The following is a 144,179-nucleotide window of genomic DNA, read 5'->3' as shown; positions in this document are numbered from 1 at the left end:
CATCAGTTATTATTATTATACAACTAGGAATAATATGTTCATTATAACTATTTAGGTATTATAATTTTTTGTAAATTTGAAAAATGCATAAAATAATTTTGTGAAAGTAAAGAGTGCGTAAGTTTAATTACAATAGATGCTTATAACTGGAAAAAAATATTATCTAAACAAATATAACAAGTAATTGAGTAACATTTATCTGAGTACACATAAAAGATAGATACAACATAAATTAATGATGTCGGCATGATTCACTATTCAATTTTAACTTTGATATTTATCAATTCACCTGTAAGAACTGTACACCTATAAAATAGTAAGATAAAATAATAATATAATATATTATATGATGTGACTTAATAAATATAACTTAACTTTGTATTTAATAACTACACAATTATTCAATAATAATGATTATTTAAAATTATATTTATTTTTATAATACTACATTATTAAAATTTTAAAATATATTACATATAAGAAATTGACGTAATTGCTATTAGGTACTTGAAATACTGCATAATATGTAACGTTTTTTCTGTTGTATAGATGTTTTATTTGTAGATGGGCTTACAAAGTTTAGTTTTTAATGAATATTATAAAGTAGTTTGTAAACACTTTATTAAGAACTTATTTAAGCGATATATTATGAAGGAGAAACCAAAGTTGTATTGTGGGTGTGATAAAATTTGGAATTTTTAAATCTAGTCAGAAATATTAAAAGAAAACTAAAAAAAATAATTCGTATCAAAAAAACTGCGCCATAAGAAAGACAAAAAAAATCTATTGAAAAGATTTTTACGTCTTTGTACTACGACCTCCAAAACTTAAAATATGAATATTATAAGCAATTAAAAAGTATTAATATTTTGAAATAATTGTTTGTTATGTAACAATATAACACATTAAAACATTTGATGGTATTGTAAAATAAAAAACAAATCGTTTCGACAGAGATATTGAAAATGTTCAACTATAATGTACCTATACATACTATATAATTATGCAGGCTATCGAATTGTAAATTCCAAGCAAAATCTAAGGATCGATGAATAATGCCGCGAGTATAATAAATGAGGTGGGCTCAACGCCTACGTCGCCCGTTAAGACGAACAAACTAAAAAAATATGATGACATATGGTAATCATAATAAGTTGGCAGCACAACCATACGGTTTTTTTTGCAGTCGGATAATATATAATATTATATTGCACACGTCTGTTACGTGTATGCCAATTTTATGACGATTATACGATCGACGGTAAACGAAAATAAAACGGAATCGTTGGGTGTAAAATCTAGAGAAACCACAGCCCGAGCGAACGGGCACGGATAAGTCCATCCGTTCACCTCGTCCACTGCGGTTTCGTAGCCGGAGGCGTTCGGAATAGATTGCGTCAGAGGGTTGCGGACACGTCCTGCGCGCAGGGTAGTCGCGAATAATGAATAAGCGACCGCAGACAGCCACGTAAAATTAACTCCGGGTCCGATGACTGAAGGTCCTGCGTTCAGGAGCGGTCGGCGTTCGTAACACCGATTGCGAGCGTTGATGGAGTCGATGTCCGCCGCGGTGCCTCTTCTCGCCGTTCCGTTGGAATACGCGGAAGGTGTTGAGAGATAAATTCGGATAGCTATAACACTTTACCGCGTCTATGGTCGGTCAGGCCCACGGGGCAGAATTTAATAGACATTGGCGGCTACTTGTGACAAATTATGTCAAACATTAGACAGTGCGGATCGATGCGGTGCTATATTTGCGACACCATCAGGAAGTCTACGACAACGCTACCCTCCCAAAATCGATTTTAATATTATTTTTATACATATAGCGCAATAAATAAATAACTATCGAGTGTGGTGGTAACAATACATTATAATACTTAACTTCAACGTGCATTTTATAGCGTTTGATATGAATTATGTTGAATTGATCGTAGCTCAGAGTTACCGCAGTCTTTCTACGAAAACCCGACTTTATTCGGACGCTGAATTGATATATAGGACCTTAGCTATCGAACATAGTACACTAATTATTAACAATGTTGTAACTATCTATGTTAACATCATTCACTTGCATAGCTATTCCAGTGTCATTTTTTTGAATTTCGTTTAACGAATTATTTTGAGCATTGATGATATGAAACGTATTTCTGTGTTTATTTTAGTTCCGTTTCAAGCGACATCGCCAGTTCTTAAGGTATTATCAGCCTGAAATAAGGCCTTTATGTTATGTTTTCCGGACGGTTGCAGATATTTTTAATAATTAAGTTAATTTCTATATAATGTTTGGACACGATTTTTATAAATTCATACCATGTAATTTATTTATCTTTAAACTATAACACAGCAATATTAATATTCTATTATCCAATCCCTCTTGTACTCAGGTGCACGCGGTAACACACATTTATGAGATTGGTGGACACGAAAATCAAACCTTTTCTAGGTTTGGTGTAAATGATACCAGGTGGAATCAAATACAATTTTTTTTATAGAAACGATGCATGCTCTGCTTTTTTGTATTGATTTTCATTAAACATTAATTCGACACATTGCAGTTGAAACCCTGATTGAAAATTCTATGACCATTGTTGTAAATAATATCTACAACTCCGATTCGAAGAAATTAGTGTAATGATTTTTAGTTACAGTGCAAATAACCAATATTATAGTATCAATTGTACCAATCTAATTTTCCCAGTACCATTTTAAAATGTAAACTCTGTCGAGAGAATTTAAATCCCACTCTAGTTACACACAATATGAACCTAACTTAGTACAATTTAGTATGCAATTTTATGTTACTTACGAATTTTATGTTGACTCATTGAATGTAGTTAATGCTTGTTGCCATTAAAAATAAAAAAAATAAATAAATACAGATTTTGTTTAAAGAATGATTTAATTCTTGTTGTTATAAATTATAATTGTAACTATTTTATTACATCAACATTTGAAAAATTATTACGGCGTCCAATACAACATAGTATAGAATTAAAAAAAAAAACTTAATACTGTATAGTATTGATCAGTGGCTACCAGTATAGTATGTACTATCTATGTAGTTTATTATATTAATAATGTACTTAATGAATTAGTGTTTTTTATTTCATTATACTGATTATAATAATATTTTCTATATTATTACATTTTATTGAAGTAAAAATGTTTTAATTTTAAGGAAGATTATTTTAACTATAAAACATTATTGTTTCATATTATTTTTTGCTATTTATCAATATTTTTTTCGATAAAATGTTATTGATTTTGTATTTCGTTATTTTATTATTAAGTAAATTTTGTTCTCAATATATGTTATTATTTTGCCTTTAGTTATGTTATATTTAATACTTTTTAAGAACTCGAGGTATTATACTTTACTATATAGTACAGCATAATAGAATTTAATATACATTACTAGTTAGACTGACTTACTTTGTTCAGCGATAAATGTGTATGATAAAATTTGGTTTACCTCAGTTCATTGGTTAGTCTATGTAAATCTCACTTTATGGACATACGAGTTAAGACAATTTGGTTTTTATTAATGTCCATTGTTCATATATGAGTTTATACAAAAATAATGCTATTTGTTTTACTGACAAAATGACATTTTAACTAGATTATAATAGCTAATATAATATTTTTGACAAGCATATGTTATTATTTATTAATATTATTTTATTACAATTAATAATAATATAATAATTTTAATAGTTCTAAATAATTTGCAAGGCAGTACAAAAACATTAAATTTGACGGAATTTGTAATGACCAAAACAAAAGATCTTAAAAACAAAAAGTTTAAATTTAAGTTTCAAAAAACTTCTGTTGGTATTATAGTTACGGATTACAAATAGACCTAAGTTTCTGTGTTTCTAGTGTTCCTACATGGTTTAAGAAAATTAATTTCAAATAATAACTTATAGAACTGTTGACGAGGTTGTTCAAAATATCGTAAAATAACATAGTATTCCTAATTTACATCTTGTACTAGGTGAGTTTAAGCTCAAAAAGTTTTAAACAACAAAACCGGTATCTCTAGAGATATTTATATATTAAATACATAAAGAATTTTTTTCAAAAACTTGTATTGAACATTATCGAGATAATTTATATATTTTGAGTAATTATCATGTCAAATGAGTGAATCGATTCTAAGGTCAGATCTTACTAATGGCATACAATAGTGTTTATTTAAATAAATAGAATAGTTATATTTCTGTTTTTCACTCATTCTAAAATCAATTTTTTTTTCTAGTTCTACATAGTTAAGACAATAATTGTTATTAAAATAACAATATAAATATAATTGTAGGCATAACATTTTGAAGTTGAAGCATATTTTATGTTTGGTAAAAAAAAGTTTTATCTTTTCATACATAGTTTTTTATACACATACAATTAAATTATTAAATTATATCAGATAGAAAGTATTACAATCTTAAATAAAAGGCTAATCTGTTGTTAATTATTGACAAATATATTTTACTAAAATAGTATTTTACTATTTTTACTGTACATTCTTGTTACAGATATTTTTTCATTCTAAGAATTTAGAAACATAAAGGTCCAATGGTCATTAGTAGCTCTACTATCAATGTAGGTATTCAATTATTACATTTGAGTTATCTGCACAATCCTTGTGCCGATCACATAAAAAAAACCCTATTATATATATTTCAAATTGCTACTAATAAATATATTTTTTGTTTCTATTAATCTTTAATAATATTATACTCTTATTTTCTTACTCAATTTTTCAAATCTGAAGTTCCATAACTGTTTCTGATAGCGTTTGGTCTGGTAATTCACGATTCATCGGAATTCGTCGTTCTCTTTTCTCCTCGGTTTTGTGTAACAGTTGTAGCTACCTTATTGTGGATTTTGATTGTAATCGACTTTTAGACTTATGTACTTTTTTGATGAAACCACAATATAATAATTTCAGAAATAAATAAAAGCTTGTTACACATAATATATTTTAATTGGGTAGAATTTAATATATTAAATCAATAAATGTTGCCTTTGAAAACACCCTTGTTGATATATTATGGTAATCCATTATGAACAGTTATCAGTACCTAGAATTGCTAAACAGTTTCATAAAGAACAGCACGGTATAACTCCCCTATCGGTTACTAGTTTTATTTGATATAATACGTAAAACGTATCAATACGACCATCTATCTTCATCTCATTTGGATAACAACTTTTCTGACCGTTTCATAGAAGGGAGTTTCTGCACTTTTACATTCCATGCGTAACGGGATTCCCACATTACTGCCCTTTTATCGCAAAAAAAAACATTTACTGTCCGCTGCAAGACGGAAATGATCATTTTCCAATGTTTCAACTACCATTGAAAATTAAACTTACCTACGGTGAAAGTTTGAAAAAAAATGAAGTATTTCTTATTTTATTTTGTAACTCAATGGATAATATAATACTATTGCAGGTTTTCAATATTAAAATTCTAGTTTTTTGTTAAAGAAATCATGCTTTAAGTTTATTTATCTTAATAGATTAGTTAAGTCGACGTAATTATTTGTCTTAAGATAATAATAATTTTTTTAGGTATACGGTTTATACGATAAAATATTGAAAAGTATAATATTAATACGGTTTTAATATCATATCTTATATTATTAGACTGTTAACCACAGTAAATTAAGAATTATTTTTAATTTAGAAGTGGTTTTAAACGTTTTTCGCCCACACAAAAATGTTAATTATTTTAATTAATGTTTTACAATATGTTTAACACAACACACTAACGTAGTTATATGTTAATAGCACTAACATTAATATAACAAAAACTCTTTTTAAGAGAAAAAAGATAACAAGAATCAACGGATTACTCCATTACGGATATCATAAGTGTATTGTGATGCGTAACTTAATAGTAATACTTGATAGTAGATACTCTGATTATAGTTCAATGTTAATAGTTTTATTATTTGTATTAAAATTACGTGTTATTAAATGGAATTATAATTTATTTATAAAAAATTGAAGTATGACAGAACTCAATATTTAATATTATTGCCAATTAAAATAGTTCATTTCAAAGTTTCAAAATACAATAAAAAATTTTAGATTCTAAGCGGAGTGATGAATGTAGTGGTTCTATAACAATGTCTATTTTATACCACTTTTTTCATTCTTTTGTTGCATATGTCATAGGCAAAATTCTTTAATCTTTTAAATTTCTATAATGCGAGGCTAAAAGTTCAAGTTCTCCTTACTATTTTTGGTAAAAGGATAAAACAAATAAAAAATTATTAATGAAAGATGGGAATTTTTACATAGAACCAGTTATTAACTATATATAAATATATATTTAAAAAGACTTGGATTTTTATTAAATATTTTTATCAGGTTTTTTCAGACATAATATAGTTTTTAAACTATATATTCTGTGCTATTTATACACATTTGAAATTTCTTATTTTTTTTTTGTGTATGTTAACATTTTTTTTCTGATTAAAATATGATAAACATTTAATATAAAGTTTCTCATAAATTTTTCTTCGTATAATTTAAATATATTAAAGATGAATACACACAATAATTTTAAGCTTTTAAGTTCAAATCTATATGAAATTCACTAAAATTACGATAATACGTAAATTAAATTGTACTGTTGAAAATTCATAAAACTTTAATGACTAAAGTTTGATCAGTTTGTTTTAAAATTTTGTATTTCTTAAAAATCACTTTATCTTATATAAAGCTTCATCAAATTAAGTTTATGTAATAATGATGATGCTTAGTAAATTGTACCATAAAATTTCCAAAACAAATAATTATTAATCAATGAAAATCAAATAAAATTATTTCAAAAAGAAAAAACCATAGAGAATGAGGTCCTATTGAGGGTAGTCAGCCCCATTTAGTTGAGAAGGATAGTCGTTAAAACAGAAGTTAGGAGTTACAAATGTTTACCTACTTATGGATCGTTATAAGCGTTATTGATATTTAATTTAGAGTTTAAGTAAAATATATTTCTCTTTTGATGATGAACTCAATTGTCACTCGCTAGTCGCTAGTGAGTACAAATCAATTATTTGCTTATGAAATGTTTATCAATATTATATATTTATAGGTATAGTTTTCTAGGTAATATAGCTTTTATATTAATATTAAATAATTTAAACAAACTTTCAATAATTCATTACAAAATAGCATGTTTTAAACTTGACATGTATTATACATAATTATATTAGTTATTTTATGTAAACATTAAACACTATTGAAAATAAATTAATAATATTATCGATCATAACCTTGAAAATCTATAATAGTAAAAAAAAAAAAAAACAGCATATAATAATGTATTTAAAATAATTTAATAATTTACTTTATATACTTGATGTAGTACATCTTATTTTTGATATTTATACATAATAAATTAATAAGTTATACTTATTTACAGAAACTAAACTTCAAACATTTAACATATTTACCTGTAATGTTTTGTAAAAATAGAACACTTAATATATTCATATATCACTCTCTCATACATAAATATTATACATTCATTTTGAATATCTATTACAATAACTATGTGTTTTTTTTTAATATTTAATTCGATTTTACCGTTTTCGGGCTTTTGGTGTACGTTTTTTTGTAGAACAACGAGAATAAGTATAGGAAAAGAGTTACATTCGCAAACATGTAATAAATGTAAATTTTCGGATAATCACAGTTAAAACAGACTAGTCCAATATACCAGAGTAAAACAATTACAAATTGAATCTGAAAATACGATAAAAAATGTAATTAATAACTGTAATGATATAATTTTAAGTATACTTTTGTGGTGTATCAGTTTATCAAATACTTACAATTTGCATTCTAGTCAAATATCTCTTCCACCATAAATAAGGTTGCATTTGTGGGCCTAAGGCCGCTAGGAAGTAATAGAAGTACATGACAGTATGGATAAATGAATTGATTCCTCCGGGTAATGTTGCTTGTTCGCCTGAAATTAATAATAATTGTTAGATACCTAATAAAACAAAGAATGTTTATTATTTGAGATTGGTTTTGAAACGCGTAGATTTAAACGTAACATATTCAAGTACGCGTTTAGTTCCATTTCCTCATAATTTTAGTAAATAATACTATATGTACCTAGTTGATTTATTGCTATTTTAATTCATTGTTAATTATTTATTTATTTTTAAAGTGTATTTAACTTGATACAATTCTGTTAGTTTTTACATTTTATATCAGTTGGCGGATACCTTAAATAAAAATTATTAATTAACTATTTATTGTTTATGTTTATTAAGTATTATCAAAATGTTTAATAAGAATATAAATTAACAAAATTATAGTTAATTATTATTTGGTAGATATTATATATATATTTTTTTTTTGTATTAAAATGATGTATTTTGATGGTTTATTGTTTTATGATCTCTGAAGATGTATTGATAAAAAAGTTATCACATTTTAAAAGTAGGTATAGTAAAAATAAACATAACCAATATTCAACAATTCTTTTTTTTTTTAAATTTTTAGAATACACCACTTTTTTTTAAATATAGTGATTGATTCGGTGAATTTTGTCTCAAGAAACCAAGCGATAAAATACATCCGTGGCGCTATCTGTTCGTTTTTGACCATAACACATTAAAATAATATTTTTCATTAACATAAATTCACCACTCGAGCGGTGTCTGGTTATACAGCCAATGTACATACTTATAAATTATAATTAAACAATAGAAAATAACTAATTTTATATGAATTTAAAAAGAAACTCTAAAAATTTAACTTAACAGTAATGCAATAATTATTATAAGTACTTCTTATTTGAAGTATAAATTGCAAGTTTTTTTTAAAAAACCACGAACGGTTAACGTTTTCATAGATGATCGTATTTTTTCATACGAAATATGATATGTATATTTTTTTGTTGGTTAAATTGGTTAATGATAAAAAAGTGTCAATTAATTATTCTTTTATTACCTACCACTCTTGAAAGAATGCCTTAAATCTAAAAAGCTTAGTCATTGTTATATTTCAGATATATGGATTTTTTTTTTTTATTCTAGTTGGAAGTTATCATAAGGGATAGCCACGAGTATTGAGTTAATGATAATAAGTTTTGTAGAATACTGTGAAGTTTTACCTTTGATAAACCTTAAATATGCCCAACACGTAATGACCATGTTTGAATGATGGTATACATGTAAAAATGTAACTTGGGACTGTTTTTTTCTTAAAACGAAAAATATCTGTAAAGCAAATAAACATTTCAAATATTAAAAATCGATTTAGATGTATCTAAGTTGTAAATATCGTTTTTGTTCTATTATTTTTAGATTGTATTTTTTAGTAGAATTCTGATATTATCAATTTAAGAGTTGATAATTTGAAATCAATCCTTAAATAATAAAAAAATACACCATATTATACATATGATAATATGTTTAGTGTAGTATATACATAATCAGTATAATATATTAATATGTCATATTATTATGTTTAATGTGTATATTACATTATTAAAATGAAAATAATAATTGTGATAAAATAATCATATCCTCACCGTATCCAACAAATCAATGACTTTGGAGATGAAAAAGTACCACGAACCTTTATTCAACTGAAAAATAAAAATATAACATTAACACATAATTCGCTATATTACATATTTATATTATTCATTAAGTACCTAATCGACCAATGCAACCTACCATTTATACCATTTATAATATAAAGTTTCACATTGTGTATTCTAATTTTGTTTTTCATAAATCGTACAACAAAATAAACATAATATCAAAATTATAGAGGCCTATAGGAAACTATTAACTTGTGAAAAATTAAATTCTCATTAATTAATCCTTATTAATTGAATATTTAAGGTTTACACATATTTGTAAAAATATATTAGTCAATTATTCACCTACGACATAATTATTATAGTTGATACAAATTTTCATGGATTTTTTAAATGATATATTTTAAATTTTGGTAGTGTCGAAACGTTTTGTTTTAACGTTAATAATAATTTATTAATTATGATTGAATGTGTTATATGAAAATATTCGTATTTTATTTATCGTTTAGTGTTAAAAATGTATTTAGTTTAAAATGAACACAGAGTATATATACAGCAGATATTTTACAATAATTATTTTTACCTCTTGTAATAAGAATGTATTTTTACTTCTTTCAATTGGATGACACGAATGATTCCACAAGCTAGACAATCCTCCGGGTGTAAAAAATAACTAAAAACAAAACACAAAATATAATACTTTATTTAATTCATTTCTAAGTAGAGGAGTTTAATAGTAATTTTGGTATTCTTTATACAAACTGAACAAATTATTTAAGAGTCTATAAATATAAAATATAATATCATATCTATTTCAATACTATAACATAACTATGACTAATTATTCTATGTAATTTGTTTGAGTTTAAGGTTTGCAATAATATAAATATGGATGTCTTTTGATGAATAATGAGATATAATTATAGTAGAATATCATATTGTTCTAAATAGTGTTTTTATTTCTAATCACTTTAGATGGTTTAATATTATAAATTAATTACAAAATGTAGTGACTATTTTCAAAAAAAAATTGTTTTATTATTCATAGGAAAATTTTAAAAATTATATTTTAATCTAAATTGATTTTTCTATGTGATTTCTAAATTTCATCAGTAAATAGAACATTTTTTATATTCTGACATAACATTTTTATGATTTAAGTACCATATTTCTGAATTGTGCTTATTATCAGTTCATAGTTTTATAAAAATGTTTTCTTTTTTCTTTTTGAAGTTAATGTAATATAGTAAAGCCAAAGTTCAACTATTTTAAAATTGTTATTAGTAATTAGTTATAATAACAAAGTACAAAAAAAAAAACATTAGCTAGAAAATTATTGAACTGTTTAAAACTTTATTTTGTATTATAAATCAATTTTATAGTTAATATTGGGTATTAACTTAAAATTATATATAAAAAATGTCACAGAATATTTAAAATGAATCTGAATTAAGGAAGTTCAATTAGCTGTTAAATTTAGAAACACAGGACAATTTCCATACAATTATTTATAGATATACAGATGAGATGTGATTGCTACTGGCAACTTTTTTTAATTTTATATTATTATAAATAAAATTTTTATCATATTTAACTTACCCAATACAGTATAAATGCATTATAAGTTGTTTGAAAAAGATTGTAAACTAACATTATGTGTTTGAGTCGGAATGGTTCGCGGTTCTTCATCATATCTGGACCGATTTTTAAGATGAACAATAAATAAACGGCTACAATTGAAAACACCGGCACCGGCGATTTCATTAAAAACCATGAATCGACTTCGTCATCTATAAAGTATAATTGTTAATGTATTTGAGCAAACAATTTATATAAAATAAAAATATTTATGGTGTCATTTGAATACGTAAAAGAGGATTGGCTTGTATTAAAATAAAAATTAAATGATTGTATGAAAATATTAATATACCTAGGTACAAAGCTATAAAAATAGTTTTGGATCAGTTTCATTTTCACAATTTTTTAAGTTATTTTTTTTTTTTGATTGACAATATTCATTTTGAATTTATCAAGTTAGAAGTTGAATATTTTTCAAAATACTTCGTTACATAAAAATTAAATTTTGAATGAGTAATAATTTAGTATTATAAGTATTTTAGATATTAATGAGTGGATTAAAGTGTTGCGGGTCATCCATGTTCAATTTTACTCCGTTCATAGATATTTAAGTTCTTATAATATATAAATTACTCATTAAAAATTAAATTTTTTGGTTTAAAAAATCTTCAAAATCTATTCTTTTGATTAATATGAAATTAAAAATAGTATAACTGTAAAATTGATAAAATGTTTTTAAAAAATAAAACTTTTTACAACAATGAATCTAAGTTTTACATTGCCTAGATCATCTAGTATATCTTATTTATTTATAATTTAACGTAGTCTGTTTTAGAATAAAGATAAGCTTAGACCAATCCTATGTATACACCATATTATTAAATATATGTTACTCATTGTTAGACAATTTCAAATCAAAACAACAAATACAATATATAACGCAATAAAAATATCTGTCTGTATACTAACCGAATACTAATTCTTTTTCCAATAAGTTGAAAAACTGATTTTTGGCTTCCACAATGAAGTGGCTGTCAGTCGTGTTCGCCATGATCGTTTATTGCTAGAACAATAAAATTGAGAAAATAAACTTTGAATGAATTTTATCTAGACTTTTAGCTATGTTTACACAATGCTTTTGGAATGGTGATTTCTTATTGAAATATATTTATATTAACAATATTAATTTTTTGATTATTATATTAGTTTTATACTATTATTATCCTTGAATATACTTGTCATACACGTTCAATGCCACACGATGTATAATATCTAAGTACTGCCGTCAAAAACTGGTTGCTGCCAAAAGCCTGTCAATGGTAAGAACTACCCGTTCCAGGAACCGGTCATTAAGGTCGATCAACGAACGCCCTTGTTTTTTTATTTTATACAAACACACCGCACTTTTAGTCAAAAGTATTTATACTTAACTATATTACTTAACATTAATGCAATTGAACGATTTTACAGCTAACACTATATTAAAAGGTACACAACTAATAAATAAAATGTATAACAACTCAATGTTTGTTATAAGGACCAGATTAAATGCATATTTATATTCTTCTACAACTCGCCTAGAATAATTTTAATTATAAATGTCGACGTTTTATATTGTGTAGACCATAGATGCCACGGTATGGTTAAATTATTTTTTTTTTGCATATTTTTACATACCTACAACAGAAATATTGCATATATTCTACAAATACTTATTGTTAATCGAAATAACCCATTATAATGTACATCGATGAATTATCAATAAATTACGAATAGGATCTTATAATTTATAATACTTAATTCTAAATATTTAACTACTTTAAGTCATTAGATTTACAATTCTATTGTATCGAATTGTTATAATTATTTTCTAAATTTATTTTTTCATAATAATTACAATAATAATAATAACAATGTTTTATTTATTGAATGTAATATTGTAATATACAATTTATATCTATAATACAATAAGAACATTTGATATGAGTAAAGATGACATAAGAAAAAAATCAAGTTGAAGAATTTTAAAAGTATTAATTTTTTTCAAGACTTATTTTGATTATAATGGTTATTAAATGTTATATTATAAAAATTAAAAAAAGACAATTGATAAAGTGTCTATATGTTTTATAGTTGGTGTCAAATGTACGTAAGTACCCAATCTACATTTTTATTAAATACTGAACTCTGATAGATATTTAAATTTGAATTCACTGATAAAAAATTGAAAAACAGTTTTGAATGAAGCCGGTCAGATAGCATATATTTCTAAGGATATTTTGGTGTATAGTACGTTTATAAATATTAGTAATACGATAGGTTGAACTATTTTCTGTTACAAATCAGTCGCGTATTATATTATATAATAATCACTATCGTAATATTATTATTTCGCACCTATAATAATATTTCATTTTATTAATTTATAAGTTAATGGTAAAGAACATCGATAATTATTATGAAAATCGTAAGTTAGTGCATAATAGTATAAGTAATGACGAAAAACAAGTACTACCGAATAATGTTTTTTTTTTGAATCACGATAAAATTGATGTATCCAACTTTGTTGACATTTAAATTTAATATACATATAAAAAACAATCGTACATAATATTATATAACTCGAAGATTTTTAGGCTACAGTATCTAAGATCATTTTATGAGAAATTTTATATTAAATTTTCGAGTCTCATTTATTAATATTGAACATAGTATTACATTTTATACATTTCAATAAGTATTAATTATGAGGACACCGAAAAAATTACAACTATGAATTATAATACTGTATGTATTATTGTATATATTTATTTATTTATGAATTTATGATTATTATAATATTATTGTGGTTATTAATTTTATATACATAACCAATATTTTATTATGTACTCTGATTTAAAATCATAAACTAATAACCTTTGTTGTTGATGGTTTTTTATTGAAATAAAAAAAAAAAAAAGTCATAAGAAACACACATATTCAAATGATTATAAAATCTGTTGTTCTCTCAGAATTAGAAAACTAATTTTACATATAAAGTTATAATAGATAAATAACTTTTAAAAACAATCTATTACGAATTTGGATTTACATATAATTATAAATATTTATAAAGTTAAATTAATGAAATTTTATTGTAATTAGTTTATGTACAAAATAATAATTATTAATCAATTATAATAACAAAATAAAAATGATTATAATAATAATAATAATAAATATGGAGCTTTGTTAAAAAAAAAAGTTGTATGAATATATAAATGAATTTCAATTATTGTTCACTCACTTTGGTTTGATTTTACGTTGATTTCAATAGATAGATGTGAATCCGTTTACCATCCGTCAATGGATGGGTGTTTAAAAGTAATATTAGATTATAAAATTAACAAATTGTTTAGTTCAAATGGATCACTACCTAATGATAAGAACGGTTAACGATGTACTGAATATAAATATTTGATTCTAAGACATGATCACATTCATTTGGATTCACTAGTTTCATTTCAGATACCTTGTGGCTGTAAACCAGGTTTGGGGATTCGAGGTAAACAGCACCGCAAAGGTGGGTTTTATTTGCCAGTAGGAATAGTAAACCGGAAAACATAAACATTCATGTGTAAACAAACAACGCACGCGAATCCTTGATAAAAAGTTGAACTAACTAAAACTGTATACTATACTATATTATAGTGTATAGAGTGTTAAATGAGGAACATCCAAAATATTTCCGGTAAATTGATTAAAAATCTGGTAGCTAAGCATTAATGTATTCTAGTTAATGTCAACATTTTTAAAAAGAACATTGTGGTCATTTTAAATATTATTTGAAAATGAAAAAAAGAAATTAAGTGGTTTTACTATAAATTCTTTTCGATTATAGTCGCCATTTAGTAAATTACTATAATGGATGTGTTAAATTTGAATTCAATGATACAAGATTGCATACGAAAAACAGTTTTTTAACTTATATTTCTAACAATAAACCTATTATATATGTAAATAACTATAGGTTATTAATAATTATTTTTTGTCTTTTTTAATTTCAAAATTTTAATATCAAATGAAATTTTCAATAGGTTTACCATACATTTCCTAAAATATCATAGTATTTTTACGATTAGTGCAATGATTGAAAAAAAAAAAATGAAAAATAATTAAAACTATTTAAGTATTATTAATGAAGTGCCACATAAAACTAACTTAAAATTATTCTAACATGGAACTTATGAATACTATACCACATAACAGTCAATATACTTATAGTTAGTTTGCTTCAGTGGTCGACTTACAATACAAAATTACGTGTATTTAGTAGATCATTAGCTTATTTATTATATTGCAACTCATTACTGTTAATTATTATTATTATTTTTTTATCATATTATCCTATTTCAATAGATTGTTTTAAAAACAACTATAAAATACTTAGTAGATATATTTAAATACAGATTTTATATAAAAAATCATTTTAGTAGAAATGGTTATAGATATATTAACTATTATGAGCAATAAGCTTGAATAGTTAATATTATTATTAATATGATTAGTTTATGTTAGTTTAATATTATTCATAACATATTCAATGTTTTCAAAAGCTTCAAAATTAATTTTGAATGCTACTGAAGTTTTCAACAAGTATTGGTTGGTAACGATATCGTAGTAAAATAAATTAACCCAAGATAAAATATATACATTTTCAAAGTTACACAATATTTATGTAGAAGATAATGAGATTAAAGCGACATTAGTATTATAACAGTATAAACTTTTTGAGATTGACAAAATTGTCAAGTAAACTGAAATTCAAGATAAGAGAAAAATTGTTTCATTTGACTTAAATTTGAATCGATATTTTAGAAGTTAAAGCTTTTGAAATTATTTCCTGGTAGTTTAATACGTAAAAATAACTCTTGGCTTTGTATTTTGATACAGTTAGAAAATCACTAAATCAGTTTCCTTTTACTTCTTGATTGTTAATTGATAAAAATATCGGATATAATAATTTTTAAGGTATTATAATATTATATAATAATTTTTTAAAATTGTTAGAATTATTTCACTATTCAATGTTCATCCAAAATGTTTTGTTCGTACGGTTAGAAGTTATATGAATTATATATTATCGTGAAGGATAACCACCCATATGTTGGTATGAAACTGCTACAACATAAGTTCACCTCTGAAATTTAGAAATACGCACTTGAAGAAAATCGTCTGAAATAAACACCGTATGCATAGTACATAATATTCCGATTTATGTTGTCTATACACACCACAGAGACGAGTCGACGTTTTCGTAAAAGCTATCAGCGCTTGCTAAGTGCAAACTTAAACAATGTACATTGAAACACACAGTACAGATAGGTACACTGAATATATAAGAAGTAAAACGGTATATATTTGTATGTAAATATACAAAACATCTATGGTATATATATATAATATATATATAAATATAAAATATGTGTGTACATATATAATATATATAATATATATTATATATAGGTGTGTTGTTGTCACTTATCATTTTATTTTTAAACTGGAATAATAAATATTAAAATTTATTTACTATTTTTGGTTCATCGTTTACTTTAGTCTATTGAATTTAAAGTGATCGTCTAATTAAATTTTGTAGCTTTCAGTTTTTCACGTTAAACCAAAAAAAAAAAAAAAAATGGGCACTGACAGGCATGTGAGTGGTTGTGTTTCTAATTGAGTATTTTATAGCTATTGAAAAAAAATAAAATAGCACTCCCTTTATTATGAGGAAAAAAATGGTAACGACACTGTTGAAATTCAAGACAGTATAATTTTGAAATGAGTTACTATAAAATTAAATAAAATAGATATTCAATCTTTTTTTGAAAAATTACGCCTACAATTATATTTTTAATGTTATAAAATAGTACCAACTATTTAATCGTAATATAATTTTGTTATTTAACAAAAAATCCTTAACAATTTAGTCGTTTTCTACAAAAATAATAATCACATTTAATAAACTCCAACTTTACATTTGTGTTTATTTTCTCGTTATCTCGAGTTTTTTTTTTTTTTGAAGAAGAAGAAGAAGAAAGCTGTTTAAAGAATAAAAATTATTTGAAATTTACAAGGTTTCTTGATACCATTTGCATCATTTCATAAGACTCATATCACATAATAATATATTATCATCATTATTATTTAACACATTGACAAATCAACTCTATAATGTTATTACATTTGCATTTATTTATTTATTTTTGTTTTTTAATTTAAGCAATATTATTGTTTTCAATGTTTCAAAAATATTTTGTGTGTATACATAAATATATTTTAATAATTATTAATAATTATACTAAGTACCTACCAAAATAATATCATTTAATAGATAATGTATAATATTTCTATATAAATACAAATCAGTTTAAATTGTTTAAATACATAATATTATTTTCTTGAAAATGTATAGATATCTTTTTATAGACATTTTTATGCCTATGACTTATAAAAATAAAGGTACTACACGTTTTAATGATAATTATTAGTATACTATAACTGATGATTTAAAATAAAAGCACAATAAAAATGTTCTTACAACTGATAAACTATCTTGTAAAATGAGAATAGAGTGATTTATCAAAACCATATTTTGAATTGTTTTTGAGTTTTTCTAAAAAAATGATGAAGATTTGGCAGGTAACATAAATAAAATTAATATTGAAATTTTAAATATACGAATCACCCTATTATGTTATATACTTATATGCATAATATGTATGTCGTAGGTCATTTGGAAAATGAGTTTTTTTTGCAAAAAGACTAGGCTCTTTGCAATGGGGTAGCCCGTTTGCGAATTACTTATTATTTTTCCAAACAGCCTACTGTTTTTCAGGCTTATTGCATACAGACTAACAGCAGTTAGGCCTTTTAAGAACTACAATCATAATAACCATTTAAATTATATTATTTTAAGGGTTATTGATAATAATACAGTACATTTTATGTAACATGTAAACTAAATAATTATATACGGTAATTTATTACTAATTATAGTATTATACTTATTACTTGTAGTTATTGATTATTAAATTATTAGTTGTATTATATTATTATATTACTAACAAATAAAAAAATATGTAATATATTAAATTAAATTAAATTAAATTGCAATATTACAAAAAATATTACATTACAATATTAAATATTATATAAAGTATTTACTTATTGTTACATGTAGTTTTTTCGTGACATCTTGAGCTATACAGTACGTCATTGTTTTTGCGACAAGCGCATCTATTTGTTTTGCACGATGTTTTACAAAAACATTTTTGATAACCCTGTCTTCCAAATTGAGAATGTCTGTTCACTATTTCTCTTAATGTTAACATTGTATCTGGTACTTAATCAAGAAATTCTGCATCGGATGTCTGTAGAACATTTCTGCTTAACCATGTATTTATAATTCCAAATCTTGTACCAATTTGGTAAACGTTATTTTTTTTGTCGATAACTTTACCAATTATATTTTGTGTGTGTCTAATGGTCCTAATGGTCCATGGTCTACCTTTGGAATATTGACTAAAACATAATTTCCAACTTCAATTATAACTAATTTCTGATCACTAGCTTGTATCATTTTTTCTGCAGCTTTTTTTCGTCCTTCAAAAGCTTCTACTTTTTTTTTAAAAGCCATTTAAAACTACCACTTGGTGTCGATTGAAAATCAATCAAATCAACTTGCCCACGAACATTAAAATCTTTTTATAATATAGGTTATACAACAATGTTTTTGTGCTGCTGGGATTTCTTTAAATTACAAACATTGCACAATTTATAAAATATCAGAACAATAGGTTTTGGAATGTAATATTTATCTTTTAGAGCATACATCATTTTATCACGACCTTCGTGTACAATATTTTTGCGAATCATATTTAAAATTTCAAAAAAATTTTATTTTTTTAAATTTGGTAAATTTTTTTACCAAATATTTTGAATCACCCACTTCCATAATATCATATTTTTAAATCAATCTATATTACTTACTATTTTTTTTTTTTTGATTTCTGGTATTTTAGAAGCTGCTATTTCAGAAACAGCATAGGATATTGTAGCTATTGTCCATGGTTGTTTAACTGCATTCGTTTTATTTTTATAATAATTAGTAACTTCATTGTTGAATTTGTTCACTACTGTTACATTTTCCATATTATGCACTCGTGAATATTAACGCACTCGACGAAATAAACTCGGTTTACTAACGTATAGCACTGTAGTATGTCCCAGTATGTTACTTACTGTAGTAGGTAGGTACCTACAGTATGTTGACAAAAATAGGCACAGTGAAAAATTATAATCTAATCTACTAATTAGTCATTATTTTGTAGATTCCATCAATTATTAAGTATACGTCGTCAATCCGTATCTAAAGCCTTAAAATAGCCGGTTGTAATGTACCTACTAATGTAGGTAAAATCAAAAATTTTAAATGTCTACGATTGATATGATTAAATTAATAAAAAATAATTAAATAATTAATTATAAATACGCTATTGATACTGTTTATTAGTAGGAACTAGGAAGTTATGTTTCAGTCAGTATTAAAAAAGTAGATCATGGACCAATAAATGAATATTCAAAATATAATATTGGTAAAGTTATTTATTTTATTTTTTTTTGTTTTTAATATAATAATATAATATAATACAACTAGTAATTTATTCTATAGTCAACAACTGTACAAGTAATAAATTAATAAGTAATAAGTATAATAAGTAATAAACTACCGTATATAATTATTGAATTTACATGTTATTTATAATGTACTGTGTTATTATCAATACCCTTAAAATAATATAATTTAAATTGTTATTATATGATTGTAGATTTTCAAAGGTCTAACTGCTGTTACTCTGTAATGCAATGAGCTTTAAAAACAGCAGGCTGTTTGGAAAAATAATAAGTAATTCGCAAACGGACTACCCCATTGCAAAGAGCCTAGTCTTTTTGCAAAAAAACTTATTTCCCATACGGTCTACAACATATATATATATATTTATTTATGTTTATTTGAATATACGCTGTTTATTTTTATGTCGAATAATGTTAATTAATTTATAATGTTTGTGTTAGAGAGAAACTTATTTAGACTTGTTGTGGTTCTTAATATTTTTTTCGCATTCAGAGTTTTAAATTAAATCATACATTTTTAGGCTTTGTGAGGAATTTTAATATTATATTAATGTTATTCTCATGTTGTGGACCGGCAAGCAGTTTAATAATACTGAAGGTACACAGGCGAACATTCCTTACTGTTGTCTTATACTTCGTGCATTCTGTTTAGATATGTTTATAATAATTATTGTGAGTCAAAATATCTCTTTCATACAAAGGAATTAGTTTTTTAAAAATGTTTAACCTGTAAACCTTTAGCCCCCCCTTCGGCCGTTTTTTAAGTTATATAAAATGAAATTACTATAAAAATATTATGATTGTTTGTAAATTACAATACGTAGCTCCCCCCCTATTTGTGATTTCTAGATCCACGCCTGATTATTCGTGTAAAATTACTGCAACATAACGTTCATATTTAGTTAAAATGTATAGTTTAAATAGACGATACTGTACTGTCTGTACCAATCAGGTGCCCAAATATCATAGTATTATTTCGATTGCTGTTTTTCTGTTTATTTTTTAATCCTATCATTTTTTTTTTTTTTTTTAATTTATTGTATTCTTAATATCACCAAGTTAAGTGTATGTATTCTTCAGTGATTTTTTTCATTTTACTTTAGGCGATTTAATCGAAATCGTTGTGTCTAAAAACATTTTTATGTTTATCTTTTTTTTTACTTGAGCGATTTATAGTTTTGTGTACAGTATATTCAAGAGGTAGGATTTTTTTTTTTTAATGTGAATCAAGCCGTATTAATGTTTTATGAGATATTCTCCATATTTTTTTTATTTTTCATTTTGATTATATCCAATTTAGTATTCTATATTGTTTCATTATATTTTAATATAAAATCGTATTTCACTTCCGTCGTTATTAAAATAGTATCAACTTTTGAACCTATAGTGGCCTAAAATTTAAATTTTAAATTTTTGGAGAGATAATATTTCTGAAAATGTTGATATAAATAAATCTAATACCGGGCTAACGGCTTATTAATATTATAATAATTTAAAGTGTAGACTACAGGAGTGGAGAGAAATATATATATTTAATATACATTTTTAAGTAAAACTTTTCGACTCATATAATCTAAATTTAAATGATTTTAGTGTATAGATTATTAGTGCGATATTAGATTAATGAAAAAATCTAAATTAAAAAAAAAAAAAATCTTATTTAAAATTAAAATCAATATAATTTATTAAAATTAATTAAATATATGCTTACATAATTATTTTATTTCAAAAGTTCTAGGTATTGTATTTTTGTGACTTTTTTTTTCTACTGGATGTATTAGAGTCGTTTCTGGTCATTATACTAAAATATTTTAAACGAATTTATAAAATGTTATAATATTATGATAAAAAGTTAGTCCCAATAAATTAGCCAAGTTGCGAATGTAACATAACATGTACACCGCTATTTCAAAAAATATAATGATGTGAATGAGAAATAAGTTAATATACTATTATCAAATTTTACTGGTTCATATTATATAATTAAACTATTAGTATCAATTGATATTGTGGTTATTAGCAAATATAAAATGAATGATTACATATTTATTATCAATAAAAACAATGAAAACATATGTAAGTATACGCTATTATATTAAAGCAAACCAATATTTATTTGATTAGAATTAGATCAATGTAAAATGGATTATTATTTGAAAAATTACTTAGTATATGCGAAGAATGAAAATATCTGCTAAATCCAATCTCAAAGATTGTATTTGTATATTTCTAAACTAAATAGGTAACTAGTAAGTTATTTAATTTTGTTATATCTTTTAGTATACCTTATATTTGAATTAAGAATTGTCTAAGAACTAAAGCATGGTTATGATAATTAATGATGTAGAAACCATAATATTAGGGATTTATACGAAGCTTCATAAATGTTAATGTTTTTTTCTAATAACCAGAATAAATTATTTTAGTCACATTTTACAATCCATGAGTATATGGTTTATATACATACACATAAATTGAATAATCAACTCGCTAAATAAAAAAAATGCAATGATATGAGTATAATGTATGATGCCAACAAGTATAAAAATAATAAATGTTATTTATTATATTTATTTTTATACTTTTAAGTAAATAATTTTACATTGCATACATCAAGAGAAAAAAGTTCTTAGAACTACACTAAAATTCTAAGTTTATTCTTTTAAATTTTTAGATTCAGAGCTGCAAAGCGATGAATGTATTTTACAGTTGATTTTTATATCGATAAATTGATTAAAATCATTTTATGTTAAAAAAAATATAATAAGTTATTATATATTTATTTTTCTAAAAAGTTGTAAAAATATGACAATGAATACAATTGAATAATTTAAAGTTTAAGTAATAAAGAGTTTTTGTTACAAAGGAAAATGTACGGACAGGATACAGGGGCTGGATGTAGTACAATTGTTTCGCTTCGCTCACTTTGGTAAAAGCCTGCAGTGTCGTATTATAATTTTAAATATGAATGAAATGATAAATCATTGCTTTCAAAAAATGATTATGAGCCAACCTTTATTTACTTTCGTATTTAAACATTTTAAGTGGACGTAAATAAATTATGTAAAAAAAAATTGATTAAAATATATAATTAGTATTAAAATATATTATATAAGTATTTAAACAAAAAATGATAGGTACATCGAATGTACTTATGAGTGAAATGTAATAAATAATAATATTAGTGTTCTTCATTAAATTAATACATTTAATAATAATTTAAGTTTCTTAAAATGCACTTTATTAGGTACATTGCTTAAATAGTAAATACATAATATTATTATTCTTTTAGATAAAAAATTTAATTTAGTTGCAAAATTTTTCGGCCAATTATTACAAATAATCCTCCCTCTGAAAACTGTTTCCCTAGCTGTAATCTAATAAGCAATATCTAATTTATAAAATAATCTCTGAGTTTCTACTTAATATATGCAAAATACTTAACTAACTTTCAAAAAAAGTAATCATACTTTCAACACACATAATTCATTTAACTTAGTGTTAGAGCTCCTGGCTTCTTAGTTTCATATACTATATCTACTACCACACTCATAATTAAAAAAAAGGCATCTTACTGTCCATAATTCTATATATATTATTTATTACCTAGTTTACTCAAAATATAGTCAAAAATCTTTGAAAAAATCTTATTACAAATGATATAAAATATTATTGAATCAAAAAAATTATATTATTATGATTTAAAATTTGAGTTTAGAATTAATCATTCTACAATATACCAATTTAATTCTATGAAAGACAAAATTTACTATTAAAATATAATATAGAATAAACAATATTGCTCTAGTCACTAGTTTTTTAGAAATTTTAAAGCATTTAACCATGTTTGGAGTCCATACGTCCTGTTTAGACTAAAACTAAATTCACTGTATAAACATTTCCTTATTCTTATTTTCAAATCTGATAAACCCACTGTGTCTATATCTAGTAATTATTAAAAAGAGTAACGTTGTTGTCCTAACATAGCTGCTAACTTACTAATATTCATAGTAAATATTAAATTATTTGTATATATATTGCTAGCTATTCTAATAGTTATTAATAAATACTATTAATTACTTTTATTGAAAAATTGATAGCATTTTTATAATAATATTTATTAAATCATAATCACTTAATGTTTGTGATATATTATATAATCAATTTGAGATATTAAAATTCATATTCAATAAAAAAATAGGTTCCGCTTGTAGCAAAAATATTAATGGTTTTATAGTGACTTATAATTGTTTTTTTCCATCATCCCGGTTTTAGTTTAAAAATGTGCTCTGAAACCATACCTGTCGATTCAAATTAGTTGATGATGGAGCATTAGACTGATTTATTATAGATTTAATTTTTTTGAGTTTTTAAGAAAATTGCAAATATTTAAAAATATAGCGATAGTACACTGTAACATTTTAGTTTGAGAATATTTTGAAGGTATACAAGTACTTCCATTACGACATTATTTGTAATTTTATTGAAATTTGCAATAAAAATGATAATATTTTTAAATAATGGTTACAATATTATATTAATTTAATATTTTATTTTGAGATTATTTTTTATTTTTATTTTCAACTTAACAACTATGAATAATTGGACTTATATTTTTTGTTTGAGTTATAAATGCCCAATCAATCGTTACTTAAAATTATAGTTAAAAAAAAAAAAATATTATAAATTATTATCTGTATACTTATTACTTGAGTTAGTGTTAATTTTCTATGTAAAATAATATATGTATACGTAAATAATTTAATAGTTATGTTTCGGGTTTGATTACTGAAGGAAAACTAGATATCGTAATGTAGTATCATATTTTGTTGTAAAAGTAGGTTCGAATAGACTATACTCTACCAGTGTTTTAATACCCGGTTTTAGTTACCTAGACAACTATACATATATACATTTTTTTTTAAATGTAATGTCTGGTCATCAAGGTCAGTGAATTTTTATTAAAATAATTCAGTTATGTTAAGTCCACCAAATTCTTTATATTTTATTAATTTTTTTTGATTAATTTAAGCAATAATTTAAATTAATTACTTATAAAAATGAACAATTATTTTGTATATAATTTAATACAGGACTTTCCCTAAATTTAAATTTTATCTTAAAAGTATATTATCTATATTTTTGAGTAATATTATGATTAGAAAATTTTTTTTTTTTGAAAATTAATCTAATAGTTCATATTTTCATAAATGTTTTGAGAAAAATTTAATAATTTTTTCAGGCTGTAATATTATTTTTTATAAAACTAAAAAAAGTTTGGTTAAAAGAGATACTATTCTTTTGTTAATCACAATCAAGTTTTTGTTATTTATTAGAGTGAATTCCTTTTGTGTTAATGGTTTATATTTTATTTGGAAGTTTTTAGATTTTTATTTTGTCGTTTTAGGTTTGTTTGATAAAATTCTACTTTTCTGTCAACGAAAGCAGACTTTTCGTTTTGAGATACTTAATAAATTATATTATATTATGTGACCATGTAGTTTTATTATTTACGTTACGTTTGTAAGTTTTTGAATGTGAAACTATAAAAATGAAAATAATACGTTATAAAATACAATAGTTACTTTTATTTCACTATTATACTGTAGGTATATGCAATGTACTATGTAAACTCTTTAGATATTATTTCAAATTAAAATAAAATTTTAAAACTTCGGAAACTGGGTCTATATATTTTTCATGCTGATTAATTGTATTCAACGAATTCATTAAATATATATAACGTGTTAAGGTATGTTACAAGTGTAACTGTCAATGGTCACCGTGTTCTATACATGTGAATGTAATGTTCACTGGTCTAAATAAACTTTGACAGTACCTATAAAAACATGACCATTTATTTAAATTTATATAGTCATTACTTTTTACAGACAATTAATTACTATATTAATAGTATAGGATTATAAAAGTATAGTTAGAGAATAACTATTTTCTATACTGATTAACATGAATATCAACACGTTTAGAAAATAATTTTGCTTTTGATTATGAAGATTAAAATATAATTTTTAATTGAAAACATTACAGACTTAAAATATGTATAGTTTTTATACTTTAATACCGAAACTTATTATGTAACTAAATCGAAGGCCTTTTTAAATATAAATCAATGTTTAAAATTATATATATTTTTAACATACAATAAAAAAACATATCAAAAGTTGTTAGTCAACATCTATTGTTTCCACAATCGAACAAAATTTAAATTTTGACAAAATAAATTTTATTGATAACAACAATTTTACCTTTTATCTTAAATCCTTCATAGTTCATATTATTATATTTTTATTTTGTAGAAAGATACTTGGAAATTTAAATCTGTTTTTTGGTCAATAATATAACACAATTTAAGATAAATACATATCTTAAAATGTATGTACATTAGTTGGTACACCTATTCTAAGTACGAATATTAGGGTATACAAACCTGTATCAAATAAAAATTGATATTTGCAATTTAAATAGTTGTTTTTTTAAAAATACATGTAAATGTTTGTTTTAATGTTGTATTTTTTTATTTAGTAATGTATGCCATTGATATTAATATTTATAAATATTTTGTTTTCACGCGGAAAAGAAATTATTGATAAAAATATAATTTTTTAAAGTTACGATTCAGTGGATACAAGTTCATTGTTAATTAATTTTACTTCTCTGAAGTTTATCTCCGTTTCTCTTTCTCGTAATATTGAAACGGTTAATATTAAGTTAGTATTACAGAGAATAATAATATAATATTATGGTACATTGACCTATTTATGTTACCTATTTAAAATAGAAAACACAATTTCATAATGATAAAAGTTGCTCTCTTTATATTTCATAACAAGTATTAATACCTACCTATTTATTTAGTCTTTGATACATGAATCGAAACTTTGGCATTTCTGTTTTACGAAGCGTTTTTGTGTTGTATTACGTGTTCAGGATACGAATATAGTAAAAGCTGGTGTACTGTTCTATAAAGCAAATTTTATATTTTCTAAAGCTTAAGACTGCATTTGAGTACCAACCTGTTTATAATATTCATTAAATCGACATACATAGTACATGGCTTAAATATTATTTCAGGTATAGGTAAATTGTTATAAATACAACCACGGTTTATTCAGTATAACGCGCAGTGGCGTAATTTCATCATATATTTTGTCGAAAGCGAAGTATACAGCCGGCCTCCCGCACAAATTCGTTTACGCTAAATGGGATTATTTTATTTCTTGAAGACATATGACTTATAACGCCTAGGCAGTTATATATATATAATATATATACATCAAAAATATAAAATAATATTTTTAATTCTCTTAGTGTGAAAACGAAAATTTAATATTTTTTCTGTTTTTAACTTATATATATTCTTAATTTAACGATAAGAAGATTAAGTAAAAACAGATCACAAAAATATAATGTTTAAATTAAATTAAAAATTAGAATTATATTTTATCAAAATATAAAATTAACTTAAAAACTTGGATTGGTCCTTTTAGTACCCATAGTGTTTAAACCTGCGTATAACCACACCTTCCAATCCCCCGTAGTTATTCACAGATGAAATATACAAGCCGCACAAAACAATTATTTTAGTATGGGTAATTATTTCAACTTTTGGCACGGAATATGACATAAACCATAAATTAGTACGTAGAGTTTTTGGAGAAATAAATGACATTTGAACTGTTCTGGAAACGTAAATAAATTTAAGTTTATTAAATAATAAAATATTATATCATATTATTATATTAAATGCTGTTATAAAAAAAAAAAATATATATATATAATAATAATAATAACTTTTTTTCGTCTTAGTACCTTTGTTTTCTACCATTTTTTTAAACATTTTTTATAGTTTTTATAAAATAAATAATGTAACAAAATAATATTTTTCTTGTAATACAAATTATTTTACACCTAAGTCATAAATTAAAATGTGATTTTATCACAAATAACTGAAAACAAATAAGCTGTATCTACCTGTATTATAAATGTTTGATTTTGAATTGTTTAATAATAATTAGGTATAACGTAAAAATGTAATTGTTGCTTACGGAAATCTTAGTTGCATTAAGATTGTTTCAAATATTGAATTAAAAAAAAAAGATTATATTTTAAGTAAAATTCTTAAAAAAATTTTTTTTAAATACTATGTAATTTAAATTGACTTATAAGTCGTATACTTAAAAATATAAAATAATTTTTAATGAAGTATTAAAACTAAAAACTAAATTGTTTTAATTTATTTTTTTTATTAAATATACATTTTCGTCAGAAATGGCTAATTAAGACTATAGAAAACGTTTAGATAGGCTTAAAATAAAACCTTACTATTTTAAGTATTTAAATTATTATTCTATATTTCTCATTAGTAGATATATATAGTACATATCATATAAAAAAATTCGTTATAGAAAATTTGAGAAACATACTTAGGTACTTAAATAATAATAATCCATATATTTTATAGAATTAAAATTAATTTGATTATACTTTATAGATCTTAAAGTAATATTTACTATAGTTGGATTGAGATCTATCAATAAGTCATAAGGTTATTTTATACTAACACAAAATTAAATTTTTATCATAGTTATGTATTCATAGTATAACTACTTAAGTTTTTATAGTTATTTTTACTTTTTCTAGATAGTGCATTGACTTATAAATTATAATTTTTTTTCTATAATTTAATACATCTTTAAGTATAGACACATTCCCAAGTAGACAATTTCAAATATTTAGCCAGTATTATAACTGACGATAGGAAATTAACAAAAGAAATCAGTGAGCAAAATAGGCCAAGCAAAAAACATTTTCCTCAAAAAATGGGAAATTACTTACATAAAAAATATGTGAATACAAGTAAATGCTCATTAAAACGTACGTTTGGGGTGTGGTATTATATAGACGTGAAACATGGATGATAAATAAAACAAATAAAACAGAAAAGGAAATGCTAAAAGCTCTCAAAATGTGGCATTGAAGAAAAATGCAGAGAATAAGTTTGACTGAAAGAAAAACAAACGAAGATGTCTTCAAGACAATAGATGACCATTTATAAAATATACTCTAAGGAAAATGAGATGACAGTTGATGGAAACACGTTGAGGCATGGCAATGAACTACTCAAATTTATTACTGAAAAAATTATAGAGGAAACATGATCTAGAACAAAAAATATCAATCAAATAATGAAGGTGCGAAAACTCAAGGATCTGGCAAACAATGGAGAAATATGGAGATATTGGAGAAGCATTTGTTGTGAATTGATTTGTTAATAACCAATTTCTGGTTTGAAAAAAATAAGTATAGTCATTTTATTCAAGTATTTTATGATTTTCTTGAAAAATAATATACATTTTTCAATATTGACAATCATGTAATAATAATTTATTCTCATTTTTCAATCTATTACACATGCTACACAAAACATTTGGACATTTACACTATGTTTACTATTCTAAAATATGTTCATAGGAAAAAATACACATCGTTGTAAAGCCAATATCATTCTAGCTTCGTTTGGAATTTGAAATATTTTTGTTTTTTTTTTTTACAGAACGCGATCAATGAACTTGGCAGCTGGTTTTCTTATTTGAAAGTTTTGATGATAGCAAATCTACTCGTATGTTAGCTTAACAGTAGAAACAATTTTTTACTAAGCATTTGATTATTCACAATAGGTTCGTACATATTTCAAGTATTTGATAAAATATTTAAACCAGTGTTTTTTTTTGTTAAAAAAAAAAAAATTATAAATTACTTACTTCTAGAGCAAGGGATGTTTTTAAAAATAATTTATTTTCGTTAGTTTTTTATTATAACAAAAAATATAGTACATATAGAGTTATTGTTTTAAAATATTTGAGAGTCAGTGATGCTAAAACAAAGTTAATGAGCAACAGAAAAGTGTTTAAACGGGTGTAAAAAGTTAATAGTATTATAAATTTATAACTTTTAGATCATACATTTATACTTATATCACACATTAAAATTATAATTAAATTAAATTTGTAAATAGGTATATACTTTAATGATACCTGGTTTCTGTCTAATAAGTGCTAAACTGCATAATTTATTATACTTATACTTTTATTAGTTAAATAAGTATCGGTATTCAATATTTCAATGTCGAATAAAACATATTTTAGTAGAAATATTATTTTATATTCAACACAATATTTCAGATAAAACTATTGAGGAAAAAAACAATATACTACACTAAAATTAGATAGAAATTTGAATTTTATCATTTTTAAACTTTGAATGTTAACAAAAAAAGTCAATGGAATGAATAAATTTAATAATACCGTAATTAAATTTCAAACATTTATAATAAGTATAATTCTTTTTTATGTCAATTGTAAGTTATAGATTTAGCGTTTATAAAATAGTACATTTTACCATTTGTCAGTACTTACCAGTTATTCATATCCAAAGCTGATCCACTCTTATGGATTAGACCTTTTTATCTGTGGTAGAGCTATCGTAAATAATTTTTTACTCAGTTTTTAGACCTTAGGAGGAAGAGAAAGGGTTTAATAATTTGTTAATTCATCAAAAATGTCTACTGCCACAAAAATAAAAGGATTAATTAATCAAATATAATATTTTGTTTTTATAATTGATGACTTATAAATAAAACAAAATTAATTTTGAGTTAATAAAATCTTGATGAAGACATAACATTTTTTTTTACTGTTTATTTTGCGTTTATTTAGATATTAGGATTTAGTCTAAATATTACATTTTTAAATAAGTGGGGTGTTTAAGTTTTTTTTTTCACATGTTGTATAATATTATATATGTACATCAATATATATTGGATAATGTGACATAGTTTAAGAGCTCATAAAAAATAGAAATGAAAATTCACTAAGCACCAAAATTATAAATAAGCATAAGGAAAAAACATATTATGAAGTATTTGTAACTCAATAAATAAATTAAAACACAATAGAAATTATTAAATGATTAATCGTATTAACTGAGTTTAAAAACTGTTATTTATATCGAGTATAAGATTGAATATATTTTAACAAATGATAAACACACCAATATCACAATATCAATTAAACGTATATTAACATCAAAAAGTGGCTATACTTTAAAATATCATTTTTTAACAAATACATTCGATAATATTTATGAATAATAACAATGTCATACATATTTTCATAGATTTAAATTAAGTATAGTTATTAAAATTATTTCTTTAAATAACTAAAAAATGTGTAACCCACAGTATTATAAATAGTTTTTGATACGTTGAAGAAATTTTAGTGTTATAGCTTTGTTTCCTTTTTTAAATCAAATTTCAAAATTAAAACAGTGCAAACAAGCGACAAAGCAAAATTAGACGCTAATGGATTATTAAATATTAAATATCTTTTCAAAGTTCAACGTGAAGTTTTAAACTTTTTTAAAATTTTTCCTTAGTTCCAAACTGATTTTAATAGCAAAATGTAATATTACTATTAAAATAGTTTCATAATCTATGAAATATATTTATATTTAATGTATATTAATCATGTATTAAAATCATAAGTATGTACAAAAACTTTTTTTAAATTATATATTTCATATGTATCTACAAAATTCGTTTAATAATATGCATCGCTTTGTTGTATTTTTAAATAATCATTTTACTTGTTAACACTTAATCTAATCTAAAAATTTTAAAAGATAAAAAAAAATAATCATATTAATAATAATAATTAACACACAATCGAATTTATTTTATTTTTGAAAAAATATATATCACGCCAGTCGTACCATAACCTTTTGTCGTGCAGTAATGTATTGTTACCACTTCCATACTACTCAATGTGTAAATTTTTATTTTATTTTTTACAATTTAAATTTTTATTTACATGTAAAAGTGAGTGTGAATTACAAGATTCTTAAAATATTTATATATATATATATATAAATATATATATCTCCACATTTCGACTATCTGAACACGTTCCATAATAAGATTGAAGCAGCGATCATCGTTGAACAGTTGATAGAAGACGTAATTTGACATCCAAAACTCGGGGATGTAACTGAAATGAAAAAAAAAAACAATAAAACAATCAATAACAAATGATAATAATCATTTTACATCTAAAATTAACCCATAAAAAGTTGTATACGTTGTATAATAAATTGTCCTAAAAGACTAAAAGATAAATTATTAGTTTTATTTTTTTTTCAACAAAAGTAGTGTATCTTTATATTTTAATAATTTAAAATGTTTCGTTGTCTTTTAAAATAAAAATTTTGTGACAGCCTAAATTTTTTTCTTATTTAAAAATTAAAAGGACATACATTCGATGTATAAAGTATTTTATATTATTCTATAATGAACAGACAGTATCTTTAAAAGGACCATTTAGTATTTAATTGAGCAAAATAAAGTGGTAAAATATTTTTTTAGCGTCTATCAAATCTTATTGAGAACTTAACATGCAAATATACAATTATTATATATAGCAAAATACAGATAAATAAATAAATAATAAATGGGGAAAATATAACCTCTTTGCTGTACAGTAAGTGTGGAGAATACCTTGTCAATAATGTGATATTACTTAACCTATCTATTTATTTAAAATTACTGTAAGAAATTAATTATTTAGCTTTTTAATATTTATAATTTGTTTGAAATACAGTTTTAGGTCTGCTTTGTTATTTGGAATACAAATGTTATGTTACCATTAAAAAAAGATAAAAAATACTTACATAAACATAAAAATAAATAAATAAAGACAAAAGTAATTTTAAAATCTACCATTCTTTTTAGATAATTATTATATTATGTATTACAGTTTATGAAATCACTAAGTTTAAACTCTAATATAGTACCTATTTCTTAAGGTTTTTAGATTAAAAATTATAAATCAAAATAATTTTACATCTCTTACAACCTTTACCTTTACACACAGGGTGTTGGTGTATTATTATTAGAAGTGTGGAAACAAATATAAATCACTGGTCTTGACATTAAAAAAAAAAAAAAAAAAAAACGATTCTGAACAATAAGCTAAGATAAAATCACGCTAGGAAGCTTTTTAATATTTTTTGTAGATTATTTGTTGGTACGTACATTTTCCTTACCTAGTTTTATCTCTTACATAAAAAAAAAAAAAAAAACTACAACGGATATAAATTAAATTACTTTTTAAAGTACAAACTAGATTCGATTTCAAATTGATATATATTAAATACTATATTAAACTCTATGTGAAGCTTTTCCGTCGCCTGAAAATCCACAAAGAAACAAAAATTAAATAAAAAACGTATTAAAACCAACACCGAAACAAGCATTTCAAGTTGCATTTAAAACAAATAACCATAAACTGCAAATGTTGTTTATTTTCTATTGCAATAATACTATAATGCATTTTAATTTGTTTTAAGTTGAATACAAATCATCATGTAAACAAACATAATACATTAAATATAACTACTGTAACAACAATAATTTGGAAATAAAAACATTTGAGTTCAACTTTATTTGTTTTTTGAATGTTCACTTATCATTGATATTAAAATTTCTAATTATTATTCACCAATATATTTTGCACCGATATGCTCGAAGATAATTGAGTGATTAATTTTTTATTTTTAAAACTGTTTCTTTATTTTTTAATTAGTTTATGCTATAAAAACGTATATGTTTTATTGTTTTGAAGTTAAACTATAACATTTAAACATTACCTAAATTGCAACTTTTATTTTTTATACAATGACTTGCATATGTAATATATAAGGTGGACACTGGACAGTGGACATAATACAACATTATCATTAATGAGTATTTATGATATAATAATATGTTTATATGTTTAGATAAAATAAAAATAATAGATGATAATTTTTTTTTTTTTTTGATTTTATTTAACTATCTTCAATTAATGCAAATTGTACAATAATATTGTAGACGAAATTGCTATTTTACACAATAATTTTAAATCTATCATTAATTCTATGACATTTGAGGTCATACCATTGATTATAAATACTATAGTATACATAACTATGTCTCAGACATCAAATAAATATGATGTATTATATGGTTTGACCTTGTATACTATACAATGACAATAGCCGGATGAACATACTCAAAATTAGGAGTTCATTGTTTGATAGGTACTATGAATAGTCTTTTTTAATTATTCAAATCATTTAATCTCGTTATTATATTATATCATAATTAGGAATTTTAATTTGGATTAGTTCAAAAACACTAAATAACATATATATTTACTATTTTGATTTAAATTTTATTTTTTTAAATTAATAAATAACATTTTATAGATTTTTTATGAATTAAGAATAATTTTAATTATTAGTTCTATGTTTTTAAGCTAATATGTATAATACATTTTAGTGAATATATTAAAATTGATTTCAATATTTAGATGGATTAATTGTTTGTATAATTTGTTGTATTATATTATTAGCAGGAAATGCATATTATGTGCATAAACTTTTAAGTGAAATTCATTTACAATAATAAATCACAATCATATTTTGCATTAAAAAGTTTTTAAGTTTTTCAAAAAAATGTCTACTTGCGATTTTTTTTTAATATGATTAGAATATAAATCAAATTATGATGCCCAACAAACATGAACAATTTTAATTCTAAAAATTGTTTAATTTATAGCATATACATTTTATAAATTATAGTTCTTTACTGAGAGCTTATAAATGAATACTTTTTTAAAGATATTTTATGCCACAAAAGTTATAAGATTAAGATATAAATCTTAAAACTGAGTTTCAAGCATGTATTTTTTTTATTGTTTTTGTAATTAAGGTGACATTTAAAAAAATAATTTTTATGCCTATATTTTATATTTAGTATTATGTATTAATTTTTTTAAATACATTAAAATAACCATTTTAAAATAGTAAAATATATGTAATATGTATACCTATATAATTTATCAAAAAATAAAATATAATAAATAGGTATATTGTGATTATAAATATAAAAACGAAATATATTATTCAAGATCGACATAAATAATAAAATAAATTACTCTTGGGTGGTCTTCTAATAATATAATGAATTTAAGGAATAATCTACAAAGAATAATGAAAAAAAAAATATAGGTATCTACTAAACTCAATTTCAAGTTGGTAGATAAATATATTGAATACTAGCTGTCACCCGAGTGCTCGGCCTCCGCGGATAGTTGTTTGCAAATTGTGGGGCTGTTTCTATGACTTATAGTTATTTTGATCATAAAATGCTATAAAGTGTACATACCTTATACCTACTTAAAATAATAATAATTTAAGGTGTTTATAAATTATTATAACTATACTTTTAGAGAATAAAAACATATTTTTCTCACATAATATCATTATTCTTAAACCCGAGAAGTGTATTATATAATAATATTATAACGTCCTTAAATGAATAACAATAATAATGATTATTATGCAACAAAATTGGGCATGACATTCTGTGGGTTCTCACATCATACAGCCAATTAACGCGATACTGAAAAACTATACTACTTTTCTATTGGTTATATTATTATTGGATGCGTTTTAACCTATCTTAACTACTCGAGTCTCAAAATTAAGTACGCTAGTCGTAGTTAGAACGCAGTGATCTACACTTCAAACCCCGCAGAATCATTCAAAGCACCGAGCCATCTTCACATCTCATAAATACGTCGACTATAATAATTGGTTCATCGTCGAATCGATGTACACATTCTAAGGTAAGCCGTGTACGATTACTTAACTATACGCTTAAAACAATTATTTTAATATCTATACTATAAAAGCAAGTCCCAATTTTCGAATATTTTCAGATTTTTACAAAAATATGTTAATTGCTAAACACATTGTTTGGTGTGAAAACGAAACATATCTTCGTGTTTTTATTGTAACAGTATGTGTCTCTTTATTTTATTTATAATAAGTTACACAAAATAAGTTTTGTGTCTCTCTTGTAAAATTCAAATTTCGACGATTATATGTATTATTTATTATAATATATTACTGTTACTACTTTCTATATAGGAACACGTAGATATGTTTCATTTTTACATTAAATAGTATGTTTACATACAAATAACATATTTCTTTAAAAATTTAAAAATGACTATATATTTTATTATAGGTTATAAATGGGATGAACAATGATATATTATATAAGAGAGTATTGAGGTAGAAGATGTTAGGTTTTACAACTGTTTTATTTTTATTTCATTTTTCACTACACATTTTAAATGAGTGAAAGTTTAAATGTTTTGTTTATAATGATTTTTAATTCTGTTACATTTATTATTTCGAGAAACAATGTTATAACACATTCATTGCTGGGATCTTATCAATAATAGAATACAATTGGAACTATTGAACAGCAGATAAACTTTTTTTTATTAGACTTTTTTTTTTTTTTTTAATAATATATCACTAAAAGAATAATATTTTGACCATTACAAGATTTTAAAAATACGCTTATCTCAGTGTACTATATTTTGAAAATTATTAAATATATTGTTAACAATAACTTTAAGCACTCAAAAAATAACAAAAAGTACAGTAACGGTATAGAAGAATCAAAAATAAATAAACCATGGAAAATAATACCATAATATTATCTTCAAAATAAAAAACATCTGTTATAACTCAAAATAGAAATGAAAAACAAAATTATAGGAATAATTTATTCAGTTATTGTCTTGATATTGTGCTATGCCCAACATTATAATGCACCTTTGTATGTAATATGTATATAAAGTACTCAGCTCGCTAATGCACAACTTTTAGCAGAACAATATTTATTGTTTCGTTGTATTAACATCTGTTACTCGTTCTCATTCAATAAAATTTGTTTACATTCACTTTTTCAGAACATTACTGGACAACCATTGATTTATTAACAACTATTGTTTTTTCCAAATCTTTGTATACATTTTAGAAATTTGGTTTGTTAATACCAAAACGCTAAGAATCAATGTAGAGTTTTATGATTAATCAATAAACTTGTTCGATGAAAGTAAATATATAATATAAATTAATTTAAATCTAAATTATTCGAATTTTAAAAATTCTTAAAATTTAATACATTTATCTATTATTAGAGTAAACTTAAATTTGATATCTTATCTTTTAAATTTACCATAATTCGTGACTCATTCACAGTATCTAGTTTACTATCTTTACTAACTTTTGTAGAATTATCTATTAAAATATTGAACAAAGTTTTATAAATACTACTTTAAAATTAATATAAAATATAAAGCATTATGCCAGTGTAGGAATTTAATAAATATAATTTTATGGAATGAATTAGTATTCAATAAATAATATTAATATTTAATAATATTATGTACACAAAGACAATAGAAATAATTAAATAAGTTACTAAGGTGTATTTATAAAAAAATAAAAAATACTTCAATTAGTTAAAATATTTTAAAAATATGTGTGTCACAACTGACATTGAATTATTTTGAAAATTAATAATTATGTTTAAGCTCCAAAAGTGCAGAAATATAGCTTTAGCTTTTATTTTTAGTAAGAATTTATAATGTTATTTTTATTCATGATAAGATCGATAATCATACCTATATCCATATAATTTCCCCTAAAATATAATATTTGAGTACCCATTTCATTAGATATAATGATGGTCTATAAATTTGATGTAATGAAGACTTCTCACTCAGGAAATCAGTTTGATACCTGAGAATATGGTCTAATTAAGAAGTGGTGTATTGTGAGTGTCCATTGACAACACCTAGTATACGTTTTGAAATATTGAACTAAAACAAACTTAATTTAAGTTAATTACTGTAAGATTTAAAAACAAATATTTGAGTAAATTAGCTATTATAATAAGTATTTTTCAAATGTAATTGTTGAAGAAAACTTAAGAATAAAATAATCAAATCTTCTATTGTTACAGAAAATATAAGATTTTCAATTTTTATCTGATGAACTTCATGTAACAGACTTACAGTAAATATCTAGATTGCCTTTTATTTAATCGAAATTGTTTAATTATATAAGAATATTTATTATAAAAGTGAACCATAAATATTTACCTACTATCATTGCTCACAAAAACATATCTATCATTTATTATTTTTCGTGTAGGGGAGAATATTTCTAATTATCCATCACATATAAATATATATAATATATATATTTTTAAGTTAATTGAAGAGTTCAATAAATTAAGAACAGATATGAAACGGAAAATTATAGGCGTATCCGGTGTGGGAAATACCAAGAAAGTCAATTTTAAAACTACAAATACTACCTCTAAAGATTCGTATCACAATGAAATATAGGACATGTAAATAAGGTAGAGGAAATTTATATACTCACAATTGCACCATTTTACTCTCGCTCTACAACAATAAGACGATTGATTTCTACTGATAGTTACGGAAGTATAGAAACGAATAATAGTTGTGATAATATTATGATACAATTAGTGTACAAGAAGTTTCCACATTTCGATTAAAATTCGAGCGGAAAATCTTTTGAATGTTTCTTAGATATCGTTGGAATACACCAAGTGTAGTACAATAACTGCGTCAAAATAAGGTACGGTGGACTCAAGAGAATGGATAGAATCTGCAGAAATGTTATGTATCTCAGACATGATTTGAACGTGAGAACGTAAAATATACTAAATATAGTGCAAGTGGAAGGGAGTAGTTGAAAAACAATTCCTTAAATGGGATTAACTCAACGGAATAAGCACCTCTTGGCTCTTGTGGATGTAGTCTAGAACAACCGCAATGACACGCATAATGACCTGGCGTTGTTGTACACAGAAGTGAAGTGAAGAATGCAGAAGTATGATATTTTTGATGATAGGCAACATAAAATACACACCTATGTAAATTTGTCCAAAAAACCTTAAGTTTCCTTTTCCTTAATTTTATATTGTTTCGTTATGAGTCATGACCGTTAACGATAATCTGTTTTGAGAAGAAACTTATAGCAACATAACATATTTTAATATACAATTATCTAATTAAACAGCCAAAGTGTAGTCGTTATATTATGTCAAATTAAATTTTAATTTATTTTACAATTTTATATAAAAAAAAAACGTTTTCTCTATCATTATAATGCACATTGACTTACGAAAACACTTCAATATCATTTAAGGTTTCCTCGAAAATGGTATTTCCAAATTTTACGATATAGAAGTAATATATATATAAATGTAATATATAATATATATGCAACGTGGTAGAATTGTATAACCAATTGGTTATAGTAGAATAACCGAACGTACGTGAAGATACTATAATATAGAGTATAGACTGTTCAAAAATTTCACATAATGTAAAAGTTTAATGTTGAAAAGATAAAATAAAAAAAATAAAAAACACAAAACAGTTTGCTATGCAGTGTATTAGATGGATCTAGTATACATTTTAAATACATTTAAATTCAGTTTAATTTAATATATTAAGACTATAGCAGAACATTTTATTTTTATTATTATTTAAATTTTTACAGTGAGATTTTATATTTATGTTTTTTTTTCAAGTAGTATGTGTTAATAGATATTAATAATAAATAATTCTTTTTAACATAAATGAAAATAGTCATTTCAAATACCACATTTTGTTGTAATACTCGTAATCCTACTTATTGATAGTAAAATATTTAATATACCTGATATAATGTTTCAAATCGCTTTTATACATTTTAAATTATTATATTTATAATCTAGCGAAGTGTTCACATCATAACTCAGTTAAATATTACTATTTTCTTTTACATCACTTTATATTTTTATTCGTTTTTTTTTCTGAAGTTTGTATAAAAATATGAAGTAAGATTTTTTCTTACCATTCGTGAATGTGTGTTCATTTGAATTAACTTATTGAAATTATAATATAATATTTAAAAATATGTCATGACCTAGGCTGTAAATTAAATACACTTAACAAAAGTGGAATATGTACTAACAAGTGTAAAATACGTAAAATCAAACGAATATTCTTAATAAAGTTGTTTTCTGTATGTATTGTTCAAAAAGTAATAATTAGTATGCATACATGTATAAATATAATATTATTTGTATTGATATGAAAAAAAAAATGAAAGCTTAAAAAAACTTTAATTTATATTGAAATCAGAGTCAAATTCGTCGATATCCAGAATTTTTAATGCGTAAGTCACGGAGTATTTTTTATTACGTGAGTGAATAGATTAGTGCCACTAATTAAAAAAAAAAAAAAAATTATAACTTATTATTTATTTATTTAATTTTAAATATTTTTTATTGTTTGATATGTTTAAATAAGTAGAACAAATAATTGCATTTGATGAGAGCGAGATAAAAAAAGACATGTTTCATAGAATGAAGTTGCTTCCCAGTGGAAGAAATCCAAACTTATTATTTATCATCCATACTAAACAACTATTTGACAACATTACTTTTATATATACAGTATATAGACAAAATTGGATTTTGCACGAATGTCCCAAACGTATGAAAATCATATATGTTTCGTCATATTTGTTTTTAATTTCATACTTAGCCAATTTTTTTTTTTTTTTTTTTAATCAAATAGTCATCAAAACTATAATATATTTATAATAATTTAATTAATTGGATGCAGAATCACACTTATAATGTATTAAATATAATGCAATTTTTAATTGGATTTCAGGTATATTCTCAGGAGAGGATTATATTATTATTAATTAAATAAAGCATATTTTAATCAATTCAATTTGCAAGATCAATTATAAGTAATTCATTAATTTTTAACCTTATTTTTTAAACCAATTGTTGAATACAATATAATTATAATGTTGTAAGGAATAAAATTGCAAGTTAACATTCAATTTGTTTGGAAATTAAATTTGAAATAATTATCTTAACGCCATTAATTATAAACAAATATTATATTATGTATGTATGTAGTATTTATATAATATATATATATATATATTTTCACTTATGTATATTCATTATACATAGTATGTATATTATAATTAATTATATATGTAATATAAAATATTCGTCGAAATCGTTCTACTTTATACCATTATAGGCACGAATGTACCTTGTCATTGAATGGGTTACTGTAATAAATGTGTTCAATTTGTTCTTTGATAAATCATTTGATTTGTAAAACGATTCTGAGCCATCGGCCAGACTAAATTTATGAGGAAATTTTATTATATATTTATATTGATATGATTAATTGAATTATTCTATTAGTAATAGGGTAGGTTGAAATAATTTATATATTATAATTTAATGATTGAAGTTGTACTTAATATTATATTATTACTACCGGTTTTTAATTTATAAGTCAATATAATCATACTTCGAGTTTACTGGTATGAATAAGTTAGTGTTATAAATAGCTTAAAGTTAATCTAAACATTCAAAAATAACACGATTGTGTAAAGTAAATAATAATATACGTAGTGGCAAAAAGTTTCAAGTTTTAACAAATAATAATTTTTAAATTACAACTAAACAACTACACCGAGTATTTTTCATTTATAATATAATTTATTGAAATTTTAAATTGAAATGCTAATAAAAATAAATTATTTAGATTTTTAAACTTTTGTAAGACAATTTAACGAGAAACCTTGCATTACATTTTCAAGCTTCAGCTATAACGAAATAATATGATATTAGTACTTTTAACAAATTTCGTCATTTTGAATGTTTAATGCACTTAAACAAAAGTAGATTATTGTCTGCTGTATAGTAGATGTAAGTGTACCTTAGTATTAACTTAGTGTTTGCAATTTACGTGTTAGATTTAAATTAAATAATAGGTATATATTATTGTATACAAATTCTGAGCCAGCTTTATTACAAATATTTATGATGTATATTTTTTTATACTTTGAATATTATATATAATATTCAAAATATGTATTTATTAAGTATTAATGCAATTTATCATACCAAGAATGATTCGGTGGTAAGTTGAATTAATTTTTGGCAAAAATATTTTATTTGACAATGTCATTATGTGTATACAACTATAAAATATAATAATATATTAGGATATGTTACAAGTTACAAAATATTCTTGGTTTAAATACCTATCTATTTTTGACAAAATTTTAACTTCAAATATTGAATAAATATTGATATATTTTTTGTATATTTTTAATTACAGCATAAAGTAATTGAGAGATATATTGTATTAAATTAAAAATCCTTAGCTATAAAACATTTATTGTATATTGTTAACTAAAAATAAATAGTTTTGTAATTTTGGCGAATTGTATTATTTTTAAATCTTAAGTTTAAATATTCAACATTTTATAAATTTTCAAATAAAAATAATTTACAAATTTTTGACGATGTTTATCAACAATAGATTTTTAAAAGCTTATAAAAAAATATTGTAACATCTAATTTTATGTATTTCAAATGTTTGTTAACCTATAAATGAAAAACTCATTAAGAACTTTAAATTATATTTTAAATAGTTTGACTTTTCAAAAATTGTGTTACCTTTTGGTATTTATAGAAAAGCTGATTATCTATATAAAGATAAAAAAAATATATTTTGAATATTAGTGAAAATTATTTGATCTCCAAAATGTAAAAAGTACCATTACTAATCACTTTAGTACTAAACTAAATTCATTTTTTTAAAATCGATGCATTTTTTCTTTTTTATAAAATGTACAAAGACAAAAAATACTATATATTAAAATCAATACATTCGTCGTTTGGTCAGGATTTAAAAACTAGCATTTTATATTATATTTTCTAAGTTTTTAATAAGTAATATAACAACACCACTTAATATACTACTTAAAATAACATACTGACCTTTTTCAGGCACTGGCTCTGTTGATTTTATCGGTAACCTAAGTTCCGAAGTTTGCTTGTACAATGTATTTATTAGAGCAGTGCACTGTAGTAAAAGCTTACGCCCGTCTTTGAAATGGCTCTGATCTAATTTGAGAGTTACCGTTAACCTGCTCAATTGCAACGAATTTGAAGTCGTGTACTTCATAGTTTCTGGATTACCAATCTGAAATCATTTAAAATTGATTTGTTTGTAACAATAGTCAATAATATGGTTATAAGTTTATAATCTTAATAAATGGTATGTATTTTAATGACAAAACAATTTGCAATGTTCTTTACTTTTACGATTTTTATCAACCTTTGTAATCCAAGTATATTTATACATTATATATTTTCAACTATTGCTATTTGAACAAATTTTTGAGGAAATAGTTATAAGTTAATATATTAAATAAAATATGTGGTTTTAGGTGCTTGTATGATTAAAATCAATTATAATAATAATAAGTAATATTACATATACTATTTACATTTTTAAGGGTGAATATAAGTGCATATAATATTAATTTTGTTCGATACATGATTATTGGTGTCTTTTAAAAAAATTTTTAATTTTTCCCGATTATGGACTTAATTGGTATATATTTCTTTTATATTATGAATCGATAGTTAATATATAACTAGTAGTTTTTTCTTAGTCCAGATATTATTATATTGATTATATAATATGTATGTTGTATATTATTATACTTAGGTACTCATATATCTAAATCTAATACACTTATATTGACTACATTGGTTAAAACGTTAACAGTACGACTACTCGTCGTGAACGGTTTGTCCTTATAAAATCCATTTTTGTTTCTCAATAAGTCTTCGTATAAAACAATAGACGAGAATAATGCAATTAAATGGACTATTTAAAAATTGCTATCAAACAAAAACATTTTTTTATCGTTATAACACTTTCTATTTTGTTTAATAATGTGTAAAATATGTTTATAAGTTTATTTTTAATTAATTATTCTATAATATATTTTATTTTTATTTTTATGAATTATACTTTAAGTTACAAATTCAATTGTATTGTATAGGTACTATAATATATGCACATTTGGTATATAATATATCTAGCTGTTATTGTAACTCGCTAAAATTTTCTGTTTGAAATGCAGAACATGTAATATGTTATACAACATTTAAGGTACCAAACGAGAAAATTTAATAATGACATACTGAATATCTAAATGCAATACTCTTATTTAAATTAACTCTATGACAATTTAACCACTCAAGAAGTTAAACAGAACCGAATTTTTTTTTGTAGGTGAGTAATTACTTAATTTATGCTTTTAATAAAAACGTTTTCTAATAAGATAAGTATAATAATATTACATAATAACTGTATCACCCGGAAAAAAAATAATAAATTGTATAAAATATGGAACTATACATTGTACCTACGTATTTCAGTTGTAGTGTATCTTAGTTTACGGTCAAATTGGACTCAGATGCTTTATGAACTAATTCAACTAAGGTGGAAAATCTATTCGTCTAAAATTTTTATATACCTATCACATGATATTTAACGTTGTTCATTACTATTTTCTAAAGTTTTCCGATATCTGTAAAAACAATTTCTGTAATTTTTGTTAAAATCGATTGAGTAGTTTTCAAGTATATAAGCTACAAAAATACGGACAGTAACCAATGGCAACTCTATATTATATAAACAAAGAAATATTAGATTTTCGTTAACAAAAACGAAATTCACGCGTGAGCTACCTTATAGAAATCCATAGGGGTTGAAGTTATAAATACTATCTGAGTCTCAAGGAATATGTATACGAAATGTTATGTCAATTGGATCAGTTATTTTTAAGTTTAAAGGTATCATGCAAACGTGTACATTCATGTATGTGTATTTGTATGTAACATAAAAAACAAATATTTTAAAAGTATTTATTTTTAAATTAAAAAAAATAGAAGCAACAATATCAAATCTATGCTTGAAGATATGAAAGTAGTTAATATATAATGTATATTTGTGTCCCAAAGGATTATTATTTGAAAAATAAACTATCTTATATTATAAAGTTAAATTTGTTTCCAGTTCTAAATATTTTATGAAAAAAATATCATTTTAAAGTACTCTAAATCTAGCGGGTAAATAAATGCAAAACACTATGTACATAAAAGTTTATAGTAATGTTTGTAGAAAAATTATAGACCATAATTTTAATGTATATTATTGACTTAGAAATTTAAATCAAAATATATAAGTAAACAATAATAGTTTTTTTAACTGATTATTTTCACATTTAGTTTTAATTTATTTATTACACAGAACAAATTTAGTTCATTTTTTTTTTTTAAATCAGAACAGATATATATTTTTGTTAAATATAATTATTTATATTATAAATTATAATATATTATATATATATATATATATATATATATACTCATATAATATAATTATTATATTCGGTTCCCCATTCAGATTCAACTGAAATTATGATTTTAAAAAAAATATATAATTTATAATTTTGTATTCAAGGTTTTATGACCGTGTTAATTCAAACGTTGCATATGGTATAGTTTATTTAGACTCAGTAATATGCTTACCACTTCCTTTTCCTCCGTTCCCTAATTTCACCCATTTCTATTTTACACAAGATAAATACAACAACCGGTGCTAATCAAAAGACAAAAATATGATGTTAAGGTGGGGAATGGAGGCAGTGTATCTTCTATATAATTAAGCCATTAGTGAATAACCCAGGCGCAAAAATGAAATATGAACCGGGTGTGCTTTTGTCAGCTGCGTATTATTATGGCCGTAGGATGGAGATGATACCTGCTGTACTAAACCCTTATGCACAGGGGGGAAATCAAAGTGATTTAAACGGATTTGACAATTTAACGGAATACAATATTAAAACGTGGTTTAATACAGTGGACAATGCATTACTGTGGTCAACATATGCAGCATCAATTATTGTGCTTTGTTCACTGAGTGTATACTTGTGATAAACTGCTACCATCTAGTTAAAATAGTGATATATTTAGGTATACTTAACGATGTTGATTTAATAACAAAAAAAAATAAAAGCCTTCGAGTAAGAAATTACAGAATAAAATCAATCTACCTGCAATACCCAATGAAATTAACTAAAGAGAATGAATTAAAAGCAAAATATTATTATACAATTAGTATATTATATACGTATATTGCTTATTTTTAATTTAAAATAACAAATTATACACATAAATATAAATTTTTTGTATTGACGTCATATATATTTCTGAATATGACTTCCATGTTATAACTGCCATGCATAAATGTTTATAATTACATAATTATTATATTCAGTTATAGTAAATAAAATAAAATATGTTATACATTATTATTTTATAAATATTTTAAAATCTTTATCGATTGAATCAATTCATCAAAAGTATTAAATTAAATGTCTAGAACAAGTTATATTATTAAATTGAGTACGCATACAATTTTACATTAAATGTGTAACATACTGCAGTTTATACGTACATTGTACAACGTACATCAATATAGTTGAATGTATTACTTGAAGCTGTAATCGTAGTTAAATAAAATCGTATAGAGTTGTATTTTCGTAATTCATCACCTACCAGTAAAGTAACAATGTAATATAAATTAGAAAACAAAATTAAATAAAGTTTTCTTCTTTGTGACTTAATAAAATAAATTGCCTACACGTTTGCATTATAGATTATATATTAGAAACTTCGCTTTTAACCGAATATTGTAATTCAAAACTGTAGGAATATGTGAGATCAATTATTATCAATCTTATTGAAAATTTGTTCTAACGTCAAATAGTTATTTATTTTTAAGTTCAATATTATACAAATATTTCTTAGGAATTCTATTTATAGTATTGTCTATTTATCAATATTACCTTACTTTTAATAGGACATAGGTAGTTCTCGAGCAAAAATCTAAATTAATTCATAGTTAATTTTTTTGAAAAATTTAAATATATTTTTTTTATTATCAAAAAGAAAAGAAATCGCAACAATTATTTCCATTACTCATAATTGTACATTCTTTAATATTGGTTATAACTAAGTTGATACATATATTTTATTTATACAAATGTTATAACGTTTTAATTATATACATTTATAATTTACTATTATTTAGTAATAACTAAATTAATATTAATAGTATGCTAGGTGTACCACAAGTCCACAAATAGAGTTTTTTTTTTTATCAAGTACACAAAATGTTGTATAAAGTTGTATATATAGTGCTATAGCTGGTTACTAGATAATATTTTTAATTGTTTACAAACATACTTTTGGAAAAATGTATGTTCATTTGCTCATTAAGAGTCAAAGTGTACATTTGTACATCTTTAATAAAACCCTGTTTCAATTACCTTTGTTTTTTTTTACCATGATTAGTTTTTATTAGTATTTCAGCATTTTAATTAGTAATTAACTGACAATTTTTTTTTATATTTATCTATATTAAATTATTAAAGTATCTATCCAGTATAGTGTAATATATAATACCAAGCTGATATATTTAGATAAAACCATTATTTATATTGTTATTTGTTAAAACATGACATTATTATAAAATATACGATTTTTCGACATTAATAACCAACTTTTTTTTACGTGATTTCTATTCCCTATAGTCGATTTAACACGTGTAAAGCGGATAGGGAAACAATTATTAAACATTTTTGATTTATATTGTACGAATGTTTTTATTGTGCTTATAATAATTAAACACATTGTATTAATTTGTTGTTATTGTAACACATCATCGTATCAGTATGTTTTAATAGTTAGCAAATTAAGGTTCAATATTTTATAATTTAACAACTGAACCATGTAAAGCAAAGAACTTCTAAACTTTAATAAAAAAAAAAAAAAAATGAGTAAGTAGTGGAAAGCAAAAACTTCTTTAAAACTTTTAAAATTATTTTAATATAAAAGGGAGATACGATACAACGTATATATATGTATATATATTAAGATAATTTCTTTTTAACTGTTTGATGATGTTATCACTTTTTATATGCAGTTTGTAATGACTTATCTTCAACTGATAAATTGTTAACATTTATTGCAATATTATGAACTTTAACATTTAAGGTAATTGAAAAAAATATCATATTCATAGTTTTTTAATTTTTAACTAGAATAAGAAAATAATTGGTCATGAAATATGCAGTAACATTGTTTTATGCTTACAGTGAACAATTTTTCATTTTTCAACTAAATACATAGTTTTCTCTAAAAATTACATAAACGATACATAATTGTCTGTATAGTGTATTTATTGAAATTTACAGAAAGAATCGTATCATAAGTAAGTTATTTCTTTAGAATACTTCTCAGTAGATTTCAAAACAATTGAATAACTTCAGATTGCTACGGAAATGAATGAAATTTTCGTTTACAAAACTTTTTATGATTTTAAATGTAATATTATTTTAATTTTTAATAAAATGTTTATTATATTTATTTATTATATTTAAACATTATTATTGTTGTATTATCTATACGTTAATTTTCGTAGAAATAATCAAACAGATTAGGTAGATGAAAAGTAATTGGTAGACGTGCCTATTTAAAAATCACAGTACGATTACCCAGTATTTTTGATTGCACTATTGATATCTACATCCCACAGTGTCTGCATTGTTATATGAACGTCTCATTATGTTTTTCTGCACTCGAAACGCATGTCATTGAAGTGCTCGTGTTTATACAGTATGACACTAACGAGACCAGTTAAGTTGAACTATCATGCATCAAGTATAAAAATAAGGAGTTGCAGATTTCGGAAAAAAAAAGAATGAAATGAACCTTTGCATACTACAGGTTTTGTAATTAGTAAATAATGTATACCGATAGTAAAAAGAACCCTCAGACATTCGAACAAAAACATTTCCCCTGGTGAAAAAATAATAATATTAAAGAATATAGGTAACACGTGAGTGAGTTAATGTCATGATTTTATATATCTACATGTCAAAATATTGTGTAAAAAAAAGTTTCAATGACTAGAACGTGATGAACTAACCATTTTTAAAATAATGGTAGGACGAGAGCGTCTTGAAAAAATATATATCTGTTAGGTCAAGTGTGATCCCGAACGACCCGTATATTGTCCGTTAATACTCTTAATGATCATGATTGTTCTAAATGTTGTAATATCTGTACTTCATGAACTAAATTTATTAAAATTATGATCCTAGACTCTAGAGTATCTCATTCAACGAGTAAAATGTTGATTAAATGAAAGTTATTTTAAAATTTGGTTTAGCATCGTTGATTTTTAGACATCTGCCTTTTTTACTTTATAATATTTAAATTATTTATATTTCAAACACATTTTAAAATAGAAGCAACAAAAGAAATTGCCAAATTCGTTTTTGGCGAATAATTATTGTAAGTAGGTTATTATTAAGATAAATATATTTTTATTTTATGTATATTTATTAGTCAAGTGTAAGACATGTAATATTATTATACTTATTACTAAAATTAATTTAATTTATAAGTAGTAAAAATAAATTAACAAAGAACATGTTTTAAATATACTTAACTCTTCATTTTAAAACATCATAACTAATTCAAAATAGCATAACATTTTGATAAATTAATATTACAATTAATAAAATAATAAAAAATATCTACAGTAAACGCATTTATTGAATATGGATTATTGCACTATATAGTTCAAATGGAACTATTCATATGTATCCAATGGACAATAGTACGTGACTGGATACCATACAGATCACATGTTAATTTTGTGCAAAGATTTTATCAATATTATATATTGAGAACAATATAGTATTATAGTAATTTTGATGCTTTTATCTAGTGATATATAATATAATATGTTTCAAAGTGTACTAGCACAGTTAAATGTTAACTGTGTTACGATAAAAAAAAATTCCACCTACTGGTGATAAGATATCATACATAAACGAACTATCAAAATTAACTGTACATCATAAACGTTTAATATAAATATAAATAATACACATAAACCAATAATCTAGCTAGAGAAATCAAAGCCACGATTCCTCATTAAAATTAAAAAAAGTACATAAACATTTGAGTACGACTCTCAGTTATCGTTGCCAATCTCCAATACCAATATCGAATTTTTATCGTATAGAAAAAAAAGCCAATAATTCACCAAACCAAGAAATATTACTTTACTACAAATTATTGCTGTACGGCCATTAAAATAATATCACTTATTAATAAAGAACATACTGAACTTAATAACTAACCACTACCACGGGGAACAGCAGAAAGTAACAATGAAAAATATCCACCATATTATTCGTAATAAATACAAGTTACGTCAAACTTAACGCAGAAATTGTATCTTTACTACACACAGCCTCGATTGCGATAGATAAAAACAATAAAATTAAAATTAATGTAGAAACAATCAATGGTTTTGAAATATCTACAAGAAAATAGTGCAAATACTTCACAATCAAGCTTAAAAGTGAAAACGACATATCAACCGTCATAAGTAACCTATCAATGTCAATCGTTGAATTTGAAGTTTACGAAGAACTAAATACTATAGTATAAATTAAGTTATTTACGATATTGATAAATACAATTAAACACCCATTGACACTAATAACTACTTATTTAACTTGCTAAAACGAAAAACTTTAATAATTATATTTTCAACTTTAAATGTTATTAAATAGTAAAATTACTACTGAACTTAATAATACTTAAGTTATCATCCAAAACGAACATTATAGATTATACACAAAATGAAATTCTAGAAGTTTTAATAAAAGTTCTTCAAAAGTAATTTGGTGAATTATACTTGTGATTTCAAAACAAATAAATCCAATGAAACAACAAGATTGACTCAGTGAATACACCTAGACAAAAAATAACTTATATTGTTAAAAAAACTTAACTAATAATGAACCTCTATAACCCTAAACTTAGAGCTCAAACCTGCATAGTATGGTATATCTATTGTGTTCTACTACTAATTTTTCATGTTGACAATAATAAGAAATATTTGGATGACTACATTAAAAACAAAAATTAAAAGCTACTAGCTCAGCGATATAAATTTCTGAAATAGTTATAAAAACGTCTATATTCATTTAAATTTGGTTCATTCACAATAACAGAACAAATAAGACTAAAGCATTCCGTTTGAAAAGTATAAGAAATATCTCCAAAGTATAAATCTAGATTAAAACTCCACCAACATCAAGACATAATCTACAAAGATTAACCACAAAACTAACAAAAAATATATTTTTCTATATATTATTTGCTATATTTTTATTGAAACATGATAAAAATATTAAATATCAAGATAAAAAATTAAGGCATGGTTTTATTATTGACTTTTTTAAAGTCTATAAATTGTATTAGTATGCTAATACACACATAATAATATATTCTAGTTATATTTTTTTTTTGCATTCTTAAATTTTTACAATATCACTCGATAATTGATAAAAACTGATCTTTTAACTTTAAGATTTTATATATTTTCAGTTTGTTTGTATACAAAATAACTACAATTAAATCGACTTTGATTAAATAGTGTATACTTCCTTAAAAGTTTTTATTTCTTAATTATTATGAATACTATTTTGTTATTGTATAATTTGTTGGTAGTCATGAATATATTGCAAATGGATTAATTATAAGACAAAGATTCAAATGAAAGTTTTTGAAAATGCATAATAATCAAAATGATTATGAGCTATAATTTGGTGTTATTATAATTAATTTAAAAACGTTTTCACTGATTAAAATGCAGTACCTATATTAATAGAAATTTTCATTATGTGATGGAATTTTTTAACTTGACTTGTGATATACCCAATTAATTTTTTTAGAGATATATTAGAAAATTTTTAGTAAAAATATAGATTCGATTTAGAGTTCAAAACATAGTATCACGGAGCAAAAGTAAAATTAGCATATGATTACTTTTATTGCAGTAAACATGGCTTGGTAACTACACAGGAGATTAAAATTTGAATTATAATCTTGGCTCTAATAATATTCTCAAGTCTTTCCATAAAAAATTATACACAGTTTAAATCCACCAAATATGGTATATTAGATCATCATAATAATATTTGAAATTATAATTCAAAAATGTATAACAATACATAAATGTATTTAAGTCACATTCAATTCTTATAAAGCAATTAATATATTTTATAACACATTTTGTATTTAAAAATTATGACAATTAGCATTTGTTTTTTAAACCAATAAATAAATATTTATAGGTACTTATTTAAATTGCTTTTGTAATTGAATAGAATTAAGTTGGAAAGAAATCATCCAGTATTAGAAATTTGTTTAGGTTCACTCAACCCGGTACGGTTTAAAAATGTATTAATTACCATAAATTTATAAAATCAATAATAAAATATGCTTTTCTATATCAATATATATATAGCCGAGTTGAGCAGAGTATATACCTAAGTACAATATTTATAGGATTTCATTAAAAACAAAATCAATTATTTAGATGATTATTTTTAAAACGTATAAGTATAGTAATACATATTGAATATAACTGGAATTTTAAAATGTAAGTCTTAATACACCAAAAACTTATATCATTAACTCATACACATCCATAGTTATCGCATATAAGAATTGTTGGTTGCCATATTAATGATGCAATTAAAATACAGAAAATACAGAACATACATTGATATGTAAAAAGATTTTTAACCAAAAAATAAATATGATTTGAATAAAATGTTATCGAATGCAAAATTGTAAATTTATTTTTGGTACTTAAAATGTTTACTAACTAAATCAAATGTTCCATTTAAAATGCGTTAAACATTTGGAACGCCTAGTTTGTTTTATCAAAATTTGTATACTAATAAACCACTATAGAATGGAATATATAATATATAAATAAAATGTATCTCTAAGATAAAAATAAGAAAAAATAGGTCCGGAAATGAGTTAAAAACAATCCAATAATATCGCATATCGACTCAAATATTAAAATTAACAAATTTTAAATTTAATATTACTGAATATTTGGACATAAGTGCGACCCGTAATTATCATATTTTAATATTTTAGAGGTAGCTTAAGTATAATCTTAATAATCTTAATATCTCCATATGTTTATCACGTTAAACCCAAGTAAAGTACAAACATATTAGAAGAATGAATCTAATACTATTCGAAAAAAAAAATCAAAATCACATAGGTGTCAGGCTGATTATTGTAAGAACTAAAATCTAAATAAAAATTTGGCATAATTATATCCTGAGACAAAAAGAACTCAACAAATTTAGCTATTGAGAGAAAAAATAATATAAATAGTTTAAAATATAGATAATAAGTTTTTGTTGTGACGTTGATGCATTAGATAAATACACAAAAAGAAAACTAAAATAACTGTAATAAATGTGCTGAATTTGAATTCAATAATAAATCATTGTACACAAAATTGATACTGATTGGAGACAGTCTAGACCATCGAATGTCAGACAATAATTCTAATGATATTTTATTAAATATTTTATCATAAATATTTGTAATACCGTTAACTGAACTTATTTATGAAAGAAACAAAATCTAAATATATTGAAAAATTAATTATGTATACCAACAGTAATAATAGTATACACAGTGACATAAGTTTCAAGTCACAAAGAATAATTTTTTAATTAGAGAACAATAACTTAAATTATTATTTTTGTTTATATATCCAATTTCGTTGAAATTTGAACATCAAATGTCAATAAAAATGTTTCTGAAAAAAATGACTTACGAGGAAAATTATAAACATTTTTTTAGTTTTTAACAAAAAAATAATTTGTTTATATTTTTGATTTAGAAGACTTTTGATATTATAAAAGTAAACCTTGTACTACAGTTTTCAAGCTTAATTTTTAAATACTTACAAATAATTATTTTAACACGATTAAAAAGAATTTTAAAAACTCCATACGTCTATTGCATATTAATAATACAAAAAAGCTAAGAATTATGAAAATATTAATATTATGTTTATAAAATTATAAAATAATATTATACATATTTAATGAAAAAATAAAGTTATTACTAAAGTCTATTCATTATTGATATACAATCAACACTCAAAGTATATTAACTATAGTATTAACTATACTTGTTTTTGAGAAAATATTTTTTTATGATTTTTATTTTTTATTTTTTAAATAATTTAATATTCAAATTACGAAATTCCCTTCATAATTCTCTCTCTTAAAAAAAAAAATAAAAAAAAAAATATAAAAATAAATAATAAGTCGCACTAGATACTTGATACTTCATTTTATGTTGAAGATTGAACATTTTACTGACTGCTTAAAAATATGATGGGAGACAAATAAAAAAAATAAACACATTATTGTAAAACTAATACATTTAAAATTCTTTTCAAAAACTGTAAATAATAATAAAAGGTATAATATTATTTTGTTTTAAAATAAAAAAGGCACATATTATGGTCTTAAAAAATTAATCTACTATGCAGAAGAAATTAGGGGAAAACGTGATTTGTAATAGCATAGACATTTTCTAATGATCATTAGTAGGTTTCTTGGTGCTTCTATTCTAAGGATAATAGTAATTTTAATAATAATAATAATAATAACAATAATAATAATAACAAATAATTTCTATTGAAATACATACATAATTAATATAAATACCTTGCATAATTAGATTTTAGTAAAGTTTGAATGGTAAACTGTTGTAGCTTTTGACCAAATACGTATAATGGTATGTGGAAAGTTATAATCTCGTAAGAGAACTTAAAAGCAGGTGTTCAAAATAATGTACTCAGCATTGTATTTTAAAATTAACATATTAATAATATGGATATTTTCTGTACTAAGCATTTAGAATTAACCAACACTTGACCAAATAATAACTATAGTTAAAAGAAAATTATTACATAGTAATGTAAACGTTTTATTGTGTGTCATATTTATAATTTATTAAACACCTTTTCAAGTCTCATTATTACAATTTAAACGGATTTACAATATATTATATTATCTATGTATCTTACATGCAATATACAGCTCAAAGAGTAGTCAATTTGGACAGGATTTAAAGTCATAAGCATAAAATATTTATTCACTTTGGTGATAACGTTTATTTATTAATTTATCGTATGGCTGGTGAAAACTTTATAGCGTGTTTAATAAATATTTAATAATAAAAATGTGTGTTCTATACTTTATTTATTATTATTCACTAAATATTTTATCTAGAAAATGCTATATAGAACCTTTTTAAATTCAGTCTATGTAAAAAAATGATATTAAAAAAAAAAATTAAATTAAATTATCAATAGACTAAAAGTAAAACTAGAAAAAAAGTAATTTACCATCATTACAGCTAGTTAGGTATACACTTATACATAAAAATAATAAAATTTTCTATTGCTTAGAAAATGTGGGTTATTATAGGATTATTATAGGACATGCATATCCATTACTTTATTCAAGCTAATATTAATTTTATATCATAATTTTTATATAATTTATCTGTTTAATATTTCCGATCAACTTTGTAAATTTTTTTTTTAATATGATTGAAATTATTTCCTTTTTGGTTACCCACTAGTTTTAAACATACCCAAATATGTGAGGGTTACATTTTCCTAGATAAAAATATTCTTATGAATGTACATAATAATATATAAATTATTTCAATAAAATCTTTTAATACATTTATTTTAAATAATAGGTATGCATTAATGTATAAAATAACTAACTATACCTATTGTTTTATTAAATGATCTAGTAATTTTTTTAAAGTTCTTATTAAAAAAAATGATTGCACAGTATGACATGATAATATATTAATTATTTTATCTAATTATCATTTATTAGTTTAATTTGTTTATGTTTTTTCATCGGAATACATAATCATTTCTGGTTATTTTGTATATTTTGAATGAAATCACTTACAATAAAAATCTGAGCAAGGTGCAGCATTATTAATTAATTAAATTCAAATTGTAATGTATTACATTATTAATGTAGAAATTACTTATATTGCATGTTATATGCACCTACATAAAGTTAATAATTATTAACTTTTATTAAAATTTAGTTATCGTTACTAACTATAAGAATAAATTTTAACCAACTATTGGTTATAGACAATGTAATAACCAGAAACTCATAAATTATACATAAGATTATTGTTACACAAGTAGTAGGTATGTATATTGTATAGCCTTCGGGAAATTATTTTAAAGAATGTGGAATAATAAACGTGACTAATTAGAGGGGAAGAAATTAGATACGTAATTTAAAAAACATATAGTCTGTATAATTTCTAAATATCATCATAGATATAAAAAAATTCTCATAAAAGATGATATGTATCAGTAGTGATATGTGTAGAGTAAAAATCCACTTTCCTTGAGATAAAATTGTATGTAAATCTACTAAACTTTCAAGTATTATAATTTATAAACCATGGTATAAAAATTAAAAAAAATTTTAGAACCATGAAAAATACTTTCAATATAAATAGTTGTAATGCGTTTCACATTAATGTACTTACTGGCATATGGTTTAAAAAGAACGTTAAACTGGCCGCAGGTTTAGAAGCCGGTGACGTACAATTTGCTATTAAAGTATCACCTGGATCATATTTATCTTTATCTGTTACAATTACTGGTTTTGATTTTGGTAGTTCTGAAACAAAACAAAATTATAATGATATGAATTGTTTCTGTAGCACTTAAAAATTAATACAAATATTATTTATGTCAGCATATAATTAATTTTATATTTTATAAACACATATCAATATAACACTTAATAAAAAAAAAATAATAGCTAATATTTGTGAAATTTAATTTATACCTATTAATTAAAAAATATTGATACATTATAAGTATGCAAGAATTCTATGATTAATGCCATTTACTCATTTAATGGACAATCATTCATATTATATACCTTCAGAGTTTGAAAACATATTTCAAACACCTAACAGTAAGTAATAATGATTTTGAATGTGCATTTGGTTTTATATTTTATTTAGTATGTAATAGAAAAAAAATAAGAGTAACATATTTAATAACTTGCATTACTTGTTTAAAAATAATTACGATGATTTTTGTTAGTATTAAATTAAAAAATATATATATTTAAAGATTAATAAAAATAAAAGTTATTACATAGTTAGATTAATTAAATATATTAGTGACTCATTATCTTATTTCCTAACCCTATAAAATGTATACATATGGAATAGGTCATCGTATTTTCATAAGAATACTACTCATCCAAAACTAATATATCGTCTTACAATCTATGATTATGTTTTTTTGTTCTTTAGGTGGTAAAAAAAGCATTATAAATAATTGTTATAAATTGCAATAGTAGTGGCTGTAAAAACGTCAAATAAATTTTCTATAATAATTCGTAAGTCTACACATTATCGTGTATTTGTGTAAACGTACATAGATCACTTCAATAAAAAAAACTTGACCGTGCAATGTTAACATGTTTAAATTATTGTTTTTGTTGTACATCATGTATTCATGTTTAAGATAAAATTATCAAAATAATACTATTTTTTAAATTGTTATTTTTAACTCACTCAGAATATTAAAAAAGTTATTATCGAATCTGACTATGTATAATAGTATATATATATATATATATATATATGTATAATATGCGTTTATAGTAAACAATTTATCAAGACTAAAAATTTACCATACTAAAAATAATGAATATAATATGAGTGAGTTTGAATAAATATTTTTCTTTATAAAACATAAGGTAGTGACTTTAAGTATCATTTTATATTTTATATTTTCTTAGTGATTTGTTGCAACTAAATTAAATTTGAATGCTTTTGTGCATATCTTTAAATTATAGCAAATATCAATTTTTTGATATGATTTAATTTTTGAGATAAATAACATTGTGTAAAATGGTATTTGATTAATAATAAAAAATTTCAAATTGAATAAATATTTTGAACATAGAAAAAGCTAAATTCAATATGAGTTGTAGAGATTGAAGAGAAAATTATTAAAAGATTAAAAAGTAAAATTATACGTTTAATGTCCACTATTAACATTAAATTTCATTAAATTTAATTAAAATTAAATTACTTTTAACTGAACTAATTGTATTAATTACTACTATCCAATTTCTTCTGAAAAATACTATATTTAAACAAAAATTATTTCAAAATATGGAGATGTTAAAAAAAATGTCAAACTAAGTAATAACTTAGATCTACATTTAAAAATATTCAAAAAAGTTTTGAAAATATATTTTCTAAAAATTTAATAAATATATATTATTGAATATTGTTTTTTTCTTATTTTGTAACAACTTTGATTTTTTTTAACATTTTTACACAAACTTTTTGTGATATTGAATTTTATACAACTTACCTATGTCATAAACAAAAGCTTCTTCATAATAACATATAATTAAAGTAAAATAATCAAAATAGTTAAATTTAAAAAGCTTAAAAAATGTATATTCTAAAATGTTATCAGTAAATAATTCATAATTAATATTATTAATATTGATTAAATTTAATAAATTATTAATTAATAATAATAATAATATATATATATACATATTTGTTTAATTTTTTTTTTTTGTATTTAAAGTTATTTATACGTTGTATAATTTTTAATTTGTTGACTATTTCATCTGAGTAATTTTCAGTTCAAATAATACTTCATTAGCATAATTTCAGTGATATATATTACTTATTAGCAATTAGTAAGATTTATCCGAATGACTGAGCAACTAAGCATAAAATATGAATCATCTAATAGTCTCAAAATAAGGTTAAATGAGTGTGAATTACGTAGTTTTTACTTTTTATTAAAAAAGTCAACAATTTGTAAATAGTAGAATTTTTAAAATCAATTTATTTCTTGAAATTCTATGCTTAAGTAGCTTCACAAAAATTTAGTTTTGGCTTTTGTGTAGAGTATAAGTACATGCCCTACTTTTTGGAGTTATTGAAAACTCTATTAGAGATAAACTGAAATAATAAAAACTGATTTAAACTATGTAAGTAAATTAAGAAGTTTACATATACATATATTGAATTAAATTATATCTATTTTTTTGCTACAATATATGTAGTTTTAAGTTTTAACGTGAGTAAAAAATATCAATTTCGAAAATTTATTTTTAGAACTTATTTTAAATACTATTTTTACATAAAAATGAAAATTATTTTTGGAAAACATTATCAATACATTAAAAACCTAGCATAAAAGTGCGATTTTTGGTAAATTAGTCAACATAGTTTTTGGTATTACTATTATTAATTTTAGATTATTTAACTGTTAAATATAATTTAATTTTTAAAATTATTTATACAAATGGAATTAAATAGGTAGTATTACAAAAAGATAACAACAATTAATAATTCAATTTTGAAATACAGTTTAAAAAAATGAATTATTACTAAAAAAAAAAAATTGTTAAATTTAAATTTAATGAAACATCATTGTATTCAAAAAATGAATCTGATAGAATTGGTAGAATTGGTCTATCAAACAATTTTTCAAGTGATATGATTTATTTGACTCAGCTATTTAAGTAATTAATTTATTTTTGGTTTTATAGTAAGATCATACATATATTTTTTGAAAATATTGCATTTATTATATTATTATTATTATAATATTTTAATTATAATAATAATATATATTTTTATCATATTATTATAACAACTTATAAACCCCAAATTTTAATAAAAACATTATGTACAATTTAAATACTGTATAACTATAAAAATAGATTCATAGTACCTATAATAGGTATTTAAGATAGATCAAAGTAAATTTCATATAAACTACATAAAAGTTTAAATTACCATGAATAGTAATTCAATTAAAATAAAATATTTAACATGTTATTGATATTTATCGTTTAAATAAGTGATTTCATTTAATTGGAACTTAGAATATCCATAAAAAATAATTTTCTTCATACATTCTTTAGATTTTATGGTTTCAGTATGAACTACTTATGAAAAATCTTGTGTAACATTTTTCAAAACTTAAAAAAAAAAACACAACAAAAGAGTTAGTAAATATTTTCAATTACCTATGACAATTTTCATGATGTCCAACTTATAAAGTAATAAGTTATCATATCAAAAATCACTTATGATTATTTAGAAATAATAAAATTATTAACCATCGTCATTAGTTATTGCTATTCTTAGCAAATAAGAGCGATTGTTAATAAAAAATAAAATTATAATACATACACGTATTGATTTATTTAAAATAATTATATAAGTAGTAATATTTGTCTTGAACTTAAAAGAAATGTAACTAATTCGTAAACCGTAAGAATATTAAGAAAAATAACATTTTTAATTTAATAACAGTTAAATAATGAATGATTTCATAAATTTACTTATATATTTTTTACAAACATTTAAAATTATTGCATTCATTCGTCGTACACTTTTTTTTTTTAATAATAAGAGCTTTTTGCCAAAGTTGCATGGCTATGGAGGGGTTGTTAAAAAAAATAGATTTACGCGTTTAACAGTTTTGCGGTACTCCCCTCCAATCATCGGTAAAGCCATGATGCTGGGGTAAAATTTATGTACTGACATAAATCGTTAACAGCGAGATTCAATGTGTCGCCAAAAATCCCAGCTATTTGTTATTGAGTGAGAAAAATAATTTAATTAAAAAATTAATTAATTAATTTGTAGATTTACAACTGTTAAAGTTCCATTTCAATAATGACCAACAGTACAAAGTAGGTACTATGTAATCTATGGAAATTTACCTAATTCTAACTGTCATATATAATTCAGTATTATAATATGTATATTTTATAAATTTGTATTTAATCAAGAAATTAATAGCTTGACTTTCATTTCGATTTTCAATTCAGACTTAATTTTACACAAATTAGTACCAAAAACAGTTAAAACATAATTGAAATATAAGTAAAAAAAAAAAACTTAAGTAGAAATAATATATAACATAAGTATCAAAATTATATCACAATTTATCAGAAGTTTTTTTTTTAATCAGACCATGGTAAAAGCTCCTACTAAAACTTTGACAATATTTGAATAGGAATAACATCTCAATACTATAAAATTTCTATTTTATGTTGTCTTCAAGATAATCAGCAAATCCATAAAACATCAGACACATGCTTTACTGTTAAACATTTTGAAAAAAGTATAAAAATATTTATATATTAAAAATAAAAAACACAAATGATGTAAGTTTTAAGATAATATGAATAATTAAAACTTATTTAAATATGATAAATTTAATCTAAACACATAAATGTATTAAAATAAATTATTTCATATTTGGATTGAATATTGTTTTTTTTTTTATAGATATCGAGTATGACTTTTTTATATAAACCATTGTATATAAAAACAATATATAAATCTTTGAATAACTTCAACCAAATACATACTATTCAAACTTTGGTCATGTCAGGTGCTATTTGTAATATTCAGTCAAGATTTGTTTACCGTGCCAAATAATATAGTTTCTTCTCCCCGAATAAAAATCGAATAGGTACCCTAACCCCAATATAATAGCAAAATATGTCAAAACTTACAAAACTCTGTAATAAAGTAAAAATAAAGCATTGGTGAAAATATTATTCTAAGTGAACTAAAATTCAGATCAATACATTAAATTCACAAAATAAGAAAGTAGTCACCAGTTGAAATATTATATACAAACATTAAAAATTAAATAAATTATTATAATTATAAAAACCAAAAGTATGAAAAATACTCAACGCTTAGATGTCAAAAACATCTTAAAAAACAAATTTTCATTAACTTAACAAATCACCACTTATTGGAAAATTTACTAGTTTGATTAATTTTAACGTGTATTGAACATATTTTTTGTAGCTCTAACTAACAAAAAGTTTTTAAATTGTTATATGTACATGTTATATGTGTGGATACACTTTAAAATAATGCCATTGATTAACAAGACTATCCAATTTTTCTAAAAAATCTTTAAAATTTTAAATATAATTTGGAAAAATAAAAGAAGTAACGAAAAAACGGATATATTAAAACCATACAAGTTTTTGAAAAAAAAATCAATTTTGGTTATTAACGTAAATATCAACATTTTTAAAAATATTTAGATAACCGTTTTTCTGAGATCACATAATTTAAAAAAAACATTTTAGCAATTTATGGACCTTTTATATTAATAAATCGTTATTTTTAAGTTGAAAAAAAATAAGAATATATACTATAGGTTCTTCATACTTCATAAGTCTTGAGTTGTCGTAGAAACCTGAAAATATCAACAACAACTATGCGGTAGATTTATAAATTGTATAGACATTTGAAGTTGACAAAATTTGATATTTTCACAAAAAATAATGATATTTCTTTTAACGATTTACGTTTTCCTTTCATTTTACATTTGATTGTTAATGATATTGGCTAACCATATTTAACACATTAAGTTAACTTTAAAAAAACTAATAAGTAATAGTATTTACAGATAAATTTGAATTATAGTAATTTTATTATATTGTCGAATTATGATACATATATAATATTATATAAGAACTTTAATGTTATTTGTTGATAATTCAGTTTTAGTATTTTTATTTTTACCGGATTCTACTTTCTATATCTACACTAACTATAATATAGTACTATATACTGACGTAGTGTTGTTAGGTATACTTTTTGTTGCATATTATTAAACTACAGAGAATTTTTCTTCTTTTATTATTGTTATATTTTTTTTTCTTGATACCCTGGTGGTACTTGTATATTAATGTATATGCTATTTAAATCTATACAATTTTATCTAACTGCAAAGAAGATTAAACCAAAACTCAAGTTTAATGAAACTGTTTCAAATATGTTCATTAACCATTGTTAACGTTTAAATATTTAACATTGAAAACACTAGTCACTTATCTATACTTTAAAATATTTGTTCATTGGTTTTGATTTTTGATGATGGAATTTTATACAATCACAACTCATAATAAATTATTCTTATTTCAATACTTAATAAATAAATTGTTATTCGAAAAAATTGCAGTAGTTTTTACAATTAGTTATATTTATTCCAAATCAGTCACTGTAATAATTGAGAAACTGTATTACTAATAATATATAATAATAATATTATGAATTGTACAAGTATTATTATTTTATTTTTATTATTTGAGTTATGCCTTCGAAAAGTTACAGTTATTAGTTATATTAATAATACATAATATACAAATTTTGATTATAATTTTTTTTTTTTTTAATTTACAATTTAAAATTTTTGCGAACAAGAATGTTTCTCAAAATTTCTGAGCTCAATTATTATTACTGTAATAGATAATTATAAAGAAATATAATTAAAGGTATAATTTACAGATTGAGAATTAAAATAATTAGATTTTATAAATTACCTACATATTATTTTCTGTAATATTTATAGATACAATATAACGTATATACTTCTTATTATATATAATGATTTTTTTATCAGTTATATATAAAATCAACTTAATGATTAAAAACCTTTTTTCATAAACTTAATAAAATTATAACCATTATATTGTTTCATTGGAATACACTATATGAAATTATGCTACATAGTTAAGTTCAATTTAAAATATTTATGATAGTTCGTGTCCTTCAGGAATAAAATAGTTAGAAAAAATCAACCCTTTGGGAAATTATAAGTGTTTGAGCAATGTATTAATTTCTTCCTAGGGCAACTCGCTAAAAGCTGGCATTAGATCTTTATTTAGTCAGAATAATAAAATTGTATAATATCCTTAAATTTGTATTTTACATTTTAATCATGTATATATTATAAAATAATAACAAAAAGCTCTTAGTTTTTAATTTAAAAGGTTAATATATATTTAGAGGAGGAGTGGTCAACATAATATATTCTGTGTGTACAAATAGTAAAAAAAAATTATCATGCCACTTCAAATGCAATCTACACACAGTAAATGATTAGTGAAATTGTAATTTTAATCAATGATAAACGATTCATTATTATAATTAATTTTAATAATACTTAGCATGAATCATAATTATTTTATTTTATTTATTATTAAAATATACAATTCATTTATATGTTGAGCGTATATTAAATCAGACATGTATGTATCGTATATTTCTAACGAAGTTTATCTGACTAATGTTTGGAAAAAATGTTATTGTTAATTTATTTTTATTAAAATATCTTTATATTTATTTTTGAATATTATATACATGTGTTATTTAAAACTTAAAACGTACCTAATTAAATAAATTAATAAATATACAAGAGGTAACTTAATTGTTAAAAGGTGTTCACTGTTCAGTATTCACTTACCCACAACCATGATTCGTTTTGAGACGATCGCAGTTTTGAATGAAGGCCCGTCAGTTGTTACTTCACAGCTCAAGTTTCCAGACAAATTGAAACCAACATCACGCAGAAATACTTGTGTGGCATTTGATACAGACAACTGCAATAATACAAGTTTTATTTTTCACAATTGTATACATTCTGTATGAGTATAATATAACCATTATATAAACCATTCCACTCTATGTATCTATATAATTTATATATATATATATATAATATACCTGGTATTACAGTCGGTTATTATTCTATTGGAGAGATTTCCTGTATTTTTTTAGGTATTAAAATGTAAATAGTAAATATATCAATAAAATCATATTTGTTGTATTTATGCATTCAGCAGTTTTCGTTAAAAAAATATAGTTGTACTGTAAGACAAATTAATTCAGATTTTTTTAATATTTGTCATGCATATTTATTTTTAATGTGTATGTATTTAGGCTTTGAGTGAAAATTTTGATCAAACCGAGATATATTTATTTATATATATTTAGTAACACTATTACAAATGCATACTGTTGCAGAGAAAAATTATCATCAATTTTAGATACTAAAATATTAGTATATGTGTTATGTGTAATTGTTTTGAATTTTCATTAGTGTAATTTAAATATCAAAATAATTAATAAAAAAAACTAGTCATTTGATAAATATTTTGAGTTTACAGCTATTTTACTATGGTGTATAGTTTAATGTAGTTACTTGACATTAGACTTTTGACATAGATTGCTTGACATTAATAAATACTTAATATTTAGGTACCTATCTACTATTAATTAAAAGGATATATAATATTTCCAATATGTATACATATTTTATATATATATATATTAACTAGACTTAACTAAATTATACACTATTATAGAGTAATTGGATTAGGTTTTGTGCTTTTAAAACTTAAATGAATTATTATTTTAATAAAAAACTTTAAAAATTATCAGCAAAATATGGTATTGAAAATTGATCACAAAAAGTCTATGACAAGTTTATAACAAGTTTTCTCATCTTTAAACTATACTTAACCCAACACAATTCTTCCCAAAACGAAGATTTATGAACTCAAACAACTTTTACCAATGACATAGCATTCTCTTCGTTTTCCATTTTACTCGGGAGAAAATAAATTGTTCTGAGATTATAAATCAAGACGCGACCACCAACATACAAATTATTATTTAAGCTCTTATATACGTTATATAATTAGATCCAATTACAGTTTTCAAAAAAGTCGCATTCAATATGATTTCGGTTTAGAAACGAGGAAATGAAATTGTGTTTGTTATTACTTATGATGTTATACTATTTATTATTAAATAATGTTATCTCTTAAAACAAAATTCTTATTGTTCTTGAATTTGGTAGATTACTATTAAACAATAATAGTCATATGTGTATAACTCAAGAATATTTTACACGTGTTGTATAAATGTGTCTATAGGTATATTTTATTACATGATTAATAAATTTGAATAATTATTAATTTATAAAATATAAAACTGTAGTTATGAGTATATTTTAAATAACTCAGAAACAAAACTTATAACACATATAAACTTACTTTTTTTATTCTCAAAATATAGGTAAACGTAATGACTAATATTTAATATGGTAGTCTTAGAATATAATAGTATGTTTTATGTTTATAATTATAAATATTATTGAATAAACCTAAATACAAAAATGTGTATCACATTTATTATTTTAGTATAAAATATCCAACCTATAGAAAATAAATGTATTATACATTCACTGTTAATCATCTAATATGTATTTATGATACTTAATATAGTTATTTGAAATTACATTATTATTTACAATTATATTATTAAATATTTTCTGAAATTTGCTTTGTTTAAAATACAATTAGTCTTCATTAAAATAATTTAACCGCATTATCATATAAGTAACAAAATAATAAATTGTATATTATACAATGCATTTTTCTAGGTCACCATATATGCAAGCGCCATTAATCATATACGATTAACATTTAAATAAAAATGTAACAATTACAAATTATATTTTTATACAATATAATGCTTGTCAAACAATATTTTAGATTGGTACACATCGCTACAATACTTGGCTGAATTAAATATTTTACAACATTTATGAGTAAAATAACTATATTTAAATTGTTAGTAAAATATATACTCAGCGATTAAAATAAATAATAAGTTTATAGTGTCGTTGTAGAATATATCTTTAAAAAAAAAATGTAATATTCTTTTAAATAATTCTTGATTTTAAATTTCTGAAGAAAAAAATGTAACATGAGTAAGGATTTAATTTAACTACCAATCTGTTAATAAACAAAAAAAAAACGACATTTTGAATGAATTTATGTAAACATTGCAAACTATTTTTTTATTTATTATGCATTTATAGGAAAATCGACACATTGTCACTCTCATTTGTTTCTTGCCATAAATTTACATTGTCGAACTTAGGTTCTATAGTCATCTCGAAAAATTCATAATATTATTTAACTCATTATGTACACTAAAATTTATTTTCGGTTTTTATATAATATACAAACTAAATATGTACAATATTGTTTAAAATATATAATATTTTAGAAAAATTTTTTTTTTTTTTAGTTAAACTATATTCATAAATAGATGTTTTTTTTAATGTATATAAACATTATCACTTTTCACAATAAACAAAACATGGTGAAAAGATATTTTATTACACTGTATGTTCATACATAATATGTAACGATTAATATATATATATATATAGGTTCTAAATACACTAAAGGTTTTATAGAAATATACATCTTCACGAAAATATTTTATCTTTTAGTGCAGATATATTATTTCCTGAATGTCGTATATACGTTAAGTACATTTATGTTTAAATGAATGAACGATATAAGCACTTAGTAATATTAGTAAATGCCAAAAACCATTAAGTATAAAATCTTTTTAAACATTATAAAAGGTAACATTATAATTAACTTAACCTTATACCATAAGCAAATTTGTATCCATCTATTAACTCAAGAAATGTATTTATAAATAATTGTACAATTGGGTATTTTATTTAGTTTAACATAACCTACACACAGTAACCAAAATATTAGCCCGGAAATAAATTATAAGTAATTTTGAAACAAAAAAAATGATTTTGTGTATTTAAAAAAAAAAAAAAAACTAAGTTTTTAAAAGACCAATAACAGTTTTTGTACTTAAGATAAAGTTTGTCAAATCAACTGAAACAATATTATTCAATTTGATAAATCTATCTATTGAAATATCCAATATTACAATATTTAACAATAAAAATTCTAATAGTTATTTTACTAATTTCATTAATTTATTGTGCATTATTAGTAAATCTCAAAACTGGCTAAATCTTATTTAAATTTATCATAAGTACATTATTTAATTTGTTTTGTACACATAGCTGTATATATAATAATTAATAATATACCTAGTAAATTTATGATTATAGGATACTTTTTTATGTGTTAGCTTATAATATAAGTATTATTATTTTTCTTTTTTAATGAATCTAATTTATCTAGCAGGTAGTTTAACAATTTAATTTGATAAACTATTTAACTAAAGTTATCTTTTAATATAAATAATAATAATAATTTTCAAAATGAAACTATTTTTGTTTTTTATTAAGAATATTACTTCAAGCATTAGAAAAAAATCAATATACGATATAAATATAAAATAATCTAGCATCTCTGTTCAACTAGAACAATACTATTACAAAGTTATATTTATAAAACTTTAAGAACATTTTCAGATGGTATCTATTTTGATTGAAATCGATTATAAAAACAGTAATGAATATTATGATGGAAATTAGTGAAATGTTTTTGTCAAAATAAAATGTAATATTTAACTCCTCTTCTCATTATAATTTTTTTGCCAAATAACTTTCCGTTATACGACTTGTACGCACAATATTTCAGCATTTATCATTTAATCATATACTTTTGAATTTTTAATTTTTTTCGTGACTATTTCATTTGTGTTTTTATCTGGACTAATTTCTTTAGATGGCGGTGACATGGAAATATGGCACATGGATAACTGTCAGAAAATGAATCTGAAGAACTTTTACCAGGAACCAAGTGTAATATAATATAACACAGAAAGGCGCATGTATTATTCAAGCAGTATGATTTATGTGTTTCATACATACTAACACGGAAATAAATACACGGACACACGACGCGTATAAACTTATCTGTGGTAACAATCGTTGATGACCGGAAAAACGGTTTTACCGACGTTGACAACGATGTTTTTGTTCGCCCTGTGCCCTTTACCGGCCACGTCGTCCACCGACCCTAATGCCTGTGTTAGTCCTCTTAAAAAAAAAAAAAACCTTTTCGAGACTATGTGAAACTCGGAAGCTTTTCTGACAATAAAACGGAAACGTGCATTAAATCAAGTCGATTTAAGTCGCATAAAAGAAGGCAAGGAGATGATGGTAGAGGGAAAAAAGGTTTACGATGACAGGCATGGGATTTTATTCGAGAAACCAGCTGAATGTCTTCACGAGATTTTCTCAATTTTTTTATTGTCCTGTGACTATTATTTAATAACATTGTATTTATGCAATAACTAAACAATGAGGTTAGTATTTTCTAATAAAAAAACTATTAATTACTCTTATATGCACACAATACCGAACACAATTTATTGTATTTTGTTACACATTGTATAATACAAGTTTTAAAAGAAACATTTAATTATCGTACTTTTATTTTAGGTTAGGTATTTAATTTTATATGTTATTAAATCATTTTATTTTATTTTACATTTACCTACATTGAATACACAGAAGGTCTCACCGTCTATGTTTACCTTTCAATAATTATATTTGTAAATAATTATTTTATTATTGTTATATTAGAAATTCACAAATATTATTTTAGTTCTCAGTAGGTATAGAGTTTGGATTAATAAAACTCATGATGTAATGACGACAACTGTTTAAATATTCACGGTTTTCGTGTTTTTAAAATCTTAAAATGTCCCATTTCAAAGTTAATTTATTTTAATATTTTAAAAGTATTTTTTTTTACAGATTTTCATTAGGTATTTACATAGTTATCAAAGTTTAAAAGTTTGTGCCGAGATCAAGTAAAGGAGAGCACTATATATTAAGATATAGTTGACCGAGAGTCCGATGAGATTTTTTTAAATTTATTATATTATATTATAGCATTATATACACTAATTGAATTGATAATTCTATAATTTATGTTAATTTTTTTTAATTAAAAATAAACATTTAATGTAAGCTTTCATGAAGAATCTTAACAATCATCAAGTTAAAGCATTTCAAAAAGAAATGAGTAATAGTAGCTAATGTTTATTTTTTTTTTTTTTTTGTAAAAATAGGTTGACAACTAGTTTATGACTATATGATTTCTCAAGGTATACAATTATTACAGGTAGGTATCTAAAAATCTGAAATAACATTTTAGATTTTTATCATTATTGTATTATTATTATTATAGTTATTTCACTATTATTTATGTGAATTCGTGTCTTTATCATTTTAATATAGTATTTTTCCAAAATAGCACTATATACAACACCGATTCAGATTAGTAGATAACGTGTACTTACGTCGACATTAAGCCCGTAAAATGGAAATGTCTGCGTTCTGGGTATCATCCCGGGGGAATACCTGTAGAATTCGTGACTACCTCTGTACCATTTGACCGACAACATTGGAGCTCCGTCTAAATTGTAATTGCAATATATCATGACATCGCGTCCTCTTTCTACTGCTGGAGGTATGAATTGTATGCTAACGTTGTGCAAACTTCGTACGATATCTGTAACATTGTATAATAAATTGGCTTTAACTATAAAATCGTTTCTCAACAATATTGATACAACACGCATTTACTTGATACACATTGTGTTATATATAAAATGGTAAACATTTTTATATCGCAAATATAATATTTTTAATACATAGTATAAGAAATAAAAATTATATTAAGAAATATAAAAAAGTGCGTTTACTGTAACATTTAAAAAATATATTATCGATTTAAAAATTGGACAATAATAAAATAATCAATAATTTTTAAATAAAATTAAGGAATAAAAAATATTAGGACTGATTTAGGTTAGTAATTTTTATCATTTTACTCGTTCCATCATAATATATATTAGTATTATATCATTAAATTAAATTTGAAAGCTACAATGAATATAATCAAGTAAATTACTATCCTTAGCTGATATAAATAAACTGTATGTGTACGAGTACATCAGCTAGTGTTATCGAAAAGTTGAGCATATTGAAAAAGTTTTTCTTTTTAGAAGTCCAACCCTCGTTGGGAATAAAATCCAAATCTTCCACCAGGTGTCCCTAAAGGTAATAATTTGTTGCAGGTTTTATGCATTTGTATTTGGAAGCAATTGCAAAATTGCAAAATGTTGGTAGGTAATCACTAAAATGTGACATTATTTTATGTCCACTGTTTTATAAATTAATATGTATGTAGGGACTTATGAACCATTTTTTCTACTTGAATTATGTATAATATTTAATTATAACTAAAAAATATCAATAAAATACATCACTGTATAACCAATAAAATTTAAATTGTGAAATAATTCATTCGGGTCAAGTGTGTTCAACCAAATTTTTTTTATTCATTTAATGTGTGTTGAACTCATTTAGGTATTCATAACATAAAATTTGCTTACTAATATATTTAAAATATATTATACACCTTAGTATTGTACTAATCATAGTCAACAATGTAATACTAAGACGTTGATATTAAATGTTTTCAACATAAATTTACTAAATATCTTATTAAATTTAAAGTAAACCAAATGAAATAAAAACAAACTAAGGTAATAGTCATACTAGATATTTTGATTAATAGGTTGTATTTAAGTATACTCTATAAAATAAAAATATAGAGCTGGCAATATAATCAATATACTTGGAAATAAAATCATATTTAAATTAAACAGAAAACATTTAATATGCACGATAATATCATTTAAAATATTTATCAACTTAGAAATGAAATATATAATTTATAATCATAAAGTATTGATAAAAATAAATATGATATTTAATGAATGAATTATAACATCCACTGTATGATTCCAAAATGACAATTTCGAGAATGCAGGTATCTATATGTTATATCTCATTTATCTCGTTTGAAATTCGTCGAATAAAATTATTTTCTAACATCATATTCAAACTTTTTAAGTATGACTAAGAAGAATATAATAGGGAATTAGGATAAGACGATTAAAGACAATGCGCTACTAGATGGATTTTTCTGAGTATATAATATCACTGGTCCCAAGTGTGATATATCGTTAGAAATTATTATAGCCCAGATTTATCCATTTTTTTCGGTACTCGTTAACCCATCCACCAGTTTCAAACGCTATTCAAATAATGTTGAAACATTGCCAAGTATTTTGAACCTCTGACAAATTCATACACTGCAGTACGCCTAAAAAACATAGATCCGGAGTTTGATAATTTACAATTTATGTTGTTAGATAAGATTCCCGGATGCTTTTATAAACTTTAAAAAAATATATTTATTTATTCTTAGTATAATATTACAAAACCAGATAACTTAAAAAATAATATCAATATATTTTAATTGTGAGTAAATTATGATAACATTAAAACATTTTAAATATTGTAAACTATTCAATAGAAAACTTGGCATAACATCGTATTCTATCTTCATTTTTTTTTTTTTTTTTTTGTAAAATATTGTAAAATTATTAATAAATTTTTGAAAAAATAAATAGTCAATAAAATAATGATTGAATTAATATTAGGTAAAATTATTTACGTTGTCTATAGAATTTAGTTTTTAATAGTTAAATTTATCGACGTACGCTTTTAAAATAATGATTTAATTTTTAGTTGGGTCAAGTTAAACAGTTCAAATTAACTAATAGATATTACATCAAGTAAAATCACTTAAAATTGTATTTTAAATAAACAAAATGTCCCATATAACCATATTATATTTTATAATGTATAGTGTACACGCGCGAATATAGCGTTTTGTAATTAAATTACTAGAATAATGATTGACAATTATATTTCGATCATCAAAGTTATAGCTCAAATACAAAACATTTGATTATTTGATTATTTAATTTAATCAATACGGCTTAGTATAGTAATAAGTAAGTGAATTATGCAAGAGGCAAGTTAGCGGACGTGAAACGGAACCAAGTATCTAGATTATGTGTAGAATCGAAGGGTGAATTGAATTGTTCGAAATATAATTAGTGGTGAGCATAGGGATAAGAAAAGTGACAATAGAGTGAATCAGACGAGGAGGGAATCGAAAGTTGATGAGAGAAAAGATTGTAGGTGCGTTGACAAAAACGTCTAAAAGGTTTCGAAAGAATTTTAATTTAATGTCAACTCTTCTATCGGCTAACGTCGAAAGACCAAATTTCACATAAAACTGACGAGTAGTCGTGCAACGAATGTGGGATATTTAACACATAGCTAGAATTGGATAGAAGCGCTTTAGGACTCGCTCAATGATCGCAGAGTTAGAAGCAGTGTGAAGATCAACAAGATTGAGCCATACTCAAGCAAGGGTCGCATTAAATAACAATAGAAAGCATTCAGTGAAGAAGTAAGTTTAAAATAGGACGATTTTCTCTTTACGAACCCTATTGTATTATACTCCTTACAAAATAATGGAATTAACTTAATTTCTTGTTGTTATTAATATTATTCTAAAAACCTTAGCATCATCTTCTCAAACCTTTAAAAATTGTGTTGAATAAAAAATGTATACATATATGATATATAATATATAAAATAAGCTCATCAATTTTAATTCACCATTATTAGTAGCATACAATTTTCAAGACGATTCAGAAGAATTAATGGGAAAAAAATCATTCGCAGTTCATACATTGTCAAATTTTAATTATTAATTGTATTAAAATTTACGTCAAACGTATCAAAATTATTTATTGAATTTAAAAGTTATTTTATTTTTATCTCGTAAGATTATGTTATTCTATTAACATTTTTTCTGTTTTATTATTTTATAAATTTAAAACGAAAATTTAAAAAAAAAAAAGGTAGCATAAATTATTTTTTATGCAAAAATACAAAAGGGTTATAGTTCAAAAGAAAACTATGAATACTTATTAAGATGTATAATGAATCAAAAAGGTTCTAAATAACAAATAATAATGTATTATATTTTAATGTGTTCTTATATTAATATATAAAATATTTGAAACATAATTTTTTTTTTTTATTAAATATACGTAAATATAGTCGTCAATATAGTAAAAAATATGAATTAAAAATGTATGTATTGCATTTTTTACACTTAATAAATAGTCAAAAATTAATTTAATCTGGTATTTTTACATTGAGAAAATTAAAATTTAATTTTAAATACATGTCAAGTTGTTATTGTTAACGATGGAAACAATGAGGTTCATCGATGTCGATTATAATGAAAACCAATAATAAAAAAAAAAAAATAAAACAGCTTTTACAAATAAAATTAATTATTTACTATTGAAATGTCTGTAGGTACACGCGAATTTAAAAAAATGCTTTTTATTTCTAGGTCATATTCACGTGGGTTGAGTATTATAGTGAGTAGGTACATCGTCGAAAACTGGGAACAATATGTTGAAAACACGAAAACGCGAGATGTAAAATGACCAAGCACCACGATTTATGAAACAATATTTTGAATTTATGAATAGAGAGATGACCCATGTCAAAACAGAATTAGACAACCCTTACAGCATACAATTTTAATTTAAAATCTATTATCAGCATTGTAATTAAGATGAACCTAAAAAAAAAACATGATACAACAACAATACATACGTATTTTAATTCTTTAAGATAATAATATGTGAAAAACATAAAAACACAGGGTATGTCAGAAAGTTTTAAAATAAATGCAATTGGCATAATTTTTCAATCTACTTACGTATTTTTCATAATTTTTTTCGATTTACTATAAAACTCTAAAAAAAAAGACTTTTTGAATCAAAGTTTAAATTTAAACTTTCGATACATTCGCGAAAAAGTAATACAAATATAAAGGCATATAATAAATATCATTTTGAGAAATTTATAACACAAGTATAAAAATTATTTATTGACTTCAGAAATGAAACATTTTTGTTTCATAAAATTACGTTATTACATTCGCACAGGTGCGAGATGCCTACTGATTTTGGCTAATTTATAAACTTTAATAATACTCATAAGTATTATTTTTTCCCGGATATACTTATCTAAAGCTGTACAAAATACTAAAGTATTATTTTTTATATTAAATTTTATGGAATACAGTTATTTTGTAGGTTTTATTAGTATTTAATATGTATAACTATTCATTAAACATCAAACCCGCCACCATAAGTTTTACTTAAAATAACTTTTTTTTTTTTTTGAAAACTCACAAAATACAAATTTTTGAGTAGCCATACTAACGTATAACTTCTGATTTCATACATTGCAATTTATGAAGTATAAATATTCAATAAAATAACCTTGAAAATTTAGTTTGGAGTTGACAGACAGCCTCAGCTCAGATTTCGACTTATGTCTCAAAATCGTTTTTTGTCGTATACGATTCGATCATTGAATTCATATTTAAAACATCCTTTACAGAGGCCTACTCAATGGTAAGATGTAATTGACACCTAATATACAGCAAAGCTTTCCTGGTTGTTTTTAATGTTGTACATTTTATTTATTTTATGAAAAATATATTTTTTAGTTATATATTATAATATGTATATATATGTATTGCATTTTTTCTTAATGGTAAATTTTAATATTTATAAACAAGTAAAACTTGTGAACGTTTTCAACTGATAATAACATAATTAAATATAATTTGGTTATTATTTACAGTCTTTAATTAAACAATTTTTCAAATTGATCTAAAAAATCATTTACAATTTTTAAATTTTGTTCAAAGTGTGTTCTTTAAATATAATTTATGTTATAACTCATAGAATTAGTAATTATAGTAGTTGATATTATAAATAATAGCTGTTTATTATTTTTCAGTTGAAAATCTTTTTACAGTGTATAATTTTGTACCTATAGTAAATTATTGTATGCACTAATACGTAGTTCATTGTAAACTTTTATACGGCGGAAAGTCAACTTTCCTCATATATAATTTATTTTACGAACACGTTGTATTGATATGTATAACTTGCAGTTGATTTTAAATTCAAGTTAAAGGCTCTATGTGTACCCCGAATTGATTGAATTATAGTTTTATAGCGTTCGGAAAGCGTCTGTCGATTAACGCTACCGGATGAGACCACAAAGCCCAACGGCTCTATTGAACCGGAACTACTCTGTACTCTTACGTCTATTATACTCAGCTGACCCAGCGAGACCACTTTTACACACCATTAGAGTAGGATAGTAGAAACTGGAACTTCCGGCCGGTGACAAAACCCTTATGAGGACCGGGATTGATGAAAAATGATATAACTAAAAGGTTCATTCAATTCTATTGTTGATTTATACAATTTTATACATTTTTTAAGCTTTCATACTAAATCAATATATAATTATATGCTTCTAAAACTAAAGCTTTATTGAAAAATATTAACGAACAGTTAATTTCTATCTTAAAATACTTGTAAATTTAAAGTTGATAGTGATTTACATTTACGTTCTTTTAATTTTAAGTACACAATTGTAGTTAAAAATTGGCAAATGGGGATTAGATTAAACAAATATTGAAAATTAATAGATATGCTATTTAACGTATAGGATAATAATATAATATAAAGTTTTAATCAACTAAAAAGTACACCAAGCATGAGCACTAAATTAGTAAATTTCTTTTTGTTACATACCATTTTATAACAATAATTATTTATTAAAATTTAAAAGCATTTTTTTTTTTTTTTTTTTGAAAATTTGATTTTATACACAAAGGTAATATTTTATACTTTATAAATTTGTAATCATATTAATTATTGTAATGTATGAGTTTACTTATAATAATATTTGTGCATACTCATAATATGAAGTATGAAAATAAAAAAAATACGAACAATGACTAATGAACATATAATAGTATCATTAAATTTCAAGTCTTAAATACAATATAATATTGTTTTATGAATAAAAATAGTAAATTAAATTATCATTTAATATACTTTTAACTGTATAACTACAATGCTAAAGTGCTTGTTGTATCGACTAAGCTATTGGATCTAATTGTTATTATTAATACTTGCATAACTTTTAATCATCTATTTAAGGTAAAGGGAATAACATTCAAACGGTTGTATGTAACAAATAAGTCTGTAAAATGTAGTTGTATATTTATTAAATAGTTTCTATAAGCTTTATGTATAGAAAATCCTAAGGATGGCCGTTTATCGAAAACAATAAAAAAATATAATGATGAACATGGTCATACAGAATTACACTTAGATTTGTATTTTAAAAGCTATAATTTACCATACTTTGAAATTTAATACGTCATTATCATTCACAATTGTAAAAGTGACAAGTACCTGACTTTTTTTTTTGTTTAAGATTGTGATAACTATTAAATATAAGTATTTGAAGACTATAATTTGATGCAGACAACTATACAATATAGAATTTCAATTACTTTATAATATATCTGTCTGTTATACTATACTATCATTTTAAATCTTATTAAAAAAGGCTAATGAAAACATTGAAAAAAGACCTCTTTAAAACAACACTCGGAGTCAATACTTAATTTCTATTCTTTGAAGATGATATTAAATCTAATTTCTTGAACACTGCTTTTATCATAAAATTAATTTGACAAAATCATTGTTATTAAACAAATTTGATTTTTAAGAACCTAAAAATAATATGCTGTAAATTTAATATTTGTTATTAATACTTTAATGAAAAACATTTTTTGACACGGCGCTTTAAGTATGCAATTTTAGTGCATGATATCATATTTTACTAAATAATAATATTAATGCAAATCTCTTATTTTATTCTAGTGTTCAATCGATTCAACATTTAAAATAAATAAAATAAGAATAACATCATTATTAAAATCAAATTTATTGAAAAGATTTCTTCGTTATTTTTTGTAACTATCGATAGTGTTCTTTACAAAATGCATAAAGGAAAATAATTAATGGCATCTCTATGGATTGTTTATTTTATCTTTTGTACTTACATATTAGCATTTATGATATCATTATTATTATTAACATAAATATAAAATATATAATATTATTATTTAAGCATTATCATGATATGAGCATATTGTCTAATCTTTAGAAATTATTTTTAATAGATACAGTATTTATTGGTTTAAATGATTGTATGTAATATTAATTCAATCATTTTTTACGATAAATACATTAACAAAGATACTGATAGTGTATTTTTCAAACGTAATTTATCTACATGATTTGAATAATAATATATTTTGTATATACATAGAAGATGATTAAAAAAAAAAAACGTTAACATTCTTGTTGAGGTTAAATTATATTTGATATGTTATACCTATTAATATTGTGGTGCATAATTATTTCATTTAAGATTAATTCCGAGTTTAGTCTTGGAAAACCTACATGTGTGTTCATGTTATAATAATTTGTGAGCACAAAAAACGAAGTAACGAATAACAATCATTTACAGTTATACTACATGTTTTTAAAATGTTCCATTGTTCCTCTATAAATTACTATACTGTAATTATAAAATTATATTTTCATTAAAGTTGAACTAAGATTTAACTGATTCGTCTGACATTCCATTTACATTCAAGTATGAAAATAAATTATCCAATTTATTCAAAATAATGTCAATATAATGTAGCAGCTATAGAAATGTTTGATTAACCATATAACCTTACATGAGATCCGTAAACCATATAGGCGACATGATGCCCGTCTTACCGTGACGTAACACTCAAAGTTTGCAATCCCCGGGAGACGGATGACGCGTTTTGCTGTCCCGGAAATGATTCATCTCACGAATATACTATATATCAATAAAAATACGTAAGGAATGGTTACAGTGTAATTTCATCACCCTGCACAGCACTATATTAATAAAACGCATTCGCGGACGATGACGCGAAAAGGTTTTTAACCGAAAATGGAAGGACATGATATGGATATAAAAGGCTGAAATCGGCTGTTTCTTTAAGACTTTTTCAATCACACAACTTTACTGACTAGTTGGTTTTATCGAGAACTAGTGAATTCGGATGACTCGGCAAACGTAGAGATGATCTCGTTTTCGAGGAATAGCTTTTCAACTGTGAACGTGGGAAAAAAATATTCCAGTAACTGGTGATATACGCGACATTCACGGAATAAAGTTTACCGCTTCGACCACACTATAGATGTATATTATCCAGTGACATACCGAAGTAGTATTTTTTAAGGCTATAGTCTAAAAACCAAAATGAATGGTTTAGAAAAAGGATACCAGGCAACGGATGTTATATAAAGTTTATAATAATAATATTAACTATAGTATTAAGTAAAAAAAAAAAATATAAATTAAAAGCTATGGATACTATGGATAGTCAAATAGTAGTTTGCCTCAGATATAAACATTTTTTAAAACGCTTCTATGTATATAATAATTAAATATGTATATATATATAAGTAGTAAAATATGAATGTGGTAATTAATAAAGAGTACTCAGTTTAAAATATAGTATAATATTATGATAAAATTATTGTGACATTTTTCTATGTTCAGTCTTAACTAAAAATTATGATCACTGACCGATTTCATCAGTTTTTTTTTTTGTTTTTGGTTCTCTATTAAACCGCTTTTATGGCATTATTTGCATGTGCGTAAAAACGAAAAAACGATATAATATCATATACGCAGATATATCGGTCTCATTCTCGTTACTTCAGGTCCGTTATCAATGATTGAGAATGATACTTCTAGGTAAGGCGCACGTACCACATAATTCATCGATAACCTATATAATATATTATTGGCAGGCTACTCTTACCATGATCTAACCGTAGTTTACAACATATATTCGCCTAGGTACACATCATACTGTAGCTTATTGAGGTGTATGAAATCCAAGATAATTAATTAAAGGAAACTAATTGGTCCAAAAAATTCAAATGAAATATAACAATAGTGGTATGGAAATAATGGCAATACAAACGAAGTTTAACAGAAAAAACGTTGTTCGTTTCTAAAAATCAGCGTTGGATGACTTGCCGTGTACTCTAGTTTTTCCAAAAATATCTTTTAAAGACTTTCCAGGAAGTGTTAATAAAATAAATAAATAAATAATATCTTTTATTAACAATAAGGATATTGATATTAAATTGTTTATACAATCACACAAAATTGAAGAATGTTTGTAAATATTGACTTATGGTTTTTTTTTCATTTATAAAACAATTTTCAGCAAACATGAGTTTAATCAGTAAGAATTCACGTTCAATATTAAAAAAACTATATACATCAAGCTCAAAATAACCTTTAATAATTTTATGGTAAAAAGAGATACTAGCTATCAAACAGACGACGTCCAAATTCTCATGGGTCATTACTCGTTTAAGCTTGTTTTGTATAAAACAATAATTAAAAACCGTAATGATCTAAACAGAAAGTTTAAATTAAAATAATTAAGTACAACAATAATAATCAAAAAAAGACTATGTTTTAAAATATTTGTTTAGGCAGTAAAAGGTGTTGAACACGGTTTATTATTACTGCTCACTTCAAAAATACTTACATCCGTTGTTATAACCGTTTGTATGTCTGACACATGTACTCATTGAATTTACGATTATTATGAGAACGGTCACCGGTGTGGATGCCCTCCCCCCTAAGTTCACTTGATTTACTGTTAATATTAAGTATATTCGAGAGAGGAAGAGGAGCGCGAGGAAGAAATTTCGTTCACGCGGAAAGCACATTTGTCCATAACGCAATTACGTATTGTATGGCTCGAGCATTTCTCTCACCATATTAACCATTATTTTATTATTCAATTACACAACGAAAACCAATGATACTAATGATTCCGAGATGTCGTCTCTTAGGCCATTCACATAACTGTCACAGAGACTCGTTCTGTAATGAAATTGAATGAATATTTATTGCTGGTACTAAAGTGTATATACTATTTATGCTTAATACAATATTCCTATCAATTGGACTAGTAATTAGCGATTTCGTTATTGCTTTTATAGCAGCGTGTATGGAAGTGATTCAAAATGTGATTAAAATACAAACAAAGGAATAGTGTTTATTTGTAATTATTACTAAACTTTGGATTATTGTATCATATATATTTATTTTAGTATAATTATTTTATAGATAAACATAATTAATATTTAATATTAATATGTACTCTAATACTGTATTTTGTTGTGTTTTTATTTGTTCAATTACTTTGAATATCTCTAAAATTTTTAATTTTTGAATTATTATTTAAAATGTAAGATAAAAATCATAATTTGAAACATTCTTGATCGTTGCTAATGGTAATATTAAGTTTAAAATTATCTTATTATATTAAAATATAAAACTAAAACATAAATTTTCCAAAAATGTGTATTAAACAAAATATTAGGTAATCAGATTATTAGGATTTTTTTTATATATATTTTGTACGGTTTAAATGATCTATATAAATTATGTATAACGATTAACTCAAGTGATAACTGGAAAATTTCTGCTAGAAGATATATTGCAGTAGTTACCTATTGGTAACACTTCTGTATTGGGAAATTTAAATTTATTTATTGTTACGGTTTATGTAGGTAATACAATTTATACTTTCATATTGTTTTTAAATTTTTTATACAAAGATATATAATTTTACTTGTGAATTTAAAATTTGTATAGTTCATAATACGTGATAAAATATTAACATATTCACTGAAAACAATATAACTTATGATAACACGTGGAAGATTGTAACATTATTTTATACACGAATTATTACTATATATTGTATACATGTCAATAGTGATTTTTATTCCCATTAAATCATGTATTTTGTATTAACTATACATTTGATATGTACCTATATATCAATTTTTTTAACTTTTATTTAAAGCTTTTCAAAAGTTTTATGTAAGTAAAATATAGCTAAAAACATGTTCCACTATCCATAAACTTAAATAGTATTAAAATCACTTAAATATATAATTATTTATTAAAAAGTGAATATTAAAAAGTACTTACTACTTTCAAATTTATCTTAATAAAAAACCTTTTTCGAAAATTTTTTATCTAATTAAGTCATTAAGTCAATAAAAATATAAAACTGATTCGATTTCCTACTTTATAGATAGTTTCTGGTAGCAACTTGGTACTAAGTAGTTTATGGTAAGGTTAAATTTAAATTCAGTTATTAGATAAAAAAATAATATTTATATTTCCAAGAATTGACTGTGTTTATTGGTCTATTTCAAGTATTCATTTAATGTTTAATATTAAGTTCTTCGTAAATGATATTATTAGTATTTTTGTTTATTTTTTATGTACCTAAAGGTATTTGAAAACTGTTTATCACTTTATTAATTTTAGCAAATATTTTAAGTATAAAAACCACTATTGCAGTTACCTTCTATGGTATAGTTGTAACTATTGTAGTTGATGAAAGGATGAAAATCAATTAAAATTAACATAACCTATTGATAATAGTTTAGGAACTTTCGTTCAAAGTAAAGATCAACTTGTTACTAATATTTATTATCTATATATAACATTAAATTATTGGAGTACCTAAAATATATATATAAAGATATATACTACTCCATAAAGTTTCTGAATCTATTCAATTTATAGGAAGGTTATCACATGGACTACATTAAAAATTTAAACTCAGCTAATACTACTTCGGAATCTTAAACTGCCACTACTTTTTAATATCACAATACTACAAATTATGTGTTTTGTGCCTTATATCATAGAAATTGCAATTCTGTACGGACTATCAACTGAAAAAATATCATTAATTTCACGAATATTATATCAGCATATTCATTTAAAGGATTGTAATTTTTTGTCAGAACGTGTTTCGCTATAGTGATCAATACATCTCAGAGCCAAACATTTAAACTATGTGGTGTAGATCTTCAAAGTTAAATTTTCTCATATGGAGATAAATGTGAGATTATCACTGAATGGTTTAGTTATAGATAAAACGATGTTCGTTGCAAATGTATATTATAATATCTTAAATATCCTTTCACGAAGAAGTTTCTATAGATTAAAAAATATTTAAAACAGACTAATATTTTCTAAGTAATATAAATATAATATTTTAACTTTCTTATAAAATAAATGTATAAACCTATAAAAACAATATCTACTATGTCTATAGTTTGCTCAATAATCAATATTATCATCGTAAAATAAACAAACCAAATTTAAGATTCTTTTTTTTTTAGTTACATAAACTTACATTAAAAACAAATAAATATTATTTTTTATTTTAGTACAAATATTACATAATATATCTATTATTATGCTAACATCCAGCTAATAAAATATATAAGTTAAGCTACGAGTTGGTTTTCTAATATGAAATGTTCTTTATTCTTTTGTAATCTGTATAAACAGTAAATTATCATAGAAAAAAAAAAACATTTAATGGTTTAAATATTTCATTCCCCATGGTGCCATAGTCTACTTCACCCGTGTATATTAACAACCCTTCAAATATTAAGAGAGTCTTAATAAATAATAAAAATGTATTATTATGATGCGAGACTCTTTGTAGAAATTATTAAGGTTATTCCAATTTTGTTACTTTTTACATCACTAATGCAAATTAGATGCTTAATTTATGTTATAACTATAACGTTTAGTTATAATTGTATTTACTAAAACGCTCTAAATTATATTTAAAACCTGTTTAATGTTTTTTTACTACAAATTAATTTATTGTATATGTTGTTCCTAACACAACACTTTAAATAATATTTATGAACAAATATCTTCATACGGTAGTGTAAAAAAACAAATCAAACAATAGATATCCTGTTCTTATGAAAAAAAAAAAATCAGAAACACTCATTTAAACAATTAAAGCAAATCAGACAGTAAAGTCAGTCATTATAATATAAAAAAAAACTTAAGTATTAACATCATTAATTAAAATTAGAATAGAACCATGCATATCATATTTACTGGTGGTGTTTAAGTTTTTTGATAGCAAACATGAGATATCCCTAAATCACAAATGTTCTACTGGTCACAACGGAATCAAACAAATTTAAGAACACAGATTATAACATAAAATAATTCCTAAATCCAAATCTCAATTCCAAACTACCTACATACTAGATAAATCATAATATATTATACCGTCTAAAACTTTCAGTTAACAATTATATATAACAGGGCTACATAATGTAACCTGACTTTAACAACAATATTAGAATTACAAATATTAAGGTTATCGTTGCTATTACTAATATGATAACTATTACTATACCATTATTATTATTACAATGCCGTATATTTCAAATTTAGAATTAAATTCAACTGTATATTTTATCTATACAAGTAAAATATTATCTCAAAAATAACTATTCATGGTAAAGTATTTACACATTTAAATTAATAAAGAAATCGCCTAATTTAGTCTTGAAGTATAGAAATCTTGATAAAGTAAAATTGATAATACTATATCGTTGTTAAATGAACCCAAAATTAACGAAAAATCAAAAATGATTATTATTAATAAATATTACAGTCATAAATCCATAATATTATATTATAATATTATTTATACCAACCTTTATGTCATAAAATATTTAAGTTAGGTACATATAAAATGTATATTATGCTATATAGTAATAGAACTAGACATCAGTATTGAATATAAAATTGTATGACTGTATAATAGAAAATAAAAATATCAAACCTTTTAGCTTAGGTAATTCAAAATGTTGAACGTCTTTTGGGAATTCTCCTTGGGCAACCCTTTCAATCCTTCACCCTTTACCATAGATACAGTATTGTTTTTTTCATTGCATCTTCGATTTGAAATCTTGGATTTATTCCGGACTACTGGAGAACGGCCATTTCCACTTCCTGTTTATTACCCAAGACCTCATTCACATTTTAGATAATCGAATTCTTTCTTTTTTTTTTTACGTTAACACAACGCATACGAAGTGTCCTTAAAAAACTAAATGGTCGTATTTTGTACGTTCAATGACTTTAACGGAGGAAAAAAAAGGTATTTATATATGTATTATACAATCATAATTCAGATACGATGACATTTATTCCAAACGAAATGGATCCGTTAGTGGACGAATCCCTAGTGAATAACTAAAATATTTAAACATAAATAACAGTAGAGCACATGTTTTGAAACTTAAGTTGCAGTTATAATACCTATATTTTAAATATAAATGATTTTAAATGATCAATAAAGAAATGGATCTCATAATATAAATTAAAAAAGTAATGAAACAATTACTTCGACAGATAAACTTTAAAAATAAAATCAAAAAAAAAATTTTAGGATTATTAAAAAAAAAAAAAAGATCTTGAAAAAAAAATAAGTCTTATGATTAATTATTATACAAACTAGATTTATCAAATATCATTGACCCAATATATGTGCATATTATACATGTATGTATATTATCTATCATATTTGTTAACTAAGATAAACATTTATGTTGTAAATAATTATTAACGTAATTTAAGATTAGAAATTAATAATAATCACAGTCAAATATCATCAATACGTCAATACGAAGTTCGATAAGTGCGAAAATATTTGCATTTTGAGGATTCAATTTTGATTAATTATACAGCTTCAATAATAGTATAAGTTTACATAAAACGATTAAAATGTATTATAATATTAACTAATGGAATAATAATTTCTCAGGTTCCTCAACCTCTTACATCATTTAAAAAAGAAAAAAAATAAATCGTAAAATAATTATTTTCATAATTTATCGCTACACATATGGTTAAGGTTCGTTAAAAATGACTACGTGATGATTTATTTATGAATGTTTCAAAATATACTTGTGACCAAACTAACAAATCTCTTACTATAATAAATTGTAGTACATTGCAAGATTTTACAATCATTTACTCAAAATGTATGTTTATAGTATCAATGTACAGATTTATAATTTTTTCGTAGTATAAATATTGAAAATCATGAAATGTAAAAATATTATTTATAAATTGGTAATTATTATAATTATACATGTATGATGGTTTATGTAAAAAAATTTATATGAAACATTTTTTTTTTATGTGCAGTTAATTTTTAAAAAATTGTTACATTCCAATATGAATTAAATTGAATATAAACTTGAATTTAACTAATATCAGTTTTGAATAGATACTATCTTTCAGTCCTAAAAAATGAAGGAAAATTAATCTAAATTGTACTGTGTATTGTATAAAAATAAGGCAATTGTTTTGAGTAAACAAAATTATACCATTAATGTTATAATTTAGTAAGTATGCTTAAATTATATATTAAAATATAAATTGACTAAAAAATCAATATATTTTTTATAAATCAATTTAGCTTAAATATTATTTATATTTAAATTTATAAATACTCAATGCAACTATGTACAATACTATTTAAAATACAATAAAACTAATGGTTTTATTTCGATTTAATGAAAATATAAAAATTATGTCTGCAGAAAAGTTTAACATTATAATTTATAACCAATACATTTATCCTTTTGTTTTAAAATTTAAAATTTAAAGATAAAACATTCAAGTTATAGCTTAAATATATTAAAAAAGGATATTTTTTGATATTGTAGTGCTTATAATTATTTAAAAAAAAACCTAAAAAGCTACTGCCGTACATATAGTTACTTAATCATTAGCACAAAAAATTATACTTTTTAATTTGAAGATGAGAAGAAAGTATAATACTGAACTGATTTCCAATCATGTGTTTGAAGTGTTTTATTTCTATGGATAATTTTCTGGGTAGTAAAAGAGCTTAAGAAGTTTCACAAAGTACCTTAAAAAAACTTTATCTAGATAGTACTTTGAAGAGATCATTTTTTTATTTACTTAGTTTTTTCTTTAAACACAAAAAATTCTATTCGCAACATACTAACATTGTTGAAAAAATATCAGTAAGTTTGGTTCTAGTAAAAAAAAATAATAACTCGTATAAGATCATCATGGTTGTTTTTAAAAGTTCTATGCTGATTAAATATGAATTTAACAGTTGTAATACAATTTAATTTGTTTACTATAATGTACCTAATTTCTATTTGTTAATATTATTTTAGTAGGGTATTAGTTTTTTGTAATTATTTTATATAATGATAAACCGTGGAATTAAAAAAACTGACAGTTTGAATTCGTATTTAAAATTTGATTTTTAAATGAAATTTTAAATTAATAACAAAAATAGTTTTATGATCTTAAAATTATTAATAATATTGTGAAAAAAATAGCTTGAAACTTATCTATGTACCAAGTTTAGTTGTAAAATGTATACGTACGAATAATATATTTTACAGATGAAGTCACATTTGTTTTTATAAAACTTGTATTATGAATAAAATGTCTAAAATTACACCATTTTTTTTTTTTTTTTAATTTTAACTATAAAAATATATTAAAAGAACTTGATGATTCTTTTAATATCAAAATTATGCTTTTTTTACTAGAACCAAACTTACTGATATTTTTTCAACTATGTTAGTATGTTGCGAATAGAATTTTTTGTGTTTAAAGAAAAAACTGAGTAAATAAAAAAATGCCCTCTTCCAATTACTATCAAGATAAAGTTTTTTTAAAGGCGTAACATTTTACTAGGCACTTGGACACTTTAGTTTAATAGAATTTCGATTAATTTATGAATATTGAAGCTCAAATCTGAAAATAATTTTACTATATTTGTATATGAGAAGAAACTAGGATCGAGGTAACCGTAAGAAATAATATGTTAATGTTTTACAAAAAAGACAATTTCAAAAGTGCAGAATTCGATCAAAGGGTATAGCTGAAGAATAATTTTGGTCCCTAAGGAAAAAGTCAAAAGTGAACGTGTACTGAATAATGCACTAACTGCAATTTAAACCAAACCCTTTAGATAATAATGCAGTCCAATACTTCAAATTATTTAATGACCACAATAAATACAAATAGAAGTTTCTAAACTAAGTATCCATAGTAATTGTGACTTGAATAATTAACAAGGATTAAACAAAAAAATAAATATAAAATATAACATTTAATTTGTATAAGTATATTGTATAACTAAATTTAACCCAATATATTATAAATTATGTTATTAAAAAAATAACAAAGTTGAAATTCATCATTCAAATATATTAAACTATTTAGTTAATTAAGTATAAATATTTTATAATTTGTTTTATATTTTATGTGTACCTAATTACCTATTCGTATAGTGCTTTATTTTCAGAATTAAATTATATTTAATTTCAATATACAAATTCCATAATATTAATATTATAATATTAAATAGTCTCAGGAAGTTTTTATACAAAATTATATCATATATTATAATACATGTTACGTAATAATGGTATATAACTACAAAATTACACAAATAATTATTATAGTAACTAGTAGATCTACTTAAACTATAACTGAAACTCAAATATATAATTTTACAATTTATAGATGAAACAGTTCATCATTATTATTTAATAGTTAACAGCTTAGCGGACACATCACTATTATTATACACTTATAAGCTTGAACTATACAAACAATAAGCAAATACACTTTGAAATTAATTTAATGCATAATTAATATTAACTTTGATGTTTACAATAATATTTAATCAACTATCCAAATATTGAATACTACGATCGAACTATATCAGAATAGGCAGACATAAAGTCACCTATTTTTTTTATAATTAAAATTAAAAAACTAGCATGTATTTTATTTATCAGTCTCCATCTTTTAATAATTCTATTTCTATTTCAAATTTTTAATTCGTTTAAATGATATCAATTGTCTATGCTACCTTAACGAAATTAATATTAATATTTCATTTATTTAAATAAACCCACAGAAACAGTGATTGATGTGGATAATAATTACATAATATTAATTGAGTTTAATTATACATATGCGCATTATGTTTAACATGCACTAGTAATAATAAAATACTACTTATATACTTGATAATATATATTTTGGAAAGTTATATATTATTCAATAAATTGGTGGCGATGGTGAATTTGATTAAGTTAGAAGTAGAGTCAAGGTCCTAGTTGAGTGCTTAACTCAGTGATTCTGTAATACTTTGCATTTTTTTTATATTTTGGATGTATAATATACAGTATTCGATGAAAATATGTTTGATGTCAATACGAATATTTCGATCACTACATGTTAGCCGTTAAGAAACTATTCACGATTTTAGTACTGTCAATTCTTAGTCTAATAATGAAAACTTCTTATGTCACTATAAAATAAGAAAGTTAAAGTCTAATTATACCCACTTGTATATATTTACTCGATTTAGAAAGTAATTTTTATTTTGGCTTATTATTATATATTCGTGTTTAGATTTATACATAACTTCGGGAAAAAAAATTTTCTAAAATTTTCAAATAAACCTACAACAATTTAATAAATTACCGTATTTATAATTTCGAAAATGATATTTTTTTATTATTTTTTTATCCTTATTATTTTTATTAACTAGACTAAAAAGAAGAAACAAGATACTGCATTATTATAAGTTAGTTATTCTTAAAAATATATATATATATATATATTTTTCGTTAATTTAACCACCAAAATATAACTAATTAAAAAACAAAACAAAACGTTTTAATAGATCATCGTGGTTTATTTAAATTACAATTTTTAATCATTTAAGCGCATTTTGTTAATACAATTAATATACCTACTATAATATTATATATATTTATATAAATGTATTTAATTCATAGATACAATTAATGAAACATATAGGTGAAACATAATATTATGTTTATACATAATAAACTATTAAATTATTAAAACATTTTACCTTATAAGCGAAGTAAAGAAAACCTACGAGTATATTGATTATAAAATTATACATTTTTTTCTTTATAATTGTAATCTAATTTTTGTGATAATCATGGTTATTTAAAAATAATATTGAGTATCTCTAAAGGTTATTTTTTAAATAGTATAACATTAAAAATTGAATTGTTTAATCTAATAAAAAAAATTATTTTTAGAATATGAAGTTAGCAAATATCGATTACATAAAAGTAAACTCGTAAAAAATACTTTTTTTTCTTTTTTTTTTTAATACAATACTTTGCGATTGGTTTATTATATCTATGTATAAAAATATATGAAAACCCATACGTAAACAATTTCAAGCTATTGTTTGAGTATACGGTCTACTATCGTAGCAAAATATGTTATAAATGCTTTTTATGATCTAAAGAAAAATAGTGTATAATATTTTTGTTTTCAAACTCACAGTGCTTGGTAATTTAACATTAAATATAATTACCACGCCATAATAATTACATCCCGGAAATCATGTTCCTTGATCTAATTGAAATAAGACTGTTCGATCACACCCAGCTGAATGATGATGATTTTGCCTCACTGCAGCCTGTCTATTACAGAAATACAAAACGAAGGCTTTTGTACGATGTACCGTTGCTAATGGTCCGAGTCGATTTCCAACAAGCAATTAATCATATTTATTTTTTCCGTTCTCAAGATGCTATGTCAAGCACTCGTCAAATGTAGTTATTCTTAAAAGAGCGTTGATTATTCGTTATAAATTAATTAAATAATAATATTTATCGACTATATTTCGAATATTAATCACTCAACTGGTTTTACAAACAAAATTAATCAATACGTCCAAAATTTAAAATGTTTACTATTTATTGGTAATACATATCACGCAAATAATAATAACTACATAATATGTACCATTCATTAATAATTAAATACATGTTTATATTGACCAATATTAAATAAACTATAATTTTCATAGACTGTTAAGATTTATTACGAAATAATATAAACATTAAACAATGATAGTTAAAAGGTAGAAATTACCTACACATTAATACAATTTGAGTCCTATTATTTGGATATAGTTATAAAATAAAATTATATTGCCAAGCAAATTTGTTTTAGAAGCTTAATTAATTAAATACCTCAGTAATAATTATTTAATAGAATAATTAAATGTTATATTACCAATGTACCTATTTATCCTTTACTTAATTCTTAAACCGTGAAAATTTAATTTCATATTTTTTTTTATTCGTTTATTTCATTAAAAAAAACATCTTAACATCAAAAAAAAAAAAAAAAAAACATTATCTTATAATGAAATATATAATATTATAGAATGTGTTAAGACTTTTTGTACAGTTTATATTATTTTATTATTATTGTTTAATAAACATAATTTATAAATTATAACTTCAACATTTACGTAATCTTCATAAAAAATAATTTATTTTCTACAGTCTTGTTAATAATCTCATATACTTACAATGTCGAATACAGTGAAACTTCCATTTAATAAAATTGTCTGTTTAATGAATTATTTTTGAAAACTATGACCTTCATTGTTAATCATGCGTTAATTTTATTTAACGAATTCCTCTATGATACGATTTTTTTTTGTTCCCCACGAGACTTCATTATGTGGAAGTTTTACTGTATTATATTTTAGTTTAAATAAATAATTATATACCAACTAATGAATATTAAAAACAATTAAATTAAATAAAATTATCTTCTATTTTTAATGATTTTTTTTTTTAGTTATACCTTGTTATAATTTTATGTCTATTAATACGATTAACGTGTATCTAAAACAAATAAGTATAATTACATTTTTTATTAGGTTCACATTTTAACAGGGCTACTTTATAGTATAATATACGAGTATAATATTGACTCATTGTGTGCCTACAATTAATATTGTACGTATATAGACAATAATAAATTGTTTTACTGCAGAAAATAAAAGTAGTTATATTATTATTATTGGCATAACCGTATATAGTATATTGCATAGATATTCTAAATGATATAAAATCCTTAAATATTATAGTCTATGTACTTGTTATAGGTTTAGTTGTATTAATTCAATTTATTATGAAGGCAAATTGTTTTTTCCCGTGATTTGAAATTATCTTTTAATAATATATAGTCATAAAATTTAACACAGTATATAAATTAATTAATTAATAAAAAAGTATTTAATTTTGGAAAACCTCTTTTGTAATTAATTCTTATAACACATGTAAAGAATTTATAATGTTTTAAAGGTTTATCAATTATTATACACATATTGTGTGTACTTACAGATACATTCTACATGGATTCGATAAATATTTTAATCCTATTATATGTGTTGTATTTTTTATTAACAACAGTCACTTAGTTATACTTTGTATGTGTAAAACCAAAATAAAAATAAGTTGACCGTATATGCTGTACCTAATACGCCATACTAAATAATATAAATTATCATTATCAAAAGAAAGAAATTATGTTCAGGCATGTCAGATTTGGCGTCAAATATTCGGAAGGAAATCTAGTAAAATACTTAAAAGCAGATGAAATATCGTTGATGGGAAAACGGGTAAGTTGATGAAGCTGATGGGAAAGGGTCAACATAGTCCTACAAAGTGGTTTAAAAAGGACCGCTTTTCGCACTGTATAAATCATCCGATTGCAGCGGACCGGCAACGATATATTTTCACGCTACTCTTTTTGCAAAACATATTGCTACAAAAAAACTTGGATAGATTTGACCCTAAAATCTTTTTTTTCTCAGAGAGCTCTACAACTATCCTACCAACTATTGTATAGTAAAATCGTGTTATTGATCAATAAACGAATAACAATAAAATGTATAACTTTGGGTATAAAAAAAAGTTTTCTAAACACATTATTTTGGTTTTACAAAATTTTACAACTTTTCTGTCAGTAGCATTCCTAACATATTTTCATTTTAAAATAAATGTGAATAATAAACCTTTAACACTACATAAAAGCTCTTTTTACAACGAAATTTTAATTATTACAGTAATTTATTAATTTATTTTTTTTTAACAATTTTTGATATTTTTATATTCTAATACACGATTCTTATTTTTTTTTAAATTTTATTCAATCATATAAACAATTATAATGTCATTTTTTTTTTTTAATTCACATGTTCTACTTTTATGATATCAAATATTATATAGGAGTATGGTTTAGTTTTTTTTTTTTTTTTCATATCGTTGACTTAATACTTTTTGTTTAAAAATGTAGCTTATGCTATTCAATTGAATTAATATCATATAAAGTGTATGGAATAATACAAAATAATAAATACCGGTTCAAATAGTCTGTATAATATTTTTTCTTAAAATTAAGATTGGAAATTAAAAAAGTATTACAAAAACATAAAACGGTTACATGATATAAGCTTAATTGAAAATCGGATATCTGAGAAAAATACAGACTAAATGAACGACACACGTATATGTAGAATATAGATACATACCTAAATAAAAAAATATTTAATTTCATAAAAATGTATTGTATTGTCAATGTACACTTAATTTTTTAACTTAACTTTTTAACTCTTCAATTAAATATACTAAACTAAACCATGAAATTTCAGAATGTCCTTTAAGATAAAATATGCAAGTAATGTGTATTACAGTCAAGGTTTAATTTATAAATGAAGAGTGTTTTATTATAATATTCTTGTTTTTTTTTCATTGCAAATTAACGTATAATAATACGGTATCGAATACAAATGTGTTATAAAAATATGAAAAAGATAGGTATATAATTTAAGATTTTATAAGTTATAAAATGCAATTTTATTTTATTTTGGTTGTTTTGTAAAACCTAATAATTGTGTAATTAAAAATGTTATATTTTGTTGAAAAAATAAACTGATGAACTAATGAAATGTATATAATAATTATCTTAAACTTATTGATCATTTAATGACTTTAGAATAAGTATTCTATCCAATTAGATAAGTTTTCTGATTTGTTTAGTTAAATTCTGCAAATTAAAATATCGAATAGTTATAATTTAAAAAGCATACTTGTATCATAAAATAACACAGTAACATAATATTCTGATTTATAATATAAATATTTCTGGTTACATTATAAATACTTTTAATATACATTAACTAACTAAATATGAACGTATTTTTTCTTTAAAATTAAATTTTTAGAAAGGACCTTAAAGTTTATGTTGGTATTTTGATTTTATAATTCAAGTAAAACTAACTTTTATTTTAATCAAATTAGTTTTATGTAAATTAATATATCTAAAGTTTTGAAAAAAAGTATTATATACATGTATATTTAAAATGAGCTAAAATAATTGTAGTACTATCAAATAGTTTTAAATTAATTTTATTTAAATATACACACTTGTCACTCTTGGTTTTTATTTTGTACATTATATTATTATAACTTAGTTTTTGAGATGTATATTAGATATAGGTATAATTTATTATTAAGTATTGATAATTTATAAATAATTTACAGATTTCATCAACCAACAAACGACTACAGACTATTAAACTACCAAAAATAATTGTTTTAACACTGATACTTAAACTAAATAGTAATCAAATATTTAAATACTCAACTATGGAAAAATTGCATAATCTATAGATGCGAAAATTATTTGTAATTAATAATTAAACTCAACAATATATTTAAAATAAAGTGGAAAATAATTTAAAAAAAAATATATTTTACCAATAAAATACAAATCAGAATTAATAATTTGTGCATGTTAATCAACATATATTATGTTATTAAAAGTTAAATAATCTAAATTCGTTAATGTAATTTATAAAAGTTTAACTTAATCCTCTTTATACATTATAGTTGAAACAAAAGTTCAAATAAATGAAAATAGATAAATAGTATAATACAGTAAAAATGAAATAATGAATTTTTTAATGATCATAACATTATTATGTATTTATATTACCAACAGTAGACTATTATTATATGTTATATAATATACAATTCCAATACCATTTGTCCATGTCTTTATATCAGAACTCAAAGAAAAAAAAGTACTTTGTGCAATTCATTTTTATTATAATGAAAGGCGATAGTATTTGTAAAGCTATACTGCATGAACACGACCAAAAAATGATTAAATTATTATAGTTGTTAGAACCTAGTTCAGAGGTTCCCAACCTTTTTTTTACTCATGGCACCCTTAGTAAAAATCCGGAGGCACCCTTACTTTATATTCAATAGTAATATAATATCGTGTATTTATATTTTCATGCTACCCTAAATTGAAGTTCGTGGCACCCTAGAGTGCCATTACACCCTGATTGGGAAGCTTTGACCTAGTTACTAGTTAAATCACTCACACAAAATTACATTTAATATTTTGTTTGTTTTACTTTGTATTATAAACGATCCATATTTATCTTGAAATATAAATTATTATTTACGAATTTGTATAACATAATAATATGTATTAACAAGTATTAACGGATTATAATTTTATTTTCTTCATACATACCCATCAGATATAGATTTTTTGTTATTTAATAACATAAACATAACTTTTTGAATAATTATCCACTTCCATAGAATTAATATAAAGTAATATAGATACGGTTTTTGATGAACCTAAAATATCATTAATAACTTAAATATACTCTTAAAATATTAATGCCAGTTAAGTGTTTAAAAATCCGTTTGCTTGTTTATAAATTTATAATGTAATATACATATATGAAATGTTTGTAGTGTACATTTTGTCATTACAGTCTAATTAATTATTTTTAAAACAACATTAAAATGTTTATAAAATGTTTTATTTTATAATTCATAACCTACGACGAATATAAATTATGAATAATTTTAGTTTTGTAAATATAAGCACTGAAGAAAAAAATTTTAGAGATCTACTTGGCAACAGTTCATTTTTTAACAATTTAGCAGAATATATTTTACTGCATGCAATACAAATCAAAATGAAATGCGTTAATGAACAACAGTCATCAATCAGTCTTTAAATATTTTTGACTATGAGTAGTACACAACACGTATTTTTTTTACTTCATAATTATATTATTACTTTTAAGGATTGATTCCATTTAGTGTTTCTAAAATATTTCATGTTAACAAATTATAAATATTATATTTTTATAAAAGATTGTGAATTGTTTTTTTTACAAGAATAGCACCTACTTACTAAGATAGAAAAAAATACTTAGCAATTACGAATATTTATAGATCACGTGTTTTATTTTTAACAAAAAAAAAGAACAAAATAGATATCAAAAATCTATGAACATTAAATAATGTTTTATCATTATCGTTGAGGGTAGGGGAGAGTGTAACAAGAGTTTATATTGACATGCACTCAATATTATTATATTGAACTACTCCCCTCGCATCATCTTCATTTTCAACATCGCATATTTCGTATCCCTATTTAATTAGTACCTTGGGTAATTTATATATGTCATGATACGAATTACGAGCGTATAATGTTTAAAATATTCCTCTATCAGTACCCACACATATTAATATTTAACAAATAATAACCAATAAATATGATTTTTTGACCGTCGTTGACCGCTTTAGGTATTGCTGAACAATGACTACTTTGTTACCGGCGCTTTCGACATCGGTGGTGAATGGCAATCGAGATAATATTATTATTTGTCATTACTAATTCTTATTTTACTTATTATGAAAATGTTTATATTATTTTTATATTATCGGCCATACAATTATTTTGTTAGGGGTATGAATGGGCGAACGACTGCACGATTTCCCTAGCGTCCAATGGATATTTCCATATGGAAGTTGTTAGTATAGGATAGTGCGGACGCGCACCAAAATGTGAACTGATTTGAGTAATAATGATATCATTAATCATTATTAATTTTGCATAAACGGTGTGTGTGCATTTTATAAATGAAATATTGATAATCGGTGGCAGCTTTAATCACATTTATTTTGTGCCTAAGCAATCTAAAAGTATATAGATAGGTATTATAAATTTCAATTTATTATTACATACCTATCGATTATATTATTAAATATTGTTTTATTTATTTAAAAATTATCGAAAAATCTTTCGATTTGTTTTACTTCCAAACATTTAAAATACATTTCATGTATTTATTATATCATTATATATGCATATTAAATATATTATTATGATATATAACTATCTAAATCTTGAGCACCTACATGCATATAATAAGTGATCTAAGTGAAGTAATTTACCTTTTGGTTTTAAATAATTTTATTTTGATATAATATTATTATGTTATATATTATATTATTATAAGATCATCATTGCCTTTTTAAATTAAAATATTACACTTTTTCGTATGATAGTATTTATAATAATTATTATAATTTGTAATTACGTTTTATAATTAATTAATACTATTGTTAATTAATATAATATACTTATCACTCATATATGCATATATAAACACTTTGTATCGCAACACTAGGAAAATAACCTAAGTTTTACTTCTCGCCAGGCTAACATGCATAATTGTAAAATCGAACAATACAATTACAAATCAGCCTACATAATATTACAAAAATACGTTTTAAATAATAACATTAGCAAATGGCTATTTTAATTTTTAAGTAATGACTTATTAAGTGAATTTATCTATTTCTAACAACTGACCAACCACTTGATTTTTCTACCTCTCTTCTTAGGTTGGTCGGTAAATTATAAATATACATTTATGTGATTTTACATGTATTATAAAATAATTGTTTGGAAAAAAATACAAAACGCTAATAACCTTAAATTCATATTTTACAACATCACTGTTAATTGTTATTTATGATTAGAACTCGTTAGATAAATTACCCCTCATATTTAACAGCTGTTAGTAACTACTAACAGTGTAATTTTTTACTGAGATTATATTGGTATAAAGGGCTTTGTTTCTCACCCAATTTGTAGGGAGCCACACGCTGTGCAAAAATAGAAAAAAAATAGAAGGAAGTAAATAGTACTAGTTTTGACATGTACAAACTGCAAAACGTGCCTGATGTCCAGCTGTTTAATGGCTAGGTAAAGAGGGATAAAATGAAAATAGCAGGGACTAATCGATCGAGGAAATTCTCAATTTTTCTCGTATAAGGTCTGCACGTCCGTTAGAGATCGAGAAATAATGTTCCCTACAATTTGATGTCAAATTAAATGGATGGAAAAATGTCCTTGCAAGAAGTAATGGTTGCTACGATGATTTAGTTTCTGATTACATGGTTTACACCATCGCCTTTTTGTTTGTAAAACAAATGTACGCATCACACATAGACAGCTAAGAAACGCAATAAGACAAATCAACGTCAGTAAAATGCGAAACTCCGAAACTACATTTAAAATATTTTTATCTTTCTTCTATAATTCAAATTTTACTGTTGATATTCTAATTACGTTTTAATGAAAAATAAATATAAAAAAACAATATTTTATATCAGTAATGAAATTATTTGTCGTCGAGTAAAATATTCTATTGCTATTTTTATTTTTATTATTATTGATCTAACATCTAAAACATCTGCAGCTGAGCCCATTAGTATTTATTGCTATTATATATTGTACTGCAGTATAATACATGAAAGTATCAAAATTACCTATGTTCTATTCCCATAATTTTACCAGAAATGAAATTAATACAGATGATTCTTTGTATTATAGTTTATAAAATATAAACTATGTTAGTACAAAATATCATAAGTTGTATTAAATATTTAAATTTATTATAGTAATTAATAAGTTTTTATAAAAAAATGGTATTTTATATTTGGTTAAAATAATTTGAGATCTACATAATATATATATGCATATACATTATAAATATTATACACAATTATTTTGATAAATCGTGTTTTATTTTATAAGAAATCAGATGTTAATGATTTAGTAATGAAAAAACTTTAGAGTTAATATAACTCTTTTATAAGTTTAAAGAATATCAAAAAAATCTTTTTTTCAAATAGCTTTGTTCTACACTTTTATAATTTCGGGGTTTTATAGATATAATTTATACCTAATGAATTATGCTATGATAATATAATGTAAAAATGTATAAAATGTATTTATCTCAAAAAAGACTGAAAAATTATTTTTGATTTTACCAATGATACAATATATAATATATACAACGATAATTAAACAGCAATTTCGTCAATTACCAGAAAATATATTTTTCATTTGTAATACAATATTACTCTAAAATATTTTTAAAATTAATATAAATATTCTAAAATGTTGTCTCTTAGTAAGTTTTAATATTTAATTTTAATTTTATCAAAAAACATATAGTTTAATAGTTTTAAATGTGTAATTATTATAGCTACTATTAGTAAGATGTTGGATCTCCATAATAGTATTTTTTTTATTCGTCAATAAGTAGGTTTAATTTTAGTATAACATTTTAAGAAAGTATATAATATTATTTATCTAAATTTAACAGAGATATTTTTTATTAATAGCTTAACAATATTTCTTTATTATTTAATGTATTATATTATTATATTATATAGGTGGCTTGAAAAAAAAACTCATTTTCTGTTTCAATTATCCAACGAAAATTCCCCAAGGAAACGCTTTCTTGTATAAGTCTCCATTACTTTCATTTAAATTCAAAAAGACAATATTGAATTGAAAACCAAAAAAATAAATTTATATCTGTACTTAATTTTATTTACTGCTGTAGGTACACAATAACAAGATGAATTTGAACTTAAAACAATTTAAAGTAATAATAATACTAAAAAAAAAAATCCACGATATTAATATTCGACAAATATTTACTATGGATACTGGTTATTTTTATTTTATCGTTTAAACTAAAAAATAATAAGATACTCTATTTTTACAGTTTTATGTATAATATTTATTTATAAAAGGAATGTATGATATTATGTATAATATGAAGTTTTTTTTTAGTACTTTAGCTGTTATACATCATATTATAATAAATATAAAAATAAAAATATTAATAAATTCATTTATTTCAAACTATTATAAGGTATGTATTGAGAAATTTTAGTTTTAATTACAATATTGTATATTATCTTCGGGTTTTAAATGTTACGACTACTGTCATACTATATACATACATATTACATACTATATAGGTGTATTAAACGAATAAACTATACACAATATTATTATATTTAGGTATTTAATAAATTTAGTTTACGATAATTTAAAATACTTGATTTTATATTCCTAACCATTATACCAACAATTTTAGATTTATAATGAATTTCTGATACAAGTATGTTTATTGTTTTTTTTTTATCATTATTTATTTATTTTAGTATGTAAATATAACTAAATATCTAAAATAATCACCTATTTCAAGAATAAAAATAATCTACATTTGAGTTTTGACAGTGCACATATAAACTAAACAATAAAGACTTTTATTTTAACAATATTTTTTAGATGCGTATATAGGTAATCGTGAAGTTTAATCAATGTCTGACACTTAGTCACAATAGTATATTCAATGGTATTTTGAAGTTTGACAATAGTTCGAAATTGATTTGTGAAATTGGTTTATTTTATTTCCTTATAAATAAAAGCATTAATAACACAACAACAATACGATGTGACAGTAAATAAAGTACATTTTCGAGGGCTGAGATCCAATCATAATCCGTTCATTATTTCGAGCTTTGGTTGTATCACCAAAAACAGTTTCCTTCCTATATGAAAGTCTTTTTGTAACATAATACTATCCACAACAAATATATTTTTATTGCAGAGCTACTAAAATAAAATAAATGCGCATATAACAATGTGCTTATTCTAAACTTATTTCACTACGACAACCGGAAACCAATGTGAAACTATCTTGTGTGAAGTTAAGTTCAAATAAGAAACTTCTCGAATATATCATAAAAAAATTATTTTGAATATAAATCGATCCAATACACGTCTAACGTATACATCAAAATTGAGTTTTCTAAATAACTATATATATATCATTTTTATAATACAAGCTTACTGGACTGACATCCAATGAATAAATATTAAATATGATAGAAATATTATATTTTATCATTTTATAAAACGTTTAATATTTTCTTAAGTCAATATTTTGAATAAAAAAAATGGCTAAAAATGTAAAAGATACGACTTTAAACTAATATTATTAATATAATATTTGATATATTTTTTAAAAATATTTATTTATTCCGGGAAAAAAATGCCTGTTTTTGATATACATCATAAACAAAAAACTACAATTAAGATTACGTAATAATTTTTCTTATATTATATACATATATTTCTTCATTAATGCGGCTTAGGGTGTTCATGTATTTCAATAGTATGCTCATATTTTTCATTAAAAATACAGTACATTACTTTTTTTTTCTTTAAATAATGAATTAAAAATTGTAATAATAAAAATGGAAATAATAACTGCCATAGCAATAGTATATTATCATAATATTATTTCAGTTATACCATTAGTGTTATACATTCTTAGTTTAACGTTATTATTTATTTATTATTATTCAGTTGTGGTAATTCTAGAAACTAGAACTATTAGAATATTATGTTGAAGATATTTCTAATGAATCACCTAAAAATCACTTATAAGATAATATTATACTTATAAGATAAAACCCAAAATTAATTACCTAGGTACCTACATCAGGTAGCTATCACTGATTGTACATTTAATAAAAATTATGTCTATTGAAATCTTAAAACCAAACATAAAGCATAACGACATAAGTTATAAAGTAAGTAACATATATACACTTACACCGCATAGCTTGTTTTATTAGGATATTAAATAAATAAAAAAACTAGTGTTTTTTATTATTTCGTTTTTAAAAATGATTTTCGTATTTTATTTTTCGTATAAAAAATATACTTATTTGTCAAGATAAACTAGTTTAATAAATCTTGAAACCAAAATTAGAATAAAGAAAAAAAATATTTATCCAAGATAAAACAACAATTCGAACAACCGTTTTTATAGTAATTTATTTATCTAATATAAAATAAAATATGATTCATTTTATATCTAGAAAATGTCCTACATGACAACGTTTAACAGAACACATCGCAATATACTACAGTATTATAATATTATAATGATTTACCTACCTACCCAGTACAATAATATAATATTAATTATAGGTACCATTTGTATTATCGTTATGACGGCTAAAATGGCGTATTACATATAGCCCATGATAAATCGCTGTCTTTAAAGAAATATAAATATATAAAAACCAAGTTGTCGGCAGCACGTTATGGTATTATAATATAATTATATATATATATATATATATATATGTGTGTGTGTGTGTGTATAATATTAACATTATTGTCACTATTATGAGACTGAAAATCCGACGACTACGTTGTGAAATATTCAACGAACGAGACAAAAACCGTTTTTCGAGTGTTTGCTGACAAAGAGTGTCTTATGAAGACGTTTTACAAAGGGATTTCTAGGATTTGCGAGAGTCTCGTTTTATTATTATTATTATTATTATCAATATCGTAGTCGTCGTCGCGCTACTATACACCTGCACAGTACAGGATTTTAATATAGAGCGCAAATTCGGTCTCTCGTCATACGACGATAGGTACGACAGACTCACGGTAGTTCAAATAATACGTATACGCGCGTGTATAGTGAATATTGGATGCTTTAGAATATTTAGAGTCTATTTAATTGTTGACTTTTTCAGCATCCGAACGACGAGACAATTTCTGGTAAAAAAAAATGCATATATCACTCTATACAATACACACAAACTAACGTGTGTATATCATATCGTATAGACATCTTTGTCTGCAGTCTACGGTGTATAATACACTTATAGTCATAGCATTATCTGTTCGAAACTCACTGCAAACAAACTATACGTATTACACAGGTACTATAAAAACCGTTTAATTTCAGCTCACGGCAACAAATCCGCGGCCACGCGGCGTATAGGTATAATATATATATACATTAAAGTTTCGTATACAAACGCCGCAAATGCATGTCATGAGATATTCGGTGTTAAACACAATGATTTACCACGGTATCGTCGTTCATTAGTTATTGTCGGAGTCGACGATAAACCGTGCGGATTATTCGGTTTAACCAGGAAAAAGTAGAAAAAATTAGTGTTTTATAAACGAAACAACATAATAAAATAATATACACGGTACACGCTCATTGTGTACATTGAACTTTTAACATAATATTATTCGTGTGTATAATAATATTAATTAATATTATATCTAATTTTATAATTTTGTTTTTTTTTTTTTTTTTACAAATGATATTTAGTTTGATAGAAAAATTTGAAATATTTTTAAAGAGAACAATAATATTGTATTCAAGGAAAATGTTTAAAGGTATTTATTTATTATTCAAGATGGAAAATTGTGTTTTGAAAAATTTCAAACATAGACAGGTATTTATTTTATAATTTATGCAATTTTAAGAGTGGGTTAGGGTTAAAGAGTGGTACCTCTGAAATACGTAGGTCGTAGGTATATAGGCACATCAAATTAATTTAACTAACCTAAAAATATTAACTCCGGGCTTACGGCTTATACCTTTATAAAATATTTGTATTTACGGGAATAAAAAAATAAGCATATGTTTGTTCTTTTTAAGCGTATAAATGCGCAAGCATTTTAGTGTTTTTTAAGAACATAACGTTCCAAGCTCTAATAATACTCATTGTTTAATATGTAGTTTATTCACTAATATACAAAAAATATAATATTACAAATGACTTGCGTGAAATAACTTAAAACGATAGAGTTAGATGGTAGTTAGTGTATGTTTTTTTTTAGAAACAAAATAATTAAAACTACTACAAATAATACAATAAAGACATCTCGATTAGTTCAAATTTAAAATCGTTTTAATTTATAACGTTAACACGATTTTATTCGTTATTATTAGATATTCATTCTTGTTGTATTTTTATCGCTTTTCATTTTATTTCAACTCACATGATGAGATTTTGACTTTTTAGTTTTTTCTGTGAATAGTTTCTAAATGGCAGCGGGAGTTCTTAAGAAATATATGTATCTTTTTTAAATTCAGTCTAGACGTAGAACTTTAAAATAATAATTGTTTGATTTACGCTATAGTTTTATAAAGTTTTTAGTAAAACAACCGATTACTGTTGAACAACGTTGAGAAAATTTCAGTGAATTTATTATTAACTTAACTGTTTGAAATCGTTTTCAACCAATTAATTGTAATTTTAAGTTATTTCAGATACACAATACATTATAATACCACAATGAGATAAGAGAAGCTAAACACGAGTTCGGGACTACACCATTTATCTATATCTTGTCAAAATTTATTTACGTTTTTTTTTTTTTTGTTAAAACTTAATGGTTAGATTGCTTAGAATTACACAAATTCTATTGAAATGCAAATTAGTGAAATGTCTGATACATAGCGTGTTCCATTACACGTTCATTATATATTAATCTGTTATTAATTTCATCAAATTAATATTATATACATTTTAGTACCTATGTATTAAATATTAAATGTGTCTTAATCACTAGGTAAATATTAGAATCACAAATTAGATAAACAAAACATCTTGAACTCTTAAAGCATTTATTTAATTTCAGGACAAACATTATTCACGTGGAAAATAAAACAAAATACTTTTAATAAACCATTTATCTATAAAAATCAAACCAGGAATTTAATTTGATGAAACTTAAACATACCTCGAATATTTTATTCTATACGGGTTATGTGTATACATCTAATAACATAGTATATTGTTTTAAATAATTATATAATATTATATTATAACACTCTTTTAAAATAAGTGATCTTATTTAGTTAATTATTTATCATTATTATTTTTTTTTTATACCAAAATTATTATAACCTAAAAGCAGTATTAATCTTGATTGACATTAGCTATTACTCATTAATATATATGTGTTTATTGTATAAACATATAAACTTAAATTTAGTTATTTAAAACCCCGTCGGATTAAATCATTTTTTTTTTTTTTTAATCTTTGAATGAATAAATAAACATAGTATTTATTTATTTTTATATGGTAAGAATGATTTGTGAGAATTTTTTAAGTCCACGTGAAATAGCATTAAACGATTAACTGGGTACTCCATTTTATGGAGGGATTATTGTTTTAAAAATAATTTTATCGATTAAGTACCTATATATTTTTTAATATATTTATTTATATCATTGTTATTTATTTTAATAAAAATCTTATATCTATATAATCTAAATAAACTTGTGCATGATAAGTATAAACCGTTATGATGTTATGTGATTTACGTGATAAAGAAACGCTTGGCTTTAAATTAATAAAGTTCAAATAAAATTATTACAAAATATATCATGACACCATTTTCTTTTGTGTGCAACGAGAGTTTTCAGGAAATTAGGTATGCAACTATATGTTCATATGTTAAGTTATTATATTAATATTTTAATGAAGACGTCGCCCTCAATATCGGGTAAAGCACACTTAATAATATGATATACAATAGTATACGCTACGTATATCGGTACTAACATAGTGCATTGAAAATGTTATCAATTATCATTTGAACAGCATATTATGATCCAGAGATAACCATTGACTTAAACCATAATAAGGTCTTAAACATATTAATTAAAATTATTAATGTAATAACTGTCTAATGAGTATAATATAGATCAAAATTCGAGTGGGAAAAATCTAACCAAACTTAAACAACGCATCTCCACCAGCATTTACTATACTACGGCAATTGATTAGGTTTAACATTTTATTTCCTAGGGTTAGATTAGGTTAGGGATTATTATATATTATAGATACGATGGCCTATGTATTTTTGTCATTATTGTGTGGAATATTTTTTTTAGTCTAAACTTTTAATCACACAAACATTTATTTACGAGATATTCACAAATCTGAAGACTGTACAAAACTACAAACGATTTCCAAAATACTCTGATTTGTAAAACTATTATTAGGTGGTAACAAAATGTTTCAAAGCCAACATAATAAGTACTCAACTTGTACAAATTCGTAGGTTTATTTGCAACATTTTTTCTAAGTCTCTTTATATCAAGAAACATAGCCAAAAAAATTTTATACTAAATTATTATTTGAAATTTGTTTTAAGTTTGGTTTTAGACGTATAAATTAAGTTCTAAATAATATGTATATATATATATAAATACAATTTGATAAAAAACTGGGAAACGTACGTGTTTCCAATGTACCAAATCATATATTATTTGAATGTCTATATTTAATTGTACTGATGGGTCAGAAGAGCCATATTATTATATTATTATTGTTGTTGATTCATAAAGGCAGTTTCGTGATTATATTGTGCAGCCACAAGGACTAAGGACTAAGGTTCTTAATTAATCTTATTATCTATATATTTTGTTTGCAAATTATTTATTAGGTACAATATTTGTGTAACTTAAACTCATAGCCGAAATACCATTGTTCCTTTTATTTAATATAATATTACACAAGTATTCACAAACACGTGTACGTACGCACACAGTTCACTGATGTAGCTCATCAGTATTTCACCGGCAATCCCGATTACTGTGCCAAGTGCAGCTGAATATTGAGCTACTAACACCAACTTTACAATACATGCATAGTTATATTTTCAGGAAGATTTGTAACACACATTTTAAATGCATTGTTAATAATAAATATGTATGAATTTATTTTAAATAATAAATATGCAATTGATTTAATGTTATAATATGCATATAAAAAAAAATAAAAAATAAATTATTAAACTATTCAAACTAATGATGTAATAAAGTTTTAATATTTGATTTATATGAGCTGTTCGATCTACTAATCACTATTGAGTATAAACATTAATAATTACAGGTACTAATGGTTATTATAATATAGTTACTTACTACAACTACACAAGTATTTATTATATTTGTTAATATGTAGGTATTGCATAAATTATAAATGGACTCAAGAGACTAGAAAGTCTCATTCACAATCGAACAATGAGAATAATTATTAATGTATCGACGATATGTAGACGGAAAATGAACAAATATTAAAATGAATTACAGTTATGCGTATGTTACTGAAATTAATGATTATTAGTTCATAATATAGTTTGATATACAATACTATGAACGTTTTACATTTAAGCAATTAATAGTTTAGTTTAATAATATTGAATTTCCCTCATTTTTTCCCGTTGACCATGACTTCGAAGCTTGCCTATATTAAATTAAAAAATAAATATTTTAAAATAATAATCAATACGAAAATGTTTAGTAAAATATTGTCTGTAAATTATTATACAATTATGAATATTATATAATACACATATTTTTAGATAGGTATTGAAAATGGATTTCTAAAATGCGTGTACATAAGGTAGAAAATAAATTCGTACAAGACAAAATTACTAGTTCTGGATTCTATTTTTGAATCGGCAGGTCACGCAGAAAAACCAATTTCACTTCGGGAGGCAGCGGCTACAAATAGTATTTCAGGGGCACACGGATATTGCCCGACATTGTAGTAAAACAGAAAATAAGAAAAACAGGTGTGTTCTCATATCATCCTGAATTTGTAATTTAAATATCTTGGAAATTTATAAAGCGAAAATAAAAATAAGAAAATAATACTTTATAAAATATATATATTATATATATGGTACTCTAATATATTTTTAAATTAATTATATTACCATGCATTTTTATTAATTTTAACATAACTGTGATATAGACATAATTTTTATATAATAATAAACAATAATATACACTTACAATCATCAGTATTCATTGTCTGTTATTATAGTTGAAAAATTATTATAATTTTTAAGCAATGTCATAATTTTCTAATTAAAAATTAGCTGCAGGAACTTTCCCTTAAAACAGTTAAAACCCACCCAAAACGTTGAAAGTTTTACTGACGAGTGGCTTCATTTTCATGTAACTTAAAGTCAACATTACTCTCGTATTATTATACGCGTATTGTATGTTTTTGTTATATAATACATTGTTATTTTTGTTGTACGGTCTGGGTATATTTTTTGAATAATAATAATAATAAAATAAAACAATATAATATTGATTTCCTCTACTGTCAACATATCCGGTAACATATATTTATACATATATCTATATTTTAAGTACTAAATAATGTAGCCAGTATAAGCAAATTGCAGTATATACAATACCAAGGATTACAGGATAAATCACTTAACATGCTCACAATTTTGTAGTGCATGGATGGGATATCTAATGGGGTTTCTTGTTTCTAATTCACCGTGATACAAATCGTATATAATTTAGGAGAATAATATTTAGTTGATCAACTGATATAAAATAAGAATATAACACGCCTAGTAATATATTGTGAACCTAAATAGTGTCATAACTTATAAATTATTATTTAATAAATTGAATACGTGCCTATATAACATTAAATTGGTTACCTTTTTATAGATTGTATTAAATGTACTATGTATCAATTTATTAATCCTTCTTGATATGTATTGATATGCTCTATGGTTATATAAATAAGCTCGTATAAGTACTTTGATTTTGATTTTGATGCAAACCCGAAATTCGCGTTAAAAACTGTTAAAATAAAGACATTTTCATCAAATATAGAGTGAAACCATTCTATATTGTAACAAGTTGAGTGGTAACAAATGATTATTTAAATTAAAAATAAAATAATAATTAGGAACTCATACTAATTTTCCATTGTCTTTTATCACAAATTACTTCAGATTACTCTAGTAAAGCTCCATGATCATTACACCATAGCACCCTCTTTTTCATTTCTGTTTCAGAACTTATGATATGACAAGGAACAATTTTAATATTATCTACCTACCTGCCTACACTCGTTTACTATGACATATTAATTTATTCACGTTATTATAACATTATTGTTATTATTTAAAGTGAAGTGTTGTAATTATACAGACGGTTGCCTGGCTTTAGTTTCGGTCCCACTTCGTGATTGGTCACGCAGCAAACTCGGTAATTTCGTTTCAAGTTAGGTACAATAACAATAATTCACGATATTCATATAGGTGATTACTATTATGAATATGTATTTGACATATTATTATATTATTTAAAGTCAAATGCTATTATTTATGTTATTTTAAGAACGAATAGATAGTAATATTCGAATATAGACACTGTTATTTTCCAATGCCAATATTGTATAATAGGAACCACTCGCATAAATGCAGACAGTTACTTTTTTTATATATTTAAAGTAGACATAGAATTAAGAGGGTTTATAAAATTAATATTACATTATTTAAATGTATACTGGTAAATTGGACACTATATTATGATTGAAAAATATTTTAATTTCTACAATTTATTTACAGCTCAAAGTCCCAAATAGATACCTAAGAGTATGCTTAGTTGGTATCGTGGTGAAATGTTTTAAAACGTACTAGTTAGTATGTAAAAAGAACATCGAAATTGACTATACTATTAGATATTAATACCAATGATTTTTATATATTGTATTAGTTCTATTAATATAATGATAATATTGTTCTTAATTTTATTAATTATCTTAATGTATAGTCTATTTCGATTTTTTATTTAATTACTTAATTTTTACTTAGTTCATAATAACATGTCTTTAGAATAATTCATATTTTATTGAAAAAATATTGACTATGTCTTGTTTTCAATTTCAAATACGAGACTCATATTTTTTATAGTGTATTTTAATTTTATTAAAATGTATCTTATTATTTTTTTGATTCTTTTTAAGTATATATTTTGATGATCAAAATAAAACAACTTACTAATCAATATAATTTTAATTAATGAAAAACTTCAATTTTTGCACGTTCTTATTTTATACGAACGTATGTACATTGCGTATTTTAAATTTTTAAATTTATCAATGTAATGTGCTAGAAATCCTTTACGCTTATAATATAATACAGTAGTGTATAGGATATAGATGATATAAATGCTATGTAAAAATAAAAAAATGAAAAAAAAATATTATGTGTATTTTAATACGTTTTATAAATTCTTTTGTTCACTGTGTGCATACATCGTATATCGCTGATATATTTCTAGTTTTAACATGATAAAATTGTGTACAAAATTATCGTATATTGAATGTACACAAACTAATATAATATTTTAATACTTATGTCTAGTACACAAATCGCTGTATATTTAACATATTTAATATACATAATAAAATTTAGTGATGTACCCATAATTAATAATCCAAGTTGTATAATGTTTATTAATTGCGCGATTGTTAAACTTTTTCAGTGCATATATGATGTTAATATTAAGTTTATATTTTATGCATAAATATGTATAGTTATTTTAAAACAAAAGCAGATTTATAATTCAAAATGTAAAGGGGCGTAGGCTTTATTTTCTTTATATTTCATTTTATTATTAAACAATGTGAAAATACATTTGTATTACAATTCTCAATTCGTTAAATAAGCGTATCAAATATAATACTTAAATAAATGTTATTTCATTGTTCAAGCTTTAACCTAACAAAAAATATCGTATATAATATCAAAATTTAAAAAATGAATTTGACTTTTATTGATTTGAGATATTTTTTTAATTTTTAGATAACGTTATAATTATTATTTATGATACATTTTACATTAACTATCAAATGACTAGATGACTGTGACAATATTTGTTATTTAACAAATGTATAGGTTCTTAGGAAATACATTATTGTATTTTAACTACATAATATGGAAATATACTACCAGTATAACTGACTAATGACATATACTACAGCTGCAGACATAAATCAGTAATACGATTGTACGGGGACTGAAAAGAATAACTGCCAACAAGATACACATATTAGGTATGCTCTACGTTTTAATACTTTTATAAATTTGAAACACGTCCTTATAAATATATATAAAAAAAATACTTTGTACGTACAATGTAAATAGAACAGTAAATTTTTCAAATACACTAAGTAAAATAGATGTACCGTGGGATTTATGTTAGTTTAAAATTAGACCACTGAGAGCAATTTTCCAGGAATATTTTTTACCCATCTGTTTTGATAAATGTTTCTATAACACATTTCATTTATACAATGTCCTAAATCAAAAGAAAATCTTTTACATGCTTTAACTACTGTTTGTTTTCCCAACCGAGAAAACCAACCGAGAACACCATATGTTTTATTTGGTGCCAAAGTTTTTTATACTGCATATATCGGATTCGTTTTACATTACATTGTTGCATTTTTTACTAGTTTGTCGTAATCCTTCATGTACATAAAGCTACAACATACCAATGATTATTTTGTTTTATATAAATGATATAGCAATAGATTAAAATCTAACGAGATCACTGTAATGTCTTTACTATGGTGATAGTTTATAAAGCATTACATATACATATTATATTATAATATACATCATGATTTATATCAGAATAAATACTGAATATTTATAGAAATATTAATAATTAATATTAATTTAAGCGACTTAAAATATAATTGAAATTTGTAACATAAGTTGGCTTCAAAATATAGTTATTAATATTCATCAAACATTTTGTTTTAAATTTAATCTTTGTTGATATTTATCATTTATATAATATTTAACATATACAACATGTATATTGTATATATTATATAAATGTTTAGAAAAATATTTTTATTCACAACTTGTATAATATATCATGAAATTATATAACTATTATAGCTAACTTTTTTTTATGCATTGAACTAAAAAGAATGTAGGTATAATAATTACTGTATTGTATTAAGTCCTAAGCATAGCTATAACTTCATGTCATATCAATATCCGAGGAAATAATTTTTTTTTTTTATTTACATGATATATTTTACATTATAATAACCTAAATTTCATTTTCAAAATGTTTAATAATAAATAAATAGTAGATAAACATGTTTTATTTAATTTTTTAATTAAATAACTTGATTGACATTAATACTATTAATTTGATTTTTATTTATGTTTTCTGTTTACAATAAATTATAAACTAATTAAAGTAACTATTTTACATAAGAGTTTTTTAACTTTTTAAGCTAATGGATTCTTGTCGTAATTCATGTTTAAGCTTTCCGTTAAACAAGCATACCTGTTCAAAATTTAAAATATAATGAATTACAAAACAATACTTTATTAAACTATTAAAATATTAAACCACAACTACTATCATTTTAATTTATGACTTATAAAATAAAAAATACATTTTAGCATAATTTATTATAAACTGATTTTTGAATTTTTATTATGGTGATTATTCTTTTGTAAAACGTTTATATTCTAAAATTAATTTAATTGATCCTGCATAATGTTATAGTATTTTATAAAATAACAAAATAAAAATAAAATATACATGATCAAATATAAAGTAATTTACATAGAATAGAACATGTAAATAATTACAATATTATTGATGCATTTTATAAACAATACCAAATTTAAACAGGTTATTAATTAATAATATAACTATATATTATTAAACTATAAATCATGATAAATCAATGATCATAAATGTATTTTCGTTAAATAGTATACAGAAGATTAGTGCTATTTGAATCATGAAATCATGAATGTAAAACAAAATTGTTATATTTTTAAACTTTTGGAATCACCAGCCGAATCGCTCAATCAGGACTCAGACTCCATCACCTATACCATCAAATTCTTCATTGCCGACAATCTACTCAACCAAATTTAATATAATATGTAAATTTATACCAATGGCCACTGTTACACTGCGTTATGTTAAAATAAAATACATAAGAAAAAGAGAGAAAATAGGTAACCACTCTGCTGTATAGTATAGGTGTTAAGTGTATTTCGCATTGAATAAGTCACTCTAATTTATGTATTAAATTTGAATTTAATGATAAATCATTGCATACGAAAAAAGATTCTAAACGATGCCGGTTGTTAGACTATATCACTAAGTACCTACGCTTTATAATGTATTTATATTGCTATCAAAGTAATTTATTTTACTACCCTTAATTAATATTAGAAATATGGTAGGTTGAATTAATATTTGTCGAAAACATTGAATAATTTCACTATGTAAAATATTATAATAATATACCCAAGTTAAAAGTTTCAAAGCCTCGAGAAAAATATTTTTATATTACAAAATAATAACTTTTAACATAACTTTTCAAACTTTAAATTCTTTTTTTTTTTTGATGTACCTATGTATCTCTATTTTTAAATATTAATTATAATAACTTATACGAAATCTTATACAAAATTATTTACCTTTTAAATAAATTGTAATTTTCTTATCGATATGGATAGGAAAATGAAGACTAAACAAATTGAAATGTTTACAAATAACTCAAATAGAAAAAAATATACAATGTAGAATATTATAAAATAAAAATTTGGTTAATAATATACAAGTATTGAATATAAGCTATTATTTTTTTGAAATATAAGTAGAATTTGAGGAGGAATCAGTTCAAGGCATACAACAATAAAATTTAAAGATTCTTTATAATTAATAGTTTTTCTTTTTAACTTTAGCAAAATAGATAATTAATTAATTTTGAGAATAAATAAAAATGTTATGAACAATTAAATAAGATAAGAGTAAGCTTATAATTAATTTGTATGTCATACACTTTATTGCTATTTATTTATTTACACTAAGCCATCTGAAATATATTTTATGATAGATACAATTAAATATAATATTTATGTTAAATGTGTAACGATTGTATAACAATTCAAGAAAACTACATACTTATTATTCTTTTGTAAGGCATAGCTGCATAAAAAAAAAAAATATTTATTTAAATATTTGTTGTTGTTTTCTTTTTTTTTTTGTAGATTATTTGGAAATAAATTATTGATAAAATTAGTTGTAGATAAACCCACGCGAACATGCATAATTGTTGTTTTGTTACCTATATAATATGTCCATTTGTCGTAATTTAGAAGTATTTGTGCTTAAAATAATCAAGCCTTTATAAATCAAAATATATCTTCTAAACTTCCAACAAGCTAAATTAATACCTTATACAAATTATTATTAATATTACTTTACCAAACTGTATGTAAGAACACAGAGGTTGTAATTTATTATCCTTTAAGATGCATCGATACGTTCATTTAATATTCTTCAATATTATAATCTATACATACAAGTAAACTAATCAAAACTGTTATATAAAATTGTTAAGAGCACTACCAACCTAACGTCACATTTCTCTATAAAACAATTTGTATCAAATTTCTCAAAAACACTATAACTATATAATTTAAATTTGTATTGATTATCATAATATTTTAATCTATAATAAGAATATTAATTTTATATTCTAATTTAAATAAATAGTGAAGTACCGTAAAATTTAAAATTATCTTAAATAGATACTCAATCTATTGAAAAAGTTTATTTTTAAATTTTATCTAAAAAAAAATTTGAAATATTTTGAAATATTCAAAAAAAAAAAAAAAAATTATAATATTAATAATTATGTACAAAGATTATTTGGTTATTTTTAAGTTCTATAAGAAATATAATAACTCTTTTGTAATGATAAAAAAGCAATTTAGTTTAAGTGATTAGAAAAAATGAAGTGTATATAATATATATTAATGAAATCATATGTACATTATAGAAATATAATACGAGTACATAACAAATGGCAATAATTTAAATGGTTTAACGAGTTAAGTAAAGAATAAATATTGTCAAGTGATTAAATGTTGTTTTTAAAAAAATTATGTTAAATTGTATTTTATAATACTATAACATAACGATGAATTTAACAATTGTTAAACAATTTTTATTTTTAAATTATAACACATCTCAATGTAAAATAATTAAAAAGTTGTTTTTTTAAAATAAATCAAAGTATTTTTTTTTTTTTTTTTGATAACAATATATTTGGAATTTTTATATCTTAGGTAAGTTATAAGTCTAAAAATCGTATTTTTATGCACTAAAAAGTATCGAAATATGCCATATTATATGCAGCTAAATCATGAAAATATGCAAGAATTTTTCTTTATTTATTTAAAATTTACAAATTAATTAATAAAAATATATAAATAATTAATTAACAAATAATTATTTACTTCAATACTAAATGAAAAAAAAAATAGAGAGTTTTCTGAACAACTTTTTTTAAAATCACAAACAATAAATTTTCTACGAGGGTTTCAAAATACTATTTTACCGTCAGTAGTGAAAACATCAGTGTCTTTGTTTGTTGAAGAAATCCAATTTTGTTTCAAATAGAACTATTTATTTTCGGCATATTTACGATTTACGAACTAAATGACAAACGACGTAACTGAGTGGTATGTCAATAACTAACTGATACAGCAAGATCAATTAAGATTATAGTACGGTCAATCGAAGACAAACGTTTATCATAATCGATTAATATATTATCTTTATTTCAGTTATTATTTAACGCCAACAAAATTATTTTTAATATTTCTACATTTTACTTGACAAAATATTATTTTATACATTTCAAATTTTGTAAAACTATGCAATAACCATTAAATATGCAGAAAAATGTAAAAAAAAAAAAAATCATCATTATCTTCAAGCTACTCGTATTTTGATTCGTAATGATGACTGACAAAAATCCAAAAATTCTAAAAGGAAAAATACATGAAATTGCATAAAAATCCGCGCTCTCTTATATAAGTCACTTATAACCAAATTAGTTATATTTGAAATACATAACGAAGATTTATTGCAAAACATAAAAAAATTCGTGTTTTTGTACATTATTCTGAAGCATATATTATATTTATCGATTTGTATTACCTAAATGTATTAATAATAATTGGTGTTTCAATGAGAATTTCACATTAAATTAATCTTGGAAAAAAGCTAAATTCACAAATTAAGTATTACGTATTATGAATTAATTATATTTCATGATGTTTCCATTGTATCATTTGGCGATATTATCTAAAATTAAAGTTAAATAAAACAAACTTTAATTTTATATTGAGTCTTTAGATGTAAAATTTATTTTTAATAATTAACCAATATTAAAATAAATAAATTTGTTCAGCATCATTTTTAAAACAAAATTTTTTCATTGAATATAAAACGTCTCCATACACCTGGTTTAGGCATTTCCAAGTATACCGATTATAATATTATACGAATAATGTTTCGATGTGAAACTTATTTTAATATTTGTTAATGATTCGATTTTGTAGTTATAAATTATTTTTATATAATAGATTCCTGATTTTTAAAATATAATAAGTAAGTTTATTTTATTTTTGTTCTTACCCCTTTACGGCTTAATTTGTGTTTGTGTTTCTCATTTTTCCCAAAAAATATATTGTTATACATTAATTAAAGTGACAAATTTAGTATAGAACCTGTTACTTGTGCATTAGGTACAATAAATTACAATGAATTACACAATGAATTCAATGCGACACTCGAATGCCTTCAAAGTTTTAAGGTGGTAAGTCTTTATAATTAGATGTCATAGATACTGTGTTATATATTCACATTTAGACATGTTTTAAATTTAACGAGAGAATGGGAAGAGAACGATTAAGGCAAAACAAACTTCTATATAATCTCTTTTCTTGAATAAATTGCAATTTAAGCCTCAAACGTTGAATCAATGGAAAAACTTAGAAGTTTGTACAGAGTACACGATTAATTATTTTCGTAATTTTATATGCATTATTTTATTGAAAAAATACTGTTTGTAAAAATACCTTAAAATGATGATTTCAATTAATGTTAATACCAATTATTATAAATTTATAATTACAAAATACTACAAATCACTGTAAATAATTAATAATTGTATGCATTTTAAATTTAAAAATCATGTACACTTCAGAGTAGGAATTGTATTGAATATGATTCTGGAATATTTATGAGCATACGGTTTTGATTGTATATGGTTGAATTGCGAGAAAAAAAAGAGTAGGTCATGAGATAATAATGTACATTTTTATGTAATGTGAACATATAATATTAAATTTAAATCTATAAAAAAAGGGGTTTATCGAACATTTGGTATTGATTTGTTTTATTAAATTATTTTTAACTATTATTGAAGCTTTAATCATTGCTCGCTAATGCGTTTAACGCATATATGTAGTTTTTGGCCATGTATTGTATACACATATGAGAGAGAATGCCCAATTAAACGTTGAACCAGATGTTCCGGAACGTATAAACAGACGTTTACCGTTAGTAGTTAGAGTTTGTATAATATAGCAGTATAAATATTTATACAAACTGAAAAGTAGCCCATAGTTCTCACGAGGGTTTCTTTCAACACATAGTTATAATTAACAAATTATCTGTCTTTAAAGTTTAATAACAACTCACTTCAACACAATATTATAACCACGAATGTTTCCAAACTCGTTAACTAGTATTTAATATTTATATTTCTTATATATAAATATCTATTAAAAAAAGAAAATAATTTTATTTAGTTTATTTAATGATTGCCATAATATATTAATATCTCGGATAGTGAATAAAATAGATTTGATTTTAACCAATTCCTTTACAGGTTCTGAATGAGTACAAAACTATAATACATGTAAATATTAATTAATATATTTATTTTTGCATTTTAAAATGTTGTTCGTATTTTGATTTTAAACAAATTGCTCAAGTCAAAACCTTTTATAACGACTTTATTATCGGCAAATATTTACACATAATTCGATATTTAGATCTGATAGTTTTCATTGCGACTGATGAATAAACAGCAAATACAATTTTGCGAACTGTGATAAACGATAAACATCGAAATCTAAAATCTAAATAACAAAACTACTATGTATCCTCGATTCAGGACTTGTTCGGTAATATATGGTTGTGCGATTTAAACAACCATCTAGGTACCTGTGTAAAGTTGCTTCGTGTGTTGATAGAAAGTTAATTGATGTTATCACAAATTTAATATTTACAGTTTACACAGATCGTTTTCATCCCAGTGCGACCTACAGTATAGACTGTGTACAGTTCTATAGTAGGTATACTAATTTGACTATTCTATGAAATATTATTTGTTTACTGCCATAATACTACGCGAAGTTACATTAACACGGTATCTGAGTATCATACGGTAGATTGCACATATAATATATTATGTAAACGTATATGTGGATGTATATATTGTAGGTATATATAGAGTAATACATTTAATTGTATACAATATACTTACACTCATTGTTTCAAAAAGTGTCAACTTGTATGAAATTATATATGTCTAAAAATTATTAGTAGTAGTCATTCTAAAATATTTTTGAAAAACAAAATGATGTGTAATAATTTTTAAGCTGTTTACTATTTTAATGAAAACTCACTTTTTTAATGTCCTATTTTGAAACAGAGTACTTTTGTTGTAGGTACTATATTTTAATACATGAAAAAATCAAACTTTGAATAAGAAGTTTACTAAAAAGTTTAGCAACATTTTTGAGATCCCTTTTGTCACTCTATTTCACTCGTATAATATAGAAATTCTTATTATTAGGCTTCGAATTCTTATATATATATATATATAAAAAATTAATATGCATATATTTATGCACACAAATATTTAAAAATATTTCAAGAATATGGAACAAAAATTAATAGTATGCAATATTTTTGTATGTGGGTACATAAATAGTTACTCGGATATGGTCTTGCATGGTTAAGAATTCATACACAATGTTAAATATTTGCAATTATGTTTACGATTTTATAATAGAATACGTTAAATGGGATTACAATTAAAAATCTATTTATAAATTTTTAGTATTATAATAGTCTGGTAATGAATAAAATATTTAGAAAATAATACATTTATTCAACCGATCGATTGATTACTTTTGCTTCTGATTAGCATAATCGCTTTTTACAATAAACAGTTTAATAAAACTTATCAAAACTTAAACAAAGTTTAAATTATTTTATTTTATATTAATTATAGAATTCTCGACTTTTACGCAACTAATCTAAAAACATGTAACTTGTAGGTATTAGTTTTTAATAAAATATGTTTAAAATAAATTAATTATTGAACCAACATATATTATTATAACGAAATGTTGACATGTTTGTATCATAATTATTTTGAAGAAGAAAATATGCTTTTACACAAAAACCAGGTCTCTACTTAATATTTGTACTTAATTAACTTTTCATTTGAAATTCGAATTTTATGTATCGAAGTTCTCAGAAAATACATCTTTCAGAATATTTAATTAGAAATATATTCGTTTTAATTCAAAGAAGTAAAAACTTAAAAATGATAACATTAAGAAATATAAAATATACAATTTTCCTTTGATTTCGAACCATATGAAATAATATTTTCAAAAAAGTTAAAACTTTTTGAAATAATGTATGTTTGTACTTAAATGGATCACCTATATACTGCATTACGTTACATATTGCATCATACGGATCTATACAATAGGTATAGTATTATAATCCACCTTTCAAAATTTAAATGCAAATAAATATAATATAATATACATCTCACACGAATTTAAGTATGTTAGCCTAGAGTTTCGAACAAAATATGACAATCACAGCTATCATCATTAACAACTACACTATTATTATCTTTCTCTTACTAATATTTATCACAATTAGTTTACTGAAGCATATAATTTGACATATGTTGTGCACGTTATAGTCGAGATAAGTAGTACAAGTCACCATCTGGAAATCGTTTATGCGAGTGCGTTATATTATTTAAGCAATGGGGTGACAATTAATATATATATATATTATAACCGGCTTATATTTGTTATTTGTATATTAGAAATAACATTATGCTACTATTATTAATATTTAGTAATATAATATATATATATATATATATATTATATTATATTTGTTGGTAAATATCAAGCAACGCGTGTACATCAAACCAAACTAATTAATAAGTATTAAATTCATAAATGTTATTACTGTGAACTCGTGACAATATGTCTTAGATACTCATCAAGCTTTGACTTGCAAGACTTGACCTCACACGTAAATTTTTAAATTTTTAACTCTAATTAATACGATACAAAAGGCAAAAATATTGATGATTAAAATAATTAAATAGATACATTAAATGTTAAATTTATAACAAAATTTTAAGATCAATAATTATTCGTTTTTCCAAAAAATATTTTTACAGTTTTGAGTTTATCGAAAATAATAAATTTAAAAAAGTTTCCTAAAATCTTTAAATTTATTAAAGAAAGAGTTCAAGACATAATGTTTTAGGCCGTATTGTTATTATATATGTATCTAAAGAGTATAAGAAAATAAAATACTTCAACAGGATTTTAAAGTTAGTTTTTAATCCCTTCAAAATTGTAAAGTCCGCAATTTTAAATGTTTTAAAGTAGATCAATAAACTTCTAATACACCCTACCTTACACCCTATATTGAGTTGGTACAATATTTATAAAATCAAATGCAATAAAATACATTATAGTGAAGAATATACGAAGACAATCCAATAATAAGTTTAACCTTGTAAAGAAATTATGATTGTTTGTTTTATACAGAAGTTTATTGTGACTGATAATAACAATATTTGCGCAACTATTCAGAGTATAACTTTTATATTTGTTATTTTAATTTAACAGATTTTTCTAATTAAATAAATCCCTAAGATCTTATAGTTTCATACGTATGATGCATATTAACACTAATAATATAACACTAATTCATATCTTAGCATACCTATTGTGTTTTTATCACATGTAAATCATATCTATCTATGTATTGTAATTATTGAATAATTCATACATTGGTAAATACCTACAAAAATTAATTTCATATTCATTTTAAGTGAAAATTATGTTCTATAAATATTATATATGATCAATTGATAAATAAAATTTATCCAATATGACTCATCGTGGTGTCTGAAAATTGTTTTGAATTTAAATTTTATTATTTTGTATTTTTATATATTTTTTCTTTTATTTCTATGCAGTTACAATTATATATGATATTAAAAGTAAACATAATACATTCATTACGATTGATTATTTTAATGTATACATTGAAGGGAGTATACGAAATTTGAATGTACCTATGTCCTATACTTATTACGGAAAAAGTAGATTGTTATAACAGATTTTGTAATGTTGTTTGAATAATTAAAAACAAATGACAACACTACGACAGGGTTTATATTATTTTCTATTCATAAGTATTGTTCGAGTAAAATGCAATAATGTCGAATGTCGAATTGAGTAATGCGAATAATTAATATTTTCATTATGTGTTCATTAAACATTAATTCGTTTGGTTCGTATAAACGTGAAATAAAAACAAACCTAAAAAACACTAAATAGAATTGCTACTGCCATGCACAACCGACTGCCGGCGACCGAAATTTACACGAATTAAACCCGCATCGCTTTCTTCCAACACTGAAATGCATTAATTTTTATTCAATGCCGACGGAATGGCGTTTGGGCCTCGAACGCCACTGATTGCGTCCAGGCGAAGTGTACGCGCGGGTCTCGGAACGATTAAGGATTTTCTTTTTTCTTTTTTTTTTTTTTTTACTGTCGATATGTATACATTCGCATTTCACATATAATATGGCCGTGGCGTGTCTGACGTGTCCGACTTGGTGATATTTCACCGTGTCGGGAGCAATAAATAAACGCCACAGAAAATCGAGTGAAGCGACTTCCGCGCGCCAACTCCGCGTAGTCGGCCGTACAGTACTATACTACTATTACGGTCGCCGTACAGAAAAGTGGACTGTACTCGTATACTACCCGCATGACGGTTAGCTAAACTCTTGCCAAACTCACAGCCCTCATTCGGTATAAATTCGCATTCGATCGACTGTAACAATAATAATAATACAGTTTATTTTATTCCGGTGCGCCAGTACCATAACAATAAATTTCTCGTCAATCGTCATCGGAACACCAAATCGCGAATACACAAACCGATCGAATCGGGTATTTTTTAAGTATACCTTGAGTACATCATATTTTTTTATTTCCAGATTGTGCAGTAGACGATGGGCCCGACATCGAAGTGTGTGCGCTTTCGAAATTTTGATTACAGCGCATACTTCATGCGTTGGTATACACAGCGATATCTCATTGTTAATTTATTATTATTACCATTTACTATAGTACTGTTGTGTTTTAGCGAAACGACTGCAAATTTAACTGTGGAATAATCGTGGGATTTTTTTTTTTACGTAGGTACAGTTGGTTCAGATATTAAAATATTTTCATTGCATAACATTATTAAATAATTTAGTAAAATATTAAATATCAACAATTTTCCTAATACATAATATCAGGTTCGTTAAAGATTTACAAGTTATAAATATCAGCATTTATAAATTCTTAAATTTTGAATTCAGAAATCGTGATAGTTTTCATTTGCTTATCTCGTGAATGAAATGAATACTTATTTTTGTCAGAAATTACCTATTACTTTTAAATTATAAAACTAAATCTGTCTTGGGTAATACTAATTTATATATTTTGAACAGTTTTTAAACATTCATATCTGTGAAATAAATTAACTGTGATTAATTACCACCGATGATTAAAATGTATCAAATTTTGATCAATATTTCATGATGTGATCCAACTAAAAATTTAACATTTTTAAAAATTTTATTATTAAAAATAAGACTGTTAATCTAATTCAATTTTTGGATAAATATAATATATTATTAAGTTGTTCACACGAATTCACAGAAAATATTTTAAATTTTGAATAAATAAATAATAATTTTGTCAATTCTCATTCAATAAAATATTCATTAGATACTGGTTAATAATAACGGTTATCATTATAATTATTTTCTTTACTAAAATTAAATTAGTGTGGACAATAATTATGAAAGTAAAAGCACTTGAAAATAAATAAAAATTACAATTATGTGATTAAATAAAAAACCAATTGCCTTAAATTATAATTTTTAAGAGTATAAAGTATAAGCTATAAAATATTTAAAATAATGCTAATCAAGAAATTATAATCAATACATTAATCGTAGAATAAATATTAAAATAAAATTAATGATTTAATATATATAGAAAGGTTATATTATTTTTCTTTATAAATAAACCATTATTTAATATAATATATAAAATGTATACTGATAACTTCCGTACCAATTAAATTTAAAAAATAAATTATATTTTCTCATCTATATATTTTTTACAGATTCTAATTTGTTCATAAAATAATAAATTATAATAGTTATTATAATTTATAGTTATTTTATTTTAATGGAAAATCTACCCAAACATACAGAATAATTTCTATACGTATCAATGAAAGCATTAACATGGTTTGTATAAAAATATTATAATGTGATTTTAATTTGCAATTTTATTTTTATAACACCATACTTACTAAATTTTATAGCAAGTTTTAATCTTTAATATGAAAATACTTATACAAACTATAATATTTATCGAGGAAAAGTTCTCCATGACCTCACTAAAATGAAACTTTTAAGCCATCAAAATCCATCATGTCAAGTAGCTTTTCAGAAGCTCTGTATACTTACTACTTAGGTTCGTTTCACATGATGGTTACTGTAATAAATTATAGGTAGTCACAATAATATGTCATCGAGTGTAACTTGAACTTACTACTAAAAATTACATAGATCGGATTTCATTTCGACTAAAACAGCGAAAATGTTTAAATACAATATTCTGCTGGTAAATTTCATAGATAATCAAACTTAAGTATTATGTATGCAGTTTAAAAAAAAAAACATTTTAAAAGTAATTTTTTTTTTTGTAATTGAATGACAATTTCTGCATACAAAATAGTTTATTCTAAAACTATACATTATAAGTTACATACTTCAATAACTTTATTTTTCTATTATTGTTTGATATTTTTTACTTAGCATCAGTGTTCACTGATTTACATTTATCTTAAAGAGAATTTTAATAAGACATACCTAGCAGTATATTGCTATGCACTTGAGTGTATAGACATCTAAGAAATCCATTATTCACTTGTTTCGTCACTCGTCAGATACCGATGTATGTACAACTATATTATTATTTTAAATTTATTATTTCTTTAAAAACTATGTGTATAAACTTACTTTTGACAAGTAATGAGTATATAATATTGTAATTTTTCTTATGTACGTTAATAATTTTTTTGTTCACAAGTATTCAAGTAAACCTGTTATAGTAAAATACTGTTTAAATTTTCAAGAATTAAAATAATATTAAATTTTACTGGTATCCATAACTTCTATGACATAATAATATATCATATTAAAATCATAACTCTGAAAATAATCGTTATGCATGAAAAGTGAGGTGGGTTTTTCGGTGACTTTCGGGTCGAAGGTTTTAATTAACTCGTTCCCGTCCCTGTTACGATAATGACGCTTTGCGCTTACTCTCCCCTGCCACACTACTATATAAGCAACCATACACCATACCCCATCATCGTCAGTGGCTCCACTGATCCGGAACGTTTTACACTAGTTTAGACTGAACCTTCTCTACTGCAGTAGGGCTAATGGCATTCATGGGCCATTGACATGTTTTGCTAAAAAATAAAAAAAACACGGCCTCTGAATGCTAATTTACATAATCAACTATAGTCTTTCAGCCACTCAAATTTAGAGGGAAATCTTGTAAATCGACCATTGCACAATCGGAAAGTTGATATTATCAATTCCTTTTTCGGTACTTTTATTTAAAATTCAAATAAATCACCACTGGTATCACTGATTTGGAACTACAAGTAGAATTTTAATTTTAGTTTAAAATAATATTAAAAAGTAATTCAAAGTATTTAAATTTGAAGTTGGATATCTTATGAGAGATGATATTTTGTAACTGTTTATCGTAAATATAACATCAAGAAATTAAACTATAACATCTATAACATAATAAGTATAATGAATGCATGCAATGTCACACATTATACATTTAAACATTTAACTAGGTAGTTAAAATGTAAATCACTTGTAAAATTAGCTTTGATGTGATAATGTGTCTATTATAATCCAACAAACATATTTGTATGTATATATTTTTTAAATAATATTTAGTTAGGTCACTAGTTACATCAATAGTTTCATTCAGAAAGAACTATTTCATGCAATCATAACTACCATTCAATGTTTTATTCAAAATAGACATTATGAAATATAATTTATAAATTAGTATGAGAAAATTGAATTTAAAATCAATTGACAGAAACACATAGTATTCAAATCGAAGTACATATTTTTTATAAATAATGTAGTATTGTACGAACTACATGTGTATATATTCATACATATGTACATATTATGTTATGTATAATATGTATAGTATATTATATAATATTATGTATGAATACGTATATAATATACTTAAATAATTCTTCTTGAATTGTATATACATATTTTCCAATTTTCTTACCAATTAAAATTATTTTTAAAGAAGAAAAATATAACTTTGATGTAAGTTATATAAGTGAACCTACTTACTTCTATAATTTTCAGTAATATACGCTTAAAGGTAATGTCAAAAATAAATATTTTCACCACAAAAAAAAATCAAATTAATTTCTACTTAATAGCTAAAATTATTACGTATATTAAATTCTAAAATACATATAATAATAATAATAATAATTTAAAATACATCAATAGCAGTCATAAATAAATTGAATATAATATACGAGTATACAACAAACCAAAGGCAGGATTGCCTCAGTTATGATTTTTTTTCATATTTAAAAATACCGTTGAATGTACACCAAGTTCTTAAATACTTTTTATACATGTGAAAAAATAATTTCTAAATAGTAAGTACTTAGAGATTTTAATAATAATATATTTATTTCAGAACTAATAATTTCAATAAATCTATGAAAAAATAACGATTCTCGTCAGAAAATAAAATATTTCTGAAATAATTAAAATTTTAATCAAGATCCGCTCTGAATTAATTAGTTTTTTTTTATGTGATTATTTATTATTAATTTTAAAAGTAATACTACAACATATTAATATAATATTCTATATCAAAGATCATAGAGAATTGTATTTTATTGATCGGCACTTCATACCATTATTGGTTATAGATTATTTACAGTAGTTATAGTAAATATACTGTATATTATAATGTACTCATACTTTATTTAAGTTTTTAAAATTAAATAAAAGTTAATAGGTATTATAAATTATTATTCGTATTTTATAAACTTTTAAAAGTCACAAAAACATATAATATATTCATTATTCACATAATAAAATAATTTTATTTTTAAAATCACAAGTTCGTAAAATACCTATACAATGTACATAATATTATATAGTTAATATTAAAACTTTAAAGTGTAAACAAAATTACAGTATAACACCTTATTTTTATTTTTGTCTGAGAATAATAAAAATCTATTTAACAGCGTAAACTTTTTATGCTTATTCTTGATATTTTTATGTTTCCGTGACTTAAGAAAACAAACGATAACGAATATCTTCAATGCTTATAAAGTTTATTATTACTCACTTGGGACAATTTATAACATTTCTAATGAAAACAAAAATTAGCACTATCGAATAAAAAAACATTAATATTTGTATACAATTTGAACATAAAAGTGAAACTCCTTTAAATCGAATGACTGAGTAAAATAGTAATAATAATAATATTGTACGTAGGTATTTTATATTTACAAAATTTTCTTATCTTAAATAAATTCTCATTAAAAAAAAAAAAAAAAAAAAAATCAGCTTACCAAAAAACAAGATATAGTGGGTACTTAAGGACCGATCCCAAAAAAAGGAAAGTATCAAACAATTTCAAACTTTAAAAAAAATAATTAAATAGCATGTAAAACAGAAGGTGAAATGCAAAGGTACTATTTATTGTTTTTATATTAAGCATGTTAGATTCTCAATATAAATATTAAGTCAAAGCTTCATATTTCAAATTAATATGAAACAAATAATTAAATCCGAATAAATTATATATTAGTCAAAGAAAATTTGGCAGTTATAACTTGGAGAAACATAGGTAGATCGATAATATACTAATTTTAAGTCAATGATAATTTTTCATACATTTTTGTTTTTCAAAGAACAAGAATTTTAGTTGAACGTATTAAAAACTAACCTTGATGTCAAAAAAATACTTTTTCAAAGTGTTAACTGGGCTTGATTGCCAACTAAAAGGTTGGACTAAATGAAACTTTTTGAACTTTTTTACTAATTATAAAAGTATTTATAAACAAATAAAAAGAAAAATATTCCTGTAAAACTTATAGTTATAAATAGATAGTTATTATTTTCATATTTTTATTATTAATTAGATATCATATTTTTGTATTAATTTAATAATTTTAAAGATTAACAAATAGAATAAAAATACTTCATAAATAATTTATATTATACGAATATAATTTAATGTTCCTTTTTTTAACTTTTGTAATTTAGATTAAATATTTTTTATAATTTTAATTTTAATGTTTTATAAAATTGAATTAAATAATTTAATGTCAATTTGTAGATATTTACATTTTTCAATAAATAGAAAATATGATATTTTTTTTTTATTAGATACCTATCATATTATTTTTACTCGTATAAGATTTGAAAGGCCATTAGAATGTAATAACATTAATTTAAAATAATAATAATATGAATGAATCATAATTTGTCTTGAGATTTAATTCTGAAATGGTATAAAAAAAATACATATTATTATACCCATATACTTCTCTCCTTTTCACTATCAACTAAATTTATGGGTTACTTTGATTAAAAATGTAAACCCAAAAATATTTGGCCATTATTATTTATAAATAATATATATAATAACGACCCTAATTGAATTCCATAATAAATAATTGGACAATAGCAACAAAAATGTAATTCATTATGAGTTATCTGATAATAGCTTAAAACGGCATAAAACATTTATAATACATTTTAATCTTTAAAACTTCCTCCAAACATACTCTTGTCATGTTTATGTAATACTAAAATATAATAAATTATGAAAAATTATCAAGACTCGTAATATACAAGTGTATTTGTTTTAAATATAAGACACTGCGTATTGTGGTGTGAATAGCGAATAGTGATATTGTTCAACGATATTATTTTGTAACCATAAACTTTATCCTTTTCTTCTTATTATCTGAGTATTAATATAAAACAACACAATAATAGTACAAGAATATCAACAATATTACTTGAATCGTAAAATGTCCTATTTAAATGACTGTCGCATATGTTATGTATGTAGGTACAGATGATATATTATTATTGTGTATTATGTAATATTTTAGATAGCTAAATTTGATATGTTTTAATCAAAAGGTATTCGTTGAAATTGTTTCATTAAATACTACGCAGTTTAATTTAATTTTTGAACATAAAATACGACTTAAGATTAAATTTGATAAAACACATTATTTCCCCCACAACATGCAAAAATGAGTGGGCCGGTATTATGACTTGAATAATATATTAAAGTAATGTGGACCTTTAAAGATTACAAAAACATATTACATTTTTAATTTTCTAAAAAACAAATGTTAAATTATAATAAATTGATATTTTATTTATTTTTTAAAAGTTAAAAGACAGTAGTATTTATTTTACACGTTTAAAATTAATTAGTAAAAATTAAATTTCTTCAGAGTTATTATACAATTTTTAATCACGATTCCAATAATCAATTTAGTTATTGTGCCTATATGTACCTATTTACAATTATAATGAATGAGGGATTAAATGTGTAAAAGTTTATCACTGATCCTTGAGCCTTGTTATGGTTGCTTAAAATTTCTTCTCCAATATTAAATATAATACTAAATACTAAAGACCGTTTATGTTTGAACACAAATACATTAAATACATTGACTTATATTTTGAAATAAAATAATATAATTATATAAATATTATTTGCAATTATTAAATCCCTGTATATATCAATAGAGAAAAAAATTAATATTGATCTAATCCTCTCAGCTACGCGCGTAACATCACTGATTTGTATTAGGTAATCTTCTCCTATACCAATTTTGTTATAACAGCTTTAGTTTATCCTCTTGAGACTGTTACATTTGAAAATTTAGTTTTTACCTTGTCAAATACAATTGTTACATTTTTGCATATCCTTCATTCATTTTACATTCTAAGTGGAGAAATAAGTTTATTGATTTTACAACAACATGTGTTTTTTTTTGTTTGTCATTGTATTTTAGAGCAGTTAAAATATTTTGATTTTGTGGGTGATTTCCGATGCGATGTGAATTGAGTTAATTTAGTTGGAAAAAAAAAAATTAAATAAAGTGGGAGTTTTTACGCAGAACCAGTTTTCGATAAAATCGATTTAATTTTTTGGTGTAATTCAACTTCAACTATAAAAACTTAAAATTTTCACCCAAAATTAATTTTGGCATTTGATAGATATTGAATAATTTTCAAAATAGTTGATTCTTTTTTTTATATTAATATAGGAATTTAAAATTTTTATATTTTATATGGTTTTATAACAAAATTTTTGATTTTTTGTAAAAATGTATGATACAAAGTTTGTCGTAAGTTATTTTATATACCTATTTGAAAAATTATTAAGTTATGAAGAATTCATAGAATTTTTATTATTTATTAAAAAGGTTTGAAAATTTGATAAAAGTTTATGTATACATTTTTAGTATTATAAAAATAATTAAGAGTTTTAAATCAATTGACTATTTAAAATAAGCACCAATTTAAATTTGATGAAAGTAAAAAAAAAATGTCTCATTCACGATTATAGTAAAGTTTATCTGCTATAATTCAAAAGCATGAATTGCTTTAATATGAACTACTAAAATTATCCGTTTTTATAATTATTTTAAATTTTAAAGTATTTAAACTATCTTTTTAGACTAGGTTCAGTAATGTATTTAGGGGAGACCTGAGGGGACTTGGGCCCCGGGCGGTAAATTTTGGAGAGCATTTTTATATAATACGGTACCTAGGTTATTTGGGTGATAAAAAAAAGTTATGGCACTCAGATAACCTGGGGCGCAAAATTTCTAAATACATCTCTAACTAGGTTAACCTATTAAGTTATACTATTTAATAAAATAATATATATTTAATATTTCTTAAGACATTAGATCATACAAAATAGAAATAAAACAACAAACATTTGTGCAATTTATACTGAAAGATAATAGTACATATGAATAAAACATTTAATTAAAATAGCAGAAATTTATAAATTTAAACCTTTAACAAATCTTCAAAAATATTGATGACTGTGTTCGTTAATACATTTCAATGAACAGAAAAATAATTAAATGAGATAATTTTACATCTCTAAAGGTAGGTAGTAGGTATACACAGTACTTACAGTATTTGCACTCCTGTAAATTCTCAAAGGGATACGAGAATAGGATCATTTTCAAGGATACAAAAAAACTAAATGTATATTTTCAAATCATATTTTTTTTTCACTAAAGACTTTTTAAATTAAAATCAATAAAAATAATCAATTTATTTTGTACAAATCATGTAATATGCATGGGTCTTATCTAGAAATTTAATTTTTTTTAATATGATATTAATACAAACCCTGCGCAACGTGTAACCATTGAGTAATTATTATTCTAAATCATAAACATTGTTGTAAGCGGCAATCACCACGGAGATGAGTGTTAACGTGTTTGATCAGTTTTTGATTTACTTCAAATTGTTCTCAAACTGTAATTTAATATTATTTTTTCGCATCTAAAATTACCTAAAATGTGTATACAAACATATTCACTACTATTTTTGTATAACTGTATTTAATAGTACCGCTGTATATTTTTATATCAGTAATAGCTCTTGAAATACCACTAACAAGGAGCCTGATTTTAAAAATACAGTCTAAATTATTTTAGGGAGTGTTTATTTTTTACGCGATTAAATTAAAGTAGAAGTGTGGTTGTTGTATATTTTACATCCAATATATCATACTTAACTAATCAACATGATTATATTTTAATTTAATAATTTAAGTTATTTTATCATAAGCAACTGTGTATAATAAAAATATTATCAATGAAATTATTCTGTGCACAAACGCATAATGCACATGGATGTTTTTTTAATTTAAATAATTTTTTGATTTCATTCGTATCATTATTTTTTGAATGATAAAAAAATAAATTAATAAATTAATTAAAATGTATTTATTTATTTTTAATATTATAATTTAATTAGATAAATGAATTTATATTAATAAAAAAAAAAAAATAGTTTATTGAAATTAACGCCTTTAATATTAACATAATGTGTATTGAGTATTTACGAGGATCCTCATCATGTTATACATTCTCAGAATTACTCAACAAGAGGTACACAGTACATACAATTTTATTTTATTATTTGCTTGTAAAAAAAAAAAAAAAATGTTATTTAAAAACTAATACAATTTGTTTAATTAAATCAGTCAAAAACGAATGAAATATAATGCGAAAGTACCTACTTGCTAACAATATTTACGTTTATTGACACGAATAGGTAACAATAGATAACATATTGTACAAATTAATAAACAAGCCGATACAACTGAAGTTTAAAGTTGGTAAATAAATAGATATATCTATCATCAAATAGTTATAAATAATTATTCATAAACATTATAAAATATATATACCTATATAAATTGTATCGACATTTTATTACAGTACAGTTTATTTAGAATAATATACGAGTATTCGTATTAACCAAATAAAAAAATAAATTGGATCCCAATATTTTTATGGAACCAAGAATATACATGTATTATTATTATATCGTATGTTTAAATGTATTTTGATATAGGTTACAGGTGCATAGTTACCATGGAAACAAAACCAAATGGACTAGTATTACTTAATTACTTCTTCAAAATATTGTATACATATTATTAATTTAGGATTTTAAACTCTAAACGAACTTCATTGAAAATAATTATTTAATTTGTTTTTAGTATATTTTCACATTTAACACTTGGTTTTCTTAATAAATTATAACTATTAGTTAAAGAATATTTTCATCTTTACTTATCAATTTAAACTGTAATCTCCTTCTTTTTATTCAATCAAGATTTATAATTTCTATTTGAGTACGCCACTTATAAATGACGGGTTACCGTTTGGCTATAGTCAGTGATTTTAATAAATAAATAAGATAAAAAATAGGTATATAATTTTTAAAATGAATATAACAAAAAAACTGTACTAGCCATATTAATAAGATATGAATAGAGAAAAGTTATTTTATTTTTAAAAACGTGTGTATCTATAAATGTAGTTTGGTAAATTATGTGGGTCGTTTTTTTTTTTAGAGATCCCGCGTTTCTAGAAAAAGAAATTGATCATACAAATAAAAAGAAAGATAAATTATCTTTTATTGCTTACTTATAAGAATTGAGGTTATACAGTTATACTCAGTTATACTATAAAAGATATTTCTTATTATTATTCGTGTTAAACACATTTTATATTTTATCGAATGAATAAATAAACTATTATTTTGTTCACTACACTTATAGATATCGCATATTTTTGCTATTTTGATGTTGTTTGATGATAATTAAAATTATTTACATCACCTTGTTTACTTAATCCATGACAAAGATCTGAAAAATAATTTTCAATGCTATCATATAATTCGGGCTTTGTTTTCAACAATATTTACCTATAATATTTTTCATGTAGGTATTGGGTTGATCTTTCGGTTTTTTGTTCTTCTACTGGAACATATTTTTCCATAATTTTTCGAGCTTAAATACACTTTGTTTATTTTTTCAAACTAATATTTTACTAATTTAATGAGAAGAAAACATAATTTAACATCGATATTCACACAATTATTGAGGAGATCATGATGAAAATAAATATTAATAATAATAAAATGTATGTGTTTAATTGTTATACTAAATACAATGTATTTAATACATACACAGAAATACAGAATACCTATATTAAAATTTAATATACATAGTATACTTTTTGATTTTTTAAATAATATTTAGGTATCTGAAAATACAATTTCATTGAACATTGACAGCCTCTTCCCTAGTAAGACTTATACCATAGGAATTATTAACAGGGAGATTTCACTAGTCATCCTTAATAGCCGAGTTTGATCAATAGCCCAAAGTATGTACTTACCTACTATATTTAAATAAATCCCTATTACAACTCCTACAAAACTTCAAGACTAGTCCAGGGATAATTTATATATTATATATTATCTGTGTAGGTATTATATACCAGCTTGGAGGATACGCTCGAAAAACGTAACCGATTTAATCCTATAATTTCCTTATTTCGTACACTTTTTATTAGAAAGTTAATTCAAACTTAGGTATTTATAGTTGAATATTTGTTTACTCAACAAACAACTCTATGAATTAATATTGAAGAAATATTTCCCCACAGATGTTATCAATTTGGATTCCTATGCAATGGTAAATAGAAAATTAGTACGGTCAATTGGCTTTTGAATATAAATAAAGAATATTGGTACCGTACGGTATTTTAAACGCTTGAAAGGTTATCTAATAAATAGATATAAGATAACTGTAAACAATATTATATATTTAAAATTTATTTTATTTTATGGTTTTAGTTCTTAATCGTACATCGCCTACTTGAATATTAAACAGTTATACAATCGCTATTCGCTAGTAAACCATACTCAAATAATTGTATTTACATAAATGTATTAATAACAATTATTATCATATAACACTGGGGTAATTAGACATATGCATAGATTCAACAATCACGTATGATATTTTATTCTATATTATTCATATTAATTTTATTTATTACATTTGTAAAAGGAATTTAGGAAATTATGAATTTCCGTGAAAACGGAACTAAGGAAAAATACTAATATATATTTCTTATTTAATGTGAATTGTGGATATTAATTTTTTTTGAAAAAGATAATTATCAAAACATCTTTTACAGTTTTTCAAGTAGATATTATAATATTATTTAATGAGTATAAGTATTAAAATTAAAATTTTAAAAATAAATAAGAATAGGTACAATCAATTATTAAAACCAACGATGTAAGAAAACGTATTTCTGAAAAATAAGCTTAATTATTTTCATATTTTTAGTATAGATCTGCTAATTCAGAAATATTTCAAATTGACTTAACGTCTTAACGTAAATGGGGTATATCTACCTATAACTAAAGTGCCACCGATATTATCACATAAAAAACATATTTTTATGTATTTTATTAGCTAAAACGTGACTAGTTTTTATTATTTTTAGCGAGTTAAGGTTTTACTCTGTTATTTATATTGACAAGCACAATAATTAACGTTACTACTCTAAAGTATTATTATATTTATTTTAACCACTCTTATAGAATTATATGTATTATATACACTAATTGTTATCTTAAAATAAATGTTATATTATGTTATTTTTTAAGTATTTTAAAATTGTATATCAAAAAACAAGAACATGAGTGTGTCCTCTAGCAGATTGATAAATAGTTAAACATATATCTAATTGTGAAACTGGATAAAAACATGTGTAGAATAGTTATAATGAGATGACCTCCGAATTTTGAAAAAAAATCATTAAAATTAACTTTTGTCTTAATGCTCAAGAAAATAACTAGTACAAAATATAAAAATTAAAAATCAATTACAATACTATTGAAAATTAATCATAATTATTGATAGATATCGTAAATTTTACCAACACATATTTCGTTAAATTTTGCAAGTTTAGGCCGTGCATGATAGACACGGCCTACAGACAATACTATGATAATCAATATCATAAAATATATTATATCTAACTGAATATGAAATTTTGTATTTTCAGTTTTGTAAAATTCCCCTTAATCAGTGAACAATTAAACTTTTAATAAACTTTAGTATAATTTAATTTACTCTTCATCGTGCTACACCAAGTGTCTACCGAGAATAAACGACTACTATTTTACAGTATTGTGTTGATACTTACAATATTAGACCCACCGATTCAAAATTATAAATCTTTATAGAACACTATATATATTATAAATTTTTATATAAATATAATATAATAATATACAAAAAATATCACCTTACAGATCACTCACTTGAGTTTCTACCAACAATAATTAATATCATAGCTAATTTATACACACAACATAATATACGTATTATAATATATGTACTTGAATGTTAATTACCGTTACCAATGAGAATACGTGCTACGTCATCTTAATCACTTGAAAAGCTTCTCTTGACAAAATGAATCACATAATTAATTAAGTTTAATTTGATTATGTAGACTTGAGCGGAAGCCATCAACAATTCTGTATATAACTTATAGACTTAATTTAAATTAAAAAAAATATATATGTGTATTGTTTATATTAATAAATTTAAGTTGATAGATACTGCTATAAAATTCATCAACACCTATTTTAATATAAATCTAATATTTACTTAATTTAAATATTTGTTTTTACGATTATTTTATAACAAATTTAAGATGACCTAGCATTCATAGGGATGTCACAATCATTTATGGTATTAAATATTAATATAGGTATGTTGTATGTAGTGACTAAATTACTAGTTTAGTATCCAATATTAAACATAATATTTTATTGACAATGATTAATTATTTAATACTATGACATGTTATAAAGTTAAATTAATTATCTGATGGTCTTTAATTTATAATTTAAATATTATATATAAAGTATTTAATAGTTTTTTTTTTTATTATTATTATTTACTCATAAACATTTCTAAGAATTAATAAAAAATAATCTTAATTAAAAATCATTTTGTTAATGGACCGGATGAAATATTAAATTTTATGTCATCTTATAGTATATTTAGTTCACAATAGAAGAAGAATTGGTTAAAGAAGATAAGAGCTGAATACTTTAGAATTTAGTACAAAGCAAAAAATTCTTATTTCATAAAAACTGTTGTCGTGGATAATAATCCAAGAAAATGCTTTCACGCTTGAATTTTGGTCCACCAGAGCTCTTAGAGAAACATCCATCAAAATGTTTGACGTGAGTTAAACACTTAAACTTATTATTCAGATAACCATATAGGTATAATATTTCACAGTATAATATTAATTTTTTATATTGCATATTCATATTTGGTAATAATATTTTTGATTTGTCAGCGTTAAAGTAAATCAAAGAAGTAAGGACTAAGAAATTTTTCAGTGTAAAAGTAAAAAAAAAAATATTTGCATCTTATTGTAGTTTTAAAAGGATGCTTGAATAGTTAACTAAATGTTCTGAAAATAAACTTTTTCTGTTTTTACAAAGTTATACGAGTAATTATGTATAATTATAATTTTTTTTTTTTATACATCAGTGATTCTACACTATTACATTCTCAATCAGTTTAATTATAATTTATAAGGTAAAAGAGTAATTAGATAAAAGAAATCAAGTTAGTATATTACCTTGGTTAATAAGTTATTGTTATTAAGTTATCAAGTTCTTTATTGGAAGTTTGTCGGTTTTTTCAACTTTGCAGTTTAAGTGGTATTTGAGACTATGTGATGAATTTATAAGAGTACAGTCAAGAAGTGTTTACAAATTATTTATAGTTCTTTAAAAAAAGTTTTTATATATTATTAAGACACAAACGTAAGTCATGTATAACTTAATTGGTACGTTTTTTACTCTTTATTAATTTCAAATAAAACAAATGTGGTTTTTTAAGTCATTTTTTTAAAGTAATACTAGAACTTATTTTTTTATCTTAAACAAACAACATTACCAACAATATTCTCGAATGTAAGCTAATAAACTACAAGTATATTTGATATAAAAACGCAAAGTTGGGTTACCAAAAATTATCAAGATCTTCTTAAAACTGACTTTTAAATAAATATTGAAAGTTTCAAAAATAATGACAACGCTATTAAATAATTTAAATATACTCATATAATGAAAATATAAAATGTATAGTCTGTGTTCTAAATTATTTATTTACAAAATTTTATTTTTATGTAAATTAAAAAATAAATGATAATATCTGCTTTGAAATTTTTAAAATCACAAATTGTATCTTTTTAAAATATTAATTGTATTCTATTTTAAATCATCTGCTTGATAATATTTTGGAAAACTTTCTTTTTCTGTTAAAATTAACTTATGGTCATAATTCATAAATCATATGTCTATACTTCTTCAATGCGAGAAAAAATATTAGGTACTGTAAAACTAATGTAATGCATACTCTGGCTACTTGCAATCTATAGTGGGATAGAAAAACATTAAAAATTAGATTAGGTATGTAAAAGGTCTAAAAAATTTAAATAAAACATATTTTAGGACACGTTTAGGTTGTTTAATATATATATATTTTTGACATAAATTAAAGTTTGTTTAAAAATATAATCTCAGAACCGTCATATTGGTACCTACTGTGCTGTTGACATTTGTCGTTTATAAGACTTATAAACGTATCTTCATATAAAATGATAATTTATTCAAATTTAAAATAACGTAAATGTATAATTTTTAAATCTCTACCATGCTCAACGCTAATATTATTAAATAGTAGAAAATCTTTGGACAACTGTGACAGATTTATTATACGAATCTGTCTCTTATACATACATACATACACACACACACACATATACACATATATATATATATATTATGAATACATGTCGTTAGCAAAATGTCAACGCAATGGTACATGATAAGCGCCACAATACGTCAGAATATGTTTTATACAACTATCAAAAATTCATTTTTTTAAATATATTGTTCAAAATAAAAAAAATATTGTACTTAAAAACGTATATAGATTCTGAATTGTCAAGATTTACGTATTATATTTTTCTTTAATCTATGTACTCATAAATCACTCAATTAAACACGCTTGAAATATAATAATATTCAATGATATGACCATAATATATTTGTTTAAATTCATTTAGTCTTAAAAATGATATAATACGAAAATAATAAAATGATCAAAATTTAAAATGTATTTTTAATATCTATTGTTACAAATTGGATGTGTCAATTACCATTTATAATGGATATGTTCAGTGTTCAGACATTAATTCATTTTTAGATCAATTTGATTGATGATTTTATAGTATGTAATATATTTATAACATACATTGAGTTTAAGTGTACAACGATATAATATCCAATGTATCGTATTTATTATATTGGTAATAATAAAACTAAAAATAACTGCGATGATTGTTTGTACAAATATGTAGATTACGTTAATCATGGTCAAACCAACGGCCGATTTTGTATAGATTAAAAAAAAAAAAAAAACAATGAATAATTAAACAGTTTAACTGTTTTAGGTATTTACTAAAATAACATTACAATTGTGTTTACGTATGTTTAGCCTACAATATAAATAACATCTTCATTTCTTTTGATAAGACAGTCCAAACATTTAATAATCTCGATAAAAAAATACGAATAACATTTATTATTTATCATAAATTACTTTTTCAAAAATGAAACTTTTTACAACTAGTTTAATAAGTAAATTAAATTAAATTCTGTCCTAACTTTGCTTTAAAACAAAATATATTCAATTAAAATATTACGTCACACATTGAGAAAAATATAACCAACAAAAGATTTAACATAATATTATATTCCTGTGCTTTCAGGTGCAAATAAACTTTTTAATGAAACCATTATTATTTACTGTGTTTGCTCAATTTGATAATTGTATTACATTTTATATATCGTCTAAATTCGTTTAAATTTATAGTAGCTATTTTTTCATATAAGCATTCCCACAGAGGCTTAAAGTATCAAACTTGCTATGGAAAAATAAATAAAAATAAACACAATAAGAGTAATCTAAAGTCATTCGTTCATTAATTTAACTATTAAAATATTTGTACAAAAAATATGTTTCAAATAATTAGCTGGTATAAAACATTTTTTTTTCGTAACTCTAATATCAAACTAGAAATGTTGGAATGTTTTATAATTGATTCCTTTTGGTAGATACTACTTATATCTTTAATATCTTTAATTTATTCACATTTATTAAGATATATCTGTTTCTCGTTTTCAAAACGTTTAATATTATTAAACAATTACGACTTGATGAAATGTGCTAATAATTTAATTTATTTTGATTGAAGAAGTGAAGTTCTTAAGAATTTACCTTATAACATTCCTAAAGTTATAAACTCTCATAAATAAATAAATGAAAAATGATATAAGTGCAATAAGATATTTATATTATTAATATTATTTTGATTTAATTTAATTATTCTTTTAAGTTAAACAGTTCAACTGTATATGAATCTTATATCGTATTATGAATTATGATTGAACAATAATTATCTGTATTAATAATTGAATATTTATATAATTCAATAAGTTCTTTTGGTACAATAAATTATTATTTTCATTATATTCCTTGAATTTTTATTTACACTTTTAGGTAAAACTTAAATAATTTAATTACATATTTTAATACAATAGTGCAATGTACTTAAGTGATGTATATGTTATTATATAAGTATAAATGTTAATACTTTACAAAACAAAATAATATTGCAATATTTACAATTTAATTTTTAATAATTTCGATCTAAGTATCCTTAACTTAACGCATTTCCGATACTTATTTTATGTGAAGCACGTTTTTTTAAAAAAATTGTTTAATATTTTGCTTATTCCAAATATAATATAAAATACTATGCTTATTTTTTTATAAAAAAATGTTTATAATATAATGAATGGTAGTACAGTTTGGGTCGTTTTAGTGACTCGTCATTATATATACTTATTATAATAATAAATTATATATTACATATTTTATGATGTAGCTATTCATAAATGTGGAATACATATTGAGTGCGAGTTAGCTATTGTATCAACTGTTCATTGCCCAATTCATATGGAATATATTATTGACAAAATATCGCCAATATGTATTAATATGTCAATTTGCAAAGATAATTATAATTAAGCATTCTATTTGACATAAAATTGAACCATGACATTAGTATTACAATAATAGCATTTAAGTGGATCTATGATTTACAGTTTATAGTATAAAGCGTAGGAGGGTTATTATACACTAAATCACTTTTTCTGTCAAAAACAAGAAAAAAAGTAATAGTAATTGTATTTATGCATTTCAAGCATAAAAATATGCCCTTGTTTAACATTTCTTTGATGACATCACAATTTTTAAAACCATATATATTGAAGATAATGTCCAAGGGGACCACAGCCCTCTAAAGTTAAAGTATATATATATATTTCTAAATATGGACCCACAATGATTACAATGTTATGTTATTATACGTGGGAATAGAAATATAGTACTCATATCATACGACGACACTGTCTTGGACAGTTGGACATAATAATATTTTGTTAGCTCGTCTAATATATACTTCTATAATACATTATTATATATGTATTTTATACCTGAAGAACCAAGTATTTAACAGTTAATTTTTATGTTCTTATATGTTATATTTAATATATTTATACAGCGCACGCAGATCTATTATAAATTGTACTCGTAATAATCACGCATTATACGGTTATTATAAGTATGCGAAATGGGTAGTACTAAGACACGGGTATAGTAACACAATCAGAAATTTCTAAAATATTCTTAATAAATATTTTTATTATGTAGAAACTGAAGTAGCATTCCTATAGTACCGAATAAAATATTTAATATGTAATATTAATATATTAGGACCTATAGATCTAGGAAGATAAATGAACCCTTTTAGGTTCTGTTACTGCAGCTTTTATTTACGAGCATATATTTAAATAAGTTCGCAGGTATTTATGTTAACCGGTGCGCAGAATAACGTGTCTCTAAAATAATAACACTTATATAAATCGCATTCAAAGGAATGCCTGCGCATTATATTTGTTTTGTATGTATAAAGTGAGAATGCAACCACTTACGAATGAGTAACAGGTAAACGAATATCGTGTAAGGTGACGACGGTGACAGGAACAAGGCCGCCATCGGACACGCCGACGAAATTCGTCGCAACAGACGCGCGGCAGTTGTGTTTACAGTTTTTATTACGACGATATTTTAGTAAAAAAAAAAAAAAAAAAAATGAAAAAAAAAAATGACGAGAACGATAATAATAATAACTATAGAAATGACGGTTGTTATTGTTGTTATTATTATTATTATTATTTATTTATTATTATTTTTTTAATCGTCTTAGGGTAGATGGGTGAGGGTCCCACGCTCGGCGGTTATGTCACACTATTCGAAAACCGTATCGGCCGACACGACGCGAACAACACCGCTTGACATCGACTGCCACCGCTGCGCCACCACCGAAGTCGCAGTCGTATTCGTATTCTCTTCGGTTGCGATCGCGGCGATCGACGGGAGGACACTACCGACGGGGCGAAACATTGTCGTCCGACTGCCGTGCGCAAAACGTTCAACGCCGCCGCCGCCGACGCCGCCGCCGCCGTTGCTGCCATACCGCTACCGCAGGCGAGTCCCTTTGAGAGGTGTGGCGGCGGTGGAAGCGGCGGCAGGCTGGTTGAACAGTCGACTCGTCGCGACTTGCATCTCGGCCGGCTGGCGAGAAGACGGGGGCGGTCGGGAGATGGCTCATCTCTGGGGGGCTGGAGCCGGGTTATACGAAAAAATTACGTCCATTAGAGGCGTCAAAAGAACAATCGCTCGCTGCCTCCTCTGACCTCCGCTCGCCATTTGTCACACTCTTCCAACTCGCACCCCGGCCTCGTGCCCGGAGTTCTGCCACGCCGACAAGTCAGAAACCCGATCGTGTACTGCTGCAGCCTCCCGCCGAAAACTCTCACCGACCAAGAGATGGATATAATATATTACCTCTGTGTATAAATAACAAATAGCGGTCGTGAATCCGATGAGCTGACTTGTTGAAAGGACGTGCGATGAATGTCGGGCGGGAAAAAAAAAATGTTAAATACAAATATTAGTGCACGGTCCAATGGTATCAGGTATGATATTATTATTATGACAACGTCGAAATCGCAAATTTAATTTACCGTGTTTGGACGAAGATCAACTCTTTAAGGATGTCCGTTAGCGTCACTAGAATAAATTATATCTTTAACGTGCGTCAAGACTTCACCGATCCGTGGTTTAGTACATATTATACAGACATACAAATAAATATTAGTATAAACATGCTATATGGTTGATAGAAAAGTACCTAATAATTTTTTTTTAGGATTCGATATTATATTTTAAACTTAAAACACAGAAGCCTTTTATTAATTCTGGGGAGATATTTAGAGAAAAATTGAAAAAATAAGGAATTTAGCCAGAATTCAAAATATTTTAATGCGTCTCACAAACAAAAGATAATTTCTTAATTGAAAAAAAATATAAAATACCTATTTAATAACTATTGTAAACTGAAAAAGTTTCTTTCTAAATTTTTGGTTTCAATTTAGCTTTTATTTTACATTTGCTTTAATAAAATAATCATTGTTGTCAACTGAAATGTTAGATAATAAACACTATATCATAAATTATAGACGAGTTACAGGGTATATATTATTCATTAGTTTAATAATTTTTAAATTTTAAATAGATGAAATCATTAAGTTCAAAATTATAACAAAAATAAATTCATTGTAATATTCATAACTATTACTACTTAATACCATCTTATTTATGTAGAAAGGTTGTAAAGTATATGGAATATATTGAGACACGCTTATTAGTCTGTCTAAAATATGTGAAAAATGCATTAAGCAGAAATTGTTAGAAATATCTCACCATCTGAAATACTCCAGATATCCAGATGGGCCACTTCTATCAAGCAAATTACTAATTCACTTAAATAAAAGCGCGGAAAAATTTAGTTAAGAAAAAATAATTGTCAACGGAGTATAGCGATAATAATACTACGTATTTGAATTTAATCTGTCTGCTGGAACAACTGAGTGCCTTCCCAATTAAGGTATTCCCGTCACTTTAAACGTGTAATCAAATTTGCTTGTTTACTTAATATACATAGATTGTAATTATTAGCTATTTCTACTTGTAAAAAACAAAAGTTGTCACCTTATAAAATATGTGTGAACACAACTACTAGGCAATAGGCATATATAAAAAAACCTTAAAGGATATAGAAATAATATGAAATCTTAGCATTATCGAAAATTTGGATTACACATATTCCACCCGAGATGAGTAAGATAGTATTTTATTAAAATCAATAAGACAATAAAAAAAAAAAAAAAAAAGACGCACTAAAAGAATGTTACTTAATAAGTTTGTTGTGTCTACTGTTATACAGTTTAGCATAATAGTCGATTTAAGTTAGGTTGAGTAATTCTTTATTTTTTAATTTTTTTAATTTTTTAAATATTAAATAATTATAATTAATTGTTATACATATTATAATATAATGTTTGTATTTATTAAACTTTAACTATGATTGTAAAAAATAAACAACGTAATGGTTGAGCTATAATTATAATTGATAAAAGCTAATAAAATAAAAATATATAGATATACCTTAGGATAAGTAAAACTTTTACTATAATACTAGTAATATTAGTTTATAATATGCATTAGTCATACAATTTAAATATGTTGTAGTAGTAACTACTACTAACTCTTATGGTTGTATATAATTGTATGAAATATTTTTATCAAACTTTTATAATTATATTAACACATACCAAAATATAAATTAGGTATATCTGAATATATTTTAAATAATGCTATAAACTGTTTCACGTGAATAAAAATATTATCTTCGAAGTAATCAGATTATAAGATATAACCACACAATTTTCGATGATCTTCAATGTTTTATTTTCATCGAATGCCGACGTTATAATTTCTTGAATTTTGGTTTCTGCTGAAATTCGTCTTATTCTCAAATGTTTGGGATTCAATTTATCATAGCATTTTTTAACCTAATAATTTCGCGTTTTTTTCACCAATAGTTCACAATTAGAGTTTTGCGATTTAATTTAATTAAATTGAAAGTATAAATAAAAACTTATCACGCGTTAAAGTGCATTGCATAATTTGTCAACCTAAAAAAAAAGAGTGTTTGTTAATATATCGTAATATACTAATATGCAGCCAAAAAGGACAGATCAACCTAACGATTCAAAAATTTAAAAATAACCAACAAAATTAATACAATTAACAATTTTTATCTAAAATTATATCATAATATTATAATAAATAGTTATTATATGTTGAAGATAAATTATAAAAATGCATGCATGTCTATAATAACATAATATTTTATACAAATTAATTAAAACTACTTTTTTCGTTTGAACTATATTATAATTAATGAATTTAATGTCCTTCACAGTAACTGTATAGAAAAAAATACCAAAATTTAATATCTTCTCCCTTGCGACTGAAAAGTTTACGCGTCACGAACATTAAACATTATAAAATTGTTTTAAAAACGAAATAGTTAATGGTATTAATATAAGACCTTTTTAATTATAATGGTATATTATTATCACTGATTGGTAAATTTTTTAATAATTATTGGTTATTTTACTTTGAAATTAAACAACTCATTCAACTATACATATTATATAATTGTCAAAAAATTGCATTGTATAATTTATAATTATTTTATAATTATTTTATGCATGTTTTTACACATATTAAATTTTAGATCAACTTAATCGTTATACTAAATATAATTTTTAGTAGATTTATTTTATAGGTAACTATTATTTTATTTTTATACTACTTAATGTATTTTAATTACTTACCCAGGTGTCTTAGGTAATTGTTATTCTAAATTAAATAAAAACTTAAAAATATGAATTGAAAAAAATATTTTCTTGTATTATTAAAAAATAACATAAAAATACGTTAACACTTGAATTAAATACCTATGATATAATATTCTTATAATATGTATTTTAAATTTCTTTTTACGCTTATATTGTATACACAAATTAAAACTAACATAGTGACCAATTTAAAATATTTACATCTTTTTTTTTTAAATTAATATCAAACTTACCTATGTATTTAGATTGATTTAACCAAACATAATTATATG

The 144,179-nt window shown here is 23.3% G+C and overlaps 2 protein-coding genes and 2 long non-coding RNA genes across 5 annotated transcripts; 1 reads left to right on the top strand and 3 right to left on the bottom strand.

The window, feature by feature from the left end:
- Nucleotides 1–7,330: 7,330 nt before the first annotated feature.
- LOC114124151 (elongation of very long chain fatty acids protein AAEL008004-like) lies at nucleotides 7,331–14,620 on the bottom strand. 2 transcript variants are annotated; one of them, XM_027987333.2, is made up of 8 exons: nucleotides 14,445–14,620; nucleotides 12,128–12,221; nucleotides 11,180–11,370; nucleotides 10,164–10,253; nucleotides 9,566–9,622; nucleotides 9,146–9,251; nucleotides 7,851–7,987; nucleotides 7,331–7,761 (listed from the first exon to the last, which is right to left on the bottom strand). In XM_027987333.2, the coding sequence occupies exons 2-8, from the start codon at nucleotides 12,207–12,209 to the stop codon at nucleotides 7,588–7,590; spliced, it is 837 nt and encodes a 278-aa protein (XP_027843134.1). In that variant the 5' UTR covers nucleotides 12,210–12,221; nucleotides 14,445–14,620; the 3' UTR covers nucleotides 7,331–7,587. The 2 variants fall into 2 exon arrangements, with proteins under 2 accessions (XP_027843134.1, XP_027843135.1); XM_027987334.2 differs by lacking the exon at nucleotides 14,445–14,620 and adding an exon at nucleotides 12,403–12,731.
- A 17,049-nt stretch (nucleotides 14,621–31,669) lies between these two features.
- Nucleotides 31,670–140,566, bottom strand: LOC114124163 (uncharacterized). The gene is made up of 6 exons (XM_050203127.1): nucleotides 140,068–140,566; nucleotides 69,705–69,916; nucleotides 64,063–64,198; nucleotides 56,262–56,395; nucleotides 42,663–42,867; nucleotides 31,670–31,896 (listed from the first exon to the last, which is right to left on the bottom strand). The coding sequence occupies exons 1-6, from the start codon at nucleotides 140,129–140,131 to the stop codon at nucleotides 31,802–31,804; spliced, it is 846 nt and encodes a 281-aa protein (XP_050059084.1). The 5' UTR covers nucleotides 140,132–140,566; the 3' UTR covers nucleotides 31,670–31,801.
- Nucleotides 35,457–69,785, top strand: LOC126550823 (uncharacterized). Its single transcript, XR_007604855.1, has 3 exons — nucleotides 35,457–35,577; nucleotides 68,120–69,526; nucleotides 69,659–69,785. It is a non-coding gene; the product is annotated as an uncharacterized LOC126550823 (long non-coding RNA).
- LOC126550824 (uncharacterized) lies at nucleotides 128,003–130,114 on the bottom strand. The gene is made up of 2 exons (XR_007604856.1): nucleotides 129,503–130,114; nucleotides 128,003–128,293 (listed from the first exon to the last, which is right to left on the bottom strand). It is a non-coding gene; the product is annotated as an uncharacterized LOC126550824 (long non-coding RNA).
- Nucleotides 140,567–144,179: the final 3,613 nt, after the last annotated feature.

Source organism: Aphis gossypii, chromosome 3 (genome assembly GCF_020184175.1).
Source record: "Aphis gossypii isolate Hap1 chromosome 3, ASM2018417v2, whole genome shotgun sequence".
NCBI lineage: Eukaryota > Metazoa > Arthropoda > Insecta > Hemiptera > Aphididae > Aphis > Aphis gossypii.
Note: the sequence above shows the minus strand (reverse complement) of the source record. Positions and strands in the feature narration are given on the sequence as shown.

What these genes read in the sequence shown, in the direction of transcription:
- LOC114124151 (XM_027987333.2), bottom strand. Translation starts at nt 12,209, where the DNA reads ATGGCGAACACGACTGACAGCCACTTCATTGTGGAAGCCAAAAATCAG. An exon ending in ATGCATTTATACTGTATTGG is followed by an intron (nt 10,254 to 11,179) that starts GTAAGTTAAATA and finishes TTTTGTTTTTAG; the next exon opens with TTATTTTTTACACCCGGAGG. An exon ending in ATATTTAAGGTTTATCAAAG is followed by an intron (nt 7,988 to 9,145) that starts GTAAAACTTCAC and finishes TATTAATTTCAG; the next exon opens with GCGAACAAGCAACATTACCC.
- LOC114124163 (XM_050203127.1), bottom strand. Translation starts at nt 140,131, where the DNA reads ATGGCGGCCTTGTTCCTGTCACCGTCGTCACCTTACACGATATTCGTT. An exon ending in CGTTTACCTGTTACTCATTC is followed by an intron (nt 69,917 to 140,067) that starts GTAAGTGGTTGC and finishes ACAATGTTACAG; the next exon opens with ATATCGTACGAAGTTTGCAC. An exon ending in AGAGCCAGTGCCTGAAAAAG is followed by an intron (nt 31,897 to 42,662) that starts GTCAGTATGTTA and finishes TTTTCATTTCAG; the next exon opens with TTACATCCCCGAGTTTTGGA.